Consider the following 144,179-nt stretch of genomic DNA (forward strand, 5'->3'; position numbering starts at 1 on the left):
GGGGATCAATAAAGAAATATCTTATCTTATCTTAACCAACACTAGTCCAGGAGGATCGTAATGGAAGGTTGGGAGGGCTATTTTATAAATGTATTTCATTACAGTTACAAGTTACCTGTTGTATGTGTATTCATTCTATTCATTAACTTACTCTAAGTATCACAAGTAATGTCACCAAGTTACTTTGGGTTACTGTCAACCATGGGGCACCGTGCTTTTCCCCACTGGGGGCCAGCCTTAAAACCCATTTATTTTACTGTGCCTTCCACTCGTTTTTTTATCTGCTCTTATGTTTTATGTTTTTTATTTTATTCATTTGAAATGTTTTTATGTTTTATAAACCTTTTTATTCTTATGTTTTTATTTTATTCATTTGAATGTTTTCATGTTTTAAACCTTTTATTTTATTTTTTATTTTATTTTCCTTCTGCTGTGAAGCACCTTGAGAGCTCACTGAGTTTAAAGTGTGCTATATAAATGAAATATATTATTATTATTATTATTATTATTATTATTATTATTATTATTATTATTATTATTATTATTATTATTATTATTATTATTATTTTGGGATTCCCTCAGTGCCAAATATGAAAAAAGACAAAAGAAAATATATCAATAGCATGGCTTTTACAAATGCTTCTTTAAATTAGAGGAGTCTGGAACGGACTGGGACGAAAAAAATATATATCACAGACCAACCCAATTACCCACCACAACCAGTCTGAGGATATTTCTCCACCAGTGAAGCACATACCTGGCCAACTTAGGAGCAGTGGTGCAGTGGCAAATTGACAGTAGGTCAAACGCTCCACGCGCGTGCGCGCGCATGCACAGTTTTTTTTGGCTGCTCTCGTCCTGCAGCTGGATACTATTGCCTCACAGCGCGGCCGTCAGCGCGCGGCCCAGAGAGCGCCGCTGGCTCTGCGGCTCTGCAGCTGCATGCTTCTCCGGGAGTCCGGTTGGATAATGCCATGTAAAAAGCGATTGCGCGTACTTCAGCCTCAGTGACCGAGGTATAACGCCGTTATACCGAGTTATACCAGCACTGCACCACTGCTTAGGAGCCACATTACAAAAACACCCTGTTCCTCAACCAAACCAATTTACGAACTATAAAAAAGCATGATCATGTAGGCCTACTGCGTGCGTGTAATACTGAAATGTATTAACGGAACGTAGACCAATCTCAGTCACTCTTATTGTCTGGGACCAAATTTGTTCACGCCCCATTTTGCGCGACATCCAGGCTTTTTTTTACCGTCAGCGTTTGGGAATTTCATGTCGACAGGTAGATGAAGTGAAATTATACTTATTTTAGAATATATATATCAAATTTCATGAGTATTCATCTATATTTAGTCATCTAAAGACTATTAGATATGAACCTATGTACCAGTAAAAAGTGGGAATCTCTAGAATGTGTTTTGGGCGACGGTGTTTACGGAAGTGCGGGTAGCCTCTCAAGTTGACGTTATACTATACCTTACACAACACTTTCTGTTGTCAGTAGATGGCAGCATTGGTTTAAAATTAAAAGGTGAAAATGTTATGACTACAACATGAATACAATTCCCAAGACCTTTAGCACAGGTCACTGGTCAGCACCGGATCAGGAAAACGCGATCTGAACAGCGTTAAAGTGGAAATGAAGCAGTGCGATAAATACATATTCATAGCATCACATTAGTATTTAGATAAGCCACAGAAGAAGTCACGTTATAAAAATAAGCAGTTTCTAAGAAAAAACGATTTGTTGTGTACATTTCTGAAGCATTTAGCATTATGGGCGCGGCCATTTTGTTGCTGACGTCATACCGTGGCTTGGGTGTATACACTCTGGTTAGCTGCCTATATTGAATGGGTCAGTCAGCAAATAAAATGTTGCCTACAAAACAACGGGACCGCGGTGGTTCTGTTTGTATTGCTCCTGGCTGTTCAAACTAATTTTACCATGTGAGAGAGAGGAAAGTTGGTTAATTTCCACAAACTACCAGTGAAAAAAACAGTGTTGTTGACATGTTGGCTCGGGCTGCCTGCACCCAGACGGCGCGACCAGCCTGTTGGACAGGGAAGGAGGATCTGCAGCGAACACTTCATTGCCTCGGATTATGTTGTTGGGGTGGGATGTTTGTCCAGAAGACCACTAATCAGCTGAAGCCGGACGCGGTTCCCTCGGTCTTCGACAGACAGACCGGCGTTAGCTCTCGGGGCCCGGCGTTAGCTCTCGCTAGCTAGCGTTAGCAACCGGAGCGTCGCGGAGCATTCAGCCTGCTGGCTACACAGCTTGTGTAGCCAGCAGGCTGAATGCTCCGCGACGCTGGTTGAAGTGGGTCTAGGTAGCCAGCAGGCTGAATGCTCCGCGACGCTGGTTGAAGTGGGTCTAGGTAGCCAGCAGGCTGAATGCTCCGCGACGCTGGTTGAAGTGGGTCTAGGTAGCCAGCAGGCTGAATGCTCCGCGACGCTGGTTGAAGTGGGTCTAGGTAGCCAGCAGGCTGAATGCTCCGCGACGCTGGTTGAAGTGGGTCTAGGTAGCCAGCAGGCTGAATGCTCCGCGACGCTCCGGTTGCTAACGCTAGCTAGCGAGAGCTAACGCCTGGCCCCGGCTGGTGCCAACTAGCTAGCGATCGCTCCCGAGAGCTAACGCCGGTCTGTCTGTCGAAGACCGAGGGAACCGCGTCCGGCTTCAGCTGATTAGTGGTCTTCTGGACAAACATCCCACCCCAACAACATAATCCGAGGCAATGAAGTGTTCGCTGCAGATCCTCCTTCCCTGTCCAACAGGCTGGTCGCGCCGTCTGGGTGCAGGCAGCCCGAGCCAACATGTCAACAACACTGTTTTTTTCACTGGTAGTTTGTGGAAATTAACCAACTTTCCTCTCTCTCACATGGTAAAATTAGTTTGAACAGCCAGGAGCAATACAAACAGAACCACCGCGGTCCCGTTGTTTTGTAGGCAACATTTTATTTGCTGACTGACCCATTCAATATAGGCAGCTAACCAGAGTGTATACACCCAAGCCACGGTATGACGTCAGCCATGACGTCAGCAACAAAATGGCGGCGCCCATGTTGAAAACAGGGATATTATATTATATTTTTCAGACAAATAAGATAGATTTCACATTTGATTATAGAACCCTGTCTTACACAAGGTACACAACAAACAAACTAGGATCACATTGCTCACTGCTTCATCTCCACTTTAAACTATTAATGGGACCTGAGTACAGTGATCGAGAATGGTCACCCAATTATCTTAACAAAAGTGCATCATTAGCATTATGTTTGTTGTCTAAACGGGAACATAATGGTACAATTTAAGATTTGAATGTTATCCGCATATAAAGGACAAATAAAACATTGTTAATTTGTAAGAAACCTCAATGAAAACGGCGCAGGGTAAGTTATATTCACTATTGTTATGACAATGTGATAGAATCCTATAAAAATGTGGACGCATTTGGTCACTGTGACGTTACCTATTACGGTAATACCACCACCAGCACAAAGTCCATTTATACAGTAAAGTCCAAAACTAGCCTGGAGATGGGCTTTGGACACACCATTGTCCATACGGCACCTCTGTGCCCTTGTCCCATCACTGTGTTCTGAATCTCCTCAGATGAACGCTTATAAAAGACAGTTGGTGTTGCAGAAGTCTCCTGCTTGAAACAGGTTGTACACGCTGACCAATGGGAACATGGTGAGCGAACCCACCAGGGAGCCCACCTGCACTGCAGCTCCACACCACAGCAGGGCGCTGTGACTCCTGTCCCTCAGGATGATGCCCACCATCACCTTGACGTAGGACAGGGTTCCGTTGAACAGGACCCATGACAGCACCTGGGGGGGTGGGGGGGGAGAAGAGCAATCCTGTAGCAAGGAAACTATGAAAGAAGGAAGGGTCATCACGTCAGAAAACCAGCGTTCTATGCTCAGCAGTTCTATTGAAGCATATTTAAAAAATTTAAATATACAAGCTATCTGAGGAAATATACATACACACCAATATATCAAATGTTAGCTAGTTAACAAATTACCGATGATTCTGCCACCCGAGGTAATAACCTGTTTAAGCGATAAACGAGGAGATGGCTGATTCCATTCAATGTTGGGTGAACTGAAGGTTTCCACACTTGGCACCAGTGTGGTCCACGCGCTACACAGTGACGTGATGACCCTTCCTTCTTTTATATTGTTAGTAGGGTAGTACTATAGTAGGGTTTACTCAGTACTTCAACTGGAAGATCATAAGACATTGAACTAAGACTGGAACGCAAAACAGGACAGAAGAAAGAGTCAAATGAAAACAGAGTCCGCAAGACCTCCCATCACCATTTATCAACGTTTGGTCGAAAACACCAATTGGCCTATCGCAAGCCCTGCCCCTTTTTCCTGATCCTCCAATCACAACCATTGCTTCCTTCCTAGCAACAGTTGTTATTGGAGGATCGAGAAAAGAGGCCGGGGCTTGATATAGGTGAATTGAATAAATGGGGATGGGAGCATTCTAATAATCTGTGCAGATTCTATTCTTATATTCTATTCCAGTCGTGAAAAGCAAAACATGAAAACATTTGTGCAATATCATTTCCAAACATTCTTATGTCAGTGACAGACTAATGTGATGATAACTAATATCTCAGTTACTCAACAATTACATCTTCTATAATAGAGGAGTTGGCCTTTGCCACAAGCATATCCTCGACAGAGCCACTTGGAGCGGTGCCCATCCTAGCGTATCTGTGTCAACTCTGTATATGCCATGATCTTATCGACGTAATAATGTCAGCACACGTGCATCACTTACAATGATAGCCTCTCCCAGTGCAGAATTATGTAATAGAGGGCATGGACTCATAGCTGCCATAGCCATGTTATAGCTGCCAAAACCTGTCCCCACGAGGCTCAGGACACCTAATAAGACGAGAGACCTGGAAATAATGCAGAACACGAAATATAATGGTTTAGTCATTCGCATATCTCAAAAGAAGCAATTCCATGTGAAGATAAAAGTGAATGGTAATTGTTGGAAGGGAACACTGCCACAGATCAACTGCAGGTCCACCTACTGTACTGTATGTTATAAACCTGGAAGATTACCCATAACGCCTTTTTTCCATCTAGTTTAAAGGAACACGCCAACTTTTTGGGAAATTAGCTTATTTGCCATCTCCCCTGGAGTTAGACAAGCAGATACATACCCTTTTCTTCTCTGTGCATGCATTAGGCTTAGGGAACAGCCGCACCGTTAGCCTAGCTTAGCGTCATTCACTGGAAGTAGGTGTGCCAGTGTAGCCTCCACATGGTAAATACACAGGTCACAACATGTTTACAGGAAAGTTTTGGAGTTGTATTTGGAGTGTATTTGGTGACTGTTGGGAACTAGGCTACACTGGCACACCTACTTCCAGTGAATGACGCTAAGCTAGGCTAACGGTGCGGCTGTTCCTTAAGCCTAATGCATGTGTAACCGGTCTTATTTTACATGCCCCGAGTGGGAGTTGAACCCCGGTCTCCCGCGCCGCGGGCGGCATCACAGACCACTATACCAAGAGGTGAATTCCCTTCTAAGTAATGGGTCTGGATTCCTCTGGGGAGTGAGTTTTACTTGCAGTACCGCTGCCGTCCACAGTCACTTCACAACACTGTCCATCGTGACTGTAGGATAGACACACGGTACCTCCGTTACACTCACCCCCCTAAACTCACACCACCCAGGGCATCCGGGTCACGGCACCACTGTAACTGGTCTTATTTGACATGCCCCGAGTGGGAGTTGAACCCCGGTCTCCCGCGCCGGGGGCGGCATCACAGACCACTATACCAAGAGGTGAATTCACTTCTAAGTGAGTTTTACTTGCAGTACCGCTGCCGTCCACAGTCACTTCACAACACTGTCCATCGTGACTGTAGGATGTCCGTTACACATGCACAGAGAAGAAGAGGGTATGTATATACCAAGACTGTTTTTACCTTTTTGGATAGAACATGGCAACGATGCATGCCAAAGGGTTGGCCACAGATGCCAGCGTGGCAGACAGGTGATAGGCCAGGTTCCCATAGGGCATACAGGAGTACGTTTGCACAGAAGGAAGCACGCCATTGGTCGCACCATTGACCCACACCACCAGGAAGTAGATGAAGGCCAGTTGGTTCACAGAGTGTTTGGTTTTGGCCAGCGGGGCTCCGCTCTCTCCCGTCTCCTTACTGTTGGGTCTCGTGCCCTCGTAGTCCATCACCAACGCCGGGTTGTCCAGCCCGGAGGACACGGACGCCGTGGCGTCTTGCACCAGGTTCTCGGTGGACGACTCAAAGGTCGGGAGGCGGTTCAGCGCGTTAAAAGCGACCAGGCTCACAAGCATCATAGTCGCTAGGAAAGAGAAAAAGACCTCGACGGAGAAATTGGGCGGAAGATACTCGGTCTGTAACGAGTCCTCGCCTCCGGCGGTGTGGTTCCCGGACGGCTGAGAGGCGTTCACGCACCTGGCAATGCCCACGCCCTGCGTCAAGGCCACCAGGGCGGGGAGGAGGCCGCTCAGTCCCTCGCCGATGAAGTAGGTGGTGATATACCTGGCCGGGAGCTGCGTCATGAAAGGGAGGAAGGTGACGGAGGAGGTGCAGTCCACCAGAGACAGGAAGAAGGTGATTACGAGGAAGGCAGTGCTGTGCGGCGCCCCGGCCACCACTGTGGTCTCGTCCCAGAAGACGGCGAGCAGGATGCAGGACAGGACGCCGACGGTCAGGACGCCGTTGATCACGATGTTCTCCCTCAGGCGGCCGGGGCACAGTTTGTGCATGAGAATAACGAGCAGGGGCCCCACGTTAGCCATCTGGATGATGACGGTCAGGTAAGAGGGAAGTTGCCAGGCCTCCGGTAGCTTGTTGACGATAAGGGGGAGCTCCACCCACACCCCGTTCACCGCCACCCAGGAGCCCACTCCGAAGGCACAAGCCAGGACATGGATGAGCAGAGTCATGCTGCAAGCGTAGTCTCGAGGCAGTGTGGAGAAACGTCTTATATGAGGAGATGTGGTCTGGAGGATGGATCCGCCTCCTTTTACTTGTCATACCTTCAGGAGAAAGGATATGTAATGAGCTGTGGGAAACATTAATAACTTACTCAGTCGAATGGATCGGGTTAATACGATTTATTAACTCAGAAAGATCAATACTATACAAAGAGAATATGGCTGGATGGCCCTCACCCTGTGACCAGCTTTGACACGAGGAAGTAAGAGAGAGAATGAGGGAGAGAGGGGCTTCTTTATAGTCAGGGGGGGGACACACACCATAAAATGTAGATTTGGGAGAAGGGGGGGAAGGGTAAAAGACCACAACTGAGGGAGAGGACAGTATATTAATCCTCCACAGAGCCCTACATGTTTTTCCTGAAATGTTGCTTTATTATACCATTAATACAGCCAATAGAAAGAACTTGTGTTTGTAAGATTTAAACTGAAATACACTGTATATCTAACATGATTGTATTATGATTATTATTATTGTATATAATAATAATAATAATAATAATAATAATAATAATAATAATAATAATAATAATAATAATAATAATAATAATAATAATAATAATAATAATAATAACTTAGTTTTATATAGCGCCTTTCATAAGACCCAAGGTCGCTTTACATAGGGGGGAAAAACAACAAAAGTAACAAACATAGTGGACAGACACAACATACAAAGTGGGAAATTAGGGGTTAAGGGCCAAGTTGAAGCGGTGGGTTTTGAGGATTTTTTTTTAATGAGTCCAGAGTTGGGGCGTTGCGGAGTTCAGCGGGGAGGGAGTTCCAGAGGGTGGGAGCTGCCACACTGAAAGCTCTGTCCCCGAAGGTCCGCAGTCTGGTTATACATACATATCTTGCAGTCCTGTATATTGTGTCTTACATTTTTGTTGTTTATATTATCTATGTCTATATCTTTTTATATACACAGTAGCAATTAGGGAAATGTAATTTCAACTTTCTGTATGTCTTGCACAATCGAAGATTTACAATAAAGTTGCCTTTGACTTCCATAACAATCTGTGTTCCGATGAATAACTCCTGTGTGAAAAGCCTGTCAATACAGAACTCTGTCTACCCACTAAAGAGCTGTCCAAATCTGGTGTCTAGTTTGGACACCATGAAAAGCAGGTTGAAGCTTGTAATTCCCTGCCATAAGCATTGTCACAGTTTTACAACATGTTTATGGCCCAGTTGTTCGGCCAAAAGAGGTGGATCTTTTTTCATCTTCGTATTGATTTGAGTGTGCTCTCGATGCAAGGATACCACATGAACCAGTTCAAAAAGAGGTATAAGGACATGATTTTCACCAGGTACAGGGATGAAGAATGGCTTTGACTATCACCAGGTGTTTACATAGATTATTATTTATTTACGTTATTATTGTGGGTACATATATTTAAATGTATGCAGAATAATGCATTATGTGTATGTATATATGTATTGTGACTTAGAAAGATGTATATTCACAATCACTGAGTAGAAGGGGTAGGATTAAATAAGTTTATACTTATTCCTACTCCTTTTTGGACCTGTTAAATTCATATTGTTTGTTTGTTTGAAGTATTTTGGTTTGTTGCTTTTTATTAAAAAATATATGAAAATTATATATATATATATTTAAAATGTTGAATTCAATTAAATTAAATTTGATGCTGTTAAATGTTTTGTTTACATTTGTACTGTTTGTATGTATCGTTATTTTTTGTTATTAAAGTGAGATGAGGCTTATTCTCCCTCTACAAGTCAAACCCTTCAAGAGCATTTAGCGTTGAAAGGTAAATGGTCAAATAAATTACATATTGGGTCGTTAACATGTTGGCCAATGATTTGCTTTGCAAAGGCCGACTGAAAATATCCATATTGTTGATGAGGTTACTGGATGGAGATCTTTTATTTATTATTATTTTTAAAGCTAAGACAGTCGTCATGAGTAGAAAGATGCTCAACATATTATCACCCATAAGGAAAACGCATGGACACTTTGTGGCGCAACAAAAACTCAGTATTTATACCTTTATCTTATATTTTAATTATAATCTGAATTAAACCAGAAGTTATTATGCTTCTTTCTCTGAGCCATCACAAGACTGGGGAGTGGGTCAGTAAGTTCACTATTTCAGGTGGCTGATTGAGTGACCTTTTGACCTCATAGGCGTCAGTGGAGCAAATGCACTGTGTGCCATGACTTCAGTGTGTTGGTTTTAAATGTTAGTTTCAATGTAGCTACATTACTAACACCTGCAACATTCCGTTGATGCTCTGCGGGAAGCACTCACCAAGCTTAAAGTGGTGCTGAATGCTAGTCAAATGAAGTCGATGCTATTTTCTAGATCCAGAAATATGGGTTGTAATTGTTTAAGTAGATCTACTCTGAATGGATCCACTATTGAGAGGGTCACTGAATATAAATATCTTGGCATTTGGCTTGATGAAAAGTTTACTTTTAAATAACACATAGCCAATCTAACTAGCAAACTGAGTTATTTTACAGAAACAAAGTTTTCAATCAATCAATCAATAGTTACTCATCATTGCATCCTATATGAGGTGGGTTGGTCTGCTAGGCAAAATAAGCATCTTTATGGCCAACATAGTAACGAAAATTGCCACCATATATCACAATGATGCTAGATTGGAATTATGGACCTTATCTGACCCGCTCAAATTATTGGATTTTTTTCTGTCCGAACTTTTGATGAACCAGCTTCCTGGAATGATCTTCAACTCACACTAAAAAATCATCACCCCACTATCCTATGGACAATTTAAAAAAACGTGATCACAAACCTCCCTACCTCAGTCAGTGACGTAACTGTTTTAATGTAAGAACATGATGACAAACCTCCCTACCTCAGTCAGTAACGTAACTGTTTTAATGTAAGAACATGATCACAGGGAGCTCCAGTAGCTCACCGCGTATCTCGGCGCCATTTCGGCGTCGGGGACAACCGTGCGCGTCACGGATCTGGGGTACACGAGTTCGACTCCCGGACTCGCCGTATTTTCTCAGTGTCTTTCCCCCGATCTATATCCTATTCAACCTGTTTCTGTCGGTCATGCTTGACCAGAAAAAGCGATAAACACTAAAAAGAACCAGCTGACTGGTCAAAGTTTAAAAAAAAAAAAAAGAACATGATCACAAACCTCCCTACCTCAGTCTGTAACGTAACTGTTTTAATGTAAGAACATGATCACAAACCTCCCTACCTCAGTCAGTAACGTAACTGTTTTAATGTAAGAACATGATCACAAACCTCCCTACCTCAGTCAGTGACGTAACTGTTTTAATGTAAGAACATGATCACAAACCTCCCTACCTCAGTCAGTGACGTAACTGTTTTAATGTAAGAACATGATCACAAACCTCCCTACCTCAGTCAGTGACGTAACTGTTTTCATGTAAGAACATGATCACAAACCTCCCTACCTCAGTGTGTAACTGTTTTAATGTAAGAACATGATCACAAACCTCTCTACCTCAGTGTGTAACTGTTTTAATGTAAGAACATGATCACAAACCTCCCTACCTCAGTGTGTAACTGTTTTAATGTAAGAACATGATCACAAACCTCTCTACCTCAGTGTGTAACTGTTTTAATGTAAGAACATGATCACAAACCTCTCTACCTCAGTGTGTAACTGTTTTAATGTAAGAACATGATCACAAACCTCTCTACCTCAGTCAGTGACGTAACTGTTTTCATGTAAGAACATGATCACAAACCTCCCTACCTCAGTGTGTAACTGTTTTAATGTAAGAACATGATCACAAACCTCTCTACCTCAGTCAGTGACGTAACTGTTTTCATGTAAGAACATGATGACAAACCTCTCTACCTCAGTGTGTAACTGTTTTCATGTAAGAACATGATGACAAACCTCTCTACCTCAGTGTGTAACTGTTTTCATGTAAGAACATGATCACAAACCTCTCTACCTCAGTGTGTAACTGTTATCATATGTATATATGTATATGTACATGTATTCTGAACTGTACTGTACTGTAATCTCGACGGTATTGCAAATGAGCGTAAAACCTTAATGTCCCTTTTCGAGAATAAATAACAGTTTCAAATCTAAATAACTTAAAGGGGAACTATTTTACTATTTCTTTCACTATTTGGGCAATTTTACACAATTCCTGTGAGTTTATGGAACACATCTGTAATTTTTCTTTGTATTTTGAATCAAGTACTCAAAAACAGAAATGTTCTACCTCAAAATTTTAAGCCGTTTTGAGGCTGGGCTCCGCCCATACTCGGAATGCGATTGGAGTGACAGAGAGAGAGAGAGAGACAGACAGAGAGAGAGACATTGACGCGCAGGGGCCAAGCGGTCTCTCTTAATGAGTAATACAGGTGGCTGGCAGTTGGCTACAAGCATAGATGCATAGCTGGCAGTTGGCTACAAGCATAGATGCATAGCTGGCAGTTGGCTACAAGCATAGATGGGGCGGGCGTTATTATGCAGATGAGAAACCTCTGACGTCACAGATACACTAAATTTCAGATGACTCACTTGAGTGAGGGACAATATTGTGAGATGAGAATTGGAAGAATGCGCCAAATTGAGAATTAGAGACATAGATCCTATTAATATAAGTCCACATAGCTAGAAAATAATGCTAAACACTGGAAAATGCCATTTATAAGATAGTTCCCCTTTAATAACTTATGTATTGTATGTATGTAAAGTATGTCACGGACACAACCTTTGCCTGCGGTTTAGAAATGCCACGACTCTCATAAATTAATGTTCAGACAGTCACCATTCAGAAATGATCGCAAAATTAGTCATATCCGCCGACACGTTCTCGAGACCAGTTCTCGAGCAGCAGATTACATTTTCACTTCTCCTTTCCACACGTAGCCTAGAAACGCAAAACAAAGCATAATGGCCGTATCCTCTCCTGCCTCCTGTCAGACGTGCTGTTTAGCCCTTAGTTACACCGCTCTTATGATGATGACAAAACACACGAGAAGCGTCTGCCTCTGTGATCACATGATGATATGTGTGGGTGTGCAGAAGTGTCATCTGGAAGCATTTTAAAAAGTGAGCATTTTGTACTTTAGGTTGTACTTTAGTTTGTATATTGTAGTGTTTGGACTTTATTCTTTTTACTTTTTTTTACTGTATGAAGCACATTCTTAGGGGGTCATACAGAACCAAGCATTTCACTGTAATGTACCTTATATGTGACAAATAAAACAAAACTTGAACTTGAACTATATAGGGAGCCTTGATGAACTGACAATGGGGGACTCTGATGTAAACAAGACGAAAGTATTTTTCTGGTCTGCATCCCCTTAACAATTGTTTGTATTGATCCGTACTGTATTGTACCCATTCTGCAGTTTTCAATCAAGCAATCAATCAGCCCAAGGACAGAATGATTTCAAATGGTTGTTAAGCATGTCGCCAGTTTGAAGATTGAGGAATATTGAATGTTATCTGACCCACTCAAATGATTGTGTCAGAAATATAAATATGCCTACAACATATATTCAGAGAAATATACCTGTCCTCTCAGACTGTCACTTGATAGCATGTAAAAGTGATAGTCTAGTCGTGTATATCCATCACTTTACATCAATTTTATCAACTTTAACCCTTGTGTGGTGTTCACGGACCCACAACATTACTGGGATTTTAAAACAAAGATTCCATTATAATCAAAGATAAATCATGTTTAACTTTAAAAATATGAATGAAAGGGGCGGCTGGGTGGCGCAGCGGACATTGCGCTTGTCACCAACGCAAGAGACACCGGGTTCAAATCCGGCTGTCGGCGTTGCCTCCGGCTTGGGCCGGCCGTCATACTGGCTCAATTGGCAGAGTCAGCGGGTGGAAGTTGATGGGTGGTAATCTGGACGTTGTGGACAGCGACTCCTACGGGTCGGTTGGGGGACGCCTGCACAGCAGAGACAGGAAATGGCGGGGGCAGCGTGAGCCTCCCACAAGTTACACCTCGCCAATGAGAGTCCGCACTGGCAGGTGAAAAGATGTGACAGGCTGCCTCCTCGTGTACCGGAGGGGACACGTGATGCAAGGCTTCTATCCTCCCTACAACTGACCAGTGGGGGGCATATGCGAGCAACGTTCAAGACAGGGGAGGGGAGAATTGGAAACAGCAAAAAAATAAGGAGAAAAGGTTGATAAATATGAATGAAACATGGTGGAGGCAGACAGTGACGGTACACAGTGAAGCTTTTTGTTTAATTTGTTATCATATTTACTTGTTTTCCCCTACAAGTTACACATGTTTAAGTGGACCTGAACACCACGTATGTAATATAAATGTGTAGGGTGTGCACTCAATGAAAATATGTTCCTTTATATATTCTTATTTTTTTTTAATCCACTTTTTTTTCCTCCTGTTTTTTCTGTGTTTTTCTCCCATCCCAATTTAGTCGTTATGCCAATTCCCCCCTCCCCTTCCTGGTCGTTGCTCGCATGTGCCCCCCACTGGTCGGTCTAGGGAGCCCTGAAGTCTAACAGATGCTTCCTCCGACACATAGGAGACAGCCAGCAGCCTCTTTTCACCTGACAGCGCAGACTCTCATTGGCGAAGTGTAACGCGTGGGAGGTCACACTACCTCCGCCATTTCCCTCCCTCGCTGTGCAGGCGCCCTGACCGACCTGTAGGAGTCACTGTTTACAACGACCAGAATACCACCCCACCGGCTTCCCTCCCGCTGACTCTGCCAATTGAGCCAGTATGACGGCCGGCCAAGCCGGAGGCAACGCTGACAGCCGGATTTGATACCAGTGTCTCTTGCGTTGGTGACGAGTGCTTAGTCCGCTGCGCCACCCAGCCGCCTCTTTTATATATTCTTCATAGAAGATTAGCAGAGGCCAATGAGTCTCAGGCTGAAAAAAAAAGAATTAATTGTAATCATTTCTCTTTTAGTAAACATTGAAAACGGGTCCCACAAACCCGAACACCACACAAGGGTCAACCTATGTATAACCTCATTCCCAGTTGTATCTCCTCTGTGAGATAAAGCCTGGTAAAGAACTACTGCCGAAAGTGTGTATGGGGTAGAATTTCCGGTGTATGTACTTCCCCTGGAAGCTGCCTCCGAACGGACCAAACTTTTCCCGAATCATGTCGGCAAACAAGCTAGAACGTCCCGGTCATGTAGTAAATTCTTTAGGCAAAGCTGTTGCAGTGGCTTAAACGAGGAAATATTGTGCACTTCACACGTTTCTATAATTGTTTTGTCGAAAACAGAAAGCCTGTAGCCTGTACTTCCGTTTACACACTTTAGGAGGCATATCTTTACCAGCCTAACCTATGTATAATAGGAATGCTTGGACAAATTACTCACGCAGGTTTCTTCAGTCTGGATGCCTTGTTATGGAATGTACTTTCCCCTTGCCTTGCTTGTTAAATAGAGAGAGAGAGAGAGAGCTTTGTGGAAAAAACATTTCCCCCTCTCTCAAAACAACGACAGAGCAATGCCTTCTGGGTAGGTCGGAGTCCAGCCCTTCGGTCATCTCCACCAGAGTGGAGGCTCAGAGTGTTTAGAATCAGTGTAAGGGCCCGTCACAGAGAAGCAATATCTATGCCCTCCTCTCCATTCACTAATTGGACACAACTGGCCTCCTATTATTATATTACTAATGCACATTTTTCAAACTGTTCTTCGTCCCAGTTGCACCAGGAGTGCTTGGTGTGGAAACCCAAGCGAGGACCCTAAGAAGATAATGTGCTGTATCTTTGCAATAGGCTGTAAAATGGTTTTGCTTGGTATACCTGTAGACAGTGGAGCAGAACAGACCGCTATACTGACAGACTGTTAACTGTGTCTGTGACTCTTAACCACCAAAACCTGCACGGACTACAACGTATGACGTATATCATGCCAGTTAGGGTACCTTGTATACTATTTACTTGTACTCATAGTATTCAGATTCACATTTTTTATTGCCTACATTTATTGTAACTTATAATATAACCGATACATACAGACCCTAATCTGCATCTTTGTTTACACTGTTTATTTTTCTCATGTTTATATTCAGATAAAATTGTATTGCCTATATTTGTCTTTCTACTATTACCCAGAAATATTAGTTAAATCTAAAGTTAAATAATGTAATGGTTGAGCAGGTAGAGGAAACTAAGCTCCTAGGAGTTACTCTAGTGAACAAACTATCATGGACGAGACACATAGAATCAGTGGTGATAAGAATGGGGAGAAATATATGGGTAATAATGAGGTGTTCAGAGTTTTTAACACTGCAACTAACCAAACAACTCTAGTACTTTCACATCTTGACTATTGCTCAATGATTTGGTCAGGGGCAAACAAGGGAGACTTGGGAAAGTTGCAGCTGGTTCAAAACAGAGCAGCTCGGCTTGCCCTAAGCTGTACATCACGTTGTAATGTTAAAAAAATGCATGTCAAGCTCTCCTGGTCGACAGTCGAAGAGAGGCTGACGGTATCACTCCTTGTCTTTTTAAGAAATATCAAGCTGATGAGTCATCCTACGTGTCTATATAGCCAATTAACACACAGCTCTGAAATACACACATACAAGACGAGACGTGCCACAAGAGGGTGCTATCAAGTCCCTAAAGGAAAAACTGGCTCAATGCAACGAAAAGTGCTGTATAGAGCCATGACTGAATGGAACAATTTGCCGGATCACATCTCTAAAGAAAAAACAAAATCAAGTTTCAAAAGACAATTGAAAAGGCATCTAGAAACCTAAAGATCGTAAGTTAATGACACAGCAGGGCACACATTTAGCACACAAACACACACACACACACACACACATGTGAGTGAGCCCTCATCAGTGCGATTCATTCTTCTCTTTTATTTTCATTTCAGGTAGTTGTACCTTAAGAGAATTGTAGGCTGGCATCTGTAAATGCAGATATAAGTCATTTCTTTTTTTATTATTATCTTTTTCCCCTTTCTTTTTCCGTTTTTCTCCCCTCCCAATGTTAGTCGTTGTGCCAATTCCCAATCCCCTTCCTGGTCGTTGCGCACTCTACCTCCTACCGTCGGTCTGGGAGGGCGGAGACTATCACATGCTTCCTCCGAAACATGTGTACCCAGCCCACCGCTTCTTTTCACCTGGCAGCGCGGACTCTCACTGGGAGAGTGTAACGTGTGGAAGGTCACACTACCTCTCTTCCAGATCCTTCCCTCGCTGTGCAGAGGCAGCGCCCCGAACGAACTGTAGGAGTCCCTGTTTACAACGACCCGAACCCACCCACCGGCTTCCCTCCCGCTGACTCTGCCAATCGAGCCAGTATGACGGCCGGCCAAGCCGGAGGCTGAGCAACACTGACAGCCGGATTCGATACCAGTGTCTCTTGCGTTGGTGACGAGCGCTTAGTCCGCTGCGCCACCCAGCCGCCACAGATATAAGTACTTTATTCTTATTTTATTATCATTATTTTCTTTCCAATGAAATGAAAATCAGAAAATAAGTGGTATATGATGGAAAATATGAAAGTCAATGCTTGAGGAAAGGAAGGAAAATGGACTTCGGAAATCAGTTTTCATTCTATTTATTTACTGTTCTGTAAAAGTCTTGTTGAATGTAATGTTTTATGTGGACCCCAGGAAGACTAGTTGTTGTCATGCAACAGCTAATGGGGATCCTAATAAACTCAATAAACCCTGCCCATACCTGTACCTCCCCTTCCCCCTCCCCCATGCTGCTATGACACCCAGATTTCCCCAAGGGGATCAATAAAGGAATATCTTATTAGATTAAAATGTATTGTCATTATACAGCAAAAGTACAACGCAAAGAAGTTTGGCATCCAACCAGAGTGCAAATGTAACAGTAAAGTGCAATAGTAATATACAATGTACAGGTGATTAAACTGGGTATAAAATATATAAATTAGTACTACTGAGTGTAGAGCTAATCAGAAGTATGTACAGAGTTATAATATAATATGTACAGTGATACAGGTATGAAGACAGTATGGTAGTAGTCATACTGGCCAGCAGCGTAACTAGTAAGAGTAGGTACAGATATAGATATAGTGTCTACCTATATGTAAAAGCATTATGTGCAGGTAAGTCAGCTCTCGGATAGCTAAATGGGTTTCCGCAAAGGAAAAGGAACAAGAGATGCAATCTGCCAACTCAGAATCATTGGCGAAAAATCGATAGACCAACAGAAGAAGCTGTATATTTGCTTCATCGATTTCACGAAGGCCTTCGACAGAGTTGAACATACAACATTGATGAGAATAATGGAAGAATTTGAAATACCAGTTTCTGACCGAAGAATAATTGCCAACTTATACTGGAGGCAGAAGGCTAATGTCAGAATTGGAAAGGAGAAATCAAGAGACTTCTCGGTGGAGAATGGTGTAAGACAAGGATGCATCTTGTCCCCTGTACTCTTTAATATATACAGTGAATCACTGATGAAAAAAGGTCTGAGAGGAGGGAAAGGAGTAAAACTTGGCGAAGAGAACATCACCAACATAAGATATGCTGATGACACCGTTATTGTCTGTAACTGTCAAGAAGATCTCCAGGACATGATGAATAAGTTAGATGCCGAATGTAAAAACTATGGAATGTCGCTAAACACAAAGAAAACACAAGTAATGATCATTGAAAAAACTGTTTGTAAAATACAGGTGGATGGAGAAAAACTTGAACAAGTGAAAGAGCACATATACCTTGGAAGCTGGATCAGTGAAGGTGGAAGAGCTAACATGGACATCAAGAAAAAAAATGAGTGAGTTCTGGAAGCATAAATAATTATTGAGACGAAACATAAGTTGGAAAACGAAGACCAGGATTTTGCAAATGTATGTTATGTCAGTCTTTTCATACGGAGCAGAGGCATGGATGCTGAATGAAGAGCCAAAGAGGATTGATTGATTGATTGATTGATTTTTATTGTGGAGTAAAAGACAGCATCCAAGGGATAAAAACATGAGAAAGTGCAAGCACTTATTTCCATCATGGTCCCTGATTTTGGACATGGACAGACATCATAAAACATAGAGCATCATAATAAAACATACTAAAACAGAGCATCATAATAAAAACATAGAGCATCATAATAAAACATAGAGCATCATAATAAAACATAGAGCATCATAATAAAACAAAGATCATCATAATAAAAAACAGAATAAAACATAATAGCAACCCCATACAAAAAAGCACTTCCTACCCTCTCCTTCCTATGGCTATTCTATACTTCACTGGCTAGCCATTTCTTTGTGGCACGTCTAAAACTTCCCCCCTCTTCGATGTTTTTCAGGGCCACTGGAAGCTTGTTCCACTCCAGTGCTGCAGAATATAAAAATGTATTTGTGCCCATTAGGGAGTTAAATCTTGGCAGAATAAAATCCGTACTGCTCCTTCTAGTGGAGTATGAATGATTGTCACGGAATCGATTAAAATAATTAGATAGATATTTCGGACCTGTATTTTGAACTATCTTGTGTGGATGATAGACTCTTTTGAAATGTGGACGCATGAGGAAGATGCTGAAGATAACATGGAAGGATAAGATCAAGAATGAGGAGGCACTTGCTGAGAGGATCCAGCGGGGAGATGTTCAAGAAGGTGGTGATGGGGAAGGTCGATTGAGAGAGAGGAAGTGGAAGACCAAGAAGAGGCTGGGTAGACGACGCCTGTGATTGGAGTGGAGTGAGAGGCGGAGTCACGGAGTTGGAGAGAAGAAGTGGTGACAGAATGGGTTGGAGAGTGATAGGCAACCTTCGGAACGAAGATGTCACCTGATGATGATGTAGTACAGACAGGTGTGGATAGATATATATACAGTGAGAATAAATATATATATATTCAAGATTCACGGTATATACAGCATTATTGTACATGCTATCATACAGAGTTATGGGTTATATGCAGGTGTATAAGTAATAGTAATATACAATGTAGGCACCCAGGTGAGGTATTTCTATACGAGAAAGGCAGTATATATATTATATGCAGGTATAGAGTTCAGGGGGATGACACCTGAGGGAAAGAAGCTGTTCCTGAGTCTGCTTGACCTGTAGCGTCTCTCGGAGGGGAGGAGGGCAAACAGTCCATGATCTGGATGAGAGGAATCCTTGACAATGCTGCATGCCTTCCTCAAGACACTGTTGGATGGATAGACTCAATTGCAGGGAGTGGTGTACAGGTGATGTGTTGGGCAGTTTTCACCACCCTCTGCACTGCTTTCCGGTCTGAGGCACAACAGTTGCCATACCAGACTGTGATGCAGTTGGTGAGTATGCTTTCTATGGACAGGTGGGCTTTCCTCAATCTCCCCAGGAAGATTGACTCTGCAAACTTGATAATGGTGTTGGTGCCATGTATAGGAGTGCAGTCGTGGGTGAAGAGGGAGTAGAGAAGGGGGCTTAGCACACAGCCTTTGCCGGACGCCGGTGTGCAGGGTGAGGGTGGAGGAGGTGAGATTGTCTATACAAACCGGGGTCTGTTCATTAGGAAGTCTAGTATCGAATTGCAGACAGAGGGGTGATGTCTAGGTTCTTGGTTTCCACGAGGTCAACAAGTTTGTAGATGAGTTTGGAGGGATGATGGTGTTGAATGCTGAGCTGAAGTCAATGGACAGCATTCTCACATGGGAAATGCTCTCATCCAGGTGGGAGAGTGGAATGTAGCGCTGAGGAGATGGCGTCCTCCGTGCTCCTGTTCTCACGGTAGGCGAATTGATGACTGTTCAGTGAGGGTGAAAGGCCAGATTTGCGGTGCGCCAGGACCAGCCTCTCAAAAAGTATCTTATCTGTTAATGAACATTGAAAATTGATCGCAGAAACAGTGAGGCTACAGCTACAGTATTTCAGGTTCACACTAAATTATCTTCCGTGATGTTTTGCTGTCCATAAACACACTGATGAGGCACGGTGGGGTAGCGGCTAACACCGTCACAGCAAGAAGGTACTAGGTTTGATTCCCACTTGGGGACCAGGTTGCTAGGCACCCAGGTGAGGTATTTGTGTGTGAAGTTAGCATGTTTTCCTCCCGTGCTCGCAAGGGTTCCCCCCCCCCCCCCAAAAGAGTGTACCACGTGCTGCTTGTGTATACCTGGGGTAAGGAGTGTACCACGCGCTGCTTGTGTATACCTGGGGTAAGGAGTGTACCACGCGCTGCTTGTGTATACCTGGGGTAAGGAGTGTACCACGCGCTGCTTGTGTATACCTGGGGTAAGGAGTGTACCACGCGCTGCTTGTGTATACCTGGGGTAAGGAGTGTACCACGCGCTGCTTGTGTATACCTGGGGTAAGGAGTGTACCACGCACTGCTTGTGTATACCTGGGGTAAGGAGTGTACCACGCGCTGCTTGTGTATACCTGGGGTAAGGAGTGTACCACGCACTGCTTGTGTATACCTGGGGTAAGGAGTGTACCACGCGCTGCTTGTGTATACCTGGGGTAAGGAGTGTACCACGCACTGCTTGTGTATACCTGGGGTAAGGAGTGTACCACGCGCTGCTTGTGTATACCTGGGGTAAGGAGTGTACCACGCGCTGCTTGTGTATACCTGGGGTAAGGAGTGTACCACGCGCTGCTTGTGTATACCTGGGGTAAGGAGTGTACCACGCGCTGCTTGTGTTAGCAGTTAAATTCCCATTTTTTTATCTTCCATCTTTCCAGTCTCACTACTTACACTCCGAGATCTAACGCGGTAAAGGTTACGGTAAATGTGGGAAAACGCTGATTGTGTATCAACTATGTGATGAATGTGCAGATTAACAGAAAGCTCATCCAAACCTATGGAAGATAGCTAATTTATTCAAATAGTATGGGTCAACAGTGTCAAAGGATTTTGATGAATCAATAAAGAGTGCTGCACAGTGCTGATGGATATGAAGATAGTTTATACAATATTATTTATTACTTTAATTTAAGTGTTGTCACTTTTTTCTTTAACCTTTATTTAACCAGGAAGTCCCATTGAGATACAAGATCTCTTTTGCAAGGGAGACCTGGTCAAGATGACAGCAATAACATTTGCAATCAAATGTGCGGTACATCACACAAGAACATGTTGTGTTGTCACTGTAACTGTACTATGCCCTGGTTTGAACAATGATCGCTGTGGTTTCAAAACTTTAGAAGCATCCAGGAAGGCTTGTAGCCTAACTGAGAATGAATGATGTGCTAATAATTAACTAATGATTCATGATTAACTGGTTTTATGATGATCTCTCAGGGGGAACTCAAGCTGTTGTTGCTGATGGTATCAAATCAAGCTCTTGAAATTAGTAAGTGTCCCACAAGGGACTATGGCAGCGGTTCTCGAACTACGGGTCGCGACCCAAAGTGGGGTCGTGGGTAGGTGACAGTGCATTGGCAAGTAAACTTCTTTTAATTAAAAATCTTTTTTTTTAATGTTCTGGCAACATAGTTTGGCTAAATATGCCTCGTTTTATAAATGTGTATTGATAACATAGTGCTGTAATTGCATTTTCTAATAAATATGCATGATCAAGTTCAACGTCTGCTTTTATTTTGATATTCCTTAATTCCACGTTGAAATTACACGATACATAAGTGTGGGGTAGCCAAAAGAAATCCTAAATAAAATAAGGGTCGTAGTATAAAAAGGTTTAAGAACCCCTGGTCTATGGTATTCTCTTCCACACATCTTGTATGCCACTGGCTTCACTCTTAAACTGACACCTACACATTTAAAGTCTGCTCTTGATGCCTTTCATCTCTCATTAACCACAAGCTTATCTTACATTTAGATAAAAAACTAAATGCACGTTATATTCAAGGTCTTGTGTGAGCAATACTCCTAATATTTTTATTCATACACTTCAGGGTTCACAAATTGAAATTATTGAATTGTACAGGTATAAACACTTGTGGATTTGGTTAGATAACTTGTTTTTATACTCATGTGGAACACCAATCTAAAAAGTAGATGTGTGTAGAGACAAATTGTGCTTTTCTACTGCCAGTAGGAAGACCATTATACAATAAACAATTATGTCTGTATAGGAAGCAGATGAAAATCTCTAGGCACTGTGCCAAACTCACCACGACGCAGCTCAACTAGATGCTGGAGATTCACATTACTTGGTTTATGTCAGGAGCAAGGTTTCTTCTGCAAGGTGAAAGACTGTCAGTAAACATCTTTCTGTGTTGGTGCCTTTTCAAGCGTTTCCACCGCGCTTCAGTTATCCACATTGGCACAGTGCTTTTTAGGGCTGCACGATTTTGGGAAATAATCTAATTGCAATTTTTTTCTGACAGATATTGCGATTATATATATATTTTTAAAGCAGCCCCACAGAGGTTCATTGTAAAATGCGGCTTGCATCTGGCCTACGCGTGGGTCTTTTCAGGACACAAGAGCCTGAAAATGTTTCCTTTTACCTGGGAATCGATACCGGTACATAACGGTACCTTTTTTTCTGTACTTTACTCTCCCTCTCTGAAGTCTAAACTTCACAACACACAATCTAAAACCCCTTACCTCCCTCTCCCAAACCGATCTTGTATCTCAATTTTTTGTGTGTGTGATTTGATCATTCCAAATCACGATTTCGATTTAAAATCGATTACTCGTGCAGCCCTGCTTTATCAATCCAGGGTGTTTGTTTTGTCAATCTGGGGCCCTGCTAGCGAGTGGGGCCCGTTTCAGTTGAAGCGGGTTAAACATACCTAAGGCCCCCTAGGACAAAGGATTAGCTACTTTAGATACACCACATGTAAAAACAGAGTTTGGTAAAAACATGTTTTAAATACTATGCTCTGTACAAATGGAATGAACTGCAGAAAACCTTGAAATTAGAACATTATCATATTAGATTTTAAACAAATTTTACATGTTGATTGTAATTGTTTCTTTTGGTTTCCTTGACCTACTTGTTTGTCTGTTAGAATACTGTATAATCTATATGTGAACTGTACTTTTTTGTAGTTAGTCTAATCAGGGTTCCCACAGACATTGCAAAATGAAATTCAAGGTATTTCAAGTACTTTTCCAAGCACCATTTTTCATTTTAAAAAGGTAATTTAAAGGGATCAAATTCACTTTTAAATGCATTTTTTTTATTGAAATAAAATCGGATCCAATATTTATGGCTTAATACCAATTTCCGACTATTAGTTACTTTAGATTCAAAAATTATATTTCTTGATTAAGAACCATTTTATCATGGATGAACAAAACTTTCAATGCAAATAGTTTATTTAAATTTCAAGGACTTTTTAAGAATGGGCTGTTTTCAAGGAATTCCAGGCCTCAACTTTTTGTAAAAAAATCAACCACTTTAAGCACTTCAAGGACCTTGTGCGAACCCTGTCTATTGTATACAGGTCACTTGAAAAAGATCTCCATCTCAAATGAGACAACGTTGAACATTGATCAAGAAATGTGAGATGGAAAATGCGCCATGAGTCGACAGTCCTCGAGTTACCTGCCGCATCCATGGCACGATACTGTAAATGCACATTTAGATTTGATGAATAATTTAAACAGATTAGGATATCAACCACCAAGTGTAAGTGGTGCAGAGAAGTGGTTACATTCATAGTTGAGAGGGTAAGGTGTCAATGTAATACAGTAATCAGATAACCAAAATATAGTCTTGCCTTTTGTTATAGTAATCCAATTAGTGTAGTTCTGGAAAGAAAATAGACCCGTTAGATTACTGACATCTTGAGAAGAGGAAATGGGATTCGTTAGTGAGATTAGAGACACAAACATCATTTTACACAGACACGCGTGTAGACGGCAATGAAGATTCAAATGACATTCTGCAAACTGGAAGGTTAGTTTAAGTACATGTTTTATGGATTCTGGGGGTTCAAAGGTGACTTAAAATGGATTTTTTTATGAAAGTAATCTTCTGAATGTTGTTCATGGTACATTTTAGTTTACTGCTTAAAAGCAAAAAAAATTATATGCAATGTACTGTGTACATAAGAACCAATATGCTCCGCAGAGCAAGTCATTGTGTACAAATTATGCGAAATATCAATTTTCATAATCCGTTGACTAACTGAACAACAATCAACAATCAACCCCACATTCTGGAAAACATTCCTTCAGGTGAGAGATCCTCAGGGACCCAGAACCACCACATGCATAACTGCATGATGCAAGATTTATGGAAAGGGATGGAGAGAAAAGAAAGAAACAACCTTATTAGGGCTGGGCGATTAATCGAGTCACCTTATATTTTACAAAGTGATGTTTGGTGAAAGTTAGATTTGCACTTTATCCCAATAGGGAAATTCATTCTTGTTTGATGATCAAGATGAACCTTTTATTTGTTTTAAGTGAAGTTTGGTGAAAAAGCAAGTTATTGCACTATTAATCCCAATAGGCACATTGATCTTTGTTTGGAGTAACCTTTTCTATTATATATATATATTATCATTTTTTAAGTGAAGATTGGTGAAAGTTCGGTTTGCACATCAATCCCAATAGGGACATTCATCTTGGTTTGATAATTCGTTTGTGTCAAATAAAAAATTAAATTTGTTTTTGCTCTCCAGAGAAAAAAATCGATTAAAATCGTAAATCGGATTTAAAAAATAATCTGGGATTTTATTTTTAGGCCATATCGCCCAGCCCTAAACCTTATCATCTCAAGTCATAGACGGTTCCAGCAGTCAGAAATCATCTGACATTACAGAGAAACTGTAGCCCCATTTAAACTTGGCAAGTGGGATATTTTCAAGATCTGATTATAGGCTACATTATGTGATTATGTGTGTGTATAGAGTAGAAAAACACTGATATAGATACAATGTTTTCTTCTAAAAGGACAAACAACATTTTCTTGAATGAACGGATAGTTGTGGTTGCCTAGCAACAAGCCATGTGACAGTTGGGTGACCGCTTGGGTAGCTTTCCCTACTATAATAGGCGCCTTGCCTGTAAGCTGCACTCGCATGCATGTACCCTGGGATTGGTCAACAAACTGCCATTGGTACGCATGCACATAGCACATGAAATACTTTTTGAAACAGACGTAGTCTAATTTAACATTTCTCGTTATATTTGACATTATTCCAACAGGTTTATTTGCCAGGTTAAATATATATTTTTGGATACAATTTCACTAGGGAAAAGGCAAATCTCGGTAGCTAATGGAATAGCATCCACAAATAATTTGGGGGGGGGGGGGGGTGAATTATGCACAAATATGTTTGACAAGACTGGCTATTCTCAATGTTACAAAAAGGCAACACACAAACATGTACACTCAATAAGATTATTTATGTTATTGTACAATCTGCATTTATAACAAATAATAATAAAAAAAGATTAGTAAGATGTACAGTATTTCGAATGATCACGTCTGGTGTGGACTGAGGACTCCGCCTGCCTAATAGTCACATCCAGTCCACTCAGAACTCCAGTGATGGGAGAGGAGGGGGGACTGGGGCCTGAGAATGGTTTTCATGAGCGTTGTGTATGTGTGAGAGTGTATGTGTGAGAGTGTATGTATGCGTGTGTGTGTGTGCGCGCGTGTCATTGTCGTATAATTATGTCGCCGTGTGTGTGTTCGCACAGTCGAGTGTTGGCAGGCAACTGGATGTCACAAGGTGGCGGTGGTGGATGGGATGAAGGGAATGCAAACAAAAGAAGGGGGAGGAATAGGAAAAGGAGAAGAAGGAGTCGTCGGGGCTCAGTTGGTGTAGATCTGGCCTTCGGGTGGTTGAGGGAGCTTCATGTTCTCCTTGCACATCATGAGTCGTCTGAGTTCTTGCAGCACCACCCGGATGCTGTAGGAGTTCTGCCACTTGGACAGTGAGGACACTGCTCGTGTGTCAACCTGCAGGGAGACAAGAGGAGAGGCTCAGTACTACAGGGAGACAAGAGGCTCAGTACTACAGGGAGACAAGAGGAGAGGCTCAGTACTACAGGGAGACAAGAGGAGAGGCTCAGTACTACAGGGAGACAAGAGGAGAGGCTCAGTACTACAGGGAGACAAGAGAGGCTCAGTACTACAGGGAGACAAGAGGAGAGGCTCAGTACTACAGGAAGACAAGAGGCTCAGTACTACAGGGAGACAAGAGGAGAGGCTCAGTACTATAGGACAGCAGGGAGACAAGAGGAGAGGCTCAGTACTACAGGAAGACAAGAGGCTCAGTACTACAGGGAGACAAGAGGAGATGCTCAGTACTATAGGACAGCAGGGAGACAAGAGGAGAGGCTCAGTACTACAGGAAGACAAGAGGCTCAGTACTACAGGGAGACAAGAGGAGAGGCTCAGTACTATAGGACTGCAGGGAGACAAGAGAGGCTCAGTACTACAGGGAGACAAGAGGAGAGGCTCAGTACTATAGGACTGCAGGGAGACAAGAGAGGCTCAGTACTATAGGACAGCAGGGAGACAAGAGGAGAGGCTCAGTACTACAGGAAGACAAGAGGCTCAGTACTACAGGGAGACAAGAGGAGAGGCTCAGTACTATAGGGAGACAAGAGGCTCAGTACTACAGGGAGACAAGAGGAGAGGCTCAGTACTATAGGACAGCAGGGAGACAAGAGAGGCTCAGTACTACAGGGAGACAAGAGGAGAGGCTCAGTACTACAGGGAGACAAGAGGCTCAGTACTACAGGGAGACAAGAGGAGAGGCTCAGTACTGCAGGGAGACAAGAGGAGAGGCTCAGTACTACAGGGAGACAAGAGGAGAGGCTCAGTACTACAGGGAGACAAGAGGAGAGGCTCAGTACTACAGGGAGACAAGAGGAGAGGCTCAGTACTACAGGGAGACAAGAGGAGAGGCTCAGTACTACAGGGAGACAAGAGGAGAGGCTCAGTACTATAGGGAGACAAGAGGAGAGGCTCAGTACTATAGGAAGACAAGAGGCTCAGTACTACAGGGAGACAAGAGGCTCAGTACTACAGGGAGACAAGAGAGGCTCAGTACTATTAGGACTACAGGAAGACAGACCCAGAGGAGAGGCAGGGCTCTACGCTAACCTTTTTCCAGGGATTAAAGCAAAAAAAAATCTCCTGACTGACTTTTTTTCTGGCCAAGTCATATTCTTATTTTAACCTCCACTGTATTTTTTATTTTTTTTTAATAGCGTTAGCGTTTTAAGGGAGCCTACTTGTAGAGCCTACTGTCCTGACTGTGACTATAGACCCTACTGTTGTGGTTGTTGTGCCAGGCAGGGAGGCTGTGTGCTGGAGAGCGTGAATGCAAGTCTTGTGGCTAGCTTCTGATTGATGGCGAGATAGCACCCTTTTCCCATTACTTTGAACCATGAACTAAACGGCTTGTTATCATACAAACAAGGGACTAAACACGTTTCACAATTATGGTACAACAACAATGGACAGTCTCCTCCCCACCGTTTGTATATCTTTTTTACCACCCACCCACCAACCCCCTCCTAATGTACAGTCTCCTCCTCATCATATGTATATATTTACTGTTAGGATCTCTGGGTAACAGTACTGTATATTTGCATATCGTATATGTGACAAATGTAACAGTACTATTACTATATACCTGTAAGGCATGCATGTCATAAATGTCATAGATGTCATGTATGTTGTGTATGTCATAAGTGTCACTATGAATTGAAAATGGGGAACCCTGATGATGTAAACAAGACAAACGCCTTTCTCTGGCCTGCATCCCCTTAACAATTGTGTGTATTGCTACTGGATTTACAAGATCCAGAGTGAATGAATGAATGAAAACTTTATTTAATACACGAGACCCTCTTCTTGGGACCAAGTAAGGTTGTCAATAATCCAATGTACAGTTACAACCCCCCCATCCCACCTCCAATGTACAGTTTCTTCGTCAAATGTATATACTCTTTTTAGACTATTTTTGTATCACAAACAATAGGCTACTGTATTTGTAAATCTGGTATGTCATAAATGTATAGATGTAGCAGTATTGTCTATCTGTATGTCATGCGTGTCATATATGTTATGATGAATTGAAAATGGGGGACCCTGATGTAAACAAGACGAAAGTCTCTCTCTGGTCTGCATCCCCTTAACAATTGTGTGTATTGAGCTGTACTGTATTGTACCCATTCTGCAATCTGTTAATAACAATCAATCAATATTTAACAGATTGCAGAATGGGTACAATACAGTACGGCTCAATACACACAATTGTTAAGGGGATGCAGACCAGAGAAAGACTTTTGTCTTGTTTACATCAGGGTCCCCCATTTTCAATTCATCATAACATATATGACACACGACATACAGTACTGCTACATCTATACATTTCCAATCTATCTATACACTTCACAACATACTTCGGTTTTTTTTCTTTCATTGCCCAACCCAGCATATTTCACTGCCCAGTTCAGCCCAACCCAGTCCAGAATAGATCCCTCTTTCATGTTAATATGTTTTTTTTTTATCCACTTTTTCTCCCATTTTCTATATTTTCTCCCATCCCAATTTCGTATCATCCAATTCAACCCTCCCCTGTCACGAACGCTGTTTCTTGCCTCCCACAAGCCGGCTGCAATGTGGACTAAGTCATACATAGCACAAGTCCCCTCCGGTACTTGAGGTAACAGCAGTCGCATCTTTTCACCTGCGCAGCTCGATCTCTGTGACGAGGAGTAACGCGTGGGAGGCTCACGCTGCCCCCGACACTCCCTGATTCTACTGCGGAGGCGCACCAACCGACCTGTAGGAGTCGCTGTCCACAACGCACAATTCGTGGCGAGCGCCTTGCCCACTACGCCACGTAGCCGCCCTTCATGTTAATATGTTTTATACTAATATTGTGAAGAGTAGAGACACTGTTATTAATGTTTTAAAGAGTAGAGACACGGCGTGATTATTACTATGATTGAAAATCAATTTAGACGAAGACATACAAAGAAGTAATTATCACAATTAGCGATTTATTTTTGGCTGGTAAAAAATCAGTTTGGCTGGTAAAAAAAAATCAGTTACTCGCTAGTTGGCTGGTAAGCCAAAAAGTTAGTTTCCTCCCCTGGCTACAAGTGCGCTGCACAGTTGTTTTTGTTCTATTAGTGATTTACACACTCAATAAACAAGATTGTATAACAAATTTAAACAAATTTGCACTGCTAATTTGAAGCGTAACATATTGATGTCTTGTATACAGTTATGTCCCTGCAATTTACCATTATGGGAAAATAAAGAAGACAGTCTGAAAACATTTAAGGTTTGGATTTTGTGTGCCCTGTATGCAAGATTAGTGTCCTTTGCCAGTCATACCTAGTTAAGTGATGAACTGTGTGGTTGTTTTGAGATTTTGGATACATTTTATACTCATGCTACAAGATTTTGGCCTGTGCTACAAAACTATCAACCTCTGTAGCACCAGTGCTATGTGCAAAAGAAGTTAACGTACAGCCCTGACTACAGGGAGACAGACCCAGCGGAGAGGCTCAGTACTACAGGAAGACAAGAGGAGAGGCTCAGTACTATAGGACTGCAGGAAGACAAGAGAGGCTCAGTACTATAGGAAGACAAGAGGAGATGCTCAGTACTATAGGACTGCAGAAAGACAAGAGAGGCTCAGTACTATAGGACTGCAGGCCTAGAGGAGAGGCTCAGTACTATAGGCAGGGATTAAAGCAAAAAAAAATCTCCTGACTGAACTTTTTTTCAGGCCAAGTCATATTCTTATTTTAACCTCCACTGTATTTCTTTTTAATAGCGTTGGCGTTTTAAGGGAGCCTACTTGTTTCGGTTTAGTCGATAATCCAATGTACAGTTACCCCCCCACCCCGCCTACCCAACCCTCCCCCCAACCACCTCCAATGTACAGTCCCCTCCCCCTCCACCCAACCTCCTCCAATGTACAGTTTCTTCATCAAATGTATATACTCTCTTTTTTAGACTATTGTATTTCACAAACAATACTGTATTTGTAAATCTGGTATGTCATAATCATAAATGTATAGATGTAGCAGTATTATCTATCTGTATGTCATGTATGTCATATATGTTATGATGAATTGAAAATGGGGGACCCTGATGTAAACAAGAGGAAAGTCTTTCTCTGGTCTGCACCCCCTTAACAATTGTATTGAGCTGTATTGTACCCATTCTGCAATCTGTTATAACAATCAATCAATATTTAACAGATTGCAGATATATAGGTTATATAGGATATATAGGTTTAGGATTGCAGGTATATAGTAATGATTGCAGATATATAGGTTATATAGGATATATAGGTTAATATAAGATTGCAGGTATATAGTAATGTTACATTTGTGACATATACGATATGCAAATATAGAGTACTGTTACCCATAGATCCTAACAGATTATATACATTATGATGGGGAGGAGACTGTACATTAGGGTGGGTGGGAGAAAAAAGATACATACATGGAGAGAATATACAGTGGGGAGGAGACCGTCTATAGATACACCTGTGTGATGTTGATATTTGTACTGTGAAGTAACACGACAATGACAAATGTGTTGTTTCCGTTTTTCTTTTTGACATAGTTGCGGAACACGGAACAAGTTAACAACTCACCACCGTCTACAGTCCCTGCATCATACTGTAGCCTGGCCAGTCTCTTGAAATACTGCTATCTTCAAACTTCCATTCCTCTCGACACTTTCTTTTGTTGGGTGGTGCCGCTCATCCTTTTCGTCTGAGAACACTGTGTTTTCTTTTTAGTGGCCAGCTTACTCCTTCCATTAACGTTATTATGCTGACGTTAGCTAATAACTATGTGTTGGGGATAATGGTTCCGCACGGACCATATTGTTTGTTACATTGCTGTCGGCAAACTCGCTCAGAGTGTCAACAGAGTGTTGACGTTAAGTTGATGTTAGCTGCTAGCTGGCTACCCAAATCCACAACAGCCAGGCAGCCAACCGTACAAAATACAGTCTCAGCCAATCACATCGATTTGTACAGTTAGTTAGCTCCACTCCATTGCAAAGTAAAAGTTAGCCAGCCAGGACAGCCCGTATTAGCAAGCTACAGTTACAGTAACGTTAACCACCCGAAGATCGGTAGCTAGCTAACGTTAGCCACAGCTTCAAAAACGAATTTCAATTATGTTATGAGCTATCAGCTAGCCAGCTAGATAACGTTAGAAAACGCCTCGTGTAGTAAACTAAAGTGAATAGTTTACTGGGCCATTGTTTAATGCTTCAGTGGTGTTAAAAGAGGACCTGCACGCTTGCTATCTTCGGTGCAAATGATACGGGTCTGTGACAAGACAGGTCTGTGAGGGGGAGGGCACTGTGAGCAGCGTGTGTGCATCAAGCTCACGTTTGATTGGTTAGAATGGTCAAAATGCCCTACGCATCTACAAATCATATTATACCAGGTAGCCAATTCCGTCAGACTCCAAATCAAATTGACGGAAAAAAAATTAAAAAAGACTGAAATCCGTCTGGAGACGGAACGCTTTAATGCATGGGATAATGGTTCCGCACGGACCATATTGTTTGTTACATTGCTGTCGGCAAACTCGCTCAGAGTGTCAACAGAGTGTTGACGTTAAGTTGATGTTAGCTGCTAGCTGGCTACCCAAATCCACAACAGCCAGGCAGCCAACCGTACAAAATACAGTCTCAGCCAATCACATCGATTTGTACAGTTAGTTAGCTCCACTCCATTGCAAAGTAAAAGTTAGCCAGCCAGGACAGCCCGTATTAGCAAGCTACAGTTACAGTAACGTTAGCCACCCGAAGATCGGTAGCTAGCTAACGTTAGCCACAGCTTCAAAAACGAATTTCAATTATGTTATGAGCTATCAGCTAGCCAGCTAGATAACGTTAGAAAACGCCTCGTGTAGTAAACTAAAGTGAATAGTTTACTGGGCCATTGTTTAATGCTTCAGTGGTGTTAAAAGAGGACCTGCACGCTTGCTATCTTCGGTGCAAATGATACGGGTCTGTGACAAGACAGGTCTGTGAGGGGGAGGGCACTGTGAGCAGCGTGTGTGCATCAAGCTCACGTTTGATTGGTTAGAATGGTCAAAATGCCCTACGCATCTACAAATCATATTATACCAGGTAGCCAATTCCGTCAGACTCCAAATCAAATTGACGGAAAAAAAATTAAAAAAGACTGAAATCCGTCTGGAGACGGAACGCTTTAATGCATGACTATAGGACTGCAGGAAGACAAGAGGCTCAGTACTATAGGACTGTAGACCTAGAGGAGAGGCTCAGTACTATAGGACTGCAGGGAGACAAGAGGAGAGGCTCAGTACTATAGGACTGCAGACCTAGAGGAGAGGCTCAATACTACAGGAAGACAAGAGGAGAGGCTCCGTACTATAGGACTGCATACCTAGAGGAGAGGCTCAGTACTTAGGACTGCAGGGAGACAGACCTAGAGGAGAGGCTCAGTACTAAATATTATTATATTGAATAATATATTACTGGTGTATTTACAGTATAATAACTTCTGGAATCATCATCTGGAATTACATAGAAATTAAACCCAAACTACTGCACAGTTTTGTATAGTGTAAACATTAAAGTTCAACTCAAGTTCAGACCACTGTTACTCTAGTCTATTTCATTAGCACTAAAAGTGATTTCCCTTCTTTGCATTAGTAACTTCAGAATGTTATCTTTCAAAAGAGACCAGGCTCAATGCATGTGCTAGAAGTATAAAGATAAGCTTTGCAAAGAAACGTATGCAGTCCTCAAGTTCAAGTAAAGAAAAATTGCCACTTTTCTGGGTGCCTGAATCCTTTCTTCTATGCTGAATAAGTAATTTCCTGAAAAAAGCTTGGCATGTCTCTGATAAGTGGTGCTAGATTTTTTTTTTAAAGGTATTTCTGCGGGGGGGCAGGTGGCGCACGGAGATTACGTTCGTCACCAACACCGGGAGACACTAGGATTCGCCTGTTCGAATCCAGCTCCCGGCGTTGCTATCAGCTTGGCTGGCCTCTCACACTGATACAATTGGCTGTATCAGGGGGTGGGAAAAGCTGAAGGGTGGGTCCTGGGCGTTGTGGACAGCGACCCCTACAGTTCGGTCGGGGCGCCTGCTCAGCGAGGGTTGGAACTGAGGAGAGATAGTGTGGCCTCCCACACGCTACACTCTCCCCGGTGAGAACCTGCGCGGCCAGGTTGGCCTGCCCCAGGCTGCACATGCGTCGGAGGAAAGCATGCGACAGTCTCCGGTCTCCCGGACCAACAGTAGGGGAAAGTACGCAACAACCAGGAAGGGTGGGATGGGAGAAAAATCGGGAAAAATGAGGGGAAGAGATATATATATATATATATATATATATATATATATATATATAAAAAAAAAAAAAAAAAGTATTTCTGCATGATTCTGCATAGTAGGGCCCCTTTTCACACACACCAAAGCGTTCCAGAGGACATTCCATTTTGTCTATTTTGATGCAAATGTATTATATTTTAGTGTACAGCCTTTTAACTAAACATGACTATTACAGGGTACAAACACACTAGGGCTGCAACTAACCATTACTTTCAAAACGAAATATTCGATCGAATACTCATTTGAATATTCAAACATCTATAATTTTAAAAGGTTTTTAACCTCTTAAGCCCGAGCGGTCCGGTACGAGATTGACAGTGTGTCAGTCTTTTGAGAGAAGAGACCCAGGGCTTTAAAAAATATATATAAATAAAATAAAAAATACACTTCCCAGCTCACGCCAGCCTCAGTCAATCATCTGACTTGTAGCGTGAAGATCTTTTTATTTTCGGGATCATATCTCACAGGTGGAACAAACCTGAACGTTGTTGCCATAAAATAGAGTTTCTCTACCTTTCTGTGAACGTCTAGCAAAAAACAGCGTTGCAATCTTGTGAAAAATGTCGGAGAAATTTACATTATAAAAAAGTAACTGTACTTAAGAGTAGATTTAATTCATGGTTTTGCTGCACTGTCAGGGGCGCCTGGCGATACTAAATCCAGATTGAACCATTGGAAAGGGGAGATTTGGCCCAATCCATAGATGTGTGACTTGGCCATAATAAGGTCATTTATAGGCATATTCTATAATCATATTTAAAATGTGTCCAGATGGCAGAATTCAGCACTGTATCTACCATCTACAAAACCTCCTGTTAATCATCTGCCCTTTATTCCTTTGCTTCGATCTTTTTGTACATGTGATCTCAAGAAGGTGCTGAATGAGCTCAGTGGCAATTTTTCATGTCTGGTCAAATTTAGCATGGTGTTATTCACAGTCAAAGATGATTTTTTTTTATTGATATTCCTTTGGTTCATTACAATTAATTTACTTAAGCCTAGTAACAGACACAATATTTCAGACACTGGGAATGCATTCCCTGAGATCCATAGATGTCCCTAGATACCAATGGACCTTGTAGAAGTGGAGCAATCTTCCATTTACTTTACGGTGTCCAGTCTTTCAGCGCAAATATTAATAACATTTATAAACAAAAGGACATTCATGCATTTAATTCGTATTTGTATTTTATTTTTATTTTATTCAATTCAATACAGAATGTTATATATATATAAAAATAGATCTGTTCAGTTTTTGCAATGCTTGCCCTGGGCACTCCCTTTAGCAGGGTTTAAGGCTCTGTACACCGAATTGGATTCTTCCTGCTAACGACACAAGGATGGAGAAGTGCTACGGCGAGCGCATCTAAAATTCGAGGAATAAAATGACCATCAGTAACGTTGCCAGTGCCACACACTGACCTGACGAAAGAGGTCTTTCTGGGTAAGCTGACATGACGTGCTGAAAGTGTGCGTCTGTGACCACTTTGCGATGCGTACAGACTGCAACACCTTGCAAAACAGCCCAATGTGATGACCGGCGAGATTCACTTCGCTTGCGAGGCTAGAAATGCACTCAATGGTCAGTGCTGTTTTGAATGCAGCAGAGAGAGACTGTTCGATTACAGAAATCATTAGATAAAATGTTATCGAATTAATGAATTATTTTGAATAATTGTTGCAGCCCCAAAAGACACACCGACATTAGATCTAAGACAATTATTTACTTGTTTGTTACATGGGAATTTATCAATGTACGGTCACATTATTTGGCCCATCAACCACATTACATTTCAGCTCTTGGCCCACGTGTAACGAGGTTTGAGCACCCCTGTTCTAGTGTGAAATAAAAGTGAAATCAATTCCTCTTTTTGTCAAGGGCCCCCTGGAAAGTCCTCACGGACCCTTGGGGGTCCACAGCCTGCACTTTGGGAACCATTGCCTTAGGTGTTCAGAGACACAAGGCTCTACTGTGCAAAAAGAGTAAGTGTCTGGTCATCTACTTGTATTTTTTCAACTTAGAGACGCACTGCTACCAAGTTAAAAACAGGGTATCGTTATTATATCATTTACCCAATACTGAGAGGCATGTGTAACATGTCATGAATCTGTGACCCACCAACTAAGGACCTAATTCTACACTGTTCTAGGAAAACGAAAAGATCCGACAGGTACTCTGTATTGGGCAGTAATAGTTTAGTAGTGGTATCAGCGTATGCCTATTTCATATAACATCAAATCTGTTTGTTAAGATACCAACAATACAAGTCCCTTGTTGCTTCAAGCTTCTACAAAGCCCATCTGCAGATTTTTGTCTTTGCATGTTTTGGCAGGGTGTTGGTGATTGGACCCGGGGGAACAGGACCAGAAAAACAGGTTGACTCACCACGCCGTTGGAGTTGTGTACACCGTTCAAGTTTATCTTCGTCACAAATCTGACAAATGGTGGCGTATCTGGATATCTGGGCCCACATTCAATTTTCAGACTGTACATCCTATTTTCATAGATTGTCTGTTGATCACAAACAAAAGACGTCAGTTAAGAGATGGGACGGGTAACGGAGTTGTAGATTCACGTTTTGGAAATGAATCTTTCCAACCACTTGTCACGCCCATATTTAGTATTTTGTGCAATGCATTAAGAACAATGTACCATTGATTGATTGATTCCACTGAGAAAACATACTCTGATTTGGGGGCGGGGGGGAATGCAGGCACTCACCCTCGGAGGACCAATGATCATCCCTCTCCACCGTGTTAAGGTCATGTCCTCATCATCCTCCAGGCCCCAACTCACTGTTCCGTCCCCCACACCTTTCTGGCCTTCTTCCAACTCTTCAAGCAGCCGAAAATTGCGTGGAACCTTGACTGTTGGAAGAGAAAAAGGACACGGTCCTTAGGTTGTTAGAAATCACACAAAGGGACACCTTCTGATAGGACGATTGGATTCTGGTAACGTTAACAGCTAGTAGCCTACAGTAAAAGGCCAAAGAGCTGCGCAGACTCCTGCCCTAGCAAGTGGTGGTAACGTGCAATTTATAATGTAAAATGGCCCTTGGTTGGTGTGAATGTTGACAGATGATGATCCGTGACAAAAACACACCTTCCAACCGGTTTGGGGATCCATGTTCTGGTCTCCCATTCTAGCAAAGCTATGCCACTCAAATAAAAAGGGACTTGATGCCAAGTCTTCTTCGTCCTTGATCATTTCTGCATCTCTCTTTAATGCCCTTGCATCATTTTTGGCAACCGCAGTGACACATAAGTTTGCGTCGTTCAACTGAGCTTTGCGCCCAGGTGGGACCAGCCAAACAAACACATTCACATAGCTAACTGACAGCGAACCATCTTGGCCTCAACAAAATATTGGAAAAAAGAGGAACGCGTATCTGTATATATAAAAATTAAAATAAAAAAAATAACGAGAAAAAAACACAGTACGTAGCTAGTTGTTAAATTAGCACTACGTTGGCAAAGCTAGATGATGATGCGTTGGCTGAATCCTGGTGATATTGTATGGATGGTGTAGTGTTGTGGTGGTAGACTTGAATATCCGACTAAAGAAACAGGAAACTATATTAAGTAACGAGCCGTCCGCGGAGCTAACGCCTACATGCAGCTGGGTAACGTTACGGTGGTGCACTGCACAATATGAGCTGGAACGTTGTGCTAACGTTAACTTACCGCGTTCGCTTGCTGCCGACTAACTCGCTCATGCTACGTTAGCAAGCTCAGCAACGTCGCATACATAGGTTACATATTGATTGTATATCATCCTGTTCAATTGATAGCAACGAAACTGCCTTAAAACGGCCCCGTTCCCAGGAATTAGACAAAGCCCTGTGTAGCTAGCTCTTAGCTTGTTAGCTAACGTTGGGATAATCGAATCAGCCTAGCTCCCTATTCATCCACTGTAGGAATTATATATATTGCTTTCTAATAATTGTGACTTATATGTGCAAAGCAGATGACCAGCCTCAGAACGTATATACAGTATACATATAAATTGACTTGAATACTAAACAATAGATTATTGTGGTTGTCATTTATTTATCTGAATCATTTACCTGATCCGGCGAGGGCCGCCATCTTGTCGCTCAGTAGCGGGAGCGCGCACGTAGCTTTACCATTGTCCCCACGCGCGTCTGTTTTTCCACGCCGTATTTCGTGAGGTTGACCAATCAGCAGCGAGCCCGGCCCTCGTCATCATTTTCACTTACATGTTCTCGAAGACACTCTGACGTCACGATATCGCCGCCATCTTGGTATTGGGGAAACAAACGGATTTCTACGATCAAATGTATGCGCTGAGCTCCGTTTTTATTACATATTTTATCACATTCATTTCATAACATTTTCATATAATTTGTTTTGAAGATATTGAGGTCAACATGGCATTTCACTATTTCGAAAGCCTTTCTGGTGATTCTAAGTGCATGTTTCCCCCCAAGCCATAGACATGCACGACAGAAAGTTAAAAAGACAGGAAGTTGAATTCGAGAATCTAACCCTGGACTTCAGTGGAGACGCCCCACCCCACCCGAAACTGAAACAGAGATTTAAACATATATATATATATGTTTAAATCTCTGTTTCAGTATATATATATATTTAGTGAACATTGATTTTCGCGCAAGATTTCCGCAACTAGGGCGTGGAAGGGAAAGGAAGCATTTGTTTGCGTCCCTCGTGCTGCGTGCACGAGCTGCAGCAGGTGACGCGGTGCGCGTGCAGGAGCGTCTCAATGCATAAATGGCTTCCGTTCCGCGTGATTTTTTTCCCGTAGCCTATGTTTGCGAAGAGCCGAAGACGCTCTCCGATTGGCTAGCTGCGTACAGCGAAGACCCTCTCTGATTGGTTTAGCGCCGATTGATTGATTGATTGATTGAAAAGTTTATTAACAGATTGCAGAATGGGTACAGTACAGTACAGCTCAATACATACAATTGTTAAGGGGATGCAGACCAGAGAGAGTTTCAAGTTTCTTTAATAGTTGTCATACAGAAGTACAGAATACTTTTATACAAAATGCTTCTTACTGTTACGCTCCAGAGACTGTGCTAGACAAGATAAGTATGAAATAAAATAAAATAGTATAGCATGTAAAAATAGTAAAAATAGAAGTCACAGTGTTCAGTATAGACATGTGTACAATGTTCGATGCAGAATAGAAGTAACTGAGTTACCATACAATATACAATATACTATGCAATGTACTAATATACAATACTATATAGTGCAAAGCAGAAATGGGATGAGGTACAATTTAGGTACAATTTACAGTAATGTGTACGGGTTGTAGTGCAAATCCTTTACCAATAAATATAAATATAAAGTGTGTTTCTTTAGGTGTTCTAAAGTGTGGAGAGTGGGTGCTGCAGTGTGTTTGTTTAAAGTGAGTGTGTGCGTGTGGATGTGTGTGCATTTGATGGTTGTTGCATAGTGTTTATTGTTCGTTGAGCAGCCTGATGGCCTGGGGATAGAAGCTTCTTCTGAGTATTTCGTCTTGTTTACATCAGGGTCCCCCATTTTCAATTCATCATAACATATATGACATACACAACTTACAGATAGACAGTACTGCTACATCTGTACATACCAGATTTGCAAATACAGTACTGTTTGTGATACAAAAAGTGTCCAGAAAAAGAGTGTATATACATTTGACGTAGAAACTGTACATTGGAGGAGGTTGGGTAGGTGGGGTGGGGTTGGGTGGGTGGGTGGGGGGCTGTACATTGGAGGTGGGGGGGGGGGGGGGGGGGGGTTGGGTAGGGGGGGGGGACACTGTACACTGTACATTGGAATACTGACAAAGCCATACTTGGTAATTTACTGTACAACTGGGTTAGGACATTTGTAGGGGCCAGTTTCGAATTGCAGTCTCCCGTAGGTGTTTTTTGAGAGTGTTTTTGAAGGTGGGTAGTGATTCACATTCCTTTACAGCTTTGGGTAGGGCGTTCCACATTGATGTGGCATAATTGCGAAACGTGTTTAGTCCCTTGTTTGAGCCGAATCTGGGTTTAACATGATTTGTGGAGCTCCCTCTGGTGTTGTGATCGTGGTATTCACTGACCTTTGCGAAGTATTTTGACATGTACTGTACATGGGTACCTTGGTCGCGTAGTGTATCTTGTAGACCAGGCCCATTGCAAGTTGCTGTACTCTGTTGTCTAGTCTAAGCCATCCTAGGTTGTCAAAGTGGGCAGGGGTGAGGTGGGTTCTAGGAGTCAGGTCAAGCAGTAGTCTGACTAGCTTGTTTTGAGATGTTTGTAATTAGTTTTTTAGTGCCTTTGAGGTGCTTTGGTACCATGAGGTGCAAGCATAGTCGTAGTACCCTTGAATGAGTGCTCCTGCCAGAGTCTTCAGGGTATTCTTGTTTACCAGAGAGGAGATCTGGTACAAGAATCGAGTTCGTTGGTTGACTTTTTTTTATTACATTGGATGCCATTTTGTCACAGGAAAGATTAGCCTCTAGGATGGAACCCAGGTAGGTAATTTCATCTTTCCTTGTGACAATATTGTCACCCACTGTAACCGAGAAGCCGTCGGTCTTGCTGAGTTTGTTATTTGAACCGAAGAGAATGGACTCTGTTTTGCCCATGTGTAATGATAGTTTGTTGTCGGCGAGCCATATGCAGATTTTGCCTAGTTCCGAGCTGAGGGCCTTTTCAACCTGTAACTTGTTCTTGTCAGAGACCAGCAGGGCTGAGTCGTCCGCAAACAGTAACAGGTTGCAGTCACAAGCTGACGACATGTCATTTGCATAAATTAGGAATAATAGCGGTCCTAGTATGCTTCCTTGTGGAACACCACAGCTCACTGTGAGGGGGGGGGGATAGGGTACCGTTTACCTCCACCATCTGTTCTCTCCCCTCCAGGTAGGATTGCATCCAGCTCACTGATAGACTATCAAAACCAATTGCTTTTAGCTTGTCAATCAGAATGGTGTGATTGACAGTGTCGAAGGCCTTTTGTAGGTCCAGCATGACCATGCCGCAGTATTTGCCCGCGTCCACCTCTTGTTTGATGTGGTCGTTCAAATAGAGAAGGCATGTGTCAGTGGAGTGGGATGTTCTGAAGCCAGATTGGAATTCGTAGATTCGATTTTTTTCCGTGAGGTACCTTTCGATCTGTTCGTATACTATTTTTTCCATGACTTTCGAGATGGATGTAAGGATAGAAACAGGGCGGTAGTTGCCTGGGTCTAATTTGCTGCCCTTTTTGTGCAGGGGTGTTACTCTAGCAATTTTGAAGTCCTTGGGGACGTGTCCCTGTTTTATGGAGAGGTTTATTATGTGTGTGATGACTGGGGTGATGGCGGCTGCTGAGTCTCTGAGGAATTTGGAGGGCCAGTGGCCTTGTTCGGTTGGAGGGTTATGCTTAGAGTTAGGGTTAGGGTTAAGGTTATGGTTAGGGTTAAGGTTAGGATTAGGGACTTCCGGTTCCGGTTCGAGTATGGAGTAGTTGTTGTGTGTAACAGCTCCGCTCCCGTTATTTATATTTTGCCTTTAAAAGCCTCTTTTTATACCCCCAATTAGTTTAAACCTGTACGTATATATCACCTGAGGTTTCCAACTAACTATATTGACTGAAAGAACCACGATGTCACAGAAGAAAAGAGAAAACGATCCAAAAAGAGATGACGGTTCAACCGACACAGAGTAATATTCGCATAGTAGGTCTAGATGAATCAGTGAGCTGCGAACAACCCAATGTTACGTTTGCAGGAGTGTTAGTTGAAATTCTGGGATCGGAGACCCTCTCTACAACACCTGAATTGGATCAACCTAGAGTAGTTATTGCTAGCCTACGTCAAATTGGAATAAAAGAAAAAATTATTTGAGAGGCACGGAAGAAGAATGGTAATCTGAAATACAAAGGGCAACCAGTCTATTTCTATGAAGATTACTGCCCCGAAGTTGTGGTACAACGGTCCCGTTACAAGACTGTGATGTCCCTACTCTACGGCCAAGGTCTCAGACCTACATTATGGTATCCTGCGAAGCTGTCCATCGTCAACAAAGACGGTGTGAGGATTTCTTTCTCCTCGCCTGATGAAGCTGAAACCTTCCTGAAGAACCAGAAGGACACCTCATCTAAGCGGGGAGGATAGGCTATAGTATACGGTTTTTTTCTGAACACTTCGTTATGGCTTAAACACCAAACGGCGTCATATAAATTTTGATAACCTTGATTCATAAATAGGTTTACTATGTGACGCTGGATATCGTCTAGATACTTTATTTGAATGGTTTGCTACATCTAGGTTGGGTAGATTAAAGTTAGCTCGGTTTAATGATCTATGATTTTTATGCAAGTCATTGTGTTGGGCCATGAATGAGACCTCCGGAGATTCTTTATTATTATTTTGATGTTTTCCCCGTGTGTGTGCATTTGGAACATTGCAGAAGATACTAGAATATCAGACGAGCTGCTGCACAGCGCCCTCTCCTGATACGATGGACTAATGGGCACTTTTATTAAAATTAAATAGAATATTCTAGAACTTTAACATGCGTTCTGTGAATATACACACGGCTTAGGTCACCTCCGGAGGAAACAACAGTCTTCACAGCGGAACATCGCCCACCCCTGGCCTGGTGGACGTACTGCATATACGTATTTAAACCTCCTTCTTTTCTTTTGCAATAGTTCCATTGCCTTTCCTTTCTATTTCTTCTAGGTGTTTAAACTTAGCCAAGTTCTTTTAAGGTTTAAGTAAATGTACTCTACTCTTTGAGGCTTCTTTTATTTAGTTCCAATGCCTTTCCTTTCTATTTCTACGATGTGTTTAAACTTAGCCAAGTTCGTATAAGGTTTAAGTGAATGTACTCTAATCTTTGAGGCATATTTTATTTTTATATCTCCTTTTTATTTAACGGGAGAGTGGCCAAGCCACTGATGATAATCTACTAATGGTAGAATTGATAGTTTTAGACCCTATGGTCAGGGGGAGGGATTTGCAAGGGTGAGGGACAGGACCTCTGCATGAGGCTAGTTAAGGCTTCATTACATGGATAAAATTGTGAAGTTGATTTATGTGTGTACGCCCTCTGACGTAGATCTTCCCTCTCTCTCTCTCTCTCTCTCTCTGTCTCTGTTTCTCTTGTGCACAGGGAGGACAGTCAGACACTAGAGCTAGAATACCTGACAGGTCAGACACTAGAGTTAGAGGACTGACAGTCAGACACTAGAACTATAATATCTGACAGATCAGACAATATAACTATAATACCTGATAGGTCAGACACTAGAGCTAGAATACCTGACAATTCAGACACTAGAGTTAGAATACCAGACAGGTCAGACACTAGAGCTATAATATCTGACAGGTCAGACACTAGAGCTAGAATACCTGACAGGTCAGACACTAGAGCTAGAGGACTGACAGGTCAGACACTAGAGCTAGAATACCTGACAGGTCAGACACTAGAGCTAGAGGACTGACAGGTCAGACACTAGAGCTAGAATACCCGACAGGTCAGACACTAGAGCTAGAGGACTGACAGGTCAGACACTAGAGCTAGAGGTCTGACAGGTCAAACACTAGAGCTAGAATATCTGACAGGTCAGACACTAGAGCTAGAGGACTGACAGGTCAGACACTAGAGCTAGAGGACTGACAGGTCAGACACTAGAGCTAGAGGACTGACAGATCAGACACTAGAGCTAGAGGACTGACAGGTCAGACACTAGAGCTAGAGGACTGACAGGTCAGACACTAGAGCTAGAATATCTGACGGGTCAGACACTAGAGCTAGAGGACTGACAGGTCAGACACTAGAGCTAGAATACCCGACAGGTCAGACACTAGAGCTAGAGGACTGACAGGTCAGACACTAGAGCTAGAGGACTGACAGGTCAAACACTAGAGCTAGAATATCTGACAGGTCAGACACTAGAGCTAGAGGACTGACAGGTCAGACACTAGAGCTAGTCATTTAATAAGACCATGTCAGCATGTCAAAGAGGTCATATTAGAAGACATCTGCCATCTTCCATAAACTAACCATAGACTGTCTTCAGGAGTGGTGCAATGTACCCATCTGCCTGAGCCTTATATAGATGGAAGGCAGTGAGCCACAACCTCCAACACCACTAATCACACACACACACACATGCAAAGACGGAGACAGAGACAGAGAGAGACAGAGAGAGAGAGAGAGAGAGAGAGAGAGAGAGAGAGAGGATCTACGTCAGAGGGCGTACACACATAAATCAACTTCACAATTTTATCCAAGTAATGAAGCCTAACTAGCCTCATGCAGAGATCCTGTCCCTCACCCTTGCAAATCCCTCCCCCTGGCCTCTCGTCCAATGTCCTCTCTCCTGCTGTGCCACGTGTCCCCTCCCTGTGCATGCAAGCGAGAGAGAGCGAGAGAGAGAGAGAGCGAGAGGCGGGGCCGGCCGATAGATTGATGGGGGGGGCAGGGCCTGGGCCTCTGTCCCAGGCCCTGCCCCCCCCATCAATCTATGGCCGGCCGGCCCCGCCTCTCGCTCTCTCTCGCTCTTGCATGCACAGGGAGGGGCAGGGGGAGGAGGAAGGAGGGGGGAAGGACACGTGGCACAGCAGGAGAGAGGACATTGGACATATATGTTTGTTATTATGCTCAAGCTCGGCGCTCAACAGGACCTTTATAGTTGGATATATATCTATTATGAATTGCTACTCCAGACGAATTACACACAGGAATACTGCAACCTGTCTAGACTATGGCTAATTTAAATATCTTGATTTGGAATACAGGGGGTCTCAATATACAACATAAACGCAAAAGCGTGCTTACATGGATGAAAAGACAACAGGTTGATGTGGCTCTTTTAAGTGAAACGCACCTTTTATTGGCTGACAATGTTAAGCTGGCGGATAAAATATATCAAAACATAAGCTACTCATCTTTTGGCACTAAATCCTGTGGTGTAGCTATAGTAGTGAAACGGAAGTTGAATATTAAATTGTTGGACGTATGGTCTGATGCAAATGGCCGAGTAACTATTGCTAAAATAGATTACTGTAACAGGAAAATCGCTTTGGTAGCGGCTTACGCTCCTAATCTTTACGACGCTAACTTCGACGCTTCACTCACTAGAGCGATGTTAGATCTCCCTGGGTATTCATTTATAATTGGTGCGGATTTTAATGCCATCTGGGATCCTTCGATTGATAAATCTAATCTCACCACATCCTATGACCAGAAACAGGCCTCTACTGCACTACAGGCCTGGGCCAAGGATACAGGAGTAAATGATCTGTGGCGATCGCTCAATCCAACGGCGCGAGAGTACTCCTTTTTCTCAGCAAGATACAGGACATTTTCTAGAATAGATTATGTTTTTGCATACCCTAGACCAGTGGTTCTCAAACTTTTTACACCAAGTACCACCTGAGAACGTAGCTGGCTCTCCAAGTACCACCATATGACCGGCGTTAAAATACAGTCTATTCAGCTATGCACAGTTCACGCAGGAGGCAAATGTATTCCTAATACCATTATTTATTGTTAACTTTTGTCAGACACAGCCATTTGATTTGATTTGATTTAGCAAGTGAGAAAATTAAGAACTGTATTTCAGCAAATGTACTTAATTCTCTCTCTATCTCTCTCTCTCTCACACAGCAAGCAATTGTCCGTCATTCTCTCTCTCTCACTCAACCAGAAACACTGGCCTGCCTGGCCTGCTTCTAAGTTCAGTGGCCTGACTGCAAAAAAAAAAAAAAAAAAAATCGTTTTTTTTGTGCTTTTTTGTAAATGTTTTCAAGTACCACCAGCAGTACCACCAAGTACCACTAGTGGTACGCGTACCACAGTTTGAGAACCACTGCCCTAGACTATTTGATAGCTTTGACATTGAACTGGGGCCCACTGCACTGTCAGATCACAACTATTTACTCCTAAAGGGCTCATTCAGTAGAATGACATCCCGAGCCCCAAGATGGCGCTTTAACTCGACACTGTTGAAAAACAATGAATTCAATCTACAATTCAAAAATAAACTCAGTGAATTCCTGCAGATTAATGCGTGTTCGGTACAAGACCCCAGAACGTTATGGAGATCGGTAAAGGGTTTTCAAGGAAAACACTACTGTCTTTGCCTCCAACCTCCGCAAGAAACGTCAATCCAAATTGGTAGAGCTGGAAGTGCTTCACTCTTCGTTGTTCTCCTCTTTACAACGCAACTACTCGTGTCAACTGGAGTCTCAAATTAAAGTGTTGAAAAAGGAGATTAACTCCATTTTAAGACAACAATCTGAATTTCAAATACGCAGAACAAGACAACATTATTACTTTCACGGTTCTAAACCTAGTTACCTACTAGCTATGAAGATACGATCCAGTGAACAATTTGCTGATATCCCTGCCATTAAGGACCAACAGGGACTTGTTATTACAGACCCCAAAAAAATCAACGAGACCTTCCGTACGTTTTACTCCAACCTGTACAAGTCAGAAGTGATATTCGATCGTAATAAACTGGATACATTTCTAGATCAAATTAACTTACCTAAACTTTCAAAGGAAGACGCTAAACGGTTAGATGCACCTATTACACTAGAGGAACTTAGGGAGGCTATATCTGAATTGCAAAAGGGTAAAGCCCCTGGCTGGGATGGCATTCCACCCAAACTGTACCTCTCATGTTGGGATGTAATTGGACCACTATTACTGGATATGATTTTATACTCAATCAAACAGGGGAACTTCTCCAGGGATGTCAATATGGCACTCATATCTATCCTACTTAAAAAAGATAAAGACCACACCGAATGCGGTAGTTATAGACCCTTAAGCCTCCTCGGAACCGATCTCAAGCTGTACGCTAAGGTACTAGCCATCCGACTTCAAAAACATATGACATCTTTAGTTCACCCTGATCAGACAGGCTTCATAAGAGGCCGCCTGATCATGGATAATATTAGACGGTTACTGCATGTGATAGACTCCAGCAAGGATGCCGCGCCTCCTATAGCTGTATTATCCTTGGATGCGATGAAGGCCTTTGACAGGTTGGAATGGTCTTATTTATGGGCAGTACTTGGAAGGATGGGGTTAGGAGAGGGGTTCATTAATATGATCAAAGTACTATATACAGATCCATCTGCCATGATTTTAACCATGAGGTAAATTCTGCTCCCCACACTTTCCTGTGTCGCGCTCGTCTAAACAGGGTTGTCCTCTTAGTCCTGGACTATTTGCTCTATCCCTAGAGCCTTGGGCACAGTACATAAGACAATCCCAGTCCATAGCACCGATCTCAATTAAGGGAACACAGCATCACATTAGCTTATATGCGGACGATGTATTATTGTTCATGCAAAACCCTACCACATCTTCTCAAAGTAATAGATGATTTTGGCAATCTATCGGGATTTAAGATAAACTGGCCAAAATTGGCCTTCCTTCCACTTAATGTGACTGCGAAGGCTACCGCCCTCCCAGCAAATATACCCATGGTAAAACACTTTAGATGTCTTGGAGTTGAAATATTCCCCACTATATGCCAAACGGTGAAGTATAATTATTCCGGATTCTTAGATAGGATCACAAATGACTTCGGCAGATGGTCAAAATAAAAAAACTCATTACAGGCCCGAGCATCAATAGTTAAGATGGATGTATTACCCAGAATTAACTTTTTCAGCTCGATGTTGCCGTTACCCCCCCTGTTGGTTACTGGAAAAAATTACACTCCGCTGCATATAAATTCATTTGGAACAACAAACCTCCATGAATAAAAAGATCCACTGCACAGAGAAATAAAGCCGACAGGGGTTTAGCATTTCCAGACTTCAACTATTATTTTAAAGCGTTCTCTTTAAGACCACTGATCACCTGGTTTGATTCTCAAGCATCTGTATCCTGGAGACCATTAGAGGAGAACATAGTGGCACCACATAGACTGCAGGATATAGTGTACACCAACTTATCAATTAAGCAATGCAACTCGAGATTTGGCCCTCTTATTACACGTGATCCGGATATGGCGTGACACACAGAAAAAGTGTACAAACCGCCATAAATGGCACAGTCATTCTCCCCTATTTAATAACAATTTACTCCTTATTGCACAACAACCTATCAGATTTCCTAAATGGGAAAAGAAAGGCATACATACATTGGGGGATATCTTCGATGACCATGGTTTCTGCAGTTATCAAGATATATTTAACAAATTTAACCTCACCAGCTCCACTCATTTATTCTATCTACAATTAAGAGCAGCTTTAAAGGCTCACGGAGTCCCATTAAAGACTCCACTTGAGTACCACAGATTTTACAAATTATTTTATGAAAAGGAGACATCGAGAGGCTTCGTCTCTGACTTTTATCATCACTTACTTACGTCCTCATATGAAATCCTTCCCCTAGACTTGGTTTGGAGGAAGGATATCCCAAACTTGGAAGTAGATTTTGATTGGGATGAAGTCTGGGCAAACGTACGGCTATCATCACGTAACCCAGATCACCAACAGATTAACCTTAACTTTGTTCATAGGACTTACCTGACTCCTAGACGTTTGCACCTAATGGGGCTTAGACAAGACCCTCGATGCTCCTTATGTTTAAACAGTGATCTTGGTACATTTATGCATATGTATTGGGAATGCCCTCCTGTTAAGATATTCTGGGAAAAAGTAACCACTCAATTATCAGAATTTTTATCTCTGACCATACCTATACTGCCTTCTGTATTGTTGTTGAATGATGTTTCTCAGTTATCAACCTCTGTACATGTAAAAAGACTAATTTTGTCCGGTCTTACGGCTGCCAAAAAGTTGATAGCGTCACGCTGGATTCAACCGGATAAAATGTGCCGGAAGGTAGGGGCGGCTACGTGGCGTAGTGGGCAAGGCGCTCGCCACGAATGCGGAGACGCTGGGCTCGCCTGTTCGAGCCCAGCGCTCCACATTGCTTTCAGTTTAGCTGGTCGTTCATACTAATACACATTGCCCGTATTAGGGGGTGGGAAACTGATGGGTGGGGATCGGGCGTTGTGGACAGCGACTCCTACAGGTTGGTTGGTGCGCCTGCGCAGTAGAATCAGGAAGTGTCGGGGGCAGCGTGAGCCTCCCACGCGTTACTCCTCGCAACTGAGAGATTGAGCTGCGCAGGTGAAAAGATGCGACTGCTGTTACCTCAAGTACCGGAGGGGACTTGTGCTATGTATGACTTAGTCCACATTGCCGCCGGCTTGTGGGAGGCAAGAAACAGCGTTCGTGACAGGGGAGGGTTGAATTGGATGATACGAAATTGGGATGGGAGAAAAATATAGAAAATGGGAGAAAAAGTGGATAAAAAAAAAATGTGCCGGAAGGTGTGGGTTCTTACCTATCTCGATGTGATTTATCTAGAGACATCTACTGCACAAATTTTAGGTGTTAATGAAGCCAGCATAGCAATCTGGTTAGCTGTGGTGGAGAAGATAAAGGGAAGCATATGAACTTGTAATTTCTGATGTTAAATGGAATAGTGGATGTATAGTCCAAGAGGGGGTCCTGGGGGGGGGGGGGGGGGGGTGGAGGGGGAGGGAAGGGGAAGGGGAGGGGAAGGGAAGAGCGAGCAAGAGCACATGTATTGTATTTATTATTTTTATATCTTTTAATCTACATTTATTTTGATTTAATTACTGGACTGTCATTATTGTTATTATTATTTCTGTCATTGTCCTGTGATTTATCATTGATTTTTACTGTTACTGTATTGTTTGTCTAGTTTTATGTTAAAAAAGGGAAAATAAAAAACATTTGTTCAAAAAAAAAGTTAGGATTAGGGAACAACATATCAATTGTTGTTGAATATGCGGAAGAGACCCTTCGGCGCTAAACCAATCAGAGAGGGTCTTCGCTGTACGCGGCTAGCCAATCAGAGAGCGTCTTCGCAAACATAGGCAAATCTGCATACTCTAGTCCAGAGTCATGTCTTCTATGGCTCTGCTCTAGTCTAGACGCACTGAAGCCAATTGAAAGAGAAGAGGTTGGTTTTTATTGTATATTCAAATAATATATTTGTATACAGCCACACTGAGCATCACGTTCAGTTGTAATAGAGTCATGAGGAAAAAACAGAATAATATGTATTTAGTTGTTTATTTAGTTTCTTTATAAATACAGTTCATTATATACATTGTAAGTATAAAGTCTCCCAAATGGAAGACAACAAAAAGGCATCAAGGCATCGTTTCTGATATCTAAAACCCCATCATCACAACCATACATAACCAACAACATCCATAAGACTTGCCTCAGAAAAGAGACGGCAAGTGCCAATTTAAAGGGTATGTTCAGAATTGTCCCACTTCCTATTTACCAAATATGTTGTTGGCTCCTTTCTCTCAACACAATCCATGGCGCTAAATTCACCTTGCCGAGAAAGGACTCTACCGACCGACAACATGGCTGGTAAGTATAGGAAACAGGGCTCTAGGACTCCAATTCTGAATTCACCCTCTTCACGGAAATCAATAAAATTATTTTTGCAGATAATTGTCAAAATTTACAACAAATAAGTTTGGCAGCGGATTAAGGCCATTCAATAAGAAGTCCAAGGATCACTAAAAAAATGATTCAGACACGTCATGTTAAAACATGTTCACAAACACATTTGATTGGTTCTGAAGTTTCACTGGGCAAATAATATATTTTTTTATGGAGTCACACCTATAGGCCCACAGTCAACAATAGCCTTCAAATCCACGGATGAAAACTTTGAATCAAGAAAATCAAACAGCCCTACCCACAATTCCAATCTCGACCAGGGGCCTAGTTAATTGGACTAACGTATGGCTACGGTATAATGTATCTAAGTTTACCCCTCAGTTTACACAAACGCCAAATCAGAGATGGAAAACGTGTGGTCTAGGCTAACTCCTTTACCACACAGTAGTAACAGCTTGTCTATCAATTAAATAAATGATTTACCATCACAAATAGCAACTGATTAAACAACCAAAGAGATTATACTTTCACCATTTCACATATCAACATTCTCAATGTCCATTAAAAGAGATTGATGCCTGTAAGATCCATCTTCAAAAACATATTCCTTTACAAGAGACTAAAATATGTGACACAACCACAAGTAGTTGATACCAGGAAGCCAATCTCTGAGCCAAAGATGGTAGATAGATAGATGGATACAGTAGATAACATGGGATCAGTAAGATTGTCACTTTTGTTAATCTCCAAACCATGTACGCCATGTCATATCTGTATTCTATTTCTGCTTCCTACAGTATGGCTAAAAATGTGGGAACGTTTTGTCACAACATTAAAGGGATCTGGACCAGAGTGCCATTTTATTTCAGCGAGGCACTGTAAGGCCATAGCCATAATAATTAAGTGCAAAAGGTCATTTGTGACTTGGAAAGGAGTTATCACTCGTAATATTATGTGTCAAATGTCAACGCATTCCTAACAATATTTTGTCAACATTATATCGATATTTTGTTTTCATTTTACTTACAGGCGAGAACTGGGGCACCACTGAAATTAAAACCTCTTTGTGGGCCTCACAGAATCTTAGGTAGCGACATGAGATATCCCTTAGCCAGCATATATTGGAACTACCTAGTACACAAAAACTGCCTTTCACACTAGTCTACATATCCTAACAAGCACTATGCAATGTACAATACATTTTCTGTTGACCCATAGTGAAGAAATGTTTATCATAGAGTAAGGCCCATCTACCATTTAGTCTTAACCCTGGTCAAACAGCAAGGTTTTCTTATGTCATTAGCATCTGAAAACAGTTCCCAGAACTTCCTTGGAATGAAAATGTAATTTTTGTTGTTCACACAGGAGACTGTTTGGTAAAAAGTTGGGGGTCCTGATATGAAAATAGTATGTTAACCACAAACGGAGTCTTCTCCTGCAGAAAGACACCTCCCTGGCCCCTTATCATCACACTTCTATGCCTGACAGCCTATAGCAAGCTAGCTTGTGCAAGCAATACACTGGGTCGCCAGCATTTCCTTAAGTGGGAAAAAGGCAAGCCACTGTATCTATCAAGCATCTGAGACCAGATTAGCTCATAAATCATAGTCAGGTGTACATGGTCATGTGACCAGAGCACTAATTCTAGATCAGTAGTCCCAAGTGACATTTTTCAGATTAATGAGTTAAAAATAGTTAAGTCATGCAAATTTTAAAGAGCCTATTTCTTTTTTAAGCGTCATTATTTGCCTTATTGCAAGCACAGGTAAAATATTGGGTAAAGGAAGCTATTTTAACCAGTCAGATGAGTTAGGCGGTGAGTTAAGACATAATGGTTCATGGCTCATCAATCACACTGCATAGTTATATGCTGTACAATACATTTACAGTACAAGTCAAATCAAAATCAAAACTAGTTACTGAAGCTTAAACAGACTTTTCACATCGATTCATTGTGTACTTCTATATCTCATCTCATTTGTAGCACTCAAGTTATTCTTGGGTCGGTAGCAATCACTGCAGCTCTCATAATATTACCAGACCTAGTACTGGGCATGATAACAAAGACGGTACATACTGTATTGGCAATATCACTGAAGGGGAATGTTGTGATGTCACGCTATGACTGTTCCTTAAAAAAAAAAAAAAGGATGTTAAAGCTGCATCGTGTAGTTTTGAGATCAGATTTCTTTTGTTTGGCTGTTCACATTATCTTTTAAATGTGGCCACGATCAGATTCCAGTGTGAACTGGTCATGCTCCCGAACAGACCCGTATGCACAAATTAAGACAATGATGATTGGCGTAAAAATATGGGAGGACACTGAAGTCACCGTTTATGGTTTTATTTATAAGTTGAATGCAGTGGAGGCCAGCTAATTAAAACAAATCAGACCTGTATGTATCCGATTTAGGACCACATTATGTGTGGGTGTGGGCCAAATCAGAATTGAAAAGATCAGATTCCATAGGATTTGTGCTGTTGTTCAGACTGTTGTGGGGGGGGGGGGGGGGGGGGGGGGGGGGGGGGGCACAGATCTGATTCACATATGAGCAAAAAAATATTTGGGACACTTTTGCCTGCAGTCTGAACGTGACCTTAGTTTAAATCACAGTTTGGATTTGAGTCAAGATTGGAAGCAAATTTCACGCATTTGTAACTAATCATTGTAGAGGTAATCTTTTCTTCCTACAAAACTACACAATGCAACTTTAAATAAAAGTGGCACATAACATAATGATTACGAGACAGAGAAAACCTAGTTAAGGAGGACTATCAAAGGGGGTATTACAGAAGGAGTGCCACGAATTAACACAAGTCATTAACCCTTTCACTACCAAACTCCCATATGGTTAACCCGTTCACTGCGACAATACAGCAGGTTAACCCTTTCACTGCCACACGACAGAGGGATCACCCTTTCACAACCACACTACATAAGGTTAACCCTTTCACTACCACACTACAGACGATTAACCGTCTGTAGTGTGGTAGTGAAAGGGTTAACCTTCTGTAGTGTGGTAGTGAAAGGGTTCACAGGAAGCCGACACAAGTACTGCATGTGTGATGATTAAGGCTGCTTGAGAAAACTACACGCATGTTGTCCCTCCCGACAACACCAGGGCCAGGTTCCCGGGTATCCTAAGATAAATACATTTGTGCCCTTGACAGAGAACATAATTATGATCCTCTGAAAACACTGCGAGATAGGGGGGGGGGGGGGAGAACGCAGATTCCTGGCGCAGATGAACAGTTTATGTCTGGACGGCAGACTGCGTCTTCATTAGAGAGTCGAGGTCAAAGGCAATGGTGACACTTCATACATGAAGATTAAAAGTCGGCATCAAAATATTTGCTAACTGACAGTGTGCTCCAGTGTTGTCTTGAGGTGGCTGGCAGGCAGTGGGATCTTGTGTTCTTCTGAAAATGCTCTTTAGTAGTATCTCATCAGCTGATATTTGCCCCAGTATTGGTTTTGTATCCACACACATTGGCTTTATATCCACACACACACACACACCAGTACTTGTGCATTATGGTAAATCCGTGAAGAAAACGATACATTTAGATGTTAACTGATAGGGAAACAATTAGGTTTGCAGGTCAAAATATATAGAAATCAGTCATCCAAATATCTCGTCATCAACATTTTACTTTAAAACCTCAATTAGCGCGACTGCAAGGAAACAACATTAACAAGACATATATATCGGCAGGTAAAAACGGTAAACAGTCATTTTCTTTAAATATGGACATAGGACCCAATAGTTAAGTGCCCTTGTAATTAGCCTAAAATTTACATTTAGTCATTTAATCCAACGTTATTTACGTCCATTGACCATATTCACACGGCGGCCATTTTGCTCTTATGTCTTACGTTGGGTTCCTTTCCACCCTGTTCCCCGGGTGGGGACATAAAAGCAAAATGGCCGTCGTGTGAATATGGTCAATGAAGCAGGCCCGAGTTGAGGGTGAAGACGAAACCTTTAAAGCCAAAGAAAATATAATAATAATAATAATAATAATAATAATAATAATAATAATAATAATAATAATAATAATAATAATAATAATAATAATAATAATAATGACATACGAGAAAGCTGTGGCGTTTTATCGTCTTCGTTTCAAAGCTGCATGTGTGGCGAATGTAACAAGTGCTGCTGAAGACGAGTGAGTTTTTCCTCTTTCAAGTATTTGTTCTGGGGTTGTTTGAGTCTTCTGAAAAGAGCGAGATCTCTCTCCTTTTCCTTTATGAAGTTATTACAAATGACGTGTCTCTACCATTTCTGTTGAGGTCGATGGCCTTGGTGTATCACCTCAATAAGAGGCGACTTGTGTTACAGGTAAACATACAAGATCAGTATAAGGAGCTTGTTGAGTAATGCAGAAAAAAAAATTATCATCTCAACCGTGGGCTGTGAAAAAGATCCCACCGACAAAGCACTCTTCTTCAAAATTAGACAATGTGCAAGACTTAAAGCTATGGCATCATAAACTGTTACGCTTTCTCCCTATGGATTACAGTTTAAGTTTTAGGCAAAAGAGGGATGAGAAGACGGGGTCTTCTGAGGTAGGGTGCAGTTGGTCTGCAGTGTTACTTGGTTTTCTGAGCCCATCTCAGGTCGTCAGCCCTGGGCTTCTCTCCGGTCACTCCTTGGATAAGATCCTCAAGGCTACGCCAGAAGCCCAGCATCTCCAGGGGGTAGTTCAGCCAACCTGGGAGCAGGACAGAGTTCAAAGAGAAATCAGCCCCGATCCTCACTCATCCCCCATTATTAGCCCCCCCCCCCCCCCCCCCCCCGCATGCACAGGAAGTGCTGGCGAGGGGGTATTACAATCAGTCATGTATCTCTCTGTCTCTCTCTGTGTGTGAGATCAAATAAGATGTTCCTTTATTGATCCCTTTAGGGGGAAATCCGGCATCATAGCAGCATGGGGAGGGGAGGTACAGGTATGGGCAGGGGCGGAGCTACCTACAGGCGACATAGGCGGTTGCCTAGAACTGTGTTTTTTTGGAACACAGTTTTTGCGCCCCCTCTAAATCTACAACCAATATTTTGACATAAAAAAAAAGTTGTGAAGCTTGCCTAGGGCGCCAAATGTGCTAGGCCCGGCCCTGGGGTATGGGCTGGGTAATAGTAGAGAGACATAAATAAAAGGCAATGAAATTAGATCTGAATATAAAAATGAGAAAAAATAAACAGTGTAAACAATATAATGAACTGAATATAAAATGATGAGAAAAACAAACAGTGTAAACAAAAGGTGCATGTGAGGGTCTGTATATCCTCATGTCTGTCCTCACCAGCCTTAACTCCAGGCCAAGGACCGGCATACTCAAATATCCGGTCAACGACAAGTATTTTATTTGAAAGTCTATTGAGGGCGCTACTACACAAAGCCTCACCTAGACTCCGGTAATCAACTCTCTGGCAACACTTTACAACAGGCCTCGTATTGTAGCTGAAATACATATGCATTGGTTATATCAATATCATGCTGTCGGAACAGTCTTGCGTAAGGTTACGTATTTAATTGCCCATTTGGCCCCTCTGTATGAATTAGGAAATGCCCATGTGAAATACACATTATCAGTTGATAAATCTAGTGATCTACACACAAAATTGATACTTTTTTCCACCAACTCTCTTTAGGTACAACAAGATTGAGTAAGTGAAGCAGTGTTGTATTTAATAATAATAATTAGTGGTGGGGGGAAATATCGATACGTAGTAGTATCGCGATACTTTGCGTGGCGATACTGTATCGATACAGGGACGCCAAGTATTGATATTTAATTATAAAAAAAATATATATATATTTTTTTGTTTTTGTATAAGGAAGTTGCATTGTTCATTTCAATACCTGTAATAGTACAGTAGTCCACGCACACATGTGCATTCAGTTAAGTTGGAATATGACTGTAATACAAACAGTTCAGTTTGTCAGGTACATGCAACACAGATTACAGTGTTTACATCTGTCTGCTTGAGGAAATACCATGTTCTGCAATAAAAATTATTGAAGTGAGATGAACAGACTGAACTTTATTTGATTAGATATTATACAATGGCATGCAAATTTCTTGATTCTAATTGGCTGAAACAGTGAAGTTACCGGTTGTTGTTTAGTAGAACACACTCCACGTGACCCCAGAACCCGCCCACAACCGAATAACTTTTTTTCCGAATGAATCCGCCGTTCGTCTTTTCCGAATGAAACCAAGATGGCGGACAATAATCTTTATGAATGGATGTATTAATTTCATCATAACGACTGATTCAAAAAAGATACTCACCTGGAATATGTTAGTTGTTTACACAATGTTGGATTATGTAATTGGTTTGTCATAACCCATTGTAAAACAAAATACAAATCGCGGGGGGGGGGGGGGGTTCTGAGGCTGAGTGCTCTCTGTGTCGGTGTCCGTCGCGCAAAAGCTGGCCGGCAGTCTCATTGAATAGTATAAGTCTGTAAACTTGTACAACAGGAGAAGCCGGAGAAGGAAAAAAGACATACTGACATTGACGAAAACGAACTTATCATTGTACATTTCGATCTATGTAGGCCTACATGTATGATGTTACCCCGAATATGTAAAGCCGCTGGCACCGACACGATTTACACCAATCATTGTTTAAGAAGCACAGTGAAGTTACCGGTTGGTATTTGATTGATTGGTTGATTGAACATTTTATTAAGAAGCACAGTGAAGTTACCGGTTGTTATTTGATTGATTGATTGAAAATTTTATTAACAGATTGCAGAATGGGTACAGTACAGCTCAATACACACAATTGTTAAGGGGTTGCAGACCACAGAAAGACTTTTGTCTTGTTTACATCAGGGTCCCCCATTTTCAATGCATCATAACATAATATGACATACACGACATACAGATAGACAGTACTGCTACATCTATACATTTATGACATACCAGATTTACAAATACAGTACTGTTTGTGATACAAGAAGAGTCTAAAAAAGAGAGTATATACATTTGACAAAGAAACTGTACATTGGAGGTTGGTAGGTAGGAGATTGGTAGGTGGGGTGGAGGGGGGGGGGGGGGGGGGGTATTTCGTATAACACACTCCACGTGACCCCAGAACCTCAATGTAAATAAACCATAATCACCCTACAAAAACAGTACTGTATTTGTAAATCTGGTATGTCATAAATGTATAGATGTAGCAGTAATGTCTATCTGTAAACTTGTGCATAACGAGTGTGGCTCTATATAGCAGTCATTTTATATGAAGTTTGTAGTTAGATGGCATGCTTTGTAGCAACCTCCCTAGGGATGGGTACCTTTCACATTTGAACCGATACCGGTACCGGTACCTGTGAATCGATACCGGTACCCAACGGTACCTTTTTTCGGTACTTTAAAAAAAATATAAAAAAAATAAAAAAAAATATTTTGCATTAATTTTTTTATTTTTTACTTTTTTTTTTTTTATATACTTTTTTTTTCATGTCAACGTTCACACGCACAATATATGCTTACCTAGGATTTGACTTGATTCAACAACAAAGCAGTCGGAGCAATGACAAGCCGAAAACTGTCGAAATTGTAGTTATTTGAAGTTTGGATTTTTTTTTAATTTTTTTTTAATTTTTTTTTTGGTTTCTCACTTGATTCGATACTCGGTAGTACCGACGTGTTTCGGTTCGGTACCTCAAAAGTACCGAATTCGGTACCCATCCCTAAACCTCCCTCTGCAAAAGGACACTGCAAAGCGATTTCACTGGATGTCCCGGACACAATGGAAGTATTCGTAATGAATAATTAAAAAAAAATTGTTAACTGGAATATGTTAGTTGTTTACACAATGTTGGATTATGTAATTGGTTTGTCATCATGACCCATTGTCAAAACAATAATACATCGCAGGATTTATATGAAGTTTGTTGTTAGATGGCATGCTTTGAAGCAACCTCCCTCTGCTTCTAGACACGGAGGCAATTTTTTATTTATTTTTTGGACCTACTTTTTCTGCGGATGGTTTTGTGAATAAATCTCCATTATGCTTCAATTACTGTGTGTTTATTCTATAGCAATAAGGTTGGGTGAATTCGGCCATTGTATAAAAGACATTACATCACTTGAAGTCGTGTGTTATACGAATTAGATCATGCCTAGGGGGGTCTAACGACCCTCCGCTGCGCGTCGGGCCTAACAACCACCCCTAGGCATGATCTAATTCATATAACACACTCCAGCGCATGATGTAATGCTTAAAAACATGTTGACAAAGTTTTACTTTGCAGTTGAAAAAAGGTAATAAATTGCAATATATCGCAATATTAATATCGCAATACTCAGCATATCGCAATATATTTAGTATCGCAATACTATCGTATCGTGAGGCCTCTGGTGATTCCCACCCCTAATAATAATATCTTAAATTTATTAAAAGGTGATGTATTTAGAATTTTCACTATTTGGCCAAATGGAATGTCTGGTCTCAGAACGTATGGCCAGAGCGCACAGTACGGCTACTATCTCTAGGGAAGGCTACCGAATCCGGTACTTTTAAGGGTATCGACCGAATCACGTTGGTACTACAGAGTACCGATTCACGTGAGATCCACCGGTGCCACATTTCGGCAATGCAAAAAAAAATTATTTAAATAAAAAAAAGTTTGATGTCAACGTTTAGTTTACCTTTAGTTTACCGCGAAACGAAACCTATGAAGTGTGCCTCACGTCAGCGTTCACGCGCACAATACACGCTTACCTAGGATTTGACTAGATTCAACAACAAAGCAGTCGGGGCAATGGCAAGCCGAAAACTAAGGTTATCCTATAACCCTAGTTATGAGTTCTGGCAAGCGTTCTGCTTCGCCATATTGGGACAGCTCGTTATACCTATTGTATACATTGAAAGTATTTCTCATGGGGCGGCCAGGTAGCGCAGCGGATTAAGCATCTGCCTACCACTGCAGAGACAGTGGGATCGAATCCAGCTGCCGCGGTACCTCCGGCTTGGTCGGTCGTCCATACTGACACAATTGGCAGTGTCAGCGGGTGGGAAGCCGGTGGGGTGGGTCCTGGTCATTGTAAACAGCGACTCCTACAGGTCGGTCAGGGCGCCTGCTCAGAGAGGAAGGGATCTGGGTGAGGTAGTGTGATCGTCCCACGCGTTACACTCACCCAATGAGAGTCCTCGCTGTCAGGTGAAAAGAAGCGGCTGACTGCCTCCACATGTATCGGAGGAGACATGTGATAGGCTTCAACCCTCCCTAGACCGGCAAGTGGAGGGCAAATGCGCGCAACGACCAGGAAGGGGGAGGGGGGGGTAATTCCTGGGAGACTAGTAATAGCCTGCGACGCATATTATACTTAATCCATTGGCATTTCGCTACAATAAAAAATTCAAATGCATATGATCGGTATATTATGGTCCATCATGCATGCATGCATGAAAGGGGGGGGGGGGTCGTTTCTGATTAATTGATTGTCAATAATGGCATTCGTTAGTACAACAGCATACGCTGATCAGGGCGATGGCTATGAAAACAATCGACAACCAAGCTGAAATGTATGTTAAATTGCTCTTACCTGTGGCCGATGAGACTCCAAAAAGAATATTCCAATTATTTGATTGCCATCTGCTAGATCGTATGTCCATTTGGCCCACGCCATAACCCCCAACAGCATAATGAATCTGGCATCCCGAAAGCAATTCAATGCGATCGGTGAATATCTTGATCCATGTTACAAGAAAACTCCGCCCGGATGACTTTCAATGACGCACAGCCACATACAGTCAGAAAGGAAGTGCGACATCGGCCACATACCACCAGGCGGCGGTATCGGATCGTTGCGATCTCAGACACATTGCCACACAGTACCACAGCCTTCCAGGATGAATTATGAATGGAAACAGCGAATAAAGAAATAACGATCATAATAACGAGTATACTTGTTGGCGTCCAACGATTGGCGGGCTATAATGAGTATACTCGTTGTTGGCAGCAGACCAGATACATTTGACAGCGTGAGCTGGGATCTTTAGCCGAGCAGCCTGACAAATTCACCCCGTACAACCACTTCTCGGATTAATTCAGGACTGGAACCCTGTGATGATATTTACACGGGACACACATAACCTCACTCATTTTGAGTCAGCGGGTATGGGGGACCCTCCCTCTGCGTCGAGCAGGATATGCAAATATCTGCTCTGACGCTGGGGACGTCAGTCCATTCTGACAGGGAAGGGGGACCTCACGCACATACGTCATTATGCTGACGCGTAAGGGGATCCCCCTCAGTGATGAACGCAGCTGCCACGGCTTGCGTTTATCACACGCACCCCTGTCAGGATCTCACAAAATTGATATACGGTAGTACACCCAAAAGATAAGGGTTTATATCTCCACCCTAGTGGGGCAGATAAGCTCATATGGAAGGTATTGTGCATTTTATGAAAGAAGCATGAAACTTTCTACAGTGTTTCTATATACCATGAAGTTTGTTTTCAGACATGGAAACACTTCTGAATTGACCTCTGGAACTTGTCAGAGGCTGTACACATTTTGGGCTCTCAAAAACATGTTATTTTTAACTTTTTTCCAGGCACAAAGGTATTATATCAAAAAGAATAGTTGTGGAACCCCCTGGTCATCATAAAAGTGCTTTAATAGATTAAATCAGCTGTATAGGATATGGCAATTGGGTTTCATGTCATACAAACACACCTCACACAAACAAAGACTCAAAAAAAGACTTTCAACAATATGCATGTTAAATTTGATTGAACAGTTGACATCTCTTAACCTACCCTAGTTGTAGTAAGTAGTACCTGCCCTACAATGACATTATTAGTGAGGCCTAACAGTCTCCTGAGCATGAGCAAAGGGCAGTACACTTGAGGGCAGTCTTTTTGCACTTGCGTGTTGTACACCCTTTCTTGCAACCACAATGGATCAGTTCATAGCAGCTCTGTGATGCTTCTGGAAGGGTGGTCCACAGTGGCTGCCATCCCATTTCTTCTTTCATCCAGCCCCAATCAGCAGGGCTTGGCAGCTGAGGATCAGGTTCCAAGGCGTTGCTCCAAACATTGGCCCGATAGCTGGCACGCTTGTGTTGCTCTAGCGCAGCCTTCGTTGGGGGCATGTTCTCCAGAACTCTGGATTTCTGAGTGAAGAGCCGTTTTCTAGCTTCATTTACCTCTGTGGTTTCGCTTGTCCTGTCATACATCAGTACGACAAAGCGCTCCAACCGTGACTTGGACAACTCACTCACAGCTCACAATCTGCAGGAGCCCATTGAAAGCCTCAGTCACTTCAGGGAAAGCCTTCCAAGTCTGCCATGCTGTTTTCTTCCCTCTTCCAGCAAATGCTGAGACTGTCGCATCCTGTGACAGCACAGGTACTTGGACCGAGCTTGTTGGCTATTTCATGAACGCCAATATATCTGAGGTTGGTTCCACTACCAAGAGCAATCCACATTTCCTCTGGCTTGATCTTCCTAAACATGGCCACGGCCAGGACTACAACATCGGTGTCAACAGTACAAATAGTCACCTTCTTGCAACCCTTCTGAACAGCATCTGACACATGCAGAAGCAAGCGGGTGTCTGCTTCCTCGTGAGAACATGGGGTGAGATTTGTCACGTCACACTGGGGAGGAGAGCAGAGCACCATTTTGCCATGAGTTGCGTAAACTTCTTTTCTCTCATCTACTGTGATGCAAATGACTTGCTGAGAGAGGAATCCAAACAATTCTGTTTTGTTCTCATCAACACGCAGGAAGTCTTTCCAGTACTTTGGCAGTGCAGTGGTAGGCATCACCAGTCTCCTGATTCCCTTCAAGTTGTATCTTCTGCTTTGACTGTTTTCACTGATGGGCAGCTGAACAAAAGCAATTTGTTCTTGGGCAGGGTATCTGTGACTGGCTTTGTTTGCTGCTCCAGGCGTTCTTCCACAAAGGTCTTGTACTGTTGTGCACCAAGGGACTCCACTTTCCTTACTGTGTGTGCAACTGATGAACTCATGATGTCTTTAGAGTCAAGCACCAGGAGATCCTGACTCTTCAAGAAATGGGTTCCCCATCTCTTCGATCACTGCTGTGAGGGACCTAACATGTTTTATGAAGGTTTCTTGCACTGCTGGCTGCTGCTCGTGGTGACGATTTTCACTTTCTGGGGTGCTTTCATTCTCGAAATCTGTAGTCATTCTGGCAATTTCTGGACCTGCCACCATCCAGCGATGCAGTGCCCCAGGATTCTCTGTCAGGCCAACTGCTCCACCAGATACTTTGATGAGTGCGTTGTTCTGCTTGTGGCAGTGGTCAATTGCAATAGCAGAGAATTTGTGACTTGTTTTATGCACAACAAACTTTCCAACACGGAGCTGTGTGAGGGTTTCCACAGAGCTGAAAGTTGCCCTCCCGCAGTGATCTGACGTATATGAGCACGAGGACCTCAAGTGATAAGGTTTTCAACCAGTAGTTGAAATGCACACTTTCCTTGACTCGCTGTAGCTACCATTCTTCAAATGTTGGAGGGGACGCTTCAGGTATGCAGTGCTGATTGTAGGCCAGGTGCAGTGGCTTGTACAGGCTAGCAGCAGTAACTTGGTGGGCCTGTTTAGGTCCAGCTCAGCGGGTATCTGTCCAAATTCAAGAAGATGCCTGGCCAATGACACATAACCACTGCCTAGTGGTGGCTTGCTTGAGTGGGCAGGGCATTGCAAAGCTTCCCTTGTTTCCACTTGACAGAGAGCACAGAGTTCCCAGTTAGTGGGGCAATGCAGCTTCTTAGATGTAGAAGGCTGGGCTGGATCAATCAGGATATGGAGTTTTGACATGATGCAGGCACAGTGTTGCATCAAATTGCTGAAGAGTGTCGTAGGCTGCCTTGCCAGTAGCTAGCTGACACATACAAAAATCCTGTAGTGAACATGAACATACCATATTGTAGATGTAAGTATATGTTGGTATTATTCTACGCATTTATTTATTTTTGTACATATTTAGTGAGAAAAATGTCATTAACACCCTCTTTGGAGGAATTAATGGTGAAGAGGTTGGAGGTGGATTGGCTAACATTACACAATGGCTAGCTAGCTAACTGTATTTCATTTCATTCATCATCAACAACATTTCATTCATCATCAACAGCTAGAAATAGTATTTGATCAATAAGAACACGATACAAATTCTCACCTGTCCATACATCAAAGTCTCTTCTCTGCAGTAAAATCATGCAACAAACTGACACATGGACACAAGTGAATGTGTTTATTAGAAAACTGCCATTTTAACAAACATATATATTATTATAAAGGAGAACAATGGGACGAAAAGTGGAAAAATGCAATGCTGAGGTCAATGACCCCTCAAGGTCACCAGAGGTCAGTCTGAAAGTGTTTCCATGTCTGAAATAAAACCTTGGGGTATGTAGATGATATGCTGAAAGTTTCATGCTTCTTTCATAAAATGCACAATTAGTTTGCTTAACCGCCCCACTACAACCTCATGAAAGCAAAAACATACGAGGTGAAAACTGGTGTTTTAGCCCTGTGTTGAAGTGCTAAAAGCATACTTAAAAAACCCAACACGAAAACCAACCACCATCCGTGGGCTCTGAGGCTACGTTGTTTAAAATCATGCACATGAGCCCTGGGTGTCCCGGGACACGTCTCATAATGTGGGGGTCCCAGGGACATGTGGGGGGGGGGGGGGGGGGGGGGGGGCAGGCAATCACAGGCAGTTTAGGCCTGGTCCCCGTCAAACCTCCTGCCGCCTCTCGTCAGATTACCCTGACAGGGCGGGACCCCACATACATACCAACATGTCGACACGTACAGGGATTTCCACAAGCACACGTGGCAAAGGCTCTCGCTCATTACACACACCCTTATCAGGTCTTTGCCTTGACATAATTGACATGAGCAGTGTTAGCTCTGTGTTGTCCACATTTTTATAGGATTCTATCACATTTTCATAACAATAGCAAATATAACTTACCCTGCGCCGTTTTCATTGAGGTTTCTTACAAATTAACGATGTTTTATTTGTCCTTTATATGCGGATAACATTCAAATCTTAAATTGTACCATTATGTTCCCGTTTTAGACAACAAACATAATGCTAATAATGCACTTTTGTTAAGATAATTGGGTGACCATTCTCGATCACTGTACTCAGGTCCCATTAATAGTTTAACGCTGTTCAGATCGCGTTTTCCTAATCTGGTGCTGACCAGTGACCTGTGACCTGTGCTAAAGGTCTTGGGAATTGTATTCATGTTGTAGTCATAACATTTTCACCTTTTAATTTTAAACCAATGCTGCCATCTACTGACAACAGAAAGTGTTGTGTATCGTCTTCCGTAAACACCGTCGCCCAAAACACATTCTAGAGATTCCCACTTTTTACTGGTACATAGGTTCATATCTAATAGTCTTTAGATGACTAAATATAGATGAATACTCATGAAATTTGATATATATATTCTAAAATAAGTATAATTTCACTTCATCTACCTGTCGACATGAAATTCCCAAACGCTGACGGTAAAAAAAGCCTGGATGTCACGCAAAATGGGGCGTGACCGAATTTGGTCCCAGACAATAAGAGTGACTGAGATTGGTCTACGTTCCGTTAAGTGAAAAGCAAGGGCGGCTGGGTAGTGCAGTGGAGAATGCACTCGCCTACCACCGCAGAGACTCTGGGATCGAATCCAGCTGTTAGCGGTACCTCCGGCTTGGTCAGTCGTCCATACTAACACAATTGGCAGTGTTAGCGGGTGGGAAACCGGCGGGGTATGTGTCCTGGTCGTTGTAAACTGCGGTTCCTACTGGTCGGTCGGGGCGCCTATTCAGCAGGGAGGGGATAGGGGGGAAATAGCGTGAACCTCTGCACGCGTTACATTCCCCCAGTGAGAGTCCTCGCTGTCAGGTGAAAAGAAGCGGCTGGCTGACTCCACATGTATCGGAGGAGGCATGTGGTAGTTCTACACCCTCCCTAGGCTGACAGTGGGAAAATGCGCGCAACGACCAGGAAGGGAATTGGCATAACGACTAAATTGGGATGGGAGCAAAAATACAGAAAAAGTGAGAACAAAAATATATATATAAGTGAAAAGCATACGCGATGCATATGCTTTTTTTAATCACTTGAAAACCCTACATGAAAGACCAACCATCATTTGTGGGCTCTGAGCTTACGTTGTTCAAAAACGTGTCACACGAGAACCACCACGGCTCCACTTCACAAGATAGACAATCGCCGATCGTTTACACTTCTTTACCAGAAAGGGTAACGTGGGCCACTTGTCATTTTGTTTCGGGCACACATTAAACACATTTGAGTGACATCACTGCACGTTTGTTTCAACCAAAAAATGCCTCTCTCTCCAAGAGTGGTGTCTTTATTGAACAAAAACATATGCAAACGGAGGTTTGGGGGGAATCACCGGCGTTTTTAGCTCGGTCCGCAACCCCTACCTCGTGCGTGCCTCGATGTGCTGCGCAATGCCTCAGACCGCGCTGAGCCAAACAGCGTTTATGATGAATTGAAAACATGGGGGACCCTGATGTAACAAGACGAAAGTCTTTCTCCGGTCCGGCCTGCAACAATTGTGTGTACCGAGCCGCACTGCATTGTTTTATTTTGTATCCACTTTTTCTCCTCATTTTCTATTTTCCTCCCATCCCAATTCCACTGTGCCAATTCTTCCCTCCCCTGTCTTGAACGTTGCTCGCATATGCCCCCCACTGGCCGGTTGTAGGGAGGATAGAAGCCTTGCATCACGTGTCCCCTCCGATACACGAGGAGGCAGCCCGTCACATCTTTTCACCTGCCAGCGCGGACTCTCATTGGCGAGGTGTAACGTGTGGGAGGCTCACACTACCCCTGCCATTTCCTGTCTCTGCTGTGCAGGCGTCCCCAACCGACCTGTAGGAGTCGCTGTCCACAACGTCCAGATTACCACCCATCAACTTCCACCCGCTATTGAGTTAGTATGACGGCCGGCCCAAGCCGGAGGCAACGCCGACAGCCGGAGTCGAACCCGGTGTCTCTTGCGTTGGTGACGAGCGCAATGTCCGCTGTGCCACCTAGCCGCACTGCATTGTTAATACAATTTTCAATCAAACAAAACTGGGAGAGGCAAGCAGTATTATTTTCACATTGACTGCCACATACATGTTCCGCGAAGCCGGGGTTCTTGGTTTAACCCGAGCGCGCCAAGCGAAACATAATACAGGCTGTCCGGTGCTCACGCCTCCGATTAAACGGTGCAGCGGGCGACAGTGACAGCCTAAAAACGCTGGTGCGGCTCGACCACCGCCCGCCGCGCGCTGTCACTCTTCAGTCATCCTCCGGAGGAACTCTCTCGTCGGGTCTGAAGAAACTCTGTGACACGCGGCAAGCACCAAGCACTTCCTTCCTCTTCTCTTAGTCCGTCTAGGGAAGAGAGAAGAACGCTCTCTGGACTGCAGTCTCTCTTCCTCCAGTTGCATTTTGCGGCGTCGAGGTTGCTAGGCCCGACACGCCAGCGAGGAACCGGATGCCGGTCCAGGGAGCCGCCGCAATGAGCGGTGGAAGCCAAGCGATGGAAGTGCTGGTGGCGTTGCCATCTCCAAACTTAAATTCACACTAATAACTATCTGTATCTCTCAAGCTACAGAGCGCATGTAGCAACACTTTCGAATGAAAGAACGAGGGAGGAGGAGCACAGCACGCCGCTGGGTTATATGCGTGACCGGGAGTAGGCGTGGCTGGGTAGATGTAAGGTGCATGAGAAATACTTTCAATGTATACAATAGGTATAACGAGCTGTCCCAATATGGCGAAGCAGAACGCCAAAACGAAATATAACGGTCGCAAGTGTGGTTACTTTACAAAGCTAGATGCAGACAATGCTCACTGCAATATTATATATATATATATATTAACAAATTGTTCTAAATAAATAATAATGATAATAAATAATTGTAAGTTTGGACATTTTCTTTTTTATAACTGAGGTAGGTAGATTACATTTTTAGAGACTAAAGTGCAGAAAAAAGGTACTGTTGGGTACCGGTATCGATTCACAGGTACCGGTATCGGTTCAAATGTGAACAGTACCCAACCCTAACTATCTCACTATTCCACATGGCCAGATGGAAGGAGAGAATCCACACAATTCTTTTTACAAGTGAAATACAAATACTTTAGGAGACCAGCAACAGCTGTCTAGAAGTAGAATTGGATGTGGCACATTATTGGGTGCACCGTTATGGTTCATAAACCTGAGAAATTCCAGTGGTTCTGCGAGTCAGTGAGTGCGTGAGTGAGTCAGTGAGTGAGCACAGCTGTCAAGACAGCGGTTCCAAAGAAGATGAAGGACCGGCAGGCAGAGGAGCAGTGAGGCATCTCGTCTCGCTCCATTCCCGGCAGGAATGAAATATAGCCAAATAATACAATTTTCATAGTAGGTGTACTAACTGATGTCACCCAGATGGGCAGGCTCAGCCCACTCCGCTCATAAGGCTGCAGGCATCTCTTTGTCATTACACTTCCAGTAGAAAGTAGGGCTCAGTGTAAAAATGCTCTTGAATGTTCATTAATTGCCCTCAAACTTATTTTGGGTCGGGGCACTTGACGAAACTACACGTCCCTCCCGACAACACCAGGGCCAGGTTCCCACGGGCATCTGAAGATAAAGAAAATGTTGCCCTTGATAGAGAACATAATCATGGTGATATGGTTACAAAAAAGACATCACAATCTTCAAAATTACTTTTTCTTTTTCAATACTGATATACAGTACAGTACAGTCAATCTGCTTAGGTACTCACATGTTGGATAATCCAAACAAACAGTTTTTCATATTGTACCGCATGGTAACGGCATGTGCAATACAGTATCAAACAGGAACTAGCATTTCTCAACTGCCATTCTCAAATATTTCAGGGATTTATTTGCGAGTAATCTGACTTAATATATATATATATATATATATATATATATATGACTGAATTCTGTCGTTAAAGGACCCAGGACGCCTATAGTAAAGAGTAGGGGGTTCCCCGACGTTCCTTCCCAATCAGGTCTCTGACATCAAGGCCACCTAATCATCCCTTCCCCTTAATTGGCTGATATCAATCCCTGTCTCCTGAGCTGTTCAGCCATTGTGTAGTGTGATGTGTGCCTGGTGCCAGTGTATGGCAGCCATTGAGCCTGCGTAGTCCAAGGTTGGGTGCTACCAGTACCAGTGGTGGTGAAGGAGGCAATTTCCACCCTACATTGTAAAGCGATTTGAGTGTCTAGAAAAAGCGTTATATAAATGCAATTAATTATTATTTTGTGCGTTGCGAAGGGGATATTGTAGTGGCTCCTGTCCGTGTGTCCGTCTGCACCAGCCATAGTTCCTACAGTTCCAATCCAATTTAAATAAAACTTTGCATAGGTTGACAGGAGGCCATGGACCTGTATTAAAAATAAATAGAATAGATAATTTTTACAACCGCAGCAGCTTGAACAGGCTATTGTTGGGGTGGTGAGAGTCCTTCACTATTCTGCAGGATCTGTACCTCCTGGTGTACAAGTCCTGCAGGGGTGGTAGTGCTCTAATTGGTCAATGACTCATCTCGTCATCAACCAGGACATGCTCATGTGAAACTTGTGTTATAAATCGATACATCTATTGATCTATGCACGAAAACCTCTTTTCCTCAGCAAGATTAGATTATTTCCAATTTTCGCTATTGGGGCGAAACAAGACAGCTGGTCTGGCCAGAGAATGCACATCACTTTCACACGACACTATTCTACACACCCACTGCTAATCACTGGGGAAGGAATCCTAACCAGGAGATGTATTTTTTACTTGCTTTAAAATACAAATACAAACGGGCGGCCGGGTAGCGCAGCGGACTAAGCGTCTGTTTACCACCACAGAGACAGTGGGATCGAATCCAGCTGTGGTGCCTCCGGCTTGGTCGACCGTCCATACCGACACAATTGGCAGTGTCAGCGGGTGGGAAGCCGGCGAGGGTGGGTCCTGGTCGTTGTAAAACAGCGACTCCTACAGTTCGGTCGGGGCGCCTGCACAGCAAGGGGAGGACCTGGGAGAGGTAGTGTGATCCTTCCACACGTTACACTCCCCCAGTGAGAGTCCGCGCTGCCAGGTGAAAAGAAGTGGGGATTGGCTACACATGTGTCGGAGGAAGCAGGTGATAGTCTCCGCCCTCCCAGACCGACGGTTACGGCCCTAATGTCAACGTGTTTCAATATAAGCGTTATGTATGGTGATAACGAGTATATTGTTAACTTAGCTCCGCTCCTCTAAGCCCGTCCTGACCCTTCTTTAATTCCTCCCTGCATCTTACTATCTCGCTCCAGACGCACTGCGTGTTAGCCTGTATGCTAGCTATTAGCCCCTCTGCCCATTCTTCTAGGGTCGCTCTTCTCTCGTTTTTTCTTGTGTTCATCCTTTCTTTTCTCTTATATCATTGAATTGTCACTTTTTATTTAGTTTTGAGTTGCTTTACTTCCTTTTTTGATATTCATCGACCGGGAGCTCTTTCATGTGGCTGCTCACCAGAACGTCGCAAACCGGAAGTCCCGGTTAACCCTTTCACTACCACATTACAGAAGGTTAAGCTTTCACTACCACACTACAGAAGGTTAAGCTTTCACTACCACACTACAGAAGGTTAACCGTCTGTAGTGTGGTAGTGAACCGTCTGTAGTGTGGTAGTGAAAGTGTTAACCTTATGTGGTGTGGTAGTGAAAGGGTTAACCCTTCGTCGTGTGGCAGTGAAAGGGTTAATCTTCTGTATTGTCGCAGCGAAAGGGTTAACCCTTTGGTGGTGTGGTAGTGAAAGGGTTAACCCTTTGTCGTGTGGCAGTGACCTTCTGTATTGTCGCAGTGAAAGGGTTAACCCTTTGGTAGTGTGGTAGTGAAAGGGTTAAGTGAGTGAGTGGTGAGTGTGCACAGTGATGAAAGTTGCGTAGGGGGACAGCAGCACTTGCAGGCTTTGCCTGCTTGCGCATTGGGTGTGCAAGTGCCCTTCTAGTTTCCATTAGTAATATCTCCGATAGCAAAATTATGTTGAAACCTTTATTTATACTCTGGTGAGCTCCGAGGTGAGGCCACCTCATTTACAGAACTGCCGAGTGTACAACAAGATAAAACAACAAAACAATGTGCAGTGCAATCAGTTAAAAACAGTTACAACATGAAACTCGGGTATTGCAGATTAAGCTTTGATTTTCCTATGTTGGCTTATGTTCTTTTCGGTAACAGTTTTTGTTGATTGTTGATTTTTTGTTTGTTTCTTTGTTTTATCTTGCAAACTTAAACTTTTTTTGTTCTTTTCGGGATCGGTTTTTGATTGTTGATTTTTTTTGTTTGTTTGTTATATTTTGAAAACTTTAACTTTTTTGAATTTGTTTTTGAATTAGGGGTAGGTTGCTCTATAAGCCTTCGGCTTCAAACCCATCGTTTTCGTTTGTTTATTTGTAAAAATCTTTGAAAAATTATTTGTTTATGTTTTTTTTTTTTTTTTTTGATATTTTTGTACAAATCTTTCCATTATTCACAGTGTATCTTTTCACAGCATAGTATCCAACATCCAAGATTCGTCTTTTTCGTTTTTGTAGCAACATACAAAACATGTAAGAGACTCATACAAACACATTAATAACTGACATGTTTATTTATTTGTAAACATTCGAAATAAAAATAATTCATTCATTCATTCATAGAGAAATTAAATCAGACGTTTAAATTCCGTAAGGGAAGGAAGAACTTCCAACTTTAACTTTGACTGAATGTCATTACAGGAGTTGGGGCTGCATAAGAGAATGCCGTCCTGCTGCCGAGTCATGTACTAGTCCGTGGTGCTTTAATGTGATCCAGTTACTTGGATCGTGTTTGATGGGCTGGAGCATTCCTGTCCAACAGGGCAGCTATATACGGTGGCTGTTTGAGCCAATGATAGTCTCGCCGAGCTGCCAGGGATGACCAACCAACCTTAAGTATATCATACCTATCTCCAGTAATACATCCAAGTGCAGAGTGGTACAGAGTCCAAGGGTTTCAGGGTGGAAGCTGAAGCATGACTATCTATGTATCACTGTAAGTGCTGTTATGCTGTTGCATAAATACTCTATATTAATGATAATACATTTATTCGTGATTGATTTCTTAATTTCATGTACAAACTTAAAGTAATAAACAGATGAATAATTTGATGCATAAATAATTCGATGTAAAGGTAAAATATAAATAGGTGGTTTGATGTACAGTAAATTCATTGGTCAAAGGCAGAGCAGGAGGCTCTACAGAGGGTGGTGAAGGCGGCAGGCAGGATCGTCGGGACTCCTCTACCAAACATCACCTCCGTCTTCACCTCCCGCTGCCTCCACCGCTCCAAATGTATCATCAAGGACCAGTCTCACCCAGAACATCACCTCTTTCAGCTCCTTCCCTCAGGGAGGAGATACCGGTCCATACATGCCAAGAGTTCAAGATTTAAGAACAGCTTTTTCCCCCAAGCAGTCAGACTGTTAAACGCTCATTGACTGTCCCCTCACGTGCACCATGCACTTACCTGGACTTGATAATCACTGATTACCACCCATCATGCACTTTATTATTTAAAATATTCTGTTACAGTATGTACAGTGTTATATGTGTTATGTGTTTATGTATGTATATATTGTACTACGGTCTGTGGCAGCTCCCCTGAAATTTCGTTGTATACTGTGCAATGACAATTAAAAGTCTATTCTATTCAACAGTTAAAAGCAATAAGGCACAAAATCTCGAGTGTTACATTTAAGAGTGGAAATGACAGAACTGGGTCTCTCCCGCTAATGGACTTCAGGTGAGCAGGTGTCTCTCTCTCTCTAATGGACTTCAGGTGAGCAGGTGTCTCTCTCTCTCTGATGGACTTCAGGTGAGCAGGTGTCTCTCTCTCTCTGATGGACTTCAGGTGAGCAGGTGTCTCTCTCTCTCTCTCTCTCTCTGATGGACGTCAGGTGAGCAGGTGTCTCTCTCTCTCTGATGGACTTCAGGTGAGCAGGTGTCTCTCTCTCTCTGATGGACGTCAGGTGAGCAGGTGTCTCTCTCTCTCTGATGGACGTCAGGTGAGCAGGTGTCTCTCTCTCTCTCTCTCTCTGATGGACTTCAGGTGAGCAGGTGTCTCTCTCTCTCTGATAGACTTCAGGTGAGCAGGTGTCTCTCTCTCTCTCTGATGGACGTCAGGTGAGCAGGTGTCTCTCTCTCTCTCTAATGGACGTCAGGTGAGCAGGTGTCTCTCTCTCTCTCTAATGGACTTCAGGTGAACAGGTGTCTCTCTCTCTCTCTAATGGACTTCAGGTGAACAGGTGTCTCTCTCTCTCTCTCTAATGGACTTCAGGTGAGCAGGTGTCTCTCTCTCTCTGATGGACTTCAGGTGGGCAGGTGTCTCTCTCTCTCTGATGGACGTCAGGTGAACAGGTGTCTCTCTCTCTCTCTCTCTCTCTAATGGACTTCAGGTGAGCAGGTGTCTCTCTCTCTCTCTGATGGACTTCAGGTGAGCAGGTGTCTCTCTCTCTCTGATGGACTTCAGGTGAGCAGGTGTCTCTCTCTCTCTCTAATGGACCTCAGGTGAGCAGGTGTCTCTCTCTCTCTCTAATGCACTTCAGGTGAGCAGGTGTCTCTCTCTCTCTGATGGACTTCAGGTGAGCAGGTGTCTCTCTCTCTCTCTAATGGACTTCAGGTGAGCAGGTGTCTCTCTCTCTAATGGACTTCAGGTGAGCAGGTGTCTCTCTCTCTAATGGACTTCAGGTGAGCAGGTGTCTCTCTCTCTAATGGACTTCAGGTGAGCAGGTCTCTCTCTCTCTCTAATGGACGTCAGGTGAGCAGGTGTCTCTCTCTCTGATGGACTTCAGGTGAACAGGTGTCTCTCTCTCTCTCTCTAATGGACGTCAGGTGAGCAGGTGTCTCTCTCTCTCTGATGGACTTCAGGTGAACAGGTGTCTCTCTCTCTCTCTGATGGACTTCAGGTGAGCAGGTGTCTCTCTCTCTCTGATGGACTTCAGGTGAGCAGGTGTCTCTCTCTCTCTGATGGACGTCAGGTGAGCAGGTGTCTCTCTCTCTAATGGACTTCAGGTGAGCAGGTGTCTCTCTCTCTCTCTCTCTCTCTCTCTCTGATGGACTTCAGGTGAGCAGGTGTCTCTCTCTCTGATGGACTTCAGGTGAGCAGGTGTCTCACGCTGCTCCACAAGATTTAATTTAAGTGGCAATTGTTGACGTCTGAAGTCAAAGAACTTTCCAAGGACTCATAAGAACTCAAGAACCTCTTCTCATGACAAGCGGCCAACGAGGTATTTTATTTCATTTGAGAAATGCACTTTGTTTCATGCGCACGCTAAGCGCCATTGTATTTAATTAGTTTCAAATGATGTAGCCTACTGTGTAATCTGCTGATGCATTTTGTACCGTGTTCATTCAGAATTACAGTTATCACGGTGTGAGAAGGAACGAGGAGGTGTGGATTGTTTTACTTGTGCGACAGTGTATTCTCTAGTGTGAACAGATTGTTTTACTTGTGCGACAGTGTATTCTCTAGTGTGAACAGATTGTTTTACTTGTGCGACAGTGTATTCTCTAGTGTGAACAGAATGTTTTACTTGTGCGACAGTGTATTCTCTAGTGTGAACAGAATGTTTTACTTGTACGACAGTGTATTCTCTAGTGTGAACAGAATGTTTTACTTGTACGACAGTGTATTCTCTAGTGTGAACAGAATGTTTTACTTGTGCGACAGTGTATTTTCTAGTGTGAACAGATTGTTTTACTTGTACGACAGTGTATTCTCTAGTGTGAACAGATTGTTTTACTTGTGCGACAGTGTATTCTCTAGTGTGAACAGATTGTTTTACTTGTACGACAGTGTATTCTCTAGTGTGAACAGATTGTTTTACTTGTGCGACAGTGTATTCTCTAGTGTGAACAGATTGTTTTACTTGTGCGACAGTGTATTTTCTAGTGTGAACAGAATGTTTTACTTGTGCGACAGTGTATTCTCTAGTGTGAACAGATTGTTTTACTTGTGCGACAGTGTATTCTCTAGTGTGAACAGATTGTTTTACTTGTGCGACAGTGTATTCTCTAGTGTGAACAGATTGTTTTACTTGTGCGACAGTGTATTCTCTAGTGTGAACAGATTGTTTTACTTGTACAACAGTGTATTCTCTAGTGTGAACAGATTGTTTTACTTGTACAACAGTGTATTCTCTAGTGTGAACAGAATGTTTTACTTGTGCGACAGTGTATTCTCTAGTGTGAACAGATTGTTTTACTTGTACGACAGTGTATTCTCTAGTGTGAACAGATTGTTTTACTTGTGCGACAGTGTATTCTCTAGTGTGAACAGATTGTTTTACTTGTGCGACAGTGTATTCTCTAGTGTGAACAGATTGTTTTACTTGTGCGACAGTGTATTCTCAAGGAAATCCCCAAACCGCCACCCAAAAGAACACGGCACACTGCCTCCATTTGCAAACCTGTAGTGATGCAGAAGTAGGTCTCGTGCGGGGAGACGTGGTGGACGCGGTGATGCTTGCGGGGAAGGATGATATGGCAGTTCTGGAGGAAGACCACCCAGCGAGGCAGGCCACAGTACGTGTGTGACCACTTGTGAATCTGGTTGGTGAGGGTGGCGAAGATGGATAGCGAAAACATATAGCAGTACCAGGGGTAGTTATGGTAAATCTCCACTACAATTAGAAAAGAGAGAGAGAAATTAATTTGATGTGAAAGTAAAGATTAGATTGCAACCTGTTGTTCACACAAGTAAGCACTGAATACAATCTGTTGTTGACGGCTTACCAGGAGAGCGGGTGAGGAAGTTGAAGGCCATGTTTGCTAGAGGGATGACGGTCAACATGCAATTGTCACCATTGGTCTCGATCAGGTCGTGGCGGGTGATGGCTGTGGGGTCGATGTGGTGCTCCCTAAATGGTCGGATGAAGGCCTGGGAGGGAGACAGTAGGAAGAAAGAATCCCATGGAACAACAGAATGACAAATAGCCTGAGCGTGAAGTTCCTTTTCATTAATGCAAACAATGCTGACTTCTATCCTTTGAGTGCTCTGGGTGGGGGAAGTAGAGTTAGGCATCTACACCTTGTGCTCTGCTCTCAGTCTTTTCTAGACTCATTTTATGTCTGCACTTTATGCATTGCTTTTATTTAGTCAGAAACCTGCTAATAGTCTTTTATAGATTTTAATGTCAAAAATCTATTATCAATAAGTGTGGAAAGGCTTTTCATATTGTCAGAAGTCTATTAGAATTTTCTAATAGATTTTAATTATTTATTATTATTATTATATATTTAAAATATTTTCAGGAGGTTTTAATGCCAATTCGCAAATGATGCACCAAAGCTATGGAACACCCTACCTATGGACATTAGGGAGGCTAGATCACTAAATAATATTTTTTATTTCCTTTAATGCTAAAAACCTACCTCTTCACCTTAGCCTTTTAATATACTTTGCTACCTGTGTTTAAACAGTATTCATGTGTCAGTTTTATGCACTGCACTATTTTACTCTGTCTATTCTATTTTTGAAAAAGAGATCATTGATCTCAAGTGACTACCTGCCTGGTAAAATAAAGGTAAAATAAAATAATTGTATGCTTTTATTACAGGTTTTAAACTATGTGGTATGAAACAGGAAGAAAGACTGTCTTTTTTAACTGCACTATTTTACTCCGTCTACTCTATTTTACTCTTTTTATCATTATGTGTTGTCAGATTTGTCCTAGTGAGGCAATGGGTCGAAACCCCCGGGCAGAAGGGTGAGAGTTTCGGGGTACCTAAACCCCACCCAAGCTTGCGGTAACATACTATACCAGCGACGGCTGGGGTATATCCCGTATTGACAGTGTGGGTTCCAGAACCTTTGCAATAAAAAGTGGGTTAAATGCCCTGATACTGTGGGTTAAAGCAAAATTCACTAAAGCACATTTTGATTTGTGACTACGGTCTTAAATGGGAATGTGGGTGGTTTCAGCTACAGATATATGCATCAGTGATAATCGAATCATAAGGAAAGAGGCCTATTGGGATGTTAGATCTCATCCTAGTGTGAATAAGTCTGCACTTTTTAGTACATTTTGTGCTCAGTTTATGCCAATTTTGTATGCCTGTCTTTTTTTTGCTGCTGTGAAGCACTTTGAGCTGTAATTCTTGTATGAACGGTGCTATATAAATAAAGATTATTATTATTATTAATAATAATTATCTGCCAATATTATTATATTATACGCAGAGAGGTATCTTTACGCAGAAAAGACGTAGAACTATAGTCAGTTTACCTTTCTGATAACTACATCACAGCATAACTCAGAAATGTTCAGACAAGCTTCATTTTTGGTTATTAGCGCTACTCTGAATACACCCAATTCAACGGTATAAGCTTTTTCTTCCAAACTAACAAGGTCTCGATTTGGTCTAAATGTTTGCCCTCTTGGGAGAGGCAGCTCTGCGTGGGAGTGTGGTGGTTTACTGTAGGTGTCGGCTACAGAGGGAGAGTCAGGAGTGTGGTGGTTTACTGTCGGTGTCGGCTACAGAGGGAGAGTCAGGAGTGTGGTGGTTTACTGTAGGTGTCGGCTACAGAGGGAGAGTCAGGAGTGTGGTGGTTTACTGTAGGTGTCGGCTACAGAGGGAGAGTCAGGAGTGTGGTGGTTTACTGTAGGTGTCGGCTACAGAGGGAGAGTCAGGAGTGTGGTGGTTTACTGTACAGTAGGTGTCGGCTACAGAGGGAGAGTCAGGAGGAGTGTGGTGGTTTACTGTAGGTGTCGGCTACAGAGGGAGAGTCAGGAGTGTGGTGGTTTACTGTACAGTAGGCGTCGGCTACAGAGGGAGAGTCAGGAGGAGTGTGGTGGTTTACTGTAGGTGTCGGCTACAGAGGGAGAGTCAGGAGGAGTGTGGTGGTTTACTGTACAGTAGGTGTCGGCTACAGAGGGAGAGTCAGGAGGAGTGTGGTGGTTTACTGTAGGTGTCGGCTACAGAGGGAGAGTCAGGAGTGTGGTGGTTTACTGTAGGTGTCGGCTACAGAGGGAGAGTCAGGAGTGTGGTGGTTTACAGTACAGTAGGTGTCGGCTACAGAGGGAGAGTCAGGAGGAGTGTGGTGGTTTACTGTAGGTGTCGGCTACAGAGGGAGAGTCAGGAGGAGTGTGGTGGTTTACTGTAGGTGTCGGCTACAGAGGGAGAGTCAGGAGTGTGGTGGTTTACTGTACAGTAGGTGTCGGCTACAGAGGGAGAGTCAGGGGTGACTCACTGGAGCAGTGGTAGGCAGGGGAGTGTTAATTAGCACAGATGCAGGTGATTAACCCTGTCCCTCCTATATCACACCATAAGACTGGGACTGGAGTGACACACACAGACCAATAGGCAGAGAAAGAGAGTGCACATGGGCTCGCTGGCAGTATAGACAGCCATTTGGACATGTGTGTTGGTGTTTTAAAATTATCTTTATTATCATTTTTCACAGCTTTTTCTGGCCACGCAGGACCGACAGAGCAGAGAGGGAGAACGGGAGGAGAAGCAAGGAGGACATGCGGCAAATGGCCACCGGGACTGGGAAGCAAACCCGGGGCGACCGCTTCGCGACTCAGCGCGCTATATGGTGTGCTACTGGAGCACCCCGTTGGTGTTTTAAATTATTGAGTTTGAGTTCACCCAGTGGATGCTGTTCGTTTACCAGTACGTGCTCTGTATGAGTCTATTTACAGACCTAAATGTTCTGGCGACTCCCGAGAGAAAACTATCCACTGGAGAGCTCCCCCAAGAACTACATATCTTCAGGGTTTTCTTTCTGTTTGCATTCACACCGCCAATAGGAACGCTCATTCACACCGCCAATAGGAACGCTCATTCACACCGCCAATAGGAACGCTCATTCACACCGCCAATAGGAACGCTCATTCACACCACCAATAGGAACGCTCATTCACACCGCCAATAGGAACGTTCATTCACACCACTAATAGGAACGTTCATTCACACCGCCAATAGGAACGCTCATTCACACCACCAATAGGAACGCTCATTCACACCACCAATAGGAATGCTCATTCACACCGCCAATAGGAACGCTCATTCACACAGCCAATAGGAGCGCTCATTCACACCGCCAATAGGAACGCTCATTCACACCACTAATAGGAACGCTCATTCACACCGCCAATAGGAACGCTCATTCACACCACCAATAGGAACGCTCATTCACACCACCAATAGGAATGCTCATTCACACCGCCAATAGGAACGCTCATTCACACCGCCAATAGGAACGCTCATTCACACCGCACCACTAATAGGAACGCTCATTCACACCGCACCGCCAATAGGAACGCTCATTCACACCACCAATAGGAGCGCTCATTCACACCGCCAATAGGAACGCTCATTCACACCGCCAATAGGAGCGCTCATTCACACCGCCAATAGGAACGCTCATTCACACCGCCAATAGGAACGCTCATTCACACCGCCAATAGGAACGCTCATTCACACCGCTAATAGGAACGCTCATTCACACCGCCAATAGGAGCACTCATTCACACCGCTAATAGGAACGCTCATTCACACCACTAATAGGAACGCTCATTCACACCGCCAATAGGAGCGCTCATTCACACCACTAATAGGAACGCTCATTCACACCACTAATAGGAACGCTCATTCACACCGCCAATAGGAACGCTCATTCACAGCACTAATAGGAACGCTCATTCACACCGCTAATAGGAACGCTCATTCACACCGCCAATAGGAACGCTCATTCACACCGCCAATAGGAACGCTCATTCACACCGCCAATAGGAACGCTCATTCACACCGCCAATAGGAACGCTCATTCACACCGCCAATAGGAACGCTCATTCACACCGCCAATAGGAACGCTGAAGTGATTTAAGCTGACCGTGCTTCTGCCTCCTCTCCCCGGAGACTGACTGACTGGGCTGGGCAGTGCGTGCATGGATCACACTAGATCAGCGGTTCTCAAAATACGGGGTTGCGACCCAAACTGGGGTCGTGGGTAGGTGACAGTGGGGTCGAGCAAAAGTTTTAATATATATATTTTTTATGCTCTGGCAACATATTTTGGCTAAATATGCCTCGTTTTATAAATGTGTATTGATAACATAGTGCTGTAATTAAATGTTCTAATAAATATGCATGATCAAGTTCAACGTGTGCTTTTATTTTGATATTCCTTAATTCCACATTGAAATTACATGATACATTAAGTGTGGGGTCGCCAAAACGAATCGGAAATAAAATGGGGTTGTGGTATAAAAAAAGTTTGAGAACCCCTGCACTGGATTGATCAACTTACAACCAGGCGTTGATGATGAGATGGGCTAAAACGGCTAATGGTGAACTTCATTTAACCTACAAATGTGAGACGGCTCAATATTGATGTAACTGAGAGATTCACTGTTTTTCTTTTTTAATTATTCATTGGTATTTCAACTACAATGCGAGGTTAACTCGGGACAGAAGACAAGTGCCGGCCTCTGCCTTTCCCCAGAGGAGGACAGTGGCTGGGTGTGTAGTGAGAAAGCTTGGCTGCGTTCCAGTTTGGCCAAATAGCGAACATTGGAGATAACGTTACTCCACCTATAAACACAACAACACTGCTCAACAACCTTCGGATACATTGCATTTGATACCGTTCCCACAACAATACTTTATTTTTTCAATACTTTATGAAGAGGCAGGCCTTCCAGCTCCAAGGCAATAGCTAAGAAATAAATAAAAGAAATAAAAAAAGCTTTGTTGATTTGTCAATCGATACTGGAGTGGGTTGTATTCATACCTTTCAATACCCATCCCCTTAGGGTTATGCTAGATCAATCTGTACCAGATTTCAGTACCTTTACATGTTTAGTATAAGAGTGTTATATGCTAGACAAGAGGGAGCCTTTTCCACAAATATATTACTGTCCCGTCTCTTTGGTCTTTGGAAAGACCAAACGAGGTCAGAGGAGTTTGATCAGATTTACTGAGGATGGCCAGATCATTTTGATATTTAAACATAATACATGCTAATGCAATTTCATGCGATGTGCATTACATTACAACAATAAATAACAAAATGTTCTAAATTAATAACAATGTTGAAATTGAGAAGTTTGGACTTTTTCCTGTAATAACCTTTTTTTTATTACAGAGAGAGTTAAGTACCGAAAAAAGGTACCGTTGGGTACCGATACCAAATTCCAGTAACTCGTACAGGAACCGGTATCGGTTCAAATGTGAACGGTATCCAACCCTAGTAGTAATAGTGTTTGTACTGGATGTGTATGTGTGTATGTGTATGTGTATGTGTATGTGTATGTGTATGTGTATGTGTGTGTGTGTGTGTGTGTGTCCCTCCTTCCCCTACAGCCAGTCCCCCAGGGGGGCCCATTGCTGTAAATAAGAATGTCTTCTTAAGGGTCAAAGTCAGAGAGTGGTATGCATCTTGTTCCAGCGGTGTACTGATAAATGTTTGACTGGAATGTCACCAGGCCTCTACCTTTCCAAAGATTGGAAGATCCACTGATCCCCATGTGTCGGCCCCCCAGTGGATCAGGCCAGAGCCAAAGTCTGCCGTGAGTATCCCTGCCACTGCAAGAAAGAAAGAAAGAGAAAATAACTTAAGTGTACAAAACTGCTCGAGAAGCACTCTTCTAGATGCTCAGGAATTCAAATTCCTAATTTGTGATAATAAAAAAAGTTATAATAATAATAATCACCTGTGTATACTGTATACTTTACTTACTCATAGTATATATTTAGATTCTAGTGTTTATTGTAACCATATGTATCGTAATGTATAATATAACTACCGTAATTTTCGGACTATAAGCCGCGCCTTTTTTCTCATTTTTCAACCCTGCAGTTTATACAACAGTGCGGCTAATCTATGGATTTTTACAGCTAACGGCCACTAGGGGACCTCCTAAATCTATGGATTTGACAGGTTACAGTGCACCACCTTTAACTCTATGGGCTCTATGGCCGGTCAGACAGACATTACGAGAGCGAGACAGTTTGTGCAAAGGAAGGAAAGCAGCCGTCAAGAGCACAAACTCAACTCCAGCTGTAACTCCTGGGGGCACAACGAAACATCTGCAGCCACTCGGCATCAGTGTCAACCGTGCGTTCAAAGTGGCACTACACTACGCAATCAGTGGGAGGCGTGGACGACTAGCGGCGATAAATCATTCACCAAAACTGGTCGCATGCGAAAAGCAACTTTCACTCAAGTTTGCGAGTGGATCCTGACAGCGTGGAGGAGTGTCAAAACCATAGATATATATAGAACACTAGATAGCTTAAGGCGGAGTCACCAGCGTCGCTGAACCACCGCCATCTTGCCCCAGTCAGCCTTTCTGTTACGTTCTATGGTAGCTGTTGGAGGGTGAGTGATCTGCACAGACAAAAATACTCATAACTCGCTGAAATATTGACGGATTTACAAACGGTTTGGTTTATTACAAGCATTATTAACGTGGCGGTTTGTAAAAAAACAACAAAAAAATCAACAAAATTATAAGTATGCAGTATCATAACTACATCTTTGATGTTTATAGCAAACCAACCCGGCGTTTGAAAATCGGTAAAGAATTGAGCAATCTATGGTTATTTAAATAGTACATGCACCATAGACATTAATGTTATCAGTAGCTGAGCTGCCTGGGGCAAGATGGCCGCCCTACGACGTCGCTCTCCATTGGCCGGCAGCACGGGTAAGCTATCTAGTGTTCTATATATATATCTATGGTCAAAACATCCACGATCACCAACGGGCACTTCCACAAACAGCCATCTCTTTCCCGACAATCCCCTCTGTGCACGAACCCTTACATAATGGTAATTAAACATTAAAACACCTGCGGCTTATAGTCCAGTGCGGCTTATATATGTACACATCATTCAATTTAGCTGCTGCGGTTTATATTCAGGTGCGCCTTATAGTCCGAAAATTACGGTATTGTCATGTATAATCTGCACCTTTGATCACACTACCTACTTGCTCATATACATATATTCAGAGTTTACACTGCCTATTTTAACTTTTCTACTGTACTATAATTTTATTGCCTCTATTTATGTCTTCTACTATTACCCTGCCGATACATGTACCTCCCCTCCCCCATGCTGCTAGGATGCCTGAATTTCCCCAAGGGGATCAATAAAGGAATATCTTATCTTAGAACTAACCAGACAGTTGATGATACTATAATATAAATCAACACAGTATACTAATAATGTCCCGATTTGGTCAAATTGATTGCCCTTATTGGAATCACCTCATTGCTGGATTGGAGCTCTGTACCTTAATCACACTCTCTCTGGTGATAACATCATGGAATGTTTTGCAACACACTTTAAAACTCAATTCATTAGCATCTATTGGTCATTATAAATCTTTAATAGCCTCACCACAGTCTGCAGTTGTTTTTAATTATTTTAAATGTTTGTTTAATTGATAGACTGTTTCTATATTGTTTTCTTTTTTTTGTATTTATTATGTTTTGTGTTTCTCTAGTCTACATCATTGTAAATGAGGGCTTGCTCTCAATGATCATTTGAGATTAACCCTTTCACTACCGAAGGGTTAACCCTTTCACTGCGACAATACAGAAGGTTAACCCTTTCACTGCCACACGACAAAGGGTTAACCGTTTCACTACCACACTACAGAAGGTTAACCCTTTCACTACCACACTACAGACTGTTAACCGTCTGTAGTGTGGTAGTGAAAGGGTTAAACTTCTGTAGTATGGTAGTGAAAGGGTTAAATAAAGTTTGAATGAATATGAACCTATTCTACACGTTCAAATGACTGGTTGGTTCTTAGGGTTCCTCCAGTTTGCTCTGAACTAGGAAAAACAGCTTTTTCCTTTTTGAAGCTTCCAACATCTGGAATGCCCTCCGACTGACTCTGAAGCTGAAGGTTCTTCCTTCTTATGCTGCATTTAAAAGTATGATCTCCGACCACTGTATCTGTCTTAGCAGATTTTTTATTCTTATTTATTGTGCCTATATGTATGAAATTGCTGATAAACTTGTTTTGTAAGCTCGCCGTCGCTGTAAATTAGGGTAACCCCAGTGTTTTACGAGTTGAAATAAAGATTTAAAATTAAACTTGTAAAAGAAATTATAATATTAAATAATAGACCAGGGCCTCATTTCGCAAAGGCATCTGAAGGATGATCATGAAGTCAAGTTCAAGTTCAAGTTCTTTAATAGTTGTCATACAGAAGTACAGAATACTTTCATACAAAATGCTTCTTACTGTTACGCTCCAGAGACTGTGCTAGACAAGATAGTATCAAATAACATAATAACATAATATAGCATGAATTTAGAAGAAGAAAATGAGGTCAGTGTTCGGTATAGACATATGTACAATGTTCTGAGTTACCATATAATATACAATACACAATACTATGCAGTGTACTAATGTACAGTACTATCTAGTGCAAAGCAGAAATGGGATGAGGTACAATTTTAGGTACAATTTACAGTAAGGTGTACGAGTTGTAGTGCAATCCTTCATCCATAAATATAAAGTGTGGGGAGTGGGTGCTACAGTGTGTTTGTTTAAAGTGGGTGTGTGCTATAAGTGTGTGGAGTGGGTGCTACAGTGTGTTTGTTTAAAGTGAGTGTGTGCGTGTGGATGTGTGTGCTATGTGCGTTTGGTGGTTGTTGTTGTGTAGTGTTCATTCATTGTTCGTTTAGCAGCCTGATGGCCTGGGGATAGAAGCTTCTTCTGAGTCTTTCTGTGCTCGCCTTGAGACTCCTGTATCGCTTGCCATCTTACAAAGCACAGGGTGTTTCCGAAAAGCATGAAGATAGTAGATTAACAAGTGCTTCCTACCACTCGTAGAAAACATCCTGCATCTTAAGGAACTGAAAGCACCCATCCCTGTCACAGTGGTGAGGTATATCTTCATCATTCACACACTCTGTGAATAAATGTGGAAGTTGATGCAACTGGAGTGTCTTCAGGTATAGAGGAGAAATAACGTTTTAAAAATATCATTTAATAAAGGTTGTTGCAAAGCTGGTAGCCATGTGCTACAAACCGCCTCGTTCTCTTGCTCTCAGAGCACGGACTTAGATGTATTTGGACATTGTGTATTTGGAGCTTTCGACAGCTGGCGTGCACGGAGTGAAGGAGGCAACAATTACAATGTGGAATAATCTGATGGTACAGTTGAAATCCACTGTAAATTGAGATAAGATGATGGTGGTGGCTTGGACCTCAGGGGGGATTCTCATTATGATTTCTCTATGTAATATTTATTGTACGTTTTCTTTCCTTTTCTAGAAAATGAATATTGTTTTTGTAAGCGTTTATTGCAATAAATACAATAAAGAAAGAATTTATGTGGAGACAACCATGAAAATGGGAATAAAACACAAGATTGGTGACGTTGAGGATTAGTGCAACTTGAGTGGTGATCAAAAGAAGGGCATATAATATTTCAAATTTGTACAGTCCCTTAGCCGATTCACGTCCTGCAAATGATGTCTCTGTCCTCCTAGTCTCCCCTCCTCCTATAGTCCTGTACTGTGAGCTGCCCTCGTGAACAGCGATGTTAGGCAGGGTTAGGAGTAATGACTGCACAGCACTTTGATGTGTGTGGGCCACCGCCGGACTTGTTTGCGCACCTGAGGAGCAATTTCCATCTCAAGCGCACTCCACAATATACTCCCCGGCGAGCGCGCTTCATTTGGAGCCGAGGACAGACAGGTACTATCCGTCCCCTAGGAAACGACACTGAACCGGGGGACCCGCTCATCGCCTCGTGACGCGCGGCTGAGTCGGCGGACACGAACGCATCTCGCAGGGGGCACCTTGTTGCCATGAGATGTACCGTTAATTACGGAAGGGTATTGCTGCCACACCAGAAACGGAAAAGAATTATCAGTATCACGTTATAACTAGTGCTGTCAGGCGATTAAAAAAATTAATCTAATTAATTACAGGATTTGTAATTAATTAATCTAATTAATCGCATTTTAATCGCATAACTATTTTATGCCTGATATTCTATATTCTATAATCATATTTCAAATTGCATGTGTCCGGATGGCAGAATTCAGTACTGTATCTACAAAACCTTCTGTTTAATCATCTTCCATCTATTAATTTGCTTAGATTTTTCAGGTCTGGTCAATTTGAGCATAGTGTTATTCACAGTCAAAGATAACAATTCTTTTTATTGATATTCTCATTTGGTTCATTACAATTTACTCAAGCCTACAGTAGTAACAGACACAGTATTTCTGACACTGGGAATACATTCCCTGAGATCCATAGATGTCCCTAGAATCCGATACCAAGAACATGCAAATGGACCATATAAAAAAAAGTCTGTAATGTGTATTCTACGTACTTATGGAATGAATGAGATAAAAAAAAAATTATAAAAAAAATAAAAATATAAACTTTTTTTTGTAATTAATTTTGAGTTAATTTTCATAACGCGATAATTTGCTGTGTAATTAATTAATCTAATTAACGCGATACACTGACAGCCCTAGTTATAACGTGAAACATTTATTGCTATAGCGATGTTTTTCATGTTATAACAATATATTTTCACGTTATTACGACATAAACTTAGCACATTATAGCAAGAAACTTTTCTTGTTATAACAATAAGTTATCACGTTAAAACATAAAACGTTTCACATTATAAGGTGACAAATTGTATATTGTTATAACAAGAAAAGTTTCTTGTTATAATGTGATAAGTTTGTATGTCATAATAACGTGAAAATATATAGTTATAACGTGAAAAACAATCTTGTTATAACAATAAACATGTCACGTTATATAACGTGATACTGATCTTTTTGTCTGTTTCTGGTGTGGCAGCAATACGCTTCCGTAGTTAATACTGTACCACCTGATAACTTTTTATAAATGTGTTCACTTTCTCCGCCTCGAGCGGCAGGCGGATCAATCAAAATAACACATTAACAACATTACACACGTGATGATTCCAATCATCTGATCGACTTCACACTTGGCGGGGGGCATGTTTCTGAGAACCCAAGACAGTGCAGCGTGTCGAGTTCGAGGTTGATTGGACGAGTGGTGCGGCAAGCAGCCATACTGGGGGGCCAAGCAATCGGCCTTTCTGAACGGGCACGTTTTGAAAGGGCCACTGCACTAGTATGCTATAATATTAGATTAGGGACGACAGTGGCTCAGGAGGTAGAGCAGTCCTCTGGTAATTTGGAGGTTCCCGGTTCGATTCCCACTCCTGCCGGGCAGCGTGTCGAAGTGTCCTTGAGCGAGACACTTAAGCCCCCAACTGCTCCAGATGAGCAGGTTGGCACCTTGCATGGTTGCCTCTGCCGTCTGTGTGTGAATGTGTGAGTGAATGGGTAAAATGTGAGGAACAAATTGTAAAGCGTTTTGGATAAAATCTGGCGCTGCTATATAAATGCATCATTTACCATTTAGATAATAAGCTATAAGCTCTGCAGGCATTTCGGCTACTTTCATAATGCAGTTTGCGTGATGATTCACAAATGCTTCTATTATGTTATTTGTTTCTCTTTATACTTGGTATGATGTAGCCTACAATTTATCAAACTTTAACACCTTACATTTTCATTGGTGTCCCTTGAGTTGGGGGGGCCTACATCAACTCAAGGGACACCAACAAACTGAACAAGCTAAGCTAGTGAGGAAGGCTAGCTAGAGGTAGTGGCAGAGAGGAGGATGAGAAGGAAGCTGGACACACATTCCGGAGAACCCCTCCCACCCCCTCTATAAGGAGCTAGCCACAGACTCATAGCCCCCCCCCCTCAACACTCCACTAACTGCCCCATTAGCCCTTCGTGCCAGCGGCCATCAGGCTCCACAACCGTGGGCAGGGACAGCTGGAGAACTAACGGCTGCAGAACTCGAGAACTACTAGGAATTAGGGGTGCACGATATTGATTTTTTTGACCCCGATATCGATAACTTTCTGCTCCTCAAGGTCGATACCGATTTTTTTTAATGTATATTCCTGTAGTTTTGACCTAACCAGATTTATCATGACATGAGCGTTACTACTATGAACAAAACAAAGCCAAGAGAACAGTTTTGACTCTTCAAATAAAGTGACTATATTTATTTTTCCAAATAAATATAATTTGAGTCAATCACAAAATTCACAATCCGTCAATGTCATTAACAATGTGTTTCCCTGAACAATGAGTGAACTAAAAACCAACAGGTATTGTGCTTTGTCAGTAGGGATGGGTACCGTTCACATTTGAACCGATACGGTACCGGTACCTGTGAATCGATACCGGTACCCAACGGTACCTTTTTTTCGGTACTTTAGTCTCTAAAAATGTAATCTACCTACCTCAGTTAAAAAATAACTTATAAAAAATAAATAAAAAATCCAAACTTCAAATAACCACATTTTCGACAGTTTTCGGCTTGCCATTGCCCCGACTGCTTTGTTGTTGAATCAAGTCAAATCCTAAGTAAGCATATATTGTGCGTGTGAATGTTGACATAAAGAAAAAAGTGTAAAAAAATAAGAAAAATGTATTATCGGAGCTATCAATACTTTAATCGGGTTTATCGGGATGGCGTCATAATTGCTGATATCGGCCCGATAATTATCGTGCATCCCTACTAGGAATGTCTGACCACTAAGTGTGACTCTTAACCACCAAAACCTGCACAGACTACAGTGTATCATGCCAGTTAGGGTACCTTGTGTATACTGCACCTTGTGTATACTGTTTACTTTTACTCATAGTACACATTCAGATTCAAATTCTTTATTGCCTTTATTGTAACGTATAATATAACAGATAGGGCATACAGACCCTCATCTGCAACTTTGTTTACACTGTTTATTTTTATATTCAGATCTAATTTTATTGCCTATATTCTACTATTACCCTGTACCTCCCCTTCCCATGCTGCGATGACACCCGAATTTGTTTTACCTTTCTTCTCCGTTTGTGGATCTATAGGCTACCGACTTGGAACATAGGGGGCAGATTCTATTTAACCTTCTGTAGTGTGGTTGTGAAAGGGTTAAAGCCGAGACGATGCAAGATCAGCCTACAATAGACTACAGTTCACAATATTTCCCCCCATGAGGAAAGTGAATTTTAACCACTTCATCCAATTGGACAGAACTTGCCTCCTTTTTTTATTATTTATTTTTATCTCTTATCTTATTTGTTTTTTCTTGTTGTTACTATACACAGATCTTTTATGTATTTTATTATATATATTTTTTCAATTTTATTACTTACTTTAATTTTTTTTCCATCCTTTCCTTGTACAGTGTCCTTGAGTCTGAGAAAGGCGCTTCTCTCTTAAAATTCAATCTATTATTATTATTATTATGAGCCAAATCTAATTGGCCATTGCTGCCGTTAGATTTGTGTTGGTCGTCTCACAGGACAAGACCAGGTCTGTCAGGTTCAACAAAAGTATAGGAAATCAAACAGTGATCTTGATGAGATTGATCTGTGCACCTCATGGTACCAAAGCACCTCAAAGGCGCTTAAAACAAAATTACAAACATCACAAAACAAACTGGTCAGACTACTACTTGACCTGAACCCCAGAACCCACCTCACCCCTGCCCACTTTGCCAACCTAGGATGGCTTAGAGTAGACGACAGAGTACAGCAACTTGCAATGGGCCTGGTCTACAAGATACACTATACGACCGGGGTGCCCATGTACATGTCAAAATACTTCCCAAAGGTCAGTGAATACCACAACCACTACACCAGAGGAAGCTCAACAAATCATGTTAAACCCAGATTCGGCTCAAACAAGGGACTAAACACGTTTCGCAATTATGCCACAACAATGTGGAACGCCCTACCCAAAGCTGTAAAGGAATGTGAATCCCTGCCCACATTCAAAACCGCCCTTAAAGAGCACCTACGGGAGGCTGCAATTCGAAACTGGCCACCGTAAATGCCCAAAACCCCCACCACCTCCTAATAGACAGTCTCCTCCCCACCGCATGTATATATTCCCTCCCCGCCGTATGTATATTCCCCTCCCACCCACCCACCCCCTCCTAATGTACAGTCCCCTCCCCATCATATGTATATACTCTGTCAGGATCTAGGGGTAACAGTACTGTATATTTGAATACCGCCTATGTCACAAATGTATCAGTACTAAATACCTATATGTCCCTATGCCATAAATGTCATGTATGTTATGTATGTCATAAATGTCTATATGAATTGAAAATGGGGGACCCTGATGGAAACAAGACAAACGTCTTTCTCAGGTCTGCATCCCCTTAACAATTGTATGTATTGAGCCGTACTGTATTGTACCCATTCTGCAATCTGTTAAATAAAGTTTTCATTCATTCATTCATTCATGATCTGCAAAAAGTCAAACAAAAGATTCAAAAGCAACAAGCCTAAGAAAAATAAATTGGGTGATATATTACAGAGTTGCAGTAATCTAATCCAAATTATTAGGCCTAAATTACAGATTTGACCATTTCAAACTAGTAATCAGTAACAAATTACATAAAAGAATAACCAACTCTGAACATAGAATAATTATATTGGCTATAATGTATCCTAGTTTTTTCTAATATATAATAATACAAGAGTAGACATGTTTTCCGCCCACACTCTTGCCCTTTATCCTTTAAATCCCATAATTCTCTCTCTAACTTTTTGAAACTCAAAACAATTGAGTAACTCGAGAGCTTGTTAGGAAATGGCTTCTAAATCCGCAAAGTTAAGAAAGAAAGACTCAGGATATTGCCGTGGATAGTCAGTGACGTTAGCATGGCTGTGGTGGCCAATGTCTTGCTAGAGAACCACAAGACGGCTCTTTCAATAGAATTCAAGATGGCCATCTCTGCCCTAGAGTCTAAAATGTATATGGTAACCAACCATAGATATATATAACTAGATGGTGCAAGGCAGAGTCTCCAGCGTAGTTCACCGGCGGCCATCTTGTCACAGGCAGCACGCCCACTCATAACATGAATGTCTATGGTGCATGTACTATTGAAATAACCATAGCATGCTAAAGTTTCAACCGATTTACAAACGGTTTGGTTTATTAAAACGTTATTAACGTGGCTATGATTCAGGATGCTTGGACATGTTGAAATTATTTCCATATGAAAGTCCATTATAAGTATGCAGTATGATAACTACATCTCTGACATTTATAACAAACCAAACCGGTTGAAAATGTTGCAAGCTATGGTTATTTCAATAGTACATGCACCATAGACATTCATGGTATGAGTGGACTCTATGGTATAAACGACTGGTACATATTAACACTTTCAGTGCCCAGCAGGGGGCGCACGATTTAGTGCTTGAATGCCCACCATCCACTTCAATGTTAGCGTTAATATCGCCTAATCTATGTTTTAAATTATGGCTATGTGTCTAATCTGCCCGTCGCTTATCAATGACTCATTTTCCAGTCAACATTGTCGAAGCGGATTGTTTTTTTATCGGTTCATTTCCGTTTTATAGCATTTTGAAAAGCCCTCGTTTTCAAGGAAAATAAAAAGATTCCGTGATAAACGCCCTGTACTGGAATATTCTAGAACGTTGTCATTTTTTTTTTTTTTTTATAGTTTTCAAATAAACGCTAGATTATCGATAGTAGGGACGCACCGAATGGGAAATTCTTGGCCGAAACCGATACCAAAAATAGGAAACAGTTGGCCGAAAACCGAATGCCGAAAGGCCGAAAATGATCAATATAAATATATATTATAATGTATTTTTTTTTCAGCTACCTGATTATGGCAAAAGACATGATTATGGCAAAACTTAACTTAAATAATATTAATAATCACTATTATGGGCCCATAAAACATTTATTCAGCACTTTTGAATGCATATAGTTCCAGACTGACTGCTGAAAGATTGTACAATTTAAACATTTTCTCTTCGCATACAACAAAATGTGCATTAAAGTCAAGTGCATTTTCTTTTCTCTGTAGGATAACTACAACAAAGTGCATTCAGAACAAAGCCAAGGTGCTTTAAAACTGCATAACGATCTGCATAAAAACACACACACAGGACTGTTGTATCTACTACATCTCCCATGACTCTTAGCGGGGGATGACGTAGCTTACGAGAGACTGGTCAAAGAGGAATGGAAGCGTTAGCTAGCTTAACGCTAACGTTTAACCGCAACGGGCATATAGTAATGGCTTATATCTCCGTGAAAACAGGTCTGATTATCCTAAGACTGGTAAAATAGATGCCTTACCTGAGATCAGATGGTATCCAAAAAAATTATTCCAATTCCTGATCGCCATTCCAAAAATCGATCCTTTTATTGATCCAATGCTATGTACTGTAAACACATATTACACGCTGTTCTGATGGTCCACAATGACTCCGATCGGCTCGGGGTACATGCGTGAGAAGTAAAATGTGGGTTCCGGAGTTTTTTTTTCTCATCCATTTTCATTGAGTCCATTCCAAAAGGGTGCATTACCATCTGGGAGACGATAGGGGGCGCTTTTTTCACATCTGAGCTCCTGATGGGGCTGGTTTCCCAACGGTAGACTCGGTTGATGAAATATGAATTCAGATCGCTAATTAAAAAAAAATCACGCTAATTGTCGTGCTGGGCATTCAGGGGGCGAGCTGATAACACGTGTTATGTCGTGGCTGGCATCCAAAGTGTTAAACTCTGTGCAAAACAAATAAAGTATAGTTATTTTTCTTACTCACTATTGAGTACATTTAAATATATTGGCATTATACAGCACAAGTACAGTACAACGAAAAGAAGTTTGTCATTCAACCAGAGTGCAAATGTAGCAGTAAAGTGCAACAGCAATATACAATGTACAGGTGGTTAAACTGGGTACAAAATATACAAATTAGTATTACTGAGTATAGTGCTAATCAGATGTAGTATTATATAAATAGAGAGTATGACTACTACTTGCCAGCAGCGTAACTAGTAAGAGTTGGATATGTACAGATATAGATATAGTAAGGGACTATGTGCAGGTGAGGATAGGTATATATGTGGTGTGAATAAATATATATATATATATGTAGTATATACAGCGTCAGCATATATATTTATTTATTTTTCTTACTCAATATTGGGCAGAATTATAAATAGGCTAAGCTATTTACCCACAACCATGTTGACCATAGATACTCTACAGCCAAACGGAGCAGAGAAGAATGCCTGCCTGGACCTCACCTGTCGGGCGTGTCCACAGTGTGTAAGTCATACATTGTAGACCTATGACGCTTGGCATTTCAATTGTGGTCTGCTGTCGGCTAAGAATTTATTTAGACAAGGACAAGCCCTGCTGATCTGACGACTAGGGATGGGCATTTTAAAGAAAAATCCAGATAGATTGATCGCATGCTATACTCGATTGATCGTGTATTACTCGAAAAGGGAAAACAAACTTAGAAAAAATAATAATAATAATAATATTAGAATTTTTTATTTTATTATTATTATTTGTTTTAACTTATTTTTGTTCATTCACATATATATGTTTAAGGAAACCAACAAACAGTTATAATCTTATACATACATGTGAAAAGATATGAAAAAAAAAAAAAAAAAAAAAAAAAAAAAAGCCATAGAAATCTATAATTTCTATTTGTTTGTTTTTTTCGATTTTTCTCATAGCTATCCCTACTGACGACTGGTAAATATTAAAATGCATGTTGTGTGTGGCTACGTACCGATGCCCAGGAGGATGTACCACACGTGGCCCAGGTGGAAGTTGGTGAGGAGGTGCACAAAGTTGAAGGCCACAAGAGAGAAGCAGAGGGCAACACTTATCCACTCTTGGCATCTTTTGCCTTTAAAACAAAAACACGAGAGAACATATTATGGCCTACGCAACCAAACACAAGCATTACGTTTGTGTTTATCAAATTGTTGACAGGCTGGGAGAGATTATAGACAAAGCTGGTGTGACTAATGTTGACTATCGTGTGTAATCTTGAGTAACTGAACCGACTATACTCTTCTGTATGTATCCCTCTTATACATACTCTCTGTACAATAGTATCACACATACATGTGTACTGTACTGTGTGTACTGTATCTCTAGTATATTATCTCTATACTTTTTTTTGTCTCACTCATATTTGTATATTCAGAGTTAATTATATTGTTTACACTGTTTAATTTACTACTAGGGGCGACAGTGGCTCAGGAGGTAGAGCAGTCGTCTGGTAGTCGGAAGGTTCCCGGTTTGATTCCCGCTCCTCCCGGGCAGCGTGTCGAGGTGTCCTTGAGCAAGACACTTGACCCCTAATTGCTCCCGATGAGCATCGGTGTGTGAGTGAATGGGTGAATGTGAGAAACTAAAAACCTCCGCTCCCCCCACTCCCCCATGCTGCGATGACGCCCGAATTTCCCCAAGGGGATGAATAAAGGAATATGTTATGTTATCTTTCGCCGTCGACTAAAGACGCACTTCTTCAACCATTATCTGAAATAAAAATATATTTTTTTAATCGAACCCTAACCTTATTATGCAATAAACTAACCTACACTGTAGAACTCAACACCTTGATGAACATTGTTACTCAGCTGATAGAGTTGTGCCCTTCCTGATGACTTGTCGTACAGAACTTGTAAGTCAAGTTTCAAGTTTCTTTAATAGTTGTCATACAGAAGTACAGAATACTTTTATACAAAATGCTTCTTACTGTTACTGTTGTGTGTTTGTGTGGTTTAAGTGAGTGTGCGTGTGGGTGTGTGTGCTGTGTGCATTTGATGGTTGTTGCATAGTGTTTATTGTTCGTTTAGCAGCCTGATGGCCTGGGGTAAGTGACAAGTCGATTTGGATAAAAGCGTTCGGCTAAATGACTAAATGTAAATGTATAGGAATGTGCATCTAAACTTGTGTTTCTACCTCTGTCATCTGTTTGGTTGAATTAAGCTATATTTATTATTATCAATAAATTCTTGCCCTATTATGTTATTATTTGCCTTTGTACATTGTCCTCCAATTGTACATTGCCTTTGTACGTCGTCCTGTGTAGTGATGCTGCTGTGTTGACAATACAAATCTTATCTCAAATAAGGGAATCGTGTCTTAAGTTCATACTATCGTGGACGATATACATCTCATCCACTGCACAGGACACTGATTTGAAATGTTATGTTATGACAAAACGTTTTTTTAAATACACATAATAAATGAATGAAAGTGAGATTGAGAAGAGTCTGTCAGATATGCATTACTCACATCTAAAAATATTATCAATATGATAAAAGGATATTGGTAATCAGATCTGAAATCCAATAGGAGATTAATGTATTGAGTTTCACACAATATAGCCTACTAAAATGATTTAAAACGACATGTAAAGGAGATTCCTATCTTAAGACTTTCAAAATCATATTGCAAGTTATATCTGCTCGAATAATTGCAATATGATTATATTATATTACCCATATAATTCAGCCATACAACGAAGCTATTTCAGCAATAAGTGTACAGGTCCCCTGACGTACATATAGGTACTGTATAGGTCTTAAACTGCTACCTTATCATTAATTAACATAAGGATTCAATGCCCCCGATGGCATCACAGGTGGCCATATTCAAACTCATTTACTCTCAATAACTGTCAAACTAAATCAATGCGTACAAAAACTGTTTAGAGTGTTTGTTTGTGTGTGAGATTATGTGCAAAATAAATCAGCAAAACAAACACAATTAAGACCTAAACAAAAGTAACTAGCCAGGCCTAATTTACTCGTTTAGTAATTACAGTATATAAATATGACTAATGTTGACTCATGAGTTCCAATCTGCCAGCTGACGTGCTTCGCATGTTAGAACATTGTTTTGAAAGGTCAAAGCAACTTCACATGGGGCTCCCGTGCACATTATAACGGAAGCAGTGAAATCAGCTATATTCCCGAAAATTAAACAAATTAAAACACTAAAAAGGCTATAGAAAAACCTTTGAACTAGTCATCTTTTAAATTGTGTGACGTGTGGCTGCTGGCTACATCTACAGTTACATGCCGAAAAGTATAGGTACGTTATCAATGTACTGTATATGCTGTACTGTACTGTTCCTGGAACACTTAGAAAGTCGTCATTTTAACGTAGTAATGCTTCAGTATAATGTTTGGTGGCTTTTACTAACCGGATAACTAGTTATGTTAGCCCCACTAAGAAGTATATGTTTAGATAGAATGTATATCTTTGACTGTGTGTGTTCTTATTTTTGAACAACCTAAATGTTTATTATTGTGAGCGATCTGTGGTGCTGAATTTCCCCTCGGATGGATTAATAAAGTACTTATTATAATAATAGTCTATTATATTCTCTTGTTCTATTCTAAATAAAGCTGGACACTGGTGTTAACACGTAGCTAGGCAGTTTCATAATAATGCACGGCAACAATGCTGAGCGTGTGACACACAACAAGGACTCTATTGACTCACCTGGCGAGTATAGATCTGCGAGCTCTCGGGCCCCTGCGTGTTGTGGACCCCACCTCGCCGGACCCCGACCCGGTTCCCCCCGGGGTTCTGTTGTTGTCTGTAATTCTGGTCCTCCACACCCGTTTTCGTTTGCCATTCTCGCCATGTTCCACTACACTGCACTCCCGGGCCCAACCCCTCCAGTCTGCGCTCATGAACCAACAGAGGAATCCACCTCTCAGCCGACAGGAGCGACAGATCGCAGTAGCCAGTCGCTGGCGTGGAAATCACTCTGTCATCAGACGAAAAGCCAATGGCGTCGTTGGGGGAGGGAGAACACCGCATTTCCTCCTGACCCCACCCTTCCTTCAAAATGTCCAATAATAATAATAATAATAATAATAATAATAATAATAATAATAATAATAATAATAATAATAATAATAATATTGTAATATTCCGGACGGCTACATTTTCGCCCTATCTGTGTCCATGTGATTTTAATCGCAAATAACTGCATAGATTGTTTTCATGTACTTATTATATACCTGTCAAAAAGCGTTACATGGAGCTCGTGAGGAGGGGGGGGGGGGCGGGGGGTATGAACCCTAGTCTATGCCCATATATAGACAACCGCAACACTTCCGGTATTTTGAGCTCATGGGAGAAAGTGGGGTACGTCGTCAGAGTATCTCTATTTTATTGATTACACGCCGATAGACAACGCGATAAGCGATAAACATGTTTTTTTTCAAAGTTTTGCATAAACATTACTTTTGCCAAAAGTAATGTTTATGCAAAACTTTGAAAAAAAAACATGTTTTGATCTGAGGGAAATCAGAAGGAAGTCCAGGTGTTGCACAGTTGAATGAATGAATGAAAACTTTATTTAACAGATTGCAGAATGGGTACAATACAGTACGGCTAAGGGGATGCAGACCAGAGAAAGACGTTTGTCTTGTTTACATCAGGGTCCCCCATTTTGAATTCATTTAGACATTTATGACAGACATACTCAACATACATGACATTTATGGCATAGGGACATACAGGTATTTAGTACTGTTACATTTGTGACATACGAGATTCAAATATACAGTACTGTTACCCATAGATCCTGACAGAGTATATACATATGATGGGGAGGGGACTGTACATTAGGAGGGGGTGGGAGAGAAATATACATACATATACATACGGCGGGGAGAGAATATATACATGCGGTGGGGAGGAGACTGTCTATTAGGAGGGGGTGGGGGGTTTGGACATTTATGGTGGCCAGTTTCGAATTGCAGCCTCCCGTAGGTGCTCTTTATGAGCGGTTTTGAATGTGGGTAGGGATTCACATTCCTTTACAGCTTTGGGTAGGGCGTTCCACATTGATGTGGCATAATTGCGAAACGTGTTTAGTCCCTTGTTTGAGCAGAATCTGGGTTTAACATGATTTGTTGAGCTTCCTCTGGTGTTGTGGTCATGGTATTCACTGAGGCCCGGACTGGCCATCGGGAGCACCGGGAGTGCACAGATTAAAAAAAAAATTATATATTAAAAAAAAAAATAATAATATTATTATTTTTATCTTTTTTTTTGCCAGGCCATTGTTTCTAGTTGTGGCGGCGGCGCGGCGCGATAGTTAGATAACCTAGGTGGGTGGGGAACAACCAGGATTTCACTGTCTGCGACAGAGTTGGAGAACTATCTGACTCTCTCTCCCTCACGGGATCACACACACACAATGGAGCCGTGCTGCCGCTTGTGATTGGTGGAGGCGGGACCAGGCGATACAACTGATTGACAGCGGAGGCGGCGAATGGAATGGCAGACGGCACTCCGATGCAGAATAACAGCCAGGCAATGAGCCAGGTAGTGAGGGACTCGGGAGAGATAGAGTAAAGCGAAAGTCAATTAACGTTGATGTCAAGATGGACAGTGGAAGAAAGAGAAAGGGTGGAGGAGAGAGGGATAAAACAAAGAAAAAGAAAGGCCCTTACAGGAGAGAGTGGTTAACTGTATTATAATAGTAAATAGAAAAATATGTTGTGCTCTTGCTTTTTTCTTTTTGAAGGTGGAGAGAGTAGCATTGCTAGTGCCACAACAGTTTTATTTGAGTAACAGTACATTGTACTAAGCAATTGTTGGCTCATTAGTTTGTGATTCACATGCACTAAAATTCACCAGAATGCAGGAAATTAAGTCTTTGTAACAAAAAATTTCCTGGTTGGGGACCCCCAGACCCCCGCTTAAAAAGTGGCCTGATTGGGGCTATATTTCGCGCTATATCTCCCGGTATGAATTATTTCCCCAGTCCGGCCCTGGTGTAGCGTATCTTGTAGACCAGGCCCATTGCAAGTTGCTGTACTCTGTCGTCTACTCTAAGCCATCCTAGGTTGTCAAAGTGGGCAGGGGTGAGGTGGGTTCTAGGGGTAAGGTCAAGTAGAAGTCTGACCAGTTTGTTTTGTTTTTAGTGCCTTTGAGGTGCTTTGGTACCATGAGGTGCAAGCATAGTCGTAGTACCCTTGAATGAGTGCTCCTGCCAGAGTCTTTAGGGTATTCTTGTTTACCAGAGAGGAGATCCGGTACAAGAATCTAGTTCGTTGGTTGACTTTCTTTATTACATTGGATGCCATTTTGTCACAGGAAAGATTTGCCTCTAGGATGGAACCCATGTAGGTAATTTCATCTTTCCTTGTGACAATATTGTCACCCACTGTAACTGAGAAGCCGTCGGTCTTGCTGAGTTTGTTATTTGAACCGAAGAGAATGGACTCTGTTTTGCCCATGTGTAATGATAGTTTGTTATCAGCGAGCCATATGCAGATTTTGCCTAGTTCCGAGCTGAGGGTTTTTTCAACCTGCAACTTGTTCTTGTCAGAGACCAGCCGGGCTGAGTCATCCGCAAACAGGAACAAGTTGCAGTCACAAGCTGATGACATGTAATTTGCATAAATTAGGAACAGTAGCAGTCCTAGTATGCTTCCTTGTGGAACACCACAGCTCACTGTGAGGGGGGGGATAGAGTACCGTTTACCTCCACCATCTGTTCTCTCCCCTCCAGGTATAGGATTGCATCCAGCTCACTGATAAACTATCAAAACCAATTGCTTTTAGCTTGTCAATCAGAATGGAGTGATTGACAGTGTCGAAGGCCTTTTGTAGGTCCAGCATGACCATGCCGCAGTATTTGCCCGCGTCCACCTCTTGTTTGATGTGGTCGTTCAAATAGAGAAGGCATGTGTCAGTGGAGTGGGATGTTCTGAAGCCAGATTGGAATTCGTAGATTAGATTTTTTCCCGCCAGGTACTTTTCGACCTGTTCGTAGACTATTTTCTCCATGACTTTCGAGATGGAGGTAAGAATAGAAACAGGGCGGTAGTTGCCTGGGTCTAATTTGCTGCCCTTTTTGTGCAGAGCGGTCACTCTCGCAATTTTGAAGTCCTTGGGGACGTGTCCCTGTTTTATGGAGAGGTTTATTATGTGTGTGATAACTGGGGTGATGGCGGCTGCTGAGTCTCTGAGGAATTTTGAGGGGATGTTGTCATGGCCAGTGGCCTTGTTAGGTTGGAGGGCGCTCAGTTTTTTGAGTACCTCATCGGTTGTTACCATTTCTAGTTTGAAGTCATCTTTGCGGACCCCTAGGTTTTTGTAGTATGCTACTATGTGTTCTACCCCATAATGCCCTGAGTGGGAGGGTAGTTTGTTTACCAGTGTTGTGGCTATGTTTGTGAAGAAGATGTTTAAGTAATTGGCTACATCCAGCTTGTCTGTGATGAGCGTGTTGTCCGTCTTTATGTTTATGTTTGAGAATCTGGTTTTAAGTTTTTTACTGCAGCCTAGTTGATTATTGAGTAATTTCCAAAGTTCACATGGTTTGTTTTTGTTTTCCTCAGTTTTGTCATTGATGAAATATTTTTTTGAGGTTTTGATCATGGTGCTTATGTCATTTCTTAGTCTGTTTCTTTGAATGTTTACCTACTCCCCATACACATGCGCAGATTGTCAACGGAGTCTGGATGACGCGAGGCGACGCACAAATTAATGTGGACTGTTCCATCAGAGGGGGAGCTTCGGTGGTAGTGTGAGTGGCTATAGACCACTGCACTTAAATATAAACATTAGTCTACTTGGAGACTGAATGAATGAATGAATGAAAACTTTATTTAACAGATTGCAGAATGGGTACAATACAGTATGGCTCAATACACACAATTGTTAAGGGGATGCAGACCAGAGAAAGACGTTTGTCTTGTTTACATCAGGGTCCCCCATTTTCAATTCATACTTCATAGTGAATGAATGTGTTGAGTTTATGTGTTAATATGATAGTATGTAACTGTTTAACTGTTCCACAAGAGGGCGCTATAGGCGTAAGGAGACGCAGCTGTTGTGGTTGACGTCAGGTAAGAGGGTATAAAAGGGATTGTTCCCTCCCCCTCGATCTCTTCCTCATCTACCTCTCACAGAGAGAAGGTCTCATGGTGCATATGCAATGTGAAATAAACCACGCTGATTAAAGGCTAAAGAAGGACCCTTGTCGTCATGAACATATTATTGTTGCTCCCCAGGTGACTCTGTCAACAGGTTATGGGCCCAGATCACGGAAGAGCAAAATAATAAGGGTAGCTAGTTAGCTGCAAAGTATAGGATAGGTTAGCAGCGGGAGCACCGCGTGGCTAAGGCTAACGGGCAGCTAAAGCTACGCTACCATCAAAAGAGGATGGCGACCAGAGGAAGGAGCAAGTGGCCCTCGTTTAACGGAAGGGCAGAAGACTACGAGCTCTGGGAAGAGCGAATGTTGTGCTGCATGCACGGAGTGGGGCTGAAGAGAACCATCTTGACGGCCCCCACGGGAGAAGTAACGGCGGAAGCGCAAGCCCAGGATATCAAGCAAAATGCTGATGAATACTGCGAGTTAGCACCACTCCTAGACGACACAAGCTTGGGGCTGATATTCCGTGACACAAAGGACAAAGGCAGAGAGAGCCTAAAAGTGTTAAGAGAACACTACATCGGATTGTATGCCTCTATATAACACTGACCGCGCTGAAGAAAGCGAACACAGAGACTGTGACTGAATACATCATCAGGGCTGAACAAATCATCACAGCGCTTAAGAGTGCAGGAGAAGCACCGAGCGATGGATTAATGATGGCGATGGTTATGAGAGGACTACCGGAGATGTATAAACCATTCACACTGTTGTTGACACACGGTTCAGCGGACATGTCGCTGGGGGAGTTCAAGGCCAAGCTGCGGAACTTCGAGGCCTCAGAAGACACACACCCGGTCACGGAGGAGGCAGGAGAAAGGGTGATGAAGGCCCGAGCAGCGCCATGGATAAAGACCGGACCCCTGACGGAGATGGCGTGTTGGCGCAGTGGAGAAAAGGGTCACCGAAAAGACAAATGCACAAAAACAGTCTGGTGCAGTTTCTGTGGAACTTCGGGACACGCCGACAAAGTGTGTAGAAAGAAGCGCGACCAGAGCGCTCGGTACGCGCACGTGCAAGATGGCGGCTGTGGACAAGATGGCAGCAACGGTGGACGTGAGGCGAGTCGAGACGACGCCTGGAGAGCAGCGGGAAGAGAAGACTTCATCTTCGGGGCGCAGACAACATACGTCACCCAGTCAACGCAGCAGCAGCAGGTCCAAAGGAAGGGACTGATCGTGGACACAGGTGCGTCGTCCCACATCATCAACGACAGGAACCGATTCAAGAACTTTGACAGCACCTTCGAGCCGGAGAGACACAGCATGGAGCTGGCAGACGGGAAGCGCACATTCGGGTTGGCGCAGGGGAGAGGAGACGCACAGGTATGCCTTATAAACAGTGAGGGGCGCCGGTGTACAGTGATGTGTGACGTTAAAGAACGCTCTCTACATACCCTCGTTCCCACAAGAACTATTCTCTGTCAAATCTGCTACTGCAAACGGTGCCAAAGTGTTCTTCAATGAAGGTAAAGATGTTCTTGTAGAACCTAACGGTACGAGATTTAACATAGAGGTGTACAAAAGAATGTATTATCTACAAACAGAAAGTAACGAAAATGATATATGTAATGTCAGTCATGATATTCAGACATGGCATGAGATCATGGGTCATTGTAATTACGAGGATATACTGAAGCTGCAAGCGGTGACAGTAGGCATGCACATTAACGGTGAAAAGCATATACCTAACAAAGAATGTGATGTGTGTATAAAGGGAAAGTTCACTCAAACAAGGAACAGAGGTCCCACGGAAAAAGTAAAGATACCACTTGAGCTAGTTAACACAGATCTAGCCGGTCCAGTAAACAATGAGTCCATAGGTGGCTTTAAATATGTACAGTCTTTTACAGATGTGTGTACAGGGGCAGTGTTTGTTTACTTTGTCAAAGCAAAGGGTGACACACTCCAGGCCACGGAAAAATTCCTTGCAGATGTAGCTCCTTATGGCAACATAAGATGCTTGAGGTCCGATAACGGAACCGAGTTCACAAATAGAGAGTTCCAATCATTGTTGAGAAGGAATAAGATCAGACACGAGACGCCCTGTCCTTACTCCCCGCACCAGAACGGGATAGCAGAGAGGGAAGGACGCACTCTTTTCGAAATGGCTAGGTGTAAGCTAATAGATGGTAACTTATCCAAGAGTCTATGGCATTATGCGGTACAAGAAGCCGCTTACACCAGAAATCGGTGTTTTAATAAGCACACGGGCACCACCCCGTATACAGCACTGACAGGAAAAAGGTGTGATCTAGCCAGAATGCACACGTTTGGGTCAGTGTGTTATGCTTACCAGCAGGACAGAGGAAAGCTCGAGTCCAGGTGTGAAAAAGGACTCTTTGTAGGGCACGACAACAGCAGAGGCGCTTTTCTAGTCTACTATCCCGGTAAAGGGAAAGTGCAAAAACACAGGCTAGTAAAATTTGTCACAAAGACAACCTGTGAGAACGAGACACAGACACAGGAGCCAGAGCTGGACTCCAGAGTAGAGTGTGAAGAAAGAGAGACACCACAGCCTAGTGTACTGAGCACAGACATGCAGACAGACAGTCAACAACCCCCAGAGGATGATGACGGGAAGCACCCTAGGGTGACGTCACGTGCCTCATGCAGTGGGAGATATCCCTCCCGGGAAAATAAACCCCCAAAGTATCTGAAAGACTATGCCCAGAGAGAAAGTGATGAGGATGACAGTACACTTACCAGCATAGATTACTGCTACAGAGTAGGGAGCGGTGTACCTCAGACCTTTAAAGAGGCCATGGTGTCCCCTGAGTCAAGAAAATGGGAGAGAGCAATGGATGAGGAGATGAGGTCCCTAGAGGACAACCATACCTCTAACCAAGTTACCAGAGGGTAGACAGACAGTGGGAGGAAAATGGGTGTACTCAATCAAGGAGGGTATTGAAGGCCACGACAAGTACAAGGCCAGGTTTGTAGCTAAAGGCTACAGTCAGAGGGAAGGTATAGACTACGGTGAGACATTCTCACCCACAGCCAATCTGACCAGTGTACGGGTAGTGATGCAGAAAGCAGCTGAGGACAGTTTGATTTTACACCAGATGGATGTGAAGACAGCCTACCTGCACGCACCCATTGATAGGGAGATATATATGGAACAACCTGAAGGTTACGAGAAGAAAGGGGAGAAGCTAGTGTGTAAGCTAGAAAAATCCATTTACGGCCTGAAACAGTCTGGGCGAAATTGGAACGAGATGCTTCATACATGTCTAATTGAAGATCACTTCATACAGAACCCAGTAGACCCCTGTGTTTACTCAAAGGAGTCAAAAGAGTCAGGAAAAGTGATAATTGTGATTTGGGTGGATGATTTAATCATCGCAGCAGACAACACTAGAAACCTAGAACAGGTGAAAAGTATGCTCTCCACCAGATTCAAAATGAAAGACCTAGGTAGGTTAAAGCATTTTCTAGGTATGGACTTCGAACAGTCTGCCAGTTGTGTAAAAATATCCCATAATATTCCACAATATATATGTGGAAAAGATCCTGAAACGTTTTGACATGCAAGAATGTAGAACAAGGGAAACACCATGTGATCAAAAGCTAGACTACCAAGAGGATGCTCAGAAATTGACAGATGTAAAAATGTACAGAGAAGCTGTAGGTAGCCTCATTTATTTGACAACATGTACTCGCCCTGACCTATGTTTTGTAGTGAGTAAATTATCACAGCATTTTGCTGATCCCACAGAAGAGCACTGGATTACAGCAAAACATGTTTTTCGCTATCTCAAAGGCACAGCAGATAAACAGCTTTGTTTCAGAAAGAGCAGTGAGGGCTTAGGGCTTCAAGCCTATAGTGATGCAGATTGGGCGGCAGACCTCACAGACAGAAGAAGTACCACAGTGTATTGTGTGAGTTTGGGTACAGACAGCTCACTGGTTTCATGGAAAACAAAGAAACAGCCCACAGTGGCACTATCAACTTGTGAAGCCGAATATATGGCTCTAGCTATGACAATACAGGAATGTATTTATCTAGAACAACTGCTCGAAGGAATGGATACCTATGTATATAAGAAAACTGTTGTTTATGAAGACAACCAGGGAACTAGAAACCCTGTGTGCCGACAGAGGTGTAAACATGTGGATATAAAATATCACTTCATTAGATCTGTCATCAGAAAAAAAAGGATGACACTTGTTTACTGTCCTACAGATGACATGGTTGCAGATGCTATGACCAAGCCTGTCTCCAAACTGAAATTGAGAAGATTTGCAGAGGTCATGTTTGGTGTGTAAAATATTGCCTGTTATGTAATATTGACTGCCATATTCTTTTGATGTTTTGAACTGTATTTTTTTTCCTTGAAACGTTTTTTTTTTTTTTAAGTTGTACAGTATACACGTCATCCATAAGTGGGAGTGTTGAGTTTATGTGTTAATATGATAGTATGTAACTGCTTAACTGTTCCACAAGATGGCGCTATAGGCGTAAGGAGACGCAGCTGTTGTGGTTGACGTCAGGTAAGAGGGTATAAAAGGGATTGTTCCCTCCCCCTCGATCTCTTCCTCATCTACCTCTCACAGAGAGAAGGTCTCATGGTGCATATGCAATGTGAAATAAACCATGCAGATTAAAGGCTAAAGAAGGACCTTGTCGTCATGAACATATTATTGTTGCTCCCCAGGTGGCGTGTATGCTTTTACCAACGCAGTTGTGTTTCCGGGTTCCCGTTTTGCGCTCTGATTGGCCACTGACCTACACGCGTACGCCCCCCCTCGCTATCGCCTTTGGGGCGTGAGATATGAAGACAGATTTAACTGGGTATAGGAAGGCTGCGACAAGTGCGACAACAACCCAATAATAAACACTCGAAACAGCTATTACCAGACAATTACAACAGCAGTGGTGCCTGCTTCAAATGTCACGTATTATAGGCTATAAGCCCGTGTAGATCTATTCGGAATAATAAACATATACGCTCTCTAGCAAAACATGACACAATGTGATCCTATCTCCGATAGAGCGGCTGGTCGCAGAGACGCGAGTTGAACGAACACATCGGGAGGAGAATGAATGAATGAATGAAAACTTTATTTAACAGATTGCAGAATGGGTACAATACAGTACGGCTCAATACACACAATTGTTAAGGGGATGCAGACCAGAGAAAGACTTTTGTCTTGTTTACATCAGGTTCATTTATTCATTAATTCTCCTCCCGATGTGTTCGTTCAACTCGCGTCTCTGCAACCAGCCGCTCTATCTGAGATAGGATCACATTGTGTCATGTTTTGCTAGAGGGCGTATATGTTTATTATTCCGAATAGATCTATACGGGCTTATAGCCTATAATACGTGACATTTGAAGCAGGCACCACTGCTGTTGTAATTGTCTGGTAATAGCTGTTTCGAGTGTTTATTATTGGGTTGTTGTCGCAGCCTTCCTATACCCAGTTAAATCTGTCTTCATATCTCACGCCCCAAAGGCGATAGCGGGGGGGGGCGTACGCGTGTAGGTCAGTGGCCAATCAGAGCGCAAAACGGGAACCCGGAAACACAACTGCGTTGGTAAAAGCATACACGCCCCCAGGTGACTCTGTCAACAGAATGAATGAATGAAAACTTTATTTAACAGATTGCAGAATGGGTACAATACAGTACGGCTCAATACACGCAATTGTTAAGGGGATGCAGACCAGAGAAAGACGTTTGTCTTGTTTACATCAGGGTCTCCCATTTTCAATTCATATTGACATTTATGACATACTCATACATGACATTTATGGCATAGGGACATACAGGTATTTAGTACTGATACATTTGTGACATATACGGTATTCAAATATACAGTACTGTTACCCCCATAGATCCTGACAGAGTATATACATACGGTGGTGAGGAGACTGTACATTTGGAGGGGGTGGGTGGGTGGGAGAGAAATATACATACGGCGGGGAGAGAATATATACATGCGGTGGGGAGGAGACTGTCTATTAGGAGGGGGTGGGGGGTTTGGACATTTACGGTGGCCAGTTTCGAATTGCAGCCTCCCGTAGGTGCTCTTTAAGAGCGGTTTTGAATGTGGGTAGGGATTCACATTCCTTTACAGCTTTGGGTAGGGCGTTCCACATTGATGTGGCATAATTGCGAAATGTGTTTAGTCCCTTGTTTGAGCCGAATCTGGGTTTAACATGATTTGTTGAGCTTCCTCTGGTGTTGTGGTCGTGGTATTCACTGACCTTTGAGAAGTATTATTTTTTTTTTTTAAGATTTTTTTTTGGCGTTTTATCGCTTTATTGCTACTGGGCAGTCCAGTAGAGAGAGACAGAGGAGGAATGGGAGACAGAGTGGGGGGAAGACATTCGGCAAATAACGACAGGTTCGGGAGTCGAACCTCGCGGCTGAGCGCGCTATGTGGTTCGCCACTGGGCCGCCCCTACTTTGGGAAGTATTTTGACATGTACATGGGTACCTTGGTCGTGTAGTGTATCTTGTAGACCAGGCCCATTGCAAGTTGCTGTACTCTGTCGTCTACTCTAAGCCATCCTAGGTTGTCCATGCAACAACTATGGGCAGTTGTGTCAGGGAAGTAGCCTGGCCTATATAATGTGTGTAAGTGTAAAGTGTTTTAATAGAGTAATTAACAAAACAGGGACATTTAGAACTTTTTATAAATACGCTTTTTTGTAGACATTATGCTACAACATTACACCACCAGATGGCAGTAACTCCACATATCAATCACCCTGATTTTACCATCAGACTTTTCCACAGTAGGCTTCACTCGGTCGCAGGCAGGGGGCTCTGAAACCGAGTCAGACTAGGCTACAGTACACAGTAAGTACACAGTACTAGATTATATGAACTTGCAGATACAACTGAACAAATTAAAATGTGCTGCTTGCGTGGTATTCATTTATATATGTTATTATGCTATATTATACATTAGTTACGTATCCACTCTTTGATCTATACCTTCAATCTGGACTTCTGGTTTGACGTATAATATAATATAATAAATGGGCTTGAAACAGTTGTGCATATTTTCACGATTCTCATGTCCAGGTTGCTGTGCAGCATCTTTATTTTATTATGCAAGACAATCCTATTCTATTCGATGTTGTTTTGTTTTATTATATATTCTATCATGAATGTTTACCAGTTTTTTTTTCTTGTTTTTTTCTCTCTTTGAAAGTATGTCATGAAGAATATCGTTTGCGTTGTCCAAGAGCTTCACGCGTCACACCTGCAAGCCCCGCCCACTTGAGGTTTCTCAAACCTTGAGTCAAACCACCAAACCACTGCCTGCCTGTGCGCCCCGAGCCGTCTATATAAACCCTTCCGAGACATGATGAGGTATCATTCCACTGGACCAGAGCAAACGTTTCGAAATAACTATATTGTTTAAAGTAAAACTAGAGGACATTGTCAAACAGTGACACAATAGCTTGACAGATATTGCGCCACTTCACTTGAGCCACTCCAGTGTCAAGGAAACAACAAGAGGCAACATATTTCGGGCATTTGCCCTCCTGCGATCCGGCGGGTGTTAATCTCCATGGAAGTGGCCGGCTTTTACGACGGGGACAGCTTTGCTTTCCACGGTAGAAACGGCGTGATCAGCCCCGTCAGCTCCAACACTTACAGGCGGCTTGGCGACCCGATGACGGAGCTCGGCGGCATAGACCCGACCGAGAAGGCGATAGACTTCGGCGTTTACCTGGACGCGGCGCTGCACTGTCAGCCGCCGGTGGCCACGCTGCACCGCCAGCAGACGCCGCACCAGGGGGACGTGTTCTCGGCGTTCCTCGCGGAGGAGAGCAAGATCAAGAGAGTCGCGACTTTACACAACTACAAGAACTACCCGTCCGTGAGCGAGCTGGAGTCGAGTCAGTGCAACAACCTCATCAGGGGCCCGAGGGAGCAGCATTACGCGCTGGGCTACCCGGACGCGCAGCAGCAGGAGACCCGCGTGGACACCGTGTTCAGTCCCGAACTCAACGGGAGCCGCTACAGCAGGGCCGGTGAACGGGACGACAATAAAGAAGACGTGGTGAGGATGGACAACACCGGGTCGTCTGGTTTTGACATGAGGTCCTATCTCCATTACCAGTCCACCACTACTCCCAGCGGCAGCCTCGGTAACCTCTCCAGCAGCGCGTCCTCCACCTGCTCCAGTCCGCCCGGCACACCTGCGCCTCCCTCGGGTCCGGGCCACCGGTCGCCGTCGCACTCCGGGAAGATGTCCAGTGGCAGCAATAAGGGGAAGAAGCGCCTGAGCAAGGACAGCGACGAGTACAAGATGCGGCGGGAGAGGAACAACCTCGCCGTGAGGAAAAGCCGGGACAAAGCTAAAATGAGAAACATGGAGACTCAACACAAAGTGCTGGAACTGGCCGCGGAGAACGACCGGTTACAGAAGCGGGTGGAGCAGCTGGCCCGGGAGCTCACCACGCTGCGTAATCTGCTCTCTGCTACTGGACAGTGCTAGGGGCCCTTTGGGCGGGTGGCCCCCACACACACCTCTCTCTCTCTCTGTGGAAACCGGTAGCGATGCCCTGGTGTTACTGTGATGATGGACTCTAAAAAATCCGGCAAGTTACACTGAGAAAAATGTTCAAAATGGTACGCTTACTATATGGTGAACATATAGCTACCGTCAGTTTACAAGGACACTTTGAATGAGTGGAGATTGCCGGGTGCGTGGATTGCGCAACCATTCGTGATTCTTGACATGTCACATTCGCTTTATTCTCAGTCGTAATTTTGTGAATGCAGTATTTTCTGTGCAGGTTTTACATACATAAACGAGTGGATTTATACCTTTTCCCTATCTGGAACACTGGTTGTCAAGGGAAGAGTTGTACTGCAGTGAAATGATGCAACTCTTTGTAACAGTATTGGCAATGAATGAAATAAGTCTAATTATTTAATATTGAAGGTGAAATGCTTTAATTGTATTTGATATTTTATTGAATTAAACAGATTTATACTTTGTTTATATGAATTTGTTTAGCATTTTCTTCGTTTTTGTCCTTTTTAAAGCAGGTTGATGGTGTGTTATGTTATTCGTGCCTCCGGTCATCACGCACACAATTAAAGTCAGACTGCATAATATCCTACATGAGGCATATGTCTTTTGACTTCAAGATATCTTGTATTCAGAGATTATGCCTAATGTTATGCTAAAGAAACGTTGCAATCTCTTATTTCAAACCTGAGCTGCTATTTTAGGTGTTGTGTGTGAATTATTCAGACATATAGTCGCCAACATAGTCATGGGGAAGATGGTTCTGTTCTGGCGTGGCCTTTTATGAATCCAGTCACCCTTTAGACATTATTCTAATAAGGATTCTGATCTATTGACCCCATGCTGCATCTAGTTCCTGCTGAGCAACATGCATGATTGTAATGTCATTCTTACATAAGCGCTGTCTCGATACCAAAATATGATCACAAATAATGTTTGGAGATTGAGACGTGTTGGAGATTGTGAGACGTGTACTCCACTTCTATCATACATGTCGAGGGTCCGGATGACCGCCTCTAAATCATTAGTGTTAGTAGTGATTTTTTTTTTATCCACTTTTTCTCCCATTTTTCTATATTTTCTCCCATCCCAATTTCGTATCATCCAATTCAACCCTCCCCTGTCACGAACGCTGTTTCTTGCCTCCCACAAGCCGGCTGCAATGTGGACTAAGTCATACATAGCACAAGTCCCCTCCGGTACTTGAGGTAACAGCAGTCGCATCTTTTCACCTGCGCAGCTCGATCTCTCAGTGGCGAGGAGTAACGCGTGGGAGGCTCACGCTCATAGATATCTATAGCTCACGCTGCCCCCGACACTTCCTGATTCTACTGCGCAGGCGCACCAACCGACCTGTAGGAGTCGCTGTCCACAACGCCCGATCCCCACCCATCAGTTTCCCACCCCCTAATACGGCCAATGTGTATTAGTACGGACGACCAGCTAAACTGAAAGCAAATGTGGAGCGCTGGACTCTAACAGGCAAGCCCAGCGTCTCCAGATTTCATGGCGAGCGCCTTGCCCACTACACCACGTAGCCGCCCGCTAGTGTTAGTAGTGATTATTGATCTTGACCGATCAGATCCATGGTAAAAACGGCCAATGTTACTGTTTCACAGAGGAAAGAACGCATGTATAGGGGAAATTAAGGGTCTCTTTATTTTGACCATTATGCTACAAAATGCTGACAATTTTCTCCATTAAGAGGCTCTAAGACACAAAGTATAGCTGTGGATCCTGATGTGCAAACGCCAATTCACACTGAAAATCCTTTTTGCTGCAGGGAAAGAGAGAACGACTCAATCAAACTCCGTGCAGCAAAGAATTGTTGGCTTAATCTTTATCACACAGCTCTGTCAACATTCTGTTGGGTCCACTGACCCAGAGAACGGTTCAAGGCTGCATAGAAATTAATCAGCAACTAACCCCATGCCACCACCTTGAGAGTCAATACAGCAGGTTTGCCAGTGTTCTATAGCCCCTATTACACTCAGGTATCAAGTGGGGCTTGTCAGAGCCATGACATTTGCTTATTATATGATTTTTTTAAAGCAAGGGTTTAGAAATCACAATATGTTGATTTGACATCTTCCTCACCACGACACGAATCGCATACATTTTTATTTATTTTGCTGGATCTTATTTCTCAACCAAATAAGACCAGCAAGGCCCCACTTGACCCTGATGTTGAGAGGGAAAAAAGCCGCTATTTAACTATTTGCATGATGAATTGATCGGCTTAATTCATTGTCTGGGTTAGTTACATTGTTGGGTTAGTCGTCGTCGGTCAACAAGTTATCCGGGTCAAGAAACCTGTTATGCCTTCTGAGAGAGAGAGAGAGAAACACAGAGACAGACTGGCTGAGGGACTCCCACTATCATCAGAACATGGATATGCTGATCATTCATCACAATTCAGGGTGGGGAGTCTTCCCTCTGCCCCCCACGCCCTCCCCCCATTTACACTTGAACAAAGTTGAAAAACCCATTCTGCCAGTTTTTCAAGTGAGGCTGCATTCACTACACTGGCACCCAAAGAGAGACACACACACACTGCTGTGGAAATATAGGTCAAGCTGAAGTATAAACACAGCAATTTCGTGTATCATTATACACAGAAAAGTAGACCATTTGAAACCCAGTGGATTTCTCAACACTCTCCTCCATGATGAACAGCTAAGCTGTGGGGGGTGTTGCGCAACATCCTCTTGTTCCAGCGCATCAGTGAATTAAGACTGTTACACCCAGTGTAAAAAAAATAAGACAATGCTTTCCTCATAAATACACGGCAATACATTCTGTTTAGTTATTGCGGCGCCGGTACGGTTTTCAAAATGGCACAAGTGGGAATCCATGCTGTCGACACGGCCAAGATCAATATCAAAATCATATTCTTGTATAGCAGAATGGAACACACAGAATGTGTTGTTATTATTATATGTCATTGGTGTTTACCCTCGCATAATAGCTGAGGAAAAGAAAGTGCTTACAGTCTTGGCACACAGGGGTTTAGCCATTCCGAAGTTACATTCTTTCATGGATGACCTAGTAATTCCCTACAGGAGGCCCGTAGTCTTGCCTTGCTCCTGGATCAGGAGAGGGAAATTCCCACACAGCACAGCAGGATGACCTGGAACGCTTGGCCCAACCCACTTCAGATGTTACCGTCAATGGTGCAGTGACTGTCCGTAAACCCGGCGTTGCGTCACCCCCCCCCCAGCAGGCCAGACGCCCTCCCAAAAGACCTCCTCTGATAAAGCAATACAAACAGAGCACCGTGTTCCCAGGCATGTGCACACACACACACACACACACACACACACACACACACGCGTGTGCACACACCCAGACACACTTTGCACACACTACTTACACACTGTGATCACCCTATTAAAGTGTAGAGCTATTTTTGCATACATGATAATACTGTGACTATTATTGTACTGTAATGATAAGACTATTGTAGCCTGCTGCTGCAGTGTCATTTAAAATGGTAAACGGACTGCATTTATGTAGCAGCTTTTATCCAAAGCGCTTTACAACTCATGCCTCACATTCACTCACACATTCGCACACACAGACGGCAGAGGCGACCATGCAAGGTGCCAACCTGCTCATCGGGAGCTGTTAGGGGTTAAGTGTCTTGCTCAAGGACACTTTGACACATGCTGCCTAGGAGGAGCCGGAATCGAACCGGGAACCGTCCGATTACCAGACGACCGCTCGACCTCCTGAGCCACTGTCGCCCCACGAGATGAACGTTTAGTGCTACTTTATCCCGGCTGCTACTCGATGTCATTTGATTTCAAGCCTTATTTATCTTTATTTTACCTTTATTCTATTTTTATTCTATGTTTTCTATTTACTCATTTTATCCTACCCTATTGTCATTGTTGTTGCTGCTGCAAGGTCAAGGTCAAGAGCAAAGACCTTTCTTAGAGCAAAGAAACTAAGAAACTAAGATTTCACTCTGTTCTGAAAAAGTATTGGTGATGTAACAATAAAGATTCTGATTCTGATTCTGATGAGCACACAGACACACACACTCACACACACACACACACACACACACACACACACACACACACACACACACACACACACACACACACACACACACACACACACACACACACACTTCGTATACATTTGCACTACCTCTTCTACCTCATTTTTGCATTTTGTACATTTTAGTTTTGTACATTGTATATTTTGTATAGTGTTTGGTCATTACTCTTTTACTTTTTTACTGTATGAAGCACAATCTCAGGAGGGTCATATAGAACCAAGCATTTCACTGTTCGATGAGGGACAGTGTGGAAGGGATGCATGCCAGGCTGTCATGGTTGAGGGTGGAAGACAGACTGGCTTGTAGCATCATCCTCTTTGGTAGAAATATCTGTACCATGAGAGTGCCTATATGTTTAAACTTTATATACATAGATTATACATACTAAAGATCAACATGTTTATAATACCAGACATGCAGCTATGGAAAGAGTCACGCTTCCACTACCCAAATTAAAGAAAACTGTAATGTATAGAGCTATGTCAAACTGGAACAAACTGCCATTACATGATTTACATCTAACACATATTCATATTACCAGTAAGACAAGTTTAAAACAGCGATTTTACAGAAATAAATAATTTTATGATATACTTTTTTTTTCATCCAAATTAGGGCATTTGTGTGGTGGTAGGTGAGAATTGGGACCTCTGTCACCTCTCCACTTCTGTGGAGCTTCATTCATGTAGACAGACAAATTACTATCTTTACTGTCATTATTATTCTTTGTTTTGGTGTTGAATGAATGAATGAAAACTTTATTTAACAGATTGCAGAATGGGTACAATACAGTACAGCTCAATACACACAATTGTTAAGGGGATGAAGACCAGAGAAAGACGTTTGTCTTGTTTACATCAGGGTCCCCCATTTTCATTTCATATTGACATGACATACTCAACATACATGACATTTATGGCATAGGGACATAGGTATTTAGTACTGATACATTTGTGACATATACGGTATTCAAATATACAGTACTGTTACTCATAGATCCTGACAGAGTATATACATATGATGGGGAGGGGACTGTACATTAGGAGGGGATGGGTGGGTGGGAGAGAAATATACATATACAGCGGGGAGAGAATATATACATGCAGTGGGGAGGAGACTGTCTATTAGGAGGGGGTGGGGGGTTTGGACATTTACGGTGGCCAGTTTTGAATTGCAGCCTCCCGTAGGTGCTCTTTAAGAGCGGTTTTGAATGGTTTTGAATGTGGGTAGGGATTCACATTCCTTTACAGCTTTGGGTAGGGCATTCCACATTGATGTGGCATAATTGCGAAACGTGTTTAGTCCCTTGTTTGAGCCGAATCTGGGTTTAACATGATTTGTTGAGCTTCCTCTGGTGTTGTGGTTGTGGTATTCACTGACCTTTGGGAAGCATTTTGACATGTACATGGGTACCTTAGTCGTATAGTGTATCTTGTAGACCAGGCCCATTGCAAGTTGCTGTACTCTGTCGTCTACTCTAAGCCATCCTAGGTTGTCAAAGTGTGCAGGGGTGAGGTGGGTTCTAGGGGTAAGGTCAAGTAGTAGTCTGACTAGTTTGTTTTGTGATGTTTGTGATCTTGTTTTTAGCGCCTTTGAGGTGCTTTGGTACCATGAGGTGCAAGCATAGTCGTAGTACCCTTGAATGAGTGCTCCTGCCAGAGTCTTCAGGGTATTCTTGTTTACCAGAGAGGAGATCCGGTACAAGAATCTAGTTCGTTGGTTGACTTTTTTTATTACATTGGATTGGATGCCATTTTGTCACAGGAAAGATTTGCCTCTAGGATGGAACCCAGGTAGGTAATTTCATCTTTCCTTGTGACAATATTGTCACCCACTGTAACTGAGAAGCCGTCGGTCTTGCTGAGTTTGTTATATGAACCGAAGAGAATGGACTCTGTTTTGCACATGTGTAATGATAGTTTGTTATCAGCGAGCCATATGCAGATTTTGCCTAGTTCCGAGCTGAGGGTTTTTTCAACCTGCAACTTGTTCTTGTCAGAGACCAGCAGGGCTGGAGTCGTCCGCAAACGACTCAGCTTGTTGCTTGTACAATGTGCATGGAAGTATTGTTTTATTGTGATTGTACAATGATTTTATGTTTGAATGTGTTATGTTATTTTGAAAGGACCCCAATAAGAGTAGTTGTTACTGAGGTAACAACTAATGGGGATCCTAAATAAACTAAACTAAACTGTACTGTATGGGTACCTACGAATTGAAAATGGGGGACCCTGATGTAAACAAGACAAACGTCTTTCTCTGGTCTGCATCCCCTTAACAATTGTGTGTATTGAGCCGTAATACTGTATTATACCCATTCTGCAATCTGTTAAATAAAGTTTTCATTCATTCATTCATTCACCTTATAGCTTATATATGACAAATAAAATGAAACTTGAAACACACACTGGCCATTTGAATGTCTCTAGGATTTATTATTTTGTAATTGAAGGAATCTTTTATCACTTCAATATATTGTTGAGAGCACTCTGGTTACAGTTGTCTTGTGGCTAGTTGTTCCTCAAAAACGCTGTCCCTGGCAACATAATACGAGTGGTTCTGTGTGTGATCAGAACACTTCTCACATCTAATCCGCTTTCTTATTCAACTGGAACAAACTCTTATGTCCATTTATTGTTTCCTTTAAAACAGACCCATTTTTCTCAGATGCATCACTAATGATTGATACGACACTCCTTTATGAGAAGGTTGGTTGATCCTCTCTGATGGAGAGGAGCAACAAACACTGGTATTTGTTAATTTTTAAGGCTCTTATTGGCAAGGTATACCTCCTTATACTACATCATTATTGGAATGGAATTTTGGAACCTATGGATTCAGATTCAGATTCCTTTATTGAGCCATTTGTGTAAAACACATTGGTAATTTTTGCAGCAATACAGTGTATGCATTTTCTATCTTTTTTCACAGTAAACAACACCAACACAGACAAGAAACGAAACAGTGCAGTGGGGGATTAATCAATAAAGTACATATATATAAAGTGAAGAGTGCAGAGATCCAGTACGGACTAGTGCAGTGCAGTCAGTTGTGCCAGTGTCACTTGGGGGCAGAGGAGGGGGGGGGGGGGGGGACCTGAGGCATTGATCGAGCTTTCACAGCCTTTGGGATCCTCAGCCTTCTCCCAGAGGGGAGCAGGGTGAAGAGGCTGTGACCGGGGTGGGATGGGTCGGCCATGATCTTCCTCGCCCTCTTCAGCGCCCTGGAACCCGTTCTATTGACTGGCTGTGGTCCCCCGAGTTTGCTCTGAACAGGGTAAATCTGTATTTTGCTATGATGCCTCTAGCTCATGGAATGAACTCCAACAGTCCTTAAAGCTTGAGATTCTCCCCTCTGTTGCGGAGTTTAAAACATTACAGCAACACAGCTATTCTTACTTTTGTCTCGCTTTGTTGTCTTATTGGTATGATTTTATATGCTGTGTGATTTGATATGCCTTTTTGCCTTGCTTATTTGTGTATGTACACTCGACGTGACTGTACTGTAAGTGAGGGAAACCTCAGTTGCCTTTCGAGTTTAAATAAAGGTTTGAAATGGAATGAAAACATCCTTATTACATCCAAAGAAGTATTATGTACTGTATGCATGTAACACATGACACCCAAGGTTTACATTGTAATTGCCACAAACAAATGACAAACATAAACATATTCACATACACTGCAGAGACCCTGAAATGGGGTAAAACCGATGGGAAGGGGTTGTTGATGGCAGACACATTGCAAATAATTTTTAGTGTCTGTTCTGTTTCGTTATGGATCTCGCTCAGCATCATACTGCACTGTACTTCACTTCGTGCACGAGCACTGAATAAAAAATTCCACCATGTACCTTTACATCCCAACATTCGTCTGGCCACACCCCCATCCGCTTACCTTCATAAGCAGGAGTGTGGTCACCTACTCGCCTCCTTCTTCACTTTCACCACAAGGAAGTGCCTTCGGTAGATCCCCACTTGACGAGGTTGTTAGCTGAAGAAAGTTGAGACGTGTTTACATTGTGCTTATTTTTTTCTTCTCTCATATTTTCGATAGAAAAAACTAAGTCATAATGTCTACTCCGGAGAGTCGTGTTCGCAACGCTACTCTTCACCAGCGGTTCTCCATTTCCGCCTCCGTCGTGCGTCTTGGAGCGGGGCTGAGACCTCTCTCGTGGTCGGCAGCCACGCCCGGTAGGCGTCCGATGGGTAGTTTGCCTCTCCAAGGAGCTGGTGCACCGGTGCCGTCGCCTGTGCGATGGCCTGGTTCCGGCTCTGGTTCCTCTGTTTCCGAGGAATCGTCCGCTGTTGGGCGGCCGGTTCCCTTGGTTGCAGGGGATTTGAGACGCAAACATTTTGCGTCGGCTCGCTCCCGTCGCAAGATGGTGGCTTGCAGACGCGAACGGCCCGGTTTTCGTGAGTTGCTGGAGCCAGGTGAGGATGCGTCGTCTCTACATGCCCGATGGAAACAGAGGACTACATGACAGAGGCGGACGGGTTCTTATTTGAAGGCCCGGTGGAGACAGGTATCCCGCCCGTCCAGGTAACACTGGAGGGGGGTGAGATGTCTCCTTGGGGCGCCTCGTTCAAAGACGTTGGGGAAGAACCTCTGACTCGTCGGCGGGATGCCCTGCTATCAGCCACATCGGAGTGTGGCTCCTTGACCAGTAGTAGCCTGCTGTATGTGAGGGATGCGGGCTCGGTGGAGGAAAGTCTGCAGGGGGAAATGCAGGCTTTGTTTCCCGAGCTCATGGCGGCGGCGGCAGTCGCAAACGGCGTGCCGCTGCCGCAGCCACTGCCTGTTCCTGTCCCTGATGATCTCATAGGTCATCTATGGCAGCGTCGCCCGGTGAGAGGGGTGGACGTTGTCTACCCATTTTTCCCCTCAATGGCGGCCTATGTCCGTCAGGGCCAGGTGGTCTCCCACATCATAGGTCTTACTCCTGCCTACGTGCAAGTCACGCGGGTGGCGGGTTTGGTCGACGGTATGAAGGAGGGCGTGCCACGGCTTGATAGGCCGATGGTGGCGCTCCTTTGTCCGGAAGTGGTGTGGGAGCCTTTACGGAAGCCGGTTCCCCAAGGGAAATCGGCGAGGCGGTTGGCATACTGGAGTGACCAGTCATTTATTTCCGGAACACAATCTCTAGCTGCCGCGTCTAACATCACGCAGCTGGCAAGATTCATGTCCGGGATATTGACGGGCGGCATGGAGCTGAGTGATGTACAACATGACCAGCTCGCCCAGGCGGCAGGAGCTATCCTGCATCTGACTCAGCCGCAGGCTATAGCCGCTGGGAAAGTGTGTGCCCTGGCAACTCTGGTCCAGCGCCACCTTTGGCTGGAGCAGGCTCGTGTGCCGGAGAAGAAGAGAGTTCCACTTCTGACGGCACCCCTCTCCGATGCTGGACTATTTGGGAAGGCCCTGCAGTTGATGACCTCGACGTGCAGAGAGATGCAGGAGGAGCGCTCCGTGCTCCAGCCTCATTTTCCCCCTCCCGATGTCGCCGGTGGAGTCAGACGGCTGCCACGTCGTCGATCAACTTCCGCCGTGGCCGCTGCTGCCACCACCGCCACTGCTGGTCCTTCGAAGAAGAAGGCCAGGAGGAGAGAGGGCGCCTCCGCTACAGCCGGCCCATCTACGCCCGGAGACGACGTAGGGACCTTCGAGACCAGCCGCCGATTGTTTACCGTCCCTCCGGTGCTCCCCGGGGTGGCAAATCCCGAGCGGCTCGCGGCAGGCGTCGCTAGGACCCAGTGTTTTTTTCCCCCTGCGGTCCCCTCTGTTTCCTTCCCGGCCCACCATAATATGATTTTGTTCGAAAATAAAGAGTCCCCTCTAAAGGGGGACAGTATTCTTTGTTAACAAATTGTGTGTTTATTCACCAAACATATGATGGGGTTGCAACGTGTGAATCTTCACTAGTATGGGTTGATAGGAGGGTTACGTTCATGTTAAGAGCTTAAGCAAGGCCTGCAGCCTACACTCGGTTGAAAAAGGGTTTTTTCTGCCTCGGCCTGAATCTCCACATAAAGGTAGAGGCTACTTGTATGTTCTGTTGCTTACACAGTGATGTTGAGCTACAACACTGTTGTGTTGGGTTTGCAGTAATGCTCATATGAACACGTACCACGGCTCAGCCGTTCTCTCTCTCTCTATCAGTGTTTTTTCTGTGTTACAACATGGATGCGGGTGTAGGATTCACACACACACGACTTGGTCTTGTTATAAACCCTGTTCACAGATTGTCTGTGGTTAGCGTGCATTGTATTATCTTGCGCTATTCATTAGCATTGCTACTAAAGGTATCATATGGCTAAAGTTGTTGTTGTATGCAAGGGCTGGGCTTGTGAGGGGGTACCGGATAAACCCCTCCTTCCCTCTTCTGATTGGTCAGGGGGTTTATTCCTGTCTTGTTAGTCCAGTCGGGGCCAAGCTGTTAGGCGGCTTGGCAGGGAGGGGGGGGGGGGGGGGGAAGGGTTTCCCTGACTCTGCACCTATTAACAGGCGTTGAGTCTTGGGTTTCCCCCCGTCATAGCACACGTCACTACGCACGTTGCTATTTGACGATGGCTTCCGTGAGTTTGACCCGTATGTAAGGTCTGTTATTGTCAAAGTGTCGGGATAGAGCGTAGGAATTACGGTTCCACTACGCTCGATATATGTGTAACTTGAGTCGGTTGGTCACATGACTCAAGATTACCATGGCTTTTTCAATCTATGGCTCACGTGGGAAGTCTCTCTGGGGAGTTCCGTCTATCCTCTGTGGTGGGGATGACGGGATATAAAAATGTAAACCGTTTTTATCCTCAGCTGTGTCAAGTGGGATTCATGTCAGTCGGTGTTTCTTTCTTTTTTAATAAAAGAGTGTGGAGTATATGAAGCACCACACCCTTCTTGTTGTTCTCCCAGGTGCCTTGAGGGTTCAATGGGGGGTCTGGTTAGACTGTTCATTGATGTGTTTTGTGTCCCGACGCATGCATGGTGCTAGCTCGGGGTGTTTCTGATAAGAATCATGCGGGTGGATAGTACGCCTTGGTTGCTTGTTATTGAAACAGTGTTTTTATAAAGCAACTGGGATGGGTTTTTTTTTCCTCTTCCGAGAGCCTGTTACTGGGTCTCGACGGATTCTCGTTCATATCTGGGGGATGTTAACGGAATAGATCAGAACATAGGTAGAGGGGTCTCACGCCCTTGGGGTGGGCCACCGAGCACGGTTCAAACCGGCCCGTCTGGGTGGCGCCCTCTTTTCATGTTTTAGATCAACACGCATATCTGTCCCTTCTCCTGGAGTAGGCATGTCGGCGTGGTTAGGGCACGGGACTGGTTCTGGTCACGCTGGTCCAGGTCAGTTAACCCGTTGTCCGCCGGGGATGCAGATCTGCTGTTCTGGTACCCTGAGGGACTTGGGTTTTTTTCAGGGGGAAAAATGCCGGGTCGGCCCGGGTGTCACAAGGTTAGGCGTTATGGAGACCCTTGTTGGGTACATGTTGTACTCTGCACTATCATAAGGGGCTGGTTCTCTTTTCTTCGCTCCTCTCTCACGCATGGCGAAGAGGGGGCTGTTGGGGTGGTCTTTGGACCTCCTCTGGTAACCCTGTGCTTCCCGAGCCGCCGGGCCCGGTCCGAAGTAAAGTTTCGTTGATACCGTAGGCCTGGGATAACCCTTTTTGGAAACTGAAACGCTTGTACTGCGGTATAGCTGGTGTATACCCGCAGGTGTGTTTTGGAGTTTTTCTTAAGGGGTTATATAGGAACAACCACCGTCTGTACCAAGAGGGTGGTTGATTCCCTGGTATGTTGGGGCAGTGTCAACTCCCGGGTTGCCCGGTTGAGTGTGCCCCTGCACGTTCATGACGTCTGCCAATCATGTCAGCCTTCTCTGCCTCGACCCCTCTGGGTGGTTTTTTTTTAATGGAGGCTTTGTCATGGTGACCAACAACGCCAGCATACGCCCCTTCCGCCGGGGGGGGGGCTGTTTCAGCTGACTCCTTTGGCGCCTGTCTCGTCCGCAGTGCTCCAGGCTCAGGTTACAGCCTGCTGCCTGGTTCCCCGGTGCGCTGCCTGCTTCCGTTGGTTAACCTTTTTGAGTGCTTACGGCCATGCTGACTGCCTGTGTTTCAGAGTCAGTGTGCCAGGCGGTGTGCTATTGGGGGGAAAGGGCCCGCTCTTGGAGGGGCCTTGTCCGAATATGCTGGCGATGTGGGGGGCGGTGTCACTAAGTGACCGCCTGGTGGAGTCTTGATGCCTGGCGACATTGACCTCTCCGGGCCCCCTTTTTCCAGGGGATCCAGTCCCTTCAGTGGGTCTGGGTCTTCCTTCGCGCTCCGCTGCTACAGCCTTGCCACGGGGTTGGGTTTGCTCTTGACCCCGCGATTTTGGGGGCAGTAACGAGGTTGTTCCTTCCGTTCGTTCCCTGGTGGCATGCGGGTTGTGCGTGTGTGTAGTCGTGGGGTCAAGCCACGGTCTGCTCACCCTTTGCGTTGAGTTGCTTGAGTTCCTCTTCGCACGGTCGGATCCATCTCCCTCCCGTAAGCCTCCAATAGGGGGGGTATCCTCCATTAGGCAGGGTCGGGGGGGCTCGGTCCTCCCCGGTCTGATGGTTGTGGGGGGCCTCAGCGGGGTACATTTGTCGGGCTATGGCTCTCGCTCAGCCTCCCTTGTGCAGTATGATGCTGAGCGAGATCCATAACGAAACAGAATGTAAGGTTATGTATATAACCAAGTTCTGTGAGTTATGGTGACGCTCAGCATCAGACGCCGCTGCGGCCCTTGATCTCGCCTTGTGGTGAAAGTTTGGGAATGAGGCGAGTAGGTGACCACACACCTGCTTATGAAGGTAAGCGGATGGGGGTGTGGCCAGACGAATGTTGGGATGTAAAGGTACATGGTGGAATTTTTTATTCGGTGCTCGTGCACGAAGTGAAGTACAGTGCAGTATGATGCTGAGCGTCACCATAACTCACAGAACTTGGTTATATACATAACCTTACGTTATAACACACTCTCAAGACCCCCTACGCTCTACATCTTCTGGCCACCTCAGACCTACTCCTATCCGAGCTCCTGGGGGGTCATTAAAGCGAAGCAGGCTATTCTCAGTCCTCGCTCCACAATGGTGGAACAAACTTCCCACCACAGTCAGGACAGTTGAAACCTGGCCAATTTTCCGCTGTCGACTAAAAACACACTTCTTCAAACAATATCTGAAATAAAAATAAAAAAAACCTTACTGTCTTTTTACTATTATGTACCTTACTACTATGCTACTATACATTTACATTTAGTCATTTAGCTGACGCTTTTATTCAAAGCGACTTACAAGTTCTGTACGACAAGTCATCAGGAAGGGCACAACTCTATCGGCTGAGTAACAATGTTCAGTGCAGTGTTGAGTGCTACAGTGTAGGTTAGTTTGTTAGGACAAGTGCATGACAGTAAGGTTAGTTAGGGTTAGATATTTTATTTAAATTTTTTTTTCAGATAATGGGTGAAGAAGTGTGGCCTTAGTTCGATGGCGAAAGATTGGACGGGTTTCGGCTGTCCTAACTGGGGTGGGTAGTTCATTCCACCATTGTGGGGCAAGGACTGAGAAAAGGCGGCTTCTCCTTGATGACCCTCCCGGAGCTCAGATAGGAGTGGGTCTGAGACGGCCAGAAGATCTTGAGGGCGTGTAGTTAGAGACCATTGACCGGAGGTAGTATACTATACTTATACTACTTATGCTAATATGTCTATATTACTATGCACGCATTTGCTTTACTTAAATACAATTAGTAAAATACCCAGATAAATGAGTACTCTGGTAAAAGTAAAATTCCTCCATTCAGAGCTGCCGAGTGGAGGGAGGGGAGATGGCTTGTGTTTAGTTTTTTAATCTTTTATCTGCTTTTTTGTTTTTACCTTTTGAGGTAGATATTGTTAGGTTGATTGCTGAGTCACATTGACTGTAGAAATGACAAAAATGCATTAAAATTCTACTTAAGTAAAAGTAGAGAAGCATTTTCTATTGAATGTACTTAAGTAAAAGTATGCATATCAAAAGTAAAAGTATGCATTCTACATGACGTTTGTGTATTCCAGTGCTTGGGAGCATTCACTCCTCGATCCATTGACCTCTAACGGTCATGTTAAAGTGGTATGTGGTCCGGTTCTGCTGCTCTGATTAAAGGTTATGTTAAAGTGGTATGTGGTCCAGTTCTGCTGCTCTGATTAAAGGTTATGTTAAAGTGGTATGTGGTCCAGTTCTGCTGCTCTGATTAAAGGTTATGTTAAAGTGGTATGCGGTCCAGTTCTGCTGCTCTGATTAAAGGTTATGTTAAAGTGGTATGTGGTCCAGTTCTGCTGCTCTGATTAAAGGTTATGTTAAAGTGGTATGTGGTCCAGTTCTGCTGCTCTGATTAAAGGTTATGTTAAAGTGGTATGTGGTCCAGTTCTGCTGCTCTGATTAAAGGTTATGTTAAAGTGGTATGTGGCCCAGTTATGCTGCTCTGATTACGTCCTCTTGAAGTCGACAGGCTTCAAATGTGAAAGTATATACAGTAATCTTCATACATTTTTGCCACGTTTTCTATGCTAAATCTTTTTCTTCAAAGTAACTAGTAACAGATAGTTCATATAAATGTAGTAGAGTAAAAAGCACAATAAAAGTAAAAGTATAAAGCTCCCTAAAATGAAAACACTCATGTAAAGTACAAGTAGCTCGAACTTGTACTTAAGTACAGTACTTACAGTACTTAGTAAAAATACTTTCCACCACTGAGTTTGACACTATTCGACAAATGACGCCACTGAAAATACTACTTTTCTTACCAAGCAAACTTACAAAAAGAAACCAAAAAACGTTACACAACTGTAAAATAAAGACCAATTATTAACATTGACTGCACATAGTTAAAATGAGTGCATTAAAATGGCAGTTCCTTGTGCAAGTGAAAGGAACGCCGGATATCCGTGACATGGGGCTCACTAACGGGAACTCGGACCTGCTGAGCTACCGTAAGGGGCTAGAGGATGATCTGGCTTGGAGTGAACCCATATTTCGACATCTCTGTTCACTTCTCTATTTTACTGTGGACGACTGCAAAGAGGCATCACTGACGTGCAGAAGCGACTTGTGGTCACTACACAGCAAGAATCATGGGCCAAGTCTTGTGCAACATTAGGCCACCCTTAGTCTTACCAAAGGAACTTTGGGTTTGAGAACGACACTCATAGGTGTCAAGAGTTTACATTAAAACGCGGCCCTGAGCCTTCAGCTCAACACTGGCACCAACAGGTGTTTATGATAAAGTGTTACATTGCATTGATGTTAGGGGTGTAACGGTACACAAAAACCACGGTACGGTACGTACCTCGGTTTTGAAGTCAAGGTTCGGTACGGGTTTTCGGTACAGTGGGGGAAAGTTTGGCTTTCCATGTTCCACTCAGGGGTGATGTAGTGTGCAGTAACTATTGTACTTGTAGGGCTGTCAACGAATATTCTATATTGAAATTAATAATCGACTTGTAAAAAAAATAGAAAAAATATTATTATTATATTAGATTGTGAAAAAAACAGCCCCCGTTGGGCGGTCGTTAGTGGTTAACATACCGTTGTATTCGTTCGGTACACACTACACAGCCGTTCGGTACGGTACGGTACACACTGAAACGGTTCGGTTCGGTACGGATACGTGTACCATACACCCCTAATTGATGTCATATGTGCTAATTCTGCATAGATATTGGTCCCATTTTCTCCTAGGGATTCATGACTTTACGTAAGGGTTAGATAAACACTTTAATGAAGCTGTAGCTTTAGGCTATGGTTAGACTAGTGTATTCCTGGCGTTTTTTTATACGTTTTTGACGACGTTTCATGTCCTATCTACACAGAAATGCGTTTTTTGGCGTTTTTTTGTGGATACGGCTGAAACGCAAAATTGTGTTTGCGTTTGGAGATACGCAAAAAAAACGAGTCGACAACAGCGTGTAGTCAGCACGGAGCAGTTGTTGCGAAAACGCCCATGCGCAGTAGATACCATCTGCGTGCCCTTCCGGTGACAACAGTGTGTGTGTTTGGGACAGAGCTCCGTGTCCCAAATAGCTTCAGCTACCATGTGTTGTCAAGTTATTGTTATAAGGACCCCAGTCCAAGCTACAACAGTCTGCATTCCCTTAACAATTGTTTGTATTGAGCCGTATTGTATTGTACCCATATGCAATATGTTAAATAAAGTTTACATCCATTCATTCTGCTAGCATTACCGATTGCATGAGCAGCTGGCTAACGTGAGCTATCAGGATTCAGACCCTGTTAGCTCAGAGTTCCTCTTTCAACTTAACAAGCATTAAACAAAATGGCCCAGTCATCTATTCACCTTTGTTTAATACACACAGCGTTGTCTCTAATGTTATCTAACTACTGATAGCTCGCAATATCATCAGTTTCATGCTGGCTAAGTAGCGTGAGCTAACGTTAGCTTCTAGCCACAATGCTATATTGTTATAATGGCATACTCCATTGACGTTAGCATGCAGCTAACAATGCTACCGATCGTTTTTTAGACTAAACTATCCGCTCTTGGTGGTCACTTGTGTTGATGTTAGTTTTGTTTCATCAACAAATGACAGGCAGAACACACAGTGAATGTATCCGTTTTGTTTATTGCACTTTTATTAGGCTTTGCTGAAAAAAGAATTGCTGCATTGAGTGAGCAAGCAAGATGGTGGCGCGGCATAGGCGCCTGCCTTATTGACATTTTCTTTGCTGGAGCTTCCACCAGGAAGTGTATTGGCACATTCGTTCTGATTGGTTGAAATTGCCTTCATGTTTGCCACCTACTGCCACCTACTGCTTTGGCAGTGTACTACATCAGTGTGCTCGGCTGACAAAAACGAAAAAAAAACGAAAGTGTGACTCAGGCGCACGACGTCGCGGCGATACGCATAAGAAAACAATACGAAGATGATACGAAAGGTGTAACCTCTGCCTTAATCATAGGTTCAGGGGGCCCGTTTCATGATAAAATATGTGGCCCTTATCTTATGTTAACAACAAAGTGTTAGATCCTGATCAAACTAGCCAGTATCACGTCTTCGTCTGTTTGGCTCTCCATCCAATTCCTCTGCGTTGTGTCATTTTAATGGTCCTGACGTCTCTCCGACACCTGGCTGATAAGATCCTTATCTCTCCCCGCTAGTACAATCCGCAAACCATAATAATTCTCCACCTCCGTAAGAATCCGACACTTCGACAACGTGAAATACCTTACAAGGAAAAGCTTGGTTTTATTTGATAAACAGAAACCTCAGCTCAGATGTTAACAGATTGTATTGTCCTTGAAGAGTCTATTCTAGTGATCTTTCGGTGTGTTCGTCTATCGTCCTTTTGTTATTCAGTCCAATAGTGTTCAGGCCTGGTCGTCAGCCTAACCCTCCTCGTGTTAGCCGAAGCTAATGATGATGTGGCATTCTTCCTCCCCCCCCCCCCCCCTCTCGATGAGAGGAGAGAGTGTCTTCTGTGTGATCTCAGTCCTACTCGCTCTTGGTCAGATTCTAGTCTGCCTTACACCCGGAAACACTGTTCGACTTATAGATCTTCGTCGTAGAAACGATAGCCCCGCCCCTCTTCTGGTTGTCAGGGCGACGCGCTGTCATGACAACCGCGTTTAACCTTTACACACACTTCAAAACGTTTCTCTACTGTTTCATTAAAGATGTCACCGCTCTCCCTCGCTCTGGGAGACACTCGCTATCAGTTTGTTCTTACAAGGAATGCAAAACATTCGGCTGGCTGCTAAACATTCTGCTGGCTACTGCCTCTGAACCGCTTCTTCTATCACCGCCTTCCATGCACATTTCGATCTCACCGTTTTAGCTGTGATCATCTCCCCCCAATCTATACATCACATACATTGAAAAAGCACCCCAAATCCTTCAAAAGGTTCTAAGGTTTCTGAAGATATGAGGCATTATATTCTATACCTCACCCAGAATCACAATAAGCCAATGAAAATGTTTTAGGCAAATTTGCAGTTCTATTTCATACTGGCTGCCGCTCAGCGTCATCTGCACGCACTTCACTTCGTGCACGAGCACTGAATAAAAAATTCTACAATGTACCTTTACATCCCAACATTCGTCTGGCCACACCCCTATCCGCTATACATAAGCAGGTGTGTGGTCACCTACTCGCCTCCTTTTTCACTTTCACCACAAGGAAGTGCCTTCGGTAGATCCCACACTTGACGAGGTTGTTAGCTGAAGAAAGTTGGAACGGGAAGATACGTTGACATCATATCTTTATTTTCTCTCACTATTTTCGAGAAAATACGGCGATATTGTCTTCGTCACTGGAGTGTCTGGAAGATGATGATCATTCTGACCTCCACCGGCTTTTTCGTATTAGGGGCTCGCGCCGCTGATGTACTCCCCGACTGCAGTCCTCCTTGCTGCGGCTGGATGGGGTTGCCCTCCGGTCATACAGCTGGACTGTAGGAAGCACCAGCTGTTGTGAGAAATCGGTTTGCTTCCGGGTGGGGTGAGTATTGTTTTGCTTGCAAGCTCTGGTTGTCTGTTTATGCTATGGGGGTTAGCTGACAATTTTACGAACGCAGACTCCAGACTGGGGTCCTCTGCTCGACTTCTTAAGCAACGGACGGAGGATCTTGGTCTGACGCCCATGATGGTCAACCTAGTGGGCCGCGACCAAGACCTGGGGAAAACCCGGGATTCTCTGGACGAGCGGATGCTTCTCTGTCCCGTGCAGGCTCCATCTTTCACATAAATGTGGAAGTACACCCTAACGAGGAAATGTGGGCATAGGATCTTCTTTATCGGGAGTTCCATGCTCAAAGTCGGCTGCAGCCCGGATGGGAATTGTGCTGGCTCCGCTGTATGTCTGGTAAATCACAGTTGAAAACTGTGTTTGACATTTCTTTTTCTTTTCCCTCTTAGGATGGGGAGGGACTTGGACAGCGGCCTGTCTGAAGTGTGGCTTGTTATGTCGTTGTGTACAGTTCAGGTGATAGCTGCTTAGCTGGCGTGCTAGTTGTGGCTTACTGTTGTTAGCCAGTCAGCTGTTAGCTGTGGCGCTAGCTCGTTGTGTTCACCAGGCTAGTAAACGTTAGCTTGTTGCTATCAGCTTGATGCTCCCCATCATATGTATATACTCTGTCAGGATCTAGGGGTAACAGTACTGTATATTTGAATACCGCCTATGTCACAAATGTATCAGTACTAAATACCTATATGTCCCTATGCCATAAATGTCATGTATGTTATGTATGTCATAAATGTCTATATGAATTGAAAATGGGGGACCCTGATGGAAACAAGACAAACGTCTTTCTCAGGTCTGCATCCCCTTAACAATTGTATGTATTGAGCCGTACTGTATTGTACCCATTCTGCAATCTGTTAAATAAAGTTTTCATTCATTCATTCATTCACGGCTGTTAGCTTAATGCTACACTGCTGAAACGTTCTGTGACTATAACATGCCTTAAACACTCTGACTACGACGTCATCTTTGACAGAGGATGTTAGTCGACCCTACACCCGGGTGCCAGTGCCAGCGAGGACTTCGTCAACATGGAGAACGGCGGCTGGGTGGCGTTGCGGACATACCCTCGTCACCGGCGCAGGAGATGCTGGGTTCAACTCGGTGTCCCGTTAACCAAGTGTTGCTGTTCTCTCGGCCTGCGTTCAGGGTGAAGGTAGGAGTCCTTCGGACTTTAAACACTTCTTCTTTTCTTCCCTTCTAAATGTTTTGTAATAACGATGTTTCCAAAACATGTGTTGCTGCAATACATTGAGGATACGACGCGTGTTGTGTGTGAATTGTCTTGTCACTGGTATAGCTTCTCTCTGTAGTAAATCGGCGTTGTTTTTTACATGTGTAAAAATGAACTGGTTTGGTTATGATGAGAACATGTGTGTTCATGTAACGTTGTACCGTGGGTGAACTCACAACTAAGAGGGTTATTAACCTGTAAAGCTATGCTTAGTGACATGTGATTGAGGAATTAATCTTTTTTCTCAGCCTGTGATGACAATGAACAGCATGTTCACACATTAACAGAGGTGCCTGTTCGCCTTGGTCGTATCAAGGGTAAGATAGGAGGGGTGACCCCCCGGTTCCCTGGGGCTTCCCCCCCTCCTCTCAGACATGTTTGGTTACAATATATTGTGTCACTGTGTTTGTGGGGATACGATGTAACCCTCAGCTTAATTGCTGGGGTTGTGCTTTCTGCTTGAGAAACAATTTTTTCCTAAAGAAAAGGTTGTTGGTCACTTATCATGTGTGCTTAGCAAGGCCTGTGGCCAATACATAATCGAGGACTTCTGTCTTCTCTCGTTATGAAAAACGGCGTTCCTCTGTAGTAAGAGTGTACTTTTGCCATTTTTTGTTGTGATGAAGGGTTGTGTGTGTTGTTGTGATCTACAACTGGGTTAGGTTTGGCCCACAGAAGCACATGTGTAAGTCTGGACCGGGGCTCTTAAAGGGGCCCTCTCTGTTCTGTGTTTTTCCTTAGTAAAACTCAGGTAGCAGGTTAGCGCATGAGCTATGTGAGGCTGTTAGATGCTTCATGTAGCATGCTATGACTATGTCATGCTCTATTTGTCATTACATTGTATCATGGGTGAGGGGTCGTAAAGGGGTGAACTGGTAATCCTTTCCTCCCCTTTTTCTGTTGGTCAAGGGTTAAAACCACCTGTCCTTCAAGGTTCCTGTCACGTTGCTGTTCGGCACGTTACAGGGTAGGGGGGGGGGGGGGTGGGGAGTTTCCTGATCCCACGCCCTGGAAGATTGGGCGTGTGCACCGCGGAAATTCCCCCGCCATAGAGTACGTCACTGAGCGCGTCTCTATTGGTAGGACTTCCGTGGGTTGTTCAGGTCCATGTTATGGATCTGTTTCAGGGAGTTGTCAGAGCTCCTCCTCACGAAGCTCCTCCTCAGGGAGAAGTGCCTTCTGTGAGTTCGGACTCTCCTTCCCAGTGAGGGAGCCTCCTCAGAGTTCAGAGCCTACTCCTCAGATTGTCAAGGTGAGTAGAACTTCAAAAAAGGAGTTCTGCTCTATTGTGTGTGTATTCGATTCAATTCGATTATTGAGTGGTTCAGTGCCTCCTCCTCGGAGAGCTCTAACCCAAGTGTTACATAGCTCAATGTTGCAATATATTCTTTTCAATCTATACAGCTCGCGTGGGAAGTCTCTCTGGGGATTTCCGTCTCCTCCCTGTGGCGAGGGTGGCGGGATGTAAAAATGTAAAAACATGAAGCACGACGGCTCCGTGTCGTTCTCCCAGGCGACTTGGAGGAACAATGTCTGGTGTCTTGCTAAAATATCCATTGATGTGTTTGGGTCTCGACGCGTACATAGTGCTGGCTTGGGGTGTTTCTGTTAAGAATCACGCAGGGGGTAAGTACGCCTTGGTTGCTCGTTATTAAAACAGCGTTTTTATAGGGCAACTGGGATGGAGTTTTGTCTCTTCCGAGCGCCAGTTTACTAGGTTGTCTCGATGAATTCTCGTTCATATCTGGGGGATGTTAACAGAATACATCAGAACATAGGTAGAGGGGTCTCACGCCCTTGGGGTGGGCCACTGAGCGCGGTACAAATGGGATCATCTGGGTGGCGCCCTCTTTTCATGTTTTAGATCGACACGCATACCTACCCCCTCTTCTGGAGTGGGCATGTCGGCGTGGTTAGGGCACGGGACTGGTTCTGGTCGCACTGGTCCAGGTCAGTTAACCCGTTGTCCGCCGGGGATGCAGATCTGCTGTTCTGGTACCCTGAGGGACTTGTGCTTTTTTCGGGGGGAAAAATGCCGGGTCGGCCCGGGTGTCACAGGGTTAGGCGTTATGGAGACTCTTTGTTGGGTACACGTTGTACCTGGCACTATCCTAGGGGACTGGTTCTCCTTTCTTTCGCTCCTCTCTCACGCATGGCGAAGAGGGGGCTGTTGGGGTGGTCTTCTGGACCTCCTCTGGTAACCCTGTGTGCTTCCCGAGCCGCCGGGCCCGGTCCGAAGTAATGTTTTGTTGAAACCGTAGGCCTGGGATAACCCTTTTTTGGAAACTGAAACACTTGTACTGCGGTATAGCTGGTGTATACCCGCAGGTGTGTTTGAGTTTTTTTCTTGAGGGGTTATAGGAACAACCACCGTCTGTGTACCGAGAGGGTGGTTGATTCCCTGGTGTGTTGGAGCAGAGTCAACTCCCGGGTTACCCAGTTGAGTGTGCCCCTGCACGTTCATGGCGTCTGCCAATCGTGTCAGCCTTCTCTGCCTCGACCCCTCTGGGTGGGTTTTTTTTGATGGAGGCTTTGTCATGGTGCGCAACAATGCCAGCATACGCCCCTTCCGCCGGGGGGGCTGTTTTCAGTTGACCCCTTTGGCGCCTGTCTCGTCCGCAGTGCTCCAGGCTCGGGTCTACAGCCTGCTGCCTGGTTTCCCCGGTGCGCTGCCTGCTTCCGTTGGTTAACTTTTTTGTGTGCTTTACGGCCATGCTGACTGCCTGTGTTGCAGGGTCAGTGTGCCAGGCGGTGTACTATTGGGGGGAAAGGGCCCGCTCTTGGAGGGGCCCTATCCGAATACGCTGGCGATGTGGGGGGCGGTGTCACTAAGTGACCGCCTGGTGGGGTCTTGATGCCTGGCGTCATTGACCTCTCCGGGCCCCCTTTTTCCAGGGGATCCAGTCCCTTCAGTGGGTCTGAGTCTTCCTTCGCGCTCCGCTGCTACGGCCTTGCCACAGGGTTGAGTGTGCTCTTGACTCCGTGATTTTGGGGGCAGTAACGAGGGTTGTTCCTTCCGTTTGTTCCCTGGTGGCATGCGGGTTGTGCGTGTGCGTAGTCGTGGGGTCAAGCCACAATCTGCTCACCCTGTGCGTTGAGTTGTTTGAGTTCCTCTTCGCACGGTCGGATCCGTCTCCCTCCCGTCCTCCAATAGGGAGGGTATCCTCCATTAGGGAGGGTCGGGGGGCTCGGTCCTCCCCGGTCTGATGGTTGTGGGGGGCCTCAGTGGGGTACATTTGTCGAGCTTCAGGCTCCCGCTCAGCTCCTGTAGTGCAGATGACGCTGAGCGGCAGCCAGTATGAAATAGAACGTAAGGTTATGTATATAACCAAGTTCTATGAATACTGGTGACGCTCAGCGTCAGGACGCCACTGCAGCCCTTGATCTCGCCTTGTGGTGAAAGTTTGGGAAGGAGGCGAGTAGGTGACCACACACCTGCTTATGAAGGTAAGCAGATAGGGGTGTGGCCAGACGAATGTTGGGATGTAAAGGTACATTGTGGAATTTTTTATTCAGTGCTCGTGCACGAAGTGAAGTGCGTGCAGATGACGCTGAGCGTCACCAGTATTCATAGAACTTGGTTATATACATAACCTTACGATAAGGTGGGAAGCTACTGTATAGAGTAGACCCTGGAGATTTACATTACTTGGTTTATGTCAGGAGAAAGGTTTCTTCTACAAGGTGAAAGACTATCGGTAAACATCTTTCTATGTTGGTGATGTGCCTTTTCAAGCGTTTCCACCGTGCATCAGTTATCCACATTGGCAGAGTTTGCTTTGCATTCATTATTATGGGGGTGTACTTCGGTAGAAAATAGTTCCTACATGAAACTGCTCACAACAAGATCTGTGGATTATCTTGGGTAATGGGGTCATGACTTCTGGAAAGAGATTAGATTATATTAAAATTCAGCACAAGTGCAGTACAAAGAAAATAAGTTTGGCATTTTGAGCTGCACTCCGTGTATGAAAAGGTGCTATATAAATGAAGATTATTATTATCCAACCAGAGTGCAAATGTAACAGTAATGTGCAATAGTAATATACAATGTACAGGTGGTATACAATATATAAATGAGTACTACAGAGAATAGTGCTAATCAGATGTATGTAGTATGTCAAGACAAGTCAAGTCAAGTCAAGAGTTTTAATTGTCACGGCATACAAGTATACAATGAAATGCGGGTGGTCTTGCCCGCAACGATGTGCAATACAGTGGTACAACATATAATAGAATCCAATATTATGTATTATAGTATAGTATAGTATGTATACAGAGTTGTAGTATTAATATGTACAGTGATACAAAATATATGCAGGTAAAGAGACATTGCTTTAGAGTTTTCTTCTGTGCTTTGAGTGTCACAAACCAAGTACCATTCAGCGCATATCTCCAAAACGAAGTGCATCACACAGAAACTATCTGGAATGGGAGAAATATGTTTTTATTTTATAAAAACAATTGGGTGAATTGTCCATTCTTTCACACTGAGGTTTCTATCAATATATAGAGAGTTTAGCCCATTTTACTGTTCCTCAAAACAGCCTTTAAAACCTCAGATGACCAGATTAGCTCAGTTCAATTCTGTTTTCTTTTAACCGACATGGGCTCAAAGATCTTGGGATTACAGAAGTGAAAGTGTTTCCCTTTGTTAAGCCATGCACTGGTCGAACTGAAAGGAAACGTTGTTAATTAAGCCATGCACTGGTCGAACTCAAAGGAAACATTATTAATTAAGCCATGCACTGGTCGAACTCAAAGGAAACTTTATTAATTAAGCCATGCACTGGTCGAACTCAAAGGAAACATTATTAATTAAGCCATGCACTGGTCGAACTCAAAGGAAACTTTATTAATTAAGCCATGCACTGGTCGAACTCAAAGGAAACTTTGCAAGCATATCTGCAGGCCTTTATGGGAATGTATACTAATCATTCAAGCTTTGCTTATATCGTAGTTTGTGTGGTACTCAGTCAACATGACTTTGACACTTGATGGCACTTGTGTTCAACCAAGCATATAAATGAATGACGAACTTTAAGCAGTAGAAAAAATCTGGTTCTTCTAACAAGTATACCTTCTTAACAACTACTGCTGAAGTGCTCTTGAGCAAGGCAATATTTCATTTTAATGATATTCACTCTACCTATTATTGATATTGGTCATTTACTCTACGCAGTTTTTAACATCTTTCATTATTGGGTCATAGATATTTTGTACTATATCTTTAATATCCGGAGTTATCTTTATCCCTAAGTAAGTAAATCCATTTGGGGAGTTCGCAAACTGCGTGTGTACCGAAGCCTTTCCCCTTTCTTTCTTATTCAGTAACATAAGTACGCTTTTATTTAGATTTGTTTTATATCCTGAACATATTCCAAATTTCTTCAGTATTTTGTTGGCATTTCTAATTGAGGTGTCTAAATTAGTTAAGTATAGTATTATGTCGTCCGCATAAAGCGACAGGCGATGTTCCATTTCCCCTATTTTCATTCCTATGATTCCTGGGTCTTGTCTAATCGCCATCGCCAATGGTTCGATTGCAAACAAAAATAGCAGAGGAGAGATCGGACAGCCCTGTCTGGCCCTGTCCTGATATTTGGTTGTTTGTAGTTATTTCCACCATTGTGTCTGTGTATAGAATTTTTATCCATTTTATATATCCTTCCCCAAATCCAAATATTTTGAGTGTTTCAAACAGGTACCCCCATTCAATTCTGTCAAATGCCTTTAGTTTTCGGTGACTACAATAAGAATTTGGCACAAAGCACATTTATATATATTCTTTATTTTTTAATTATGTTTTCCCCCCTTCTTTTTCCGTTTTTCTCCCATCCCAATGTTAGTCGTTATGCCAATTCCCAATCCCCTTCCTGGTCATCGCGCACTCTACCCCCTACCGTCAGTCCGGGAGGGCGGAGACTATCACATGCTTCCTCCGACACATGTGTACCCAGCCCACCGCTTCTTTTCACCTGGCAGCGTGGACTCTCACTGGGAGAGTGTAACGTGTGGAAGGTCACACTACCTCTCCTAGATCCTTCCCTTGCTGTGCAGGCGCCCCGACCGAACTGTAGGAGTCGCTGTTTACAACGACCAGGACCCACCCTCGCCGGGTTTCCCACCCGCTAACACTGCCAATTGTGTTAGTATGGACGGTCGGCCAACCCGGAAGCACCACAGCTGGATTCGATCCCACTGTCTCTGTGGTGGTAGACAGACGCTTAGTCCGCTGCGCTACCCGGCCACCCTGCACATTTATATTTTTTATGAAAGAGATAGATTATCGGGATATACAGTACACCAATTTGAGGGAATGAAGAATTTAAACCAGGAAGAAAGGATAAAGGATTTAATATGGGCAGAAAGAGGCTTAAGTCAAATTAAAAACCTATATGGAGGGAGAATTAATGACCTTTGAACAGATAGTAAATAACATTGATATTCCAAGAACCCATATGTTTAAACACTTTCAAATCAAGAGCTACATAGTCTCACAAACCAAAAACACAAGTGAACCACTCACATCCACATAGAACAACTTACAATAGACAATATGGAAGGAAGAGGACAATTATCCATGTTTCATGATGTGTTGCTAGCAGGATCGAAAGAGAGCTCTCTGAGCAGTTTGCAGGCATGGGAGAGAGACATGTAGGTAGACATAACGGAGGAGGATTGGGGACACATTTTATCCCATGATACCAGATGAATGTACTAGGTGTGGGGTAGAGGTGGGGACCCTGTACCACTGTATGTGGGAATGTGACAGGATGCAGGAGTATTGGAAGGAAGTTCTGGAGCTTATCTCCGAACTGACGGAGTTAGAAGATAGTAAGATCGATCCTAAGATATGTATACTACACATGTACCCAGAGAACTTTCCAGCTAACACTAGAAAGAGGAAATTGATAAATTTTTGTCTGTTACAAGCCAAGAGAGTGGTTGCTCTAAACTGGAAGGAGATACAGAGACCAGGATCTAAACAATGGTTAATGGAAGTGTCCGAGAATTTAGCAATGGAAAAGCTAACCTACATACGAAATGGAAAAACATAATAATTTGAAAAGACGTGCATGGGCGAGATTTATACGGTTCTTGAAAGGTGTGAGAGTTTAAAGGAAAGGGATAGGAGGACCGTGATGTTAGGGATAGGAAAGAATAAAAGATGGAGGTAGACTGTACTGTTTACTGTACTTTTTTGTTGAATGTTTATGTGAGTGTCAGTTTGAATTATAATTAGGAAATGGAGGGGGTTGTAATGTATTTTTGTCTTGTATATTTGTTTTACGTGTATAAATAAAATGCAATACAAATATTGTTTAAAAAAGGTTTCTCCTGAAAACGCACCTGTTCAAGAAAGCTTTTAAATTGTAATCTTATATGTCTGCTTTTAACTTTTTAACACCCATTCACTCACACACTCACGGTGGAGGTGACCATGCAAGGTGCCAATCTGCTCATCGGGAGCAGTGACCGGTTAAGTGCCTTGCTCAAGGACATTTTGACACGCTGTGTGTAGCAGAGCATTGCTAAAAACAGCACACATGCTCTGCAAATCTTCCCTGGATAAATAAAGATTAAGAAAAGGCCTCTAGGGCGGTCAGGTGGCGTAGCGGAGATTGTGCTTGTCACCAATGCAAGAGGCTGCGGTCTCGACTCCCGGAGAGTCAGCATTGCCTTGGCTCGGGCTGATCGCTATACTAACTCGTTTGGCTGAGTTAGGGGGAGGGGAGCCGTGGGTGGGTCCTGGGCGTTGTGGACAGCGACCCCTACAGTTCGGTCGGGGCGCCTGCTCAGCGAGGGTAGGATCTGGAGAGAGGTAGTGCGGCCTTCCACACGTTACACTCTCCCAGTGAGAATCTGCGCGGCCAGGCTGGCTGCCGGCTGGCTGGACAAGCGTCGGAGGAAAGCATGTGACAGTCTCCGGCCTCTCGGACCAACAGTAGGGGAAAGTGCACAACAACCAGGAAGGGGGTTGGGAATTGGCATAACGACTAACAGTGGGATGGGAGACAAATCGGAAAAAGAAGGAGGGGGAAAAAGATAATAAAAAAAAAAGAAAAAAGAAAAAGGCCTCTGTGACATGCACTTCTATTCAGGACTGACACAATACCAAGGACCATCATTCACAGGTAGAAAGTTAAGGCGCGGCTGGGTAGCGCAGTGGACTAAGCACTCGCCTACCACCGCAGAGACTCTGGGATCGAATCCAGCTGTCAGCGGTACCTCCGGCTTGGTCAGTTGTCCCTACTAACACAATTGGCAGTGTTAGCGGGTGGGAAGCCTGTGTCCTGGTCGTTGTAAACTGCGACTCCTACTGGCATAACAACTAAATTGGGATGCGTGAAAAATACAGAAAGCCCAAAAAAAGGCCAAGTTAAAGGCCCAGTCCTCAATCCAAATTTGTTTTTTAAAGTATAGACCCTCCAGAGAAAACCAAAATATGTGGAGTGGAGACATTTTGTCACTCTAAAATTAATTGTTATAGATAATGACAATAATGTACCTGGGAGTCCACATCACAGAGGACCTGACATGGACAACACACATACACTCTGTGTCTGTGGTAAAAAAAAAGGCGAAACAGCGCCTCTATCACCTGAGACAGTTAAGGAAGTTCAGAGTATCGGGGAAGATACTCCACTCCTTCTATTTCGGGGCTGTAGAGAGCATTCTGACTGGAAACATCACTGCCTTGTTTGGAAACAGCACGGCCCAGGACAGGAAGGCCCTACAGAGAGTGGTGCGCTCAGCAGAGCGTACGACAGGTATTGCACTACCACCCCTGCAGGACTTATATAACAGGAGGTGCAAATCCAGAGCCTGCAGAATAATGAAAGACCCCCACCACCCCAACAACAGCCTGTTCAAGCTGCTGCGGTCAGGCAAGCGCCTACGCACACACGCAACAAGAACAGAGAGATTACGGCTCAGCTTCTTCCCCCAGGCCATCAGAACACTGAACACTGAACTCTCCACACACAAGTACAGATGAGCACACACATACACGCACACAACACACAAATCGCTGCAATCGCTCACACACAAACGGTCACTTTAAACAAAATGGAAAGGACACTTTAAAGGAACGAGGAAAATAAAGGTCACTTTAAGGAAAGAACCGATGTTTAGATATAGCAAGTATAGCATAAGGATATAGAGTAAAAACTGTATATTGTATAGTAGTGTACATAGGACCCAGTGCCTTAAATCCGTAGCTAACATTGTATTGCACTATCTCAGGACTTTAGCATGTCATATTTTATCATGCACATTTTATGTCTATTTTATTAGCCGTTTAGTATGTCTATTTTATTATTAGTATTATTGCACAATCAAAGCGGGCATGGCCACCCGCATATCACTGTATGCCCTGGTATGTATGTGACAAATAAAACTCTTGAATCTTAACTCATTCACGGTCAGCAGCTTTCGCCATCTGCACTGTTTGGCACCAGCGTTAATGACCATTTTAGCTATGTTTGCAGACCCATCGTGTGTTCTGTATTATAGCTATGGAGACAATAGTATGGCTTATTTTACAGGCATTGTTCATAGTCCATTACTGACTAATCAGCTCATTTCTACACACTGTAGTTTGTTACACGCTAAACAGCGCCCCATTTCCAATTTTTTTCCATAGATCGCGAGATAGGACGCATTATATGCAATAAGCCCGAATCGTTCTGGTTGATTCCCTGAAACCACAAATACTCCCAAATCAAAGGTATATAACATGTACATATGTACATTCACAAAATCATCGTTAGAAAACGCTTGGTTTATGTCCGGTAAAGTAAGCCACTGTGATCGTTACAGAAACATGTTTCAGGTTCGGTAAAATAGACATAAGGGGTCCTTACCTTAGCCATGGAGGTACTTGTTTATATGTAATTACACATGTTTATGGGACACTATAGGTTTTGAGGCGAGCAGATCTGCTAGCGATTGCTTTGCAGGAGCTCCTCCCCCTCAGAGCGAATCTCGATAGTCCATTTCATTCATTGCCTCTCCTGTTCCCTTTCTATCAGAGTTCAAAAGGTACCACCTGGTGATATTCGACCGGCATTGCAATTCCAACGTAGGTAGATGAATCATAGACAACTAGATGGCTCCGGCTGACCGTATAGAACAGGGATCAAAGGAAAATATCAAAGGATATTGATTCTGGCGCTCAACCGTTGGCGCGATAACCCGACTATACTCGGTATGGCCGTGAAAGAGTTAATGACAATACTAAACAGGACTTTAAAGTTCAGAATTTTGGATCTAGCTATTTCTTGCTAATTTCAACTGACCAATAGATACTAATGAATTGAGTTTTAAAGTGAATTGCAAAACATTCCACTTTGCTCAGTCTGGGCCTAGGGGTCCAAAAACGTACCTGAAGGACTTGCTGGAATTGCACCATTGTCTGCAGTACTACACTGCAATGTATGAGAGTACTAGTAAGCTGCTAGGAATAGAAATGTACAAAAGAGATACAATGATGAATATGTGTGAAATATATCAAATGCAAAAAAAAACAATAGATAAATAAATAACAATAGGAATACAAATATTAAATGCCCAAGAAAATCTATTCTCATCCTCATCTCGCTTTCCTTTCTTACTTCATCGCCATCGTCTCCTTGATTGTCAAGCTCTGTGCCAAATACCTTGAAGTCAGCCAGGGTTACTCAGCTTCTCAAGAAACCAGCCGCGGATGCATCTGACATCATCAATTTCAGACCGGTATCACAGCTTTAATCTCTCGTACCCTTAAGCGCATTGTCTCTAATAAACCTTTTCAATATCTCTCACAGACACTCCACATTGCTCCGTCTGCCAAAGCTGCTTCTCTCTCTGTGCTCATCCACCCTGACCTGTCTGCTACCTCCCACTCCCTGACCTTTGACATGGTGAACCACCAGACATGCCGTCCCACCCTTGTTGACCTTGGTATCTCTGGGTCTGGTGTCGTGGAAAGGCACTCTGTCATCAGCATCGCCATGTTCTCTTTCCACCCGGGGCGTCCCCCAGGGCTCAGTCTTTGACCCTCTCCTTTTCTCCTTCCCCTCGTTTGACACGCAAGTTAAGGCCCATATCTCTGCTTGCTTTGCTGACATTTCCAGATGGATGTGTGCCTACCACCCCAAGCTTAACCTTGACAAGACTGGGCAACCTATAGAAATGAATCAGCTACCGTGCGAGGCAAGGTTGTGATCAATTCACTTTCGATTAAATACATTCAGAATTTAAACAGGAATCACTATTTACTTGTCAATAGGTTGAATAATACAACCTTTTTATGCTGTATGTTTTTAATTGAAAGTTGAATTGAAAGTGAATTGATCCCAACCCTGCGGTGCGAGGTCCATATTACAGGGAATTAGACCTCTCCTCACAAAGTAGTCCCAAGCTGACTACTGCAACTACCTCCCCGCTGGGCTCCCTAAAGTCCCACATTCAGCCCCTACAACTCCCTCCTCACTGGGCTCCCTAAAGTCCCACATTCAGCCCCTACAACTCATCTAGAATGCTGCTGCTGCTGCATCTTCTTCAACCCCCTCAGACTTGACTACATCACTCATCATCTCCTGCATTGCTTATTATCACTACTGAGTCAGGTTCAAAGCCTTGCTGCGGTCAGGCAAGCGATACCGGAGTCTTAAGGCGAGCACAGAAAGACTCAGAAGAAGCTTCTATCCCCAGGCCATCAGGCTGCTAAACAAACAATAAACACTATGCAACAACCATCAAATGCACACAGCACACACACCCACACGCACACACTCACTTAAACAAACAACACACTGCAGCACCCACTCTCCACACTTTAGATCACACAAACACACTTTATATTTATTGATAAAGGATTTGCACTACAACTCGTACACCTACTGTAAATTGTATCTAAATTGCACCTCATCCCATTTCTGCCTTGCACTATATAGTATTGTATATTAGTACACTGCATAGTATTGTATATTATATGGTAACTCAGTTACGTCTATTCTGCATCGAACATTGTACATATGTCTATACTGAACACTGTGACCTCATTTTTTTACTTCTAATTTACATGCTATACTATGTTATTTTATTTCATACTTATCTTGTCTTGCACAGTCTCTGGAGCGTAACAGTAAGAAGCATTTTGTATAAAAGTATTCTGTACTTCTGTATGACAACTATTAAAGAAACTTGAGAAACTTGAACTTGATGTTGGCCTACAAGGCTAGTAAGCAGTGGTGGAAGACGTACACAGTTCCTTTAAGGCGAGACACCCCAGGTGAATAGGCAAAGAAAATATTTGAATAGATATCACTATGACACTTTCCCAGTTTGTTATGTACATAACAACTAAGAAAAAATGTATTGCAAGTTTTCTGCGATCTTATGTTTATATATGCTATGGGGTGTAACGATGCATCGATTCTAATGTGACGATTCAACTGCATCTATTTGAAAATGTTAGAATCGATTAGAATCGAGGATTTTTTTTTAATAAAAAATTATATATATTTTGTGTATTGTTTTTATTGACCTATAGTCCATTCATGCTGAGTGAATCAGTTCCCCCAGCCACATTTGTGTATAAATATTTTTTGGGGGAATTAACTGATTAATCGAATTAATCTAATCGAATCGAATCGTGGTCAAATGAAGAGATTTCATGATGCATTGAATCATTGCCTGAAGAATCGTAATGGAATCTAATGGTTGTGAGGTCGAATCGTTACACCCCTAGCGCGTTACCTAATTATTAAATATGCACTAATTTGCATATGACGTTAGGGTATAAATACCAACATTGGATGATGCCAGATTAAAAAGATTTGTTTCATTATGTTGACACATAACACAGTGAACTTTGTCCAGAGGGGATTGTGGCTATGTCTTTTTTTATTATTTTTTTTTATTTATTTTTTAGCGTTTATCGCTTTATACTACTGGGCAGTCCAGTAGAGAGAGAGAGAGGAGGAACGGGAGACAGAGTGGGGGGAAGACATTCGGCAAATAACGACGGGTCCGGGAATCGAACCCGGGTCGGCCGTGCCGCGACTCAGCGCGCTATGTGGTTCGCCACTGGGGCTATGTCTTTTTATCATCCCATAAATCAGGAAATGCTGTCTACAGTCATAAAAAAATCTATTTTTGCCAGGTTTTTTGGTATAAATGTACTATATATCAGGCTATGAATGATATATCAACAAACCCATCTGTAAAAAGATGCAGGGTATATATAGGAAGAAATGTGGAAAGTATGGTGTGTGTAGGTGCTATGGAATGGTACATGTTTACCCAAGTGTGTAAGAAAAACACATAAAAACTCATTTTTGGGAAAACGCCTTCAAAGTTCTGTATTGTAAAATGCCATACATTTTTTTAAACAGCTATTTACAAACACAATACCTAATCAAACCATTAGTAATAGATAACCTAAACACATGCCTGATAACTGAATAACATAATAATGAGGCTACAAACAGTGTAGTAACAAACTCAACACAACCGATTACTGTACCCCCTAATAGGCAAAAAAGATATTTGAATAGATATCACTATGAAACTTTCCTAGTTTGTTATGTACATATAAACTAAGAAAAAATATATTGCAAGTTTTCTGAATTTTATGTTTATATATGCAAATGAGGCACTTCTCCATATGTGCACATTTATGGATGCAATCAGGCAAAATGAAGTAAAATAATCAACTAAATGTGTGTTATTGAAGTTGTATTGTCACTAGTTTCATAGAAGACATGTTTAGTAAGCTAAATATAACAAAATCTCAAAATCAACCAAAGAAATTATATTTGCCTATTCACCTGGGGTGTCTCACCGTAAGTAAGTAAAAGTAGAAATACCCAGATAGAATAGTACAGTACAGTACAGTAATTGTAAAAGTACAATTATTTTGAAAATGTAGAGAAGTATTCGATATTGAATGTACTGTACTTGTATAAAAAATAAAAGTATGCATTCTATATAATGTTTGTATTCCAGTCATAGGCAGAGTTTTAGGGGGGGTTGCAGGGGACATGCCCCCCCCCCCCCAATATTGAGGATAGGAGTAAGGGGGTCAAAACAATTATATATCCTTCTTACCTGTAACTATATACTGTATTAACCAACTATTTCAATCAATATCTGAAATTAAGAAAGAAAACCGGCTAACCTTCTCACTGTCTTATACTATCATGCACTCTTCCTACTATACTAATATGTCTTTTACTATTATGCACTCAACACTGCAGCACCCACATTTTAACACTGTTTGATGAACATTGTTACTCAGCCGTAAGAGCTGTACCCTTCCTGCTCACTTGTCGTACAGAACTTTAAAGTAGCTTTGGATAAATGCGTCAGCTAAATGACAAAATGTAAAGGTATTTCAGACACCCCTACAGGACCGTACCATCTCAACCTTGCAGACAGACACCCCTACAGGACCGTACCATCTCAACCTTGCAGACAGACACCCCTACAGGACCGTACCATCTCAACCTTGCAGACAGACACCCCTACAGGACCGTACCATCTCAACCTTGCAGACAGACACCCCTACAGGACCGTACCATCTCAACCTTGCAGACAGACACCCCTACAGGACCGTACCATCAGACAGACACCCTTACAGGACCGTACCATCTCAACCTTGCCGATGTGCCTCTCATAAAAGTACACCAGAATGCAGGAAATTAACCCTTTCACTGCCACACTACAGGAGGTTAACCCCTTCACTACCACAGTACAGACGGTTCTGTTTCGTATGGTTCTCGCTCAGCGTCACTACTGCACTATACTTCACTCGTGCACGCGCACTGAATAAAAAATTCCACAATGTACCTTTACATCCCAACATTCGTCTGACCACACCCTTATCAGCTTACCTTCATAAGCAGGTGTGTGGCCACCTACTCGCCTCCTTCTTCGCTTTCACCACAAGGAAGTGCCTTCGGTAGATCCCCACTTGACGAGGTTGCTAGTTGAAGAAAGTTGAGACGTGTTTACATTGTGCTTATTTTTTTCATAAAAGTTTCTATAAGTATTCGATAGAAAAATCTAAGTCATAATGTCTACTTCGGAGAGTCGCAGAGCCACTCTTCACCAGCGGTTCTCCATTCCCGCCTCCATCGTGCTTTCTGGTGCGGGGCTGTTGCCTCTCTCGTGGGTGGCAGCCACGCCCGGTAGGCATCCGATGGGTAGTTTGCCTCTCAGAGGAGCCGGTGCACCGGTGCTGTCGTCTCTGCGATGGCCTGGTCCTGGCTCTGGTTCCTCTGTTTCCGGGGAATCGTCCGCTGGAAAATCGGCTAGGCGGTTGGCTTATTTGAGCGACCAGTCGTTCATCTCTGGTACACAATCTCTGGCTGCCGCGTCTAATGTCGCGCAGCTGGCAAGATTTATATCCGGGATAATGACGGGCGGCACGGAGCTGACTGATGTCCAACATGACCAGCTCACCCAGGCGGCAGGAGCTGTCCTGCATCTGACTCAGCTGCAGGCCATAGCCGCTGGGAAAGTGCGCGCCCTGGCGACTCTGATCCAGCGCCACCTTTGGCTGGAGCAGGCCCGTGTGCCGGAGAAGAAGAGAGGTCCTCTTCTAACGGCCACCCTCTCCGATGCTGGACTGTTCGGGAAGGCCCTGCAATTGATGACCTCAACGTGCAGAAAGATGGCAGAGGAGAGATCCGTGCTCCAACCCCATTTTCCCCCTCCCGTCATCGCCGGTGGAGTCAGACGGCTTCCACGTCGTCGAGCTTCCTCCGCCGTGGCTGCTACTGCCTCCACCGCCACTGCTGGCCCATCGAAGAAGGCTAGGAGGAGAGACGGTGCTGCTGCTGCAGCCGGCCCACCTACGACCGGAGGAGACGGTAGGGATCGCCGTGACCAGCAACCGATTATCTACCGTCCCTCCGGGGCTTCTCGGGGTGGCAAAGCCCGAGCGGCTCGAGGCAGCAGACGCCGCTAGACCCAGTGACTTTTTTCCCCTGCGGTCCCCTCTGTTTACCCCTCCCCGGCCTCTCATATTATTTGTTTGCTCATAAATAAAAAGTCCCCTCTAAAGGGGGACTGTATTTTTTGTTAAACAAACTGTGTGTTTCTTCACCAAAACATATGATGAGGTTGCAAAGTGTGAATCTGCACTAGTATACATTGATAGAAGGGTTACGTTCGTGTTATGAGCTTAAGCAAGGTCTGCAGCATACACTCGGTTATAGAAAGGTTTCTATCTCGGC

The 144,179-nt window shown here is 43.3% G+C and overlaps 3 protein-coding genes across 4 annotated transcripts; 1 reads left to right on the forward strand and 2 right to left on the reverse strand.

Moving 5' to 3' along the window:
• Positions 1-3,633: 3,633 nt before the first annotated feature.
• Positions 3,634-6,983, reverse strand: slc52a3-1 (solute carrier family 52 member 3-1; the record flags this gene model as incomplete). Its single annotated transcript, XM_084333114.1, has 3 exons — positions 3,634-3,846; positions 4,814-4,937; positions 5,980-6,983. The coding sequence occupies 3 exons, from the start codon at positions 6,981-6,983 to the stop codon at positions 3,634-3,636; spliced, it is 1,341 nt and encodes a 446-aa protein (XP_084189240.1).
• An 18,244-nt stretch (positions 6,984-25,227) lies between these two features.
• peds1 (plasmanylethanolamine desaturase 1) lies at positions 25,228-95,295 on the reverse strand. Of its 2 annotated transcripts, XM_084333930.1 has the most exons (8): positions 95,136-95,295; positions 92,401-92,520; positions 80,195-80,286; positions 74,488-74,632; positions 74,139-74,375; positions 35,939-36,084; positions 35,603-35,728; positions 25,228-25,805 (listed from the first exon to the last, which is right to left on the reverse strand). In XM_084333930.1, exons 1-8 carry the CDS (start codon positions 95,278-95,280, stop codon positions 25,659-25,661), a joined length of 1,158 nt encoding a protein of 385 aa, XP_084190056.1. In that variant the 5' UTR covers positions 95,281-95,295; the 3' UTR covers positions 25,228-25,658. The 2 variants fall into 2 exon arrangements, with proteins under 2 accessions (XP_084190056.1, XP_084190055.1); XM_084333929.1 differs by lacking the exons at positions 74,139-74,375; positions 74,488-74,632; positions 80,195-80,286; positions 92,401-92,520; positions 95,136-95,295 and adding an exon at positions 37,284-37,355.
• An 11,633-nt stretch (positions 95,296-106,928) lies between these two features.
• cebpb (CCAAT enhancer binding protein beta) lies at positions 106,929-108,580 on the forward strand. Its single transcript, XM_084333305.1, has one exon. It carries the CDS (start codon positions 107,132-107,134, stop codon positions 108,062-108,064), a length of 933 nt encoding a protein of 310 aa, XP_084189431.1. The 5' UTR covers positions 106,929-107,131; the 3' UTR covers positions 108,065-108,580.
• Positions 108,581-144,179: the final 35,599 nt, after the last annotated feature.

Source organism: Notolepis coatsorum (assembly GCF_963971535.1).
Source record: "Notolepis coatsorum genome assembly, chromosome: 17".
Lineage (NCBI taxonomy): Eukaryota > Metazoa > Chordata > Actinopteri > Aulopiformes > Paralepididae > Notolepis > Notolepis coatsorum.

Excerpts from the sequence above, each read along its gene's own strand:
- cebpb (XM_084333305.1), top strand. The coding sequence starts at position 107,132 with ATGGAAGTGGCCGGCTTTTACGACGGGGACAGCTTTGCTTTCCACGGT.
- peds1 (XM_084333930.1), bottom strand. The coding sequence starts at position 95,280 with ATGGCGAGAATGGCAAACGAAAACGGGTGTGGAGGACCAGAATTACAG. Across the intron at positions 74,633-80,194 it reads ATCTTCCAATCTTTGGAAAG|GCCTTCATCCGACCATTTAG; the intron begins GTAGAGGCCTGG and ends TCTCCCTCCCAG. Across the intron at positions 25,806-35,602 it reads TACACAACTCCAACGGCGTG|GTTGACACACGAGCAGTGTC; the intron begins GTGAGTCAACCT and ends GTCTCCCTGCAG.